Below are 135,074 nucleotides of genomic sequence, written 5' to 3' on the forward strand. Positions count from 1 at the left end.
GTATATAGGTATGTATACCTAAAGTTTAACTATAGAATCTACCTATATTATAATACTTTCTTAAAAGATTTACTAAACTATTTTAAAATATAGATACTAAATAGTATATATCCTTATTTTCAAGCTATATAAATAAATATGTTGAGGGTAATCCTCATAAGAATATGGCCTCGAATTCATTGAGGGTACGGAAACTTTTGGGGCCGACTGTAGGTCACGGACATGCTGCGGTTAGCTCAAAACAAACAACACCCAATCATACTCTCGTGATATCTTGGGTTAATTTACCTTTCGCGACGCGCAAAGGACGGACTCGGATTTTCCGAACTGGCATTATCAAAGTGGAAGCTTTGCCAGTTTGTAACTTGAACAACTTGAGGCTCCAGCAGCGGCACGTTGTCGTCATGTTATGCTGCTATGCACAAGATGACAATCTTCTCAGCAGTAACTTCAACCCACTGCCGCACGAGACCACGATCTAGTCTACTAGGCATTGTCTAGCCCTTTAGAATGAAGAGCCTGAGATCCGCAGGGAAGTTGAGCCTCAAGCTTCAATCCAGTGCGCAGATAGGATAGCTTGGCCACCTCAGTTAATCTCGTCCTTTGTCGCTCATCACTGGATCTTCCAACATATCAAAAATTTGGGGATGGGCTTGACCATCGAGTCTTTGTCATCAAAATGACTGCCAGAAGCTTTTCATAACATGAATGAGGCGATAATCGAGTCAATCCTCGCCAAAATACGAAAATGGTCTACCAAACTATATATTTGTGTAATCATCATCGGAGGCGACAGATCGCTCGGGTAAATACCCGCCGCAACCTCTGCTTCCCACGATTTGGCTTTGAAGATGCAGGAATGGGACAAGCCCCCGGCTTTTCAGACATAGACCGGATCATCTGCATCTGCCAGCCAGTACCATTGATTGACTGCGGAGAAATATCGTCCGTCGACCTACGGGAACATGGACTATTTCCCCGCATATGCAATTGATATTTGCGGGGTTGAGGCCATTGATATCAAGGTGTCAACCCTGGTCTGGGGCAGATTGGTTTCTGAAATGTGCATATTCGCATATTCGTCAGACCAGATCTTTCTCTCTAGTGTCACCGAAGACGATTGCGACAGATGATTGCGTTAACAAGGAATCTGGCTCTCGCGGCCCTCGCCTCTATGGCAGCAGCGCTTCCTGCACAATCGGGTAGCAAGCACGCGTTTGACTGGGATGCCACTAGACATCTGTCGGTTCTTCATGATCCTGTACCTGTGCCTTTAAAGAAGATGGTCACTGATCCACATCCTGCAGACTTGCCTTTGGCGACTCATACACATACGTCCAAGGAACACATGGCCGTCAGAACTTCAGCTTCATCGGCGACCAGCTGAACTTCGCATACGATAGGCAGACGTTACTGACCAACAAGATTGTTCAGAACCAGGTTCGCTCCACCGCAGCGCTCACGAAGACTGCTGGCTGCCATGAACGCTGACCTGCATCACGCTTCCTGCTAGACTGCCACGGCCGAGGGAGGCCCAAACTGGACCGAGTTCCTGACAAACTGCGGAGTCAAGGAAGGATTGACCTCACCACTGAGCTGTAAGAAGCAACTGTGGGACTTTGCCTTTGCTGGAGCAGACATCTCCGTTGAATAGTACGGGCCCTTCTCCAAGCGCTCGCGCCGATGAAACCCACCACTCACCTGACTGTTCCACAAGCACCCCCCTGCACCACAACTACACCGTCTCCCTCGTCAACCAAGTGACACAGTACGAGCAATACGGCCACCCCGTGCTCAAGAACATCATCAACCCACCCCGCACCCTCGTCGCCATCTGGATCGGCATCAACGACATCAACGACTCCGCCAAATACGCCGTCGACTTCCCCACATTCTACAACAGCCTCATGACCACGCTCTTCGCCTCCGTCCAGATCCTCTACAACCTAGGCTACCGCTCCTACCTCCTCATGAACCTGCCCCCTCTGGACCGCACCCCGGCCAACCAAGCGCGGAGCAATCCCTCACCCAACGCAACCCAGATAACCTGGTACAACAACGCGCTGGCCCAGCACGCGCAGAGCTTCGAAAGAGCCCACGCCAACACCGCCGTCCACGTCTTCGACGCCCACACAGCGCTCAGCCACATGATGGACCACCCGGCGCAGTATGGCATCGTCAACACGACGGATTTCTGCGTGGGGTACAGCCAGCCGGACATCGAGACGAATTACCAGGCGTATGGGTGCCCCACGCCGCTGGATACGTACTTTTGGTTCAACTCGGGCCATCTGACGAGCCATGTCCATGCCAAACTCGCGGAGATTCTGGAGGCGCAGTTGAAGGCGTGGTCGAGGTGACCCTGTCGGTTTTTGGTGGCTGTTTCGCACAAGACCCTCGTGCTTTGACGCCCGTGGTATGAGTACAAAGGAGTACATATAACATGAAACCACTAGCCTAAAGAGAGCGGTCTTGACTGTTTTAGAAGTCACTGGATAGAGGTTACTGCATTGAAGCGAATATGAGTAGGTCTTCATAGCCCACATTACTGTGCTCACCCCGGATGAATTAGTGGATTATTGGCACTGGGAATATCCCAACTAGGCAAGACGAGTATGGGTTCAAACCGAACTACATGCAATGGGTGAAGCTTTGCTACAATAGGTCTTAACATAGACACGAAACATTTTACTGTTAAGAAAAACGAGGATAGTACCCCTGTAACTTAATTCACTAAAACATTCAATACTGATGCGAATGCAAACTAATTGCACTGTCTAAAAACATTGAATGAGCGAATGGCCCCAAGATAACGACTTTTGAGATCACAATTAAAATGCCTGAATAGGATCTGCAAGATTAGACGATTCCAGCAGCGGCGAGGCCTGCTGCGGCCGATTTCAGGGCTCGACAAAGAGCATATGTAAGAACAAAACAATAACTCGAAAAAGTAAAAAAAGGTCTATCGTGTCATCGAAAAACGCCTTCCGTACCGAATTACGAAGAAAATCCCGAGGGAACTCATGAAAAAGCAAGGTCTACCGGTGACGATGGGTTACAAGCACAATGACGGACTGGGCGTCAAGGTCAAGATCAGTCAGTTTACCAACGGCGGTTGTTGCCAAGCGGGGCAGCGTTGGAAGCGGTATAGCTACCACCACGACCACGACCACCACCGCCGCGGCCACCCCAGCGGCCGTAACCGCCGTGACCGTGGCCACCGCCGCCGCTGTAGCGAACCATCTCAGCGAGACGGGGGTCAATCTGCTGCTTGGCCTCAGTGAGGATAGTAACCAAGTCACGAGCCTGCTTAGAGTCTGCATTGAAGAAATGTGTTAGTCATGACCATGAGTGACACGGGTAGTCACAAAGACAAACTCACTTTCAGTGGTAAAGAAGGTAATGGCAGTTCCCTTCGCACCAGCACGACCAGTTCGACCAATACGGTGAATGTAGTCCTCCGAGTTGTTGGGATAGTCATAGTTCAGCACATGAGTGATGTCGCGAACATCTTTAAACAGATTTAGGTTAGCAAACAGAGCATTAGTCAAAATAGCAACGAGGCCTAAGGCGCCCTTTTCAGTCATGTGAGACTTGATGCATCACTCTCTCACGGACTCTGTGGTCAAAATCCGTTTGTGGGCGGAGTCCATCAGCTGGCACAAGATCGCGGTCCTAGAGTAACCTTGGAATGCAGCTTCAACAAGTCGAAGGGAGAGAAAGCCCATCTCTCGACCAACGAGGTTCAAGAACAGAGATGAAAAACTCAGAACAGAAAGTACGAATCAATCTGCTACACTGCACTGTAAGTCCAAGGTCCTCATGGTATGAGCACCATTTTCAAGAGACCCGACAAAGCCTGGACGAGTCATGTTATACCAACATGGTTTCTTTAGAAGAGAGTCAAGCACCGTGCCATTGTCACACGACGTCAATGTGGGTGAGGGAGATTAGGGAGAAGAGGGAGGGGAGGGGGGAAAGTTGCGATTCAATCATACCAATACCACGGGAAGCCACATCAGTGGCCACCATGATTGGGCTCTTGCCCGTCTTGAATTCGTTCAAGACCCAATCTCTTTCTTGTTGCTGCTTGTCACCATGGATAGCTGAGCTTGTTGTTAGCAAGAGCACTGGGAAATGAGGAATGATCCAGAAAAGACTTACAAAGTGCGGGCCATCCGTCCTGGCGGAGGAAGCGAGTAATTTCGTCAGCAATGCGCTTAGTGCCGGTGAAAATGAGACACTTGCTGCCACGGGTCTCCATGATCTTCTCGAGGTGCTTGATCATCTTGTCGCGCTTCTCAAAGTCGGAAACGACCTCGACAATTTGAGTGATTCGGTGGTTAGCAGACAGGTCCATGGAACCAATGTTCACCTGAATGTAGTCGTTCAGGAAGTCAGTAGCAAGCTGACGGACTTCCTTGGGCCAGGTGGCGGACCACATGCAGGTCTGTCTGTCAGGGCGAATCTGAGAGATGATCTTGCGAATCTGAGGTTCAAAACCCATGTCCAGCATGCGGTCAGCTTCGTCAAGAACGAGGTAAGTGACACGGCGGAGGTTGGTCCGGCCAGCTTCCAGCATATCGATCAGACGACCAGGGGTTGCGATGCAGACTTCGACACCGCGGCTCAGATCACGAATCTGAGGACCCTTGGGAACACCACCATAGACGCAAGTGTTGCGAATGCGGGAAGACTTTCCGAACTTGCTAATTTCGGTCTGAATCTGAACAGCAAGCTCACGAGTAGGAGCGAGGATGAGGACAATGGGACCATCGCCAGGAGCGAGCAGAGGCTGAGCGTTGATGTGAACAATAGCAGGGAGACAGTAGGTGAGGGTCTTTCCGGAACCAGTTTCGGCGATACCGACGACATCGCGACCAGAGAGCGCCATAGGCCAACCCTGAGACTGGATGGCGGTAGGACGCTCGAAGCCTTGAGCCTTGACCTCACTCAGGACGTACTGGGGGAAACCGGCCTCGTCGAAAGTCTCGACGGGACGAGGCACGTTGCGTCCCTGTACAGTCATCTCGTGCTTCTTGCGAAATTCATCAACCTCGCGCTCAGAGCGAGCGGCAACATCGGGATGCTCCTTGTAGAATGACTTTTCGAACTTGGGGAGGGAGTCCAAATCTAGGGATAGCGAGTCAGCATCAAAGTCAGAACGGGAACCAAAGGTAATCGACTTACCCCATTCTTGCTTCTTCAGGCCAGCACCCAGGTTTGACATGCGATCACCACCAGCAGCTCCTCCACCGCGGCCATAGCCACCGCCATAGCCACCGCCGTAGCCACCACCGTTAGAGCCGGAGTAGCCGTTGCCATTTTGGTAACCGCCACTGTGACCACCTCTAGAGCTATATGCATTTGTTAGATATTGCGCTGAACGACAGATGTGAAGTATCGAAATTTCCAGAGATAACTCAAGCCATGATCGACGGCAAACAAAATGTCATGACATGTTGCAGGCTATTATCGCGTAGAGCGCTAGCATAGCAACGTTGAGTTGACCACAGGCGACAGAGGGAGAATCCCAGCACGCAGTATCCAACTCAGGCCAAGACGATGCATTTCGACAACACATCACTTGCGATATCTCCGGAATTTGATGGATTTTGTAAAGAAAGATGAAACTTACCGATAAGAATCGCCGCGCGACTCGCGCTGATAACCGCCACCGTAAGAAGACATGGTGTGGTTTTGTGTTGTTTTGATGAGAAACCGAAAACGACGACGATGAAGGGAGAAAGGGGAACAGAAAAGTCACAGCAAGTAGACTGGAAAGTACCTGAAGTAGGTAACAAGACTACTGAGAGAGAGATGAAGACGGAACAGTGTCCGACTCAGATAAAAAGAGAGAAGTACGGAGTAGAGGATGAAGAGAGAGAGAGATGGGGGGGCGAGGAGGGAAGAAAAAAAGATCTCAGCGGCAAGAAAAAGTGGAAATGAGCGAGTGAAAAGGAAGAGGAAGCGGCGAATAAGGGACTTTCCTGTTGTGGTTAGCGTGGGCGACTTTTTCTTTACCGCCTTTTTCGCCACAAGATCACGTGATGGACACGCCTTGATGATTCCTTGGGTCATCATCAGAAGGAATCATGGTCGTTTTTGCTAGTATTCTGAAACTCTAAGCTTACAATGTCTGTGTTTTATGACTACTGCACAGGCTTTAGCAAAGCTAAGGTACTTTGCAAACCCTGGTAACAACTAACAAATAGTGATCAGGAGTGGCATTTTTCCCTTTTCTGATTGAAGCAGCTTAACAATTCCCAGATGACCAGATATTGTCGCACAGTCCAATGCAGTCCGAGCTGTTGCATCCTTGATGCTGGTGTCTGCCCCTTGGCTGATCAGATAGTGCACTGCATCTATCTTGCCTAACTCTGCTGCTTTGTGTAGAGCGGTGCCAAGACCCATGAAGTAATATAGTCTCCATGAGAAATAATGACTCTCATATATCTTCGAGTTCAATGGCGCACCCCTTTCAAGGAGCATGGCTAGCACATCGACGATATCCGCCTGTCGGTCAATAGCACCCTTGCGGACATCTCCTCCGCGATCTAGAAGAAGCTTGATGGCGTGAAGCGAAGCACGTTCAACGGCATAAGACAATGGCGTGAGGTCAATCGAACATTGTCGGTTTGGGTCTGCTCCATGATCGAGAAGCCAAATGGTCATCTCCTCGTCTTCAATAGCATATCTGGGACAATGGTGAGTGAGCGACTAAGTTCGCTAGGTTGTACAGCAACTTACCCAAGCGCTGGAGGCTTCAGCTCGCTTGTCGGTTCATTGATGTCCCATTTGTTTTGGAGGAAGATGTTGAGCGTGTTCTTTGATTTATGCTTTATTGCCTCTAAAGCATAATCCTAGTGCATTGGCAACCCGCAAGGTAATAGTTCGAAGACAATTTCCGGGTAGTCTTGTTTCAAAGCTTCCAGCATCACTGAGTCAAGGTCACATACGTTGGATTTGTCACAGCCAGAGACCCATGAGTTTAACGTTATTTTAAATCTCTGAGTCTTTGGTGATGCAGGTAGCCTTCCGTTCTTCGATTATTTTGATCGGCGTTTGACGCGGGATATGAGGCAGGTCGGAAACATGCTGTCCTAGTGAGGGGAGGATAGACATGCCGGATAGACGAGGATTTGAACTGTAAAGAAAAGGGTTGCAGTTGATCGTTGTCTGCGCTTGGATGTTTCTAGAGGTTGCTGGAGTTGGGACTAGGGGTGACTAGGGATTTCGGCAGCGGTAGATGGCTTGTTAATCAGGCTATTTAATTCTAACCGGTAATTGTAGGATTGATTTTGTTGGTGAGTTTATATGGGATCCTTGTTTCTTCTGGAGTACTTCAGTTTGACTCGGTACTTCGGTCGGTGGGAACTTATGGAGGCAGGGAAATGGGCGGCTACCCAGATAGATCGTCTAACCTTGCCATCATATATTCTACAGTTAAAAGGTCAACTCTATACAAAATTTCTATGTACTTAATGAAGTCATGTGCGCTCGTGAGTGGTCACCCAATCCCATATCCCAGAAGCTGATTTCCAATTCCGTTGCCCGGATGAAGATCTTGATCAGTTCCTCCATCCGACTGGGTGAGGCCTGTCGTATGTGTGTCTCCAGTAGTTCTAAAACTCTTTTGTCAGGCACGTAGGCTTCGCGAAGAGGAATTGTATCCTTACCAGATCCCAATCGGACGGCCTCTGTGTAGTCTTCGGCAACATAATTCTCAATCCACTGCCAGTAGCGATTGCCCTCTCGAAGGGTGTGTTTCTCAGTGTGCAGTCGCTTGGCAATGGCTCCGTAACCGATGAGACAGGGTGCGAGAGCCATCTGCAGTGCGAGCCAATCCTCAGAGTGTCCCACGTCGAGAATGTACCGGCTGTATGCCGTACAGGCTAGATTGAGAGTCAGCAGCACTCAGAGAACAAGCAGCTGAAAGCTTGAATACTCACCAATGCTTTCAGGATGACTCTCCATCTCTGCCTTGGATAAGCCAAAGGAGGCACAGTAGTTCAAGTGCAAGGCTGTCTCCCGTTCGATATGTAATACGATCTTGGCAGACTAAAGTTTTGTCGCATCAGTGTCGATCCTTTCAATGAATACAATTTCTTGGTGAGCAAACTAACCGCAGCAATAGACGCCATGGATTTTCCTTTATAAGCAGCCAGCGAGTTGCTGCGGGCGAAATGGACCTGAAGGAAGCAGCAAGTCAGCAATCTTCAGATGATCAGCCTGGCGAAAGTGTCCAGGGATCCTTACCAAGTAGAGGTAGTCTTGAACCAAGTATTGCTTAAATCGCTCCACAGGGAGCTTGCCGCTGCCCAGGCCGTGAACAAAATCATGTTCTGTAAACTTCTTCCAGATCGGACGGACATCAGGTCGGGCGAGAACATACTCCAGGAAACGGCCGCTGAGGTTGCGTTAGTCGCATGGGCCAGGAAATTAGGATAGCAGGACCTACGGCGCAAAAGGCAAGGAATACACGGAGTGAAAGTGGTTGATTGGCCCACTTCCCTTGCCCATATCAACACTTGTCTTGATTCCCGCTTCGACAAATCGGACAGCACTGTGAACTGCTCGTGTCAGATCTTTCCCAAGAGCCAGATTGGCTGCGATGGCCGACGCCAGAGAGCAGCCCGTGCCATGAGTGTTCTTGGACACCAGGAAGTCAGTCTCAAAGAGGGTCGCGTTCTCTCCGTCATACAGAATATCGATCACTGTTGACGCATCTTCCGGGTTCTGCGCCGCCTTGTGGGCGGCTGTAAGCGGTAAATGACCGCCTTTCAAAAGGACGGCCTTGGGACCCAAAGCACGAACTTGCTCTGCGAGTTGAATGAGGTCGGAGAGGTCCTTCGGTTCTTGTACGTCCAGTCCGGCATCTTTTAGTAAGAGTTTCGCTTCAGGGACGTTAGGGGTGAGGATGCTCGTCAGGGGTAGTAGCTTTGTGCGCAGACTTTGAACAGCTACTTCGGGCAACAATTGAGACCCGCTCGTAGAGACCATAACCTGTTTATGCGTTTGATCTCAGATATCTTACTTCGAACAATTCACACTAATAGAATTACCGGATCCAAAACCACGGAGGGGATTTGATGCGAAGTCAAGGCCTCAGCGATGACATCGATTGTCTCTGCAGAGGAGAGCATCCCTGCGTCTCACTTAGCTGCAATTGCCGGACAGACGAGTAGAATTCAGGAAAAAAGGCGACAGTAACAAAGGAAATAAAGCCCGAAGCCTAATACTCATACCTAACTTGACAACATCTGCTCCCACATCTTCCAACCCAGCATTGATCTGCTTCTTCACAAACTGTGCAGGGACGATAAAGATGTCTTGCACCCCCAAGGTGTTCTGGGCCGTTAAACCCGTCGTCGCTGTCAGAGCATAAACACCATGAGCAGCGAGAACCCTCTGATCAGCTTCTAATCCACTGATTCATTTCATAGCGTTAGTCGGATATTTACATTCTTTTCTTAGGAAACGACGACATACGCGCCACCTGAGCTGTCCGAGCCGGCGATGACCAAAACCCGCTTGACGGACATGATAGGGATGGCAAGATCGGGCTGATCGATTCAGAACGGCCGATGGGGATAATTGATTCAACGAGTTTGTCTGAGAATGATTGGATGCGTTGTAGAACGCATGGCACTAGGATGAGAGAAGTGCCAAGTGCCAACAGCAAGTCCACCTCCCATCAGTGGGGAAAATTCCATTGCGGGGCTTTATTCGATAAGAGGCCGATAAGATAGATCACCCTAACTGACCCTTCCACCTAGTTTCAGAGTCGCCCGTTAGGGCAAATACTCAAAGGCATTTGATAAATGGACAATCGAGGTCCTTGATTCAGGTCATAATCATGAGCCTTCGCCTATAACTAGTCATTCAAACCTCCGCCATCTTGAGGTGCAAGAACAGACCACATTTATCGAGAACCAGTTTAAAAGCAGAACGAATACACATCAAGTTCTTCTATCAATACAGAGGGAAGCAATATTCAGCCGCAGGATGTTTATAATTTTTGCCAGAGGCTTCATAAGGATTCTTTGAAGGCCTTACACCTGTACAGCGTTTGATTATAACTCTCCCTATATAACTCTCCCTAAAGAAGATTAGATAAACTTGCAGACAGATGAAGATGATATCTTGCTTCCCTCTTATGCATCTATAAAAGCAGTCTGGAGCTCTTAAAGCACAATCCATACAATCTCGTTATGGATTGTACGTACAAGACAAATAGCTTTAAGACACCATTACTAGACATCATGGGAAGCAGTGCTACTCACTTAACTTTCTGTTGATTTGCCTTCCTATTAAGTAAGAAGTAGGAGTCATATGAATTCACCCTTAAATGTCTCTACTAGGTCTATCATGATCTTGATCTTACAGGTACATGGACCATCATGACAGACAATAGTGATGCTTTATTAAATGCTATTAAAGTCATCTTTCTATAGACCTTTAGTAAGCTTTATATTTTGCATCATGATAAAGATGTCTCTGCATATACATGCTCAACCCTTTAAAGAGAGGCTTAGGAGGCAATGATATCTAAAGATTAGGCGCATCCAGACTGGATCAACTTTAACATGCAGGCGAAGGCAAAATGGGTTAGTATATTCATAAAGTGGCAGAAGGTGCTTTACGCATGTATACATACTAAGATGGATCAAGCCTAGAAAGTTTTCAAGCTGGAAGGCATAATCCAGCACACTAATTTGAGAGAAGATGTAGCCAAATGTACATGGAGACCAACATATTTCCAATACAGCTTGTCACTTTTCTTTTCCAGATCCACCCCCCCTCTCTCCTATCCAAGGCCTTCTCGTCAATCAATCAAACCGACATAGTTAATCATATTCAATGCTTGGTGCCAACACAGTCCGAGCAAGTAGTGTCGTTGGGGTCGTAGGTGTGGGCGAAGCCATCATAGGTTCCAATCTCCGAACAGCCGCTGAAGGTGGGCGGAACGTCAATGCTCCAGGCATTGGCGCAGGTATAAGGCGATCCGTTGCAGCCCACAAATGCAACGTTTTCATTGGCATCACAGCCTTCGAAATAGATGGAGCCAACCCACGTGGTCCAGTAGCATCTACCGTCCGAAGTGTCGTCAGGGACGCAAGAGGCGGTCGAGGAGCCAGAGCAGCCCGAGGCCGAGTAGAAGTGGACGTTGCAACTGGCATTGACTACCAAAGGCAGAGCGACGAGGGAGACAAGGCTCAGAACTTGGTTGAATAACATGTTTGGAGTCGCCGGAGTTGCGAAAGTCTTGTGATTGCTGTCTGGTAGACTGAGGGTGGATTGTGGAAACGGAAATTGGCGTCGTATTCAAAGTCTCTGGAGAGTCAGCTATAGGGGTCTTTAGAAAAGAAGATGGAAGGTCTGAATAGCCAACATCTATGCGAATCTAGGCTATATTTATATGCGAAGGAGGCAATCCCACGAGGCCTGGAAGCATCTCCTTATTGGCCTCCATCCTTCATACAAATGTCTCAGAAGCTATTGCCAAATCAGGAAAACAATGAAAGACGGCGGATATTGAAGTAGGATGGCCTGGCTACAACCTCAGCATGATTAGGGCAAAAATGGCGGACTGACATAGAATAACTGTATTTTTCAGTTAACAGGACAGCTCCTCCAACTTTGTTTAACAGATGCCATGCAAGCCTCAGGTTCAAAACTGTTGATATCATGCGTGGTGGACTTGGTCAATAGACACCATACCTATAGATCAGATAAGGAAGGCCAATACCCATCGCCAGCAGCCTACCCACATCCTTGCAGATATTTTATCCCATCTTAAATACAACCCTTGGTCATGGTTAGGTACAAGCAGCCGGGATTGCATGCAAGATCCTTATTACCTAGAATCTCGCGTCGACTAGGAGTAGGCCCTGCTAGTCTGTATACTAAAAAATCACTAAAGAGTAGTAGTAAGAGAGCCATGTGTATCCTGCCAGTTTGAGTGTCGGAGAACGCCGTCATGTATCTGGTTCTTTATTTTCCTTTCTTACCCCCAAATGAACTAATAGGCACATTGTGTTGGAGGCCTTTTCTGAAACTAGTATAGCTATAGTACTTTCCACCCAGTTTAGTAGACCTAGCTAGTACTGATGCATAAATAAACTAAATGATTGCAAAGGATGGTTAGATTTTATACAAACGAACATGTAGACTAGCCAGCAAGACTCAATTGTTACCGGCCGTAGCCATTGCTCACCTACAGGTAGGTTCGCATGAGAAGAAGTTGCTGGGGAACTGTAGAAGGGGGTGGGCTGCCTTGATATCGTGGGTGTGCGGCTCCTCCAGAAGCTCGGTCACCTTTAGCTTAGCGCCTACTCTGTAGACCATCAAGCATTACCAAGCATTAGCCAAGTGTTCAAGTTATTAATGCTACGTAGCGATATCTCAGGGGTTATTCCGTAGATCACTCGGGCGAGAGAGAATGTATCTAACGCGAACAGGAAGGTCAGAATCACCCAAACGGGTAAGCGGGAATCTATATCAACAAGATGATACCTTCTTCATTGGGGTTGGCAGGGTCGCACCGTAGACTAAGGCTACTGAGAAGTCAGCCGTCTAGTAGTGTGGTGAAGGTTGGTTATGGTAAGTGAGGTGGCCTGTCAAGTTGCGGTCTCCAATTCCAAATACCGTATAAAATGATGATACCTAAGCAGACCATGCATCTTACGTTTGGGATTGCTCAATAGCACTTCTCGGACATCGCCGAAGTTGCAGCCATCACTCGTCGTATCATTATCTTGCCCTGTCCCTAGTAAGGGACTTGGCCGAGATTGGTGTAGGGCCGAACTGCGTCAGGATCGGTAAAACTTCAGGAGTGTGTGGAGGGCGTATGGCTCATGGGATCATGAGCAAAGTCCATCCCGTGCTCAAGGAAGGATATACGGCGACTCTCTCCATCCGGAGTCTACCTTTTATTCATAACTGTACAAAGCTTCCCCAAAGAAGCCTCTGCACACATACTCGCAGCGAACACTCCAAACTCCGCCGCCTGAAAGTGGCAGACCGTAACAGGATCGGGAACCCAACTACTCAGCTAGCGTTAGAGCTCTTTAGGAGATCTAGGGTACTAGCAAGGCTTCTAAGACTCTCATCCCCGCGCTCTGACATACTCCGGATGAAGACGTGGCTTCCACTCGGGAAACGGCGAGTACGCATCGGGCAGGACGAGAGATTGGCCTTGTAGGAAGTATTATTAGACCTACCGTGCATCCATTTCCTGCACAGGGGGTAGTCTGTCCTTCTGCTGCCAGCTAAACGAATGTGCCACGCGCAGTGTGGATCGAGACTACTGGCAACTGCGTGGGTGATTCTACAGTTCGTGTGATGGTATCATCGAAAAGAAAAGGCTGATCAGCCTGCCCTCGACCAGTTGAAGGAACGCTCTCGTGATGGTGGTCTATTACCTGATAGAATTCTGGTACCAAGTGGATCTGACAGCAGGCCTGGCGCACCTTTAGGCTTCGAGATCTCGCACTGTTTCGGTGGATGATCTCCAAGCCGATTAACAATCCTCAGGCATCTTCAGCTGTGATGAGCTGACCGACATGATGGAGTTTAATGAAGAATCGCGAATTTGACCTAGTGAGTTGAGAGTCTTTTGTTACTTGGTCAGATGTCTTGCAGAACGTGTACGAGGGAACTTGGTTCGTTTGGAATCTGATAACTGGACAAGCAGAACCAGTCTCAAGCGAGAGACTCGCGACGTACGATGAACTCGCTGACTCAATTCCTTTTGAATATTACAGAATGCCATTCATGCATTGGCCAAGCGAAGAAATGCTACCAGTCATCATACAAACAGTGAAATCATTACGCTATCCACAATGACGCAGACGAGAGCCCAAACCATCCAAATGTCCCTGTATATACAAATTCCAATGACCCCAGTCAAATATCGCATGACAGCAAAATCATTTACGGAAGCATGAACCGGAAAAGGGCATCCATTTCAACCCACTGTCGGCCGCACTTCTTCAGATAGCCATCCACCACACCCTTGATGGTGCCGAAGCGAGTGCGATTGAATTCGACCAGCGCTGCGATGCTGTCTTTCTTTTCGCCGCTGGCCTCCTTCTGGGCATTGGCTTTAGCCTTGTCCACGTCCCAAAGACCTGCAAAGTAAAGCAATTGGTTGTACATCTGCTTCTCTGAGTACTCGTACGTCATACGTCCAAGGCAGCCCTCGGCGCGGCCACGAGGCCCGAGGCATCGATGCCCATAAACGCTCATTTGACGAGTTCGGTTGCCGCATGCAGAGTCATCACAAACCAGCCAGCCGTCGTAGTACTTTGACGTTTGAGCACGAATCTGACTCTCCAGTTGTGCAATTATCGTCAGCACGGTGAAAGGCCTTTGACATGCTTGGTTAGGGCAGACAATGCCGTTGGCTGTACACATGTGAGTCGACGCCACGAGTCCCTCAAAGATAGACTTCTCTTTGCAAGATCGACAAGTCAGCGTAAGCCGAGCAGCATTCTCGAAACGCACAGAGTCTGGAATCTGTGACTCTAACGGAAAGATATCTGCATTCTGCTGGTTGCTCCCACTGGACGTATTGATCTGATACTTGCGAACATCCAGACCCAGACATTCAGCTAGCCGAACTGCATCAGTCCCCGGAATAGGCGCACAAAGACGCTCAATGGGAGGGAAAATCTGCTTGAGAAGGTAAAATTCAATATCGGGCTTGAGACCGGAATCGGATTTCATGACATCTTGAAGGGTGTACGACCGCTTCGCAGGTGGTAGCGATGAGGTCTCCGAGTCTCCGTTCGTCACAATGTACGAAATGACGTCGTTGGGTCGAATTGTCTTGCCACGGGCGAGCTCACGCAGCGCAACTTGTGCGGGAGGCATCGTCTCCTTGTTGGGGTATTCTTCTGGCCGTTTCGACAGTTTCTATAGAGAGCATTAGCAACACAAAGGAGATCGTCAGGGGGTGCAAGCTTACCGTGTAAATAACGTATTTTTGAAATGGAATCTGGTATCCACGCATTTTGTCGGCCAGGTCTCGAAGGTAGTCGTGGACCCGATTGAGAACCAGCTCTTGATCCTCACCGGAGAGAATTTCATTGAGAAGTCTTTGAGATACTTCCTTTGATAGGGCACAGTATTCACGACGTTTCATGTCCAGACCTTTGACCTCGAGCTTATCCACAAACTTCCCGTCGACCTCAGTCATGTTGACAGCCGCATACTTCTTTTTGGCGTGCAATAACAGGCGACGGAAGATGTTGTCGATATCTATCTCCAGGAGCCGGTATCGTTCGTTGACGGATTTCTTGAATTCCTCGCCAACCTTGAGTGCATCGCTGATAGTTTCCATGTTGGTGTTAATCATAACAGAGTCGGTATCACCATAAATGACGCGGAGCTGCTTTGATTCTGCAAGCTCCTTGGTGCTCCTCAGAATCTCACGACCCTTGAAAGTTGTGAGCATGGCCAGAGGACGAGCATAGAAACGACTCTGCGTATAACCCAAACATCCATACATGGAGTTAGCGGTCAGCTTAAAGGCCAATTGCTTGGTGTCCCACAAAGCAAGCTGTTCTGGTGTTGCGCGTTTGTCTTTCATCAATTTCTTTACTTCGCGACGGCGACCAACAAGCGTGGCAATGAGTTTAGGAAGAATACCCTGCTCTTGATCTGAGGAAGGAACTTCGGGCACTTTTTCTTCATTCTCATTTTCGGCCTGGAAATCACATTAGTAGGTGTTGCGAGTAGGGCTTGTCATCAGTTGAGTGCTTACCGTGGCGGTCCGCTCCACGGTCGTGAAGCAGATATTGTACTCTTGGATGATACTTGGGTACAAACTGTTGAAGTCCATGACCAAGACAAACTTGTCATAGAGACCCTTTTCGGGCTCGAAGACAAGACCTCCTTTGTATTTGTCCTTCTTCTTCTTGTCACCGGCATCATCATCGTCCCCATCCTGATTTTTCTCTTCTGCCTTCTGTAGCTTGGATGAGTATTTGTCAGGGCAGATGTATTTGTTTCGGTGGAACTCATGCAGCAAGATGTATTCGTTACGCTCAGCGCGAGTACCACTGAGGGTTCGGGCCCAGGAATTGCCAGCAATGTTTGTGAGAACTTTGGTGAGCGACAACATTTGCAGCCGTAACACCAGCGCAGCAATAAAGTAGGTGTCTGCATCGCAGTGGTTCACAAAGTTCATGAGACCTTCTTTGGAGGTAGCCCAAGTCTTCAATGCCGCCTCAGTATCCAGTTCCTGCCGTGAATTGCCGTCTCCAAGGTAGAGTTCGCACATTTCTGTTAAGCTCCATGATTGGCATTTCATCATGAGAGACTGGTGATGTTAACGTACAATCCTCGGCTTATTGCCATGAAAATCTTACCTTTCCCATGTCGTTGGCTACATCGCACATTAATCTTCCAGCGATCAAGTGCCTTTCAGCGAAGAATCCTCCGCCTTTGTTGAAGCTCTTGGGCCACTCGCCACGCTTTAGACGTCCAAGGCGATGCCATCCGGGGGTCTTCTTTTCTTTTAAGCGACTGAGCAGAATACTGAGGTCGACTTCTTGTAATTGATGTCCCATAAGGACATCAGGATCCATTTTCTCGAACAATGCTAGAAATTTGCTTAGCAGAAATTGTTCGCTCTTTTCCAGCATGAAAGTGCCTCGTTGGTTGCGTGTCTCAGCCTCGAAATGAAGTGGGTACGAAGAGCCAACTGGTCGCATGACAGTGAACGTCTTGCAAGGGAGTCTCTCGGGAGGAGTAGTGTCTGTGAGTGAGACGTTTTCATAAACACGTGCACTTGCCACCAAAATTTCTTGCTTGTTCTCCTTTACATTAAGTTGAGTCCTGAAAGCAAGACTCATGAGTGTAAGGGGCGGCGGCTCCAAATTCTCGGTGTCAGGCACAGGTGTTATGGAAGCAGGTCTAGCAACCTGGCACTCGAACTTGCACCATGATGCATTGTTGACAGCTGTAAAATCGGCATCCTCGATCTTGAGCCAGCATGGACCCATGATGTTCTTCCAGAGCACAAATTGCTCGAAGAGAGAGGTGTTAGTTCCGAACACATGAGAGAACGTTTCACCCTTGGTTTCCATCGGTAATGTCGGCTTGTCGTACGGATAGAGCAACTTCAAGTACTCTGCTTCCTTGGGAATACCAGGCAATTCAAATGCGTACTTGCGTGTGCACGGTTTGATCTTATGCATCCCGACTTTGAGCCTAGACATCATCTCGTCAACCTCTTCATAGACGTCTTTCATATCCACCTCCTCATCGGTCACTCGACCATGTTTATGTCTGTACTCGCGAGGAAGAAAAAAGAGCTTTCGTAGGATATTGTCGATTTTGACGAAAGCACTGACATGCGAACCGGTCTGTTTGTTCTTCACCTTGCCAAACAAGCATAAGCTCCCGTTGACCTCCGTATAGTCGAGCCAAAACATGCGCAAACTTCCGTCTTCTTCGATTACATCCTGTGCACGAAGCTTACCGAAAGCCCGTGATTCCGTTGCTGGACTGCTAAGGACGTTCAGTTTACTCCGGACGTCATTCCAAGAAGCGTTCAGAACGTCCACAGGTGCTTTCGCGGGAGAAGAGTTGTCAGGAGTTGTATAATTCTCCTTCTTTATCTTCGGAGGCGGACGGCTTCCAGCCATGTTAACGCTCGTCATTTTGGCTTCACTTTGTCCCGTTGCTGGAGCAATCTCCATGAGATCATTATCCTCTTCATCAGATTCTTCCTTCTTTACGTTGACACTCGACTTTCGCTCAACTGCTTTGCTGATGGGGGATGACGGCATAGGATCACTCATGGCCACGTCGCCGTCATCCATTGTAGGGAGTGGTCCATCGTCGTCTTCGAACTCAAGGTCCGGTGCTTGGTTGACGGGCGAGACCGGCTCGCTGTTCTCGTCCTTTCTGCTGATCCTCTCGTTTCGTGGCTTCGAGGCTAACGGAGGGGAAAGAATGCGGACTTTGCGTCGAGTTTCCGACTTGATCACGTTCTGTGTAGGAATATGGTTCGAAACGACATTGGTATCGACTTCTCCGAGGAGATCGGCCATGAAAGCATCATCTTCTGCCGTGGCAACCGGCTATTTCCATTAGAACTGATCCCAGCCATCGTGCAAAGTAAATAACACTCACTTTCGGTTTCGGAGCAGACGCAGCAGGTCCACTGTTGAAGTATTTTGAGATACCATTGTTGATTTTCTCTTTTCTCTGCTTCTCCTCTGCCCGCTTCCTTTTAGCGGCTTTACTTCGCGCGGGTAACTCGTCATCGTCGCTTTCGCTGTTGTAGTCCGCTACTCGTTCGTTCCATACTTCCCGACCATCATCCGCGTATCCTTCACCGTTGTCGTCGACCACGAAATCATCCTGGTCCAGCCGATTACGGATAATTTTCTTGTAGCCTTCGTCATCGACCTCTTCGTAGATGTCTTCCTGTTCTTCAATCTCGTATGTCGATAGACGTTTCTTTCCTGCTGCACGCAGAGCTCGCAGCTCTGCCAACTTCGCGCGTGCGGCAGACATGGCGCGATAATTTCGGTTGAATTATCAATGGATGGTCATCAATGACTTCGCCGGTACTCACTGGGTTCTACAATTGCCCAGTGATTGAACCTTGAATAGTGTGGATTGGGGAAGGGATGGCAGTCCATGCGGGCTATCGCGTAAGGAAATGACGACGCGTTGGGGACGCGGTTTGGACGCGCTTCCGCCAATCCCCATTCAGTTAAAGTGGGCTGGTCTATTAGGTCTCCGACCATTAAATGATCATCCCAATGAAAACATTCGACCTTACGCGGTTGTAAATTCGGGAAGATCATGGCCGAAGGCTAGATCGTTGAATAATCCTGAATTTTTAGACTTTGCAACACAGAGAACGCCCTACAAAAAGCTGACAACTACTCTCTACTCCTGGGCATATTAAAAAAATATGAGCCCCAAGGTAACTCCAGTTTCCGAGCAGGCTCGTCCAAGACGTGTTATCGTCAATCAATCCGATATCCCTTCTGAGTCGGTGTCGCTGAATTCCTCTGCATTACACAAGTCAGCAGGTAGCATCATCTATCAGGCTGAGAGCTGGCGCTCACCCTGTGCAAGGCCGAAGTCAAAGGTCCCATCAAGGTTGTGTTTCAAGATATTGCGAATTAAGCTCTGTGCTTCCTCTGTGAGACTTGGTGTTATTGAGTTCAAGATTGAGAGGCTCATTCCTCTGTTACCGGGCCCTAGTTGAGCGATGAAATCGAGTATACCCTGAGCCGTGAACTCGCTGAGCGCATGGATGGCCAGACTTCGTAGCTTTGGAAGGCATAAAAATGCATTCCATACATCGTCATTGAAGAGATCTCCTCCGATCCACAGTTTCTCCAAATGGGAAAGATGTGGTGTGAATGACATTAGATGATCAGGTGTGAAATAATCGGAAATATCCTTGAGCTCAAGTTCACGCAGATTATTTAGCTGGCAAATGGCTTGGACAAGCAACTCATTATCTTCAGGAATCTCGCACCCTTCACCTCGAAGACTGAGACGTTGCAGAGAATCTTGAGAGGCCAAAGCTCTGTGGAAGTCACGACTGCCAGCCATTGTGTACCCAGTCAGAGACAAATTCAGCAGGTGCATATCCTCGGCGACCAGAACTCGTGCAAGTAGAAACGTGTCATCAACAAATCTTCTAAGCTCCAGATGTCGCAGGGCCTTGCAGCCACCAATCCAATCAGCAACTCCTTTAACTGTGGAATAAAAGTCCTCGTTCCGTGCTGCTGGTATTGAATCAGTCAAGACAAGCACCTCCAGCACTGGTGGCGCTGTTAATGAAGGCAGCTCTGCAATTGCTTCGATCCCAAGGCTTGTCAATTTCAGCTCTTTCAGTGATTTCAACTGTGTGCCTATAGCTCTTATCGAGCGTGGTCCTAAGTGACAAGAGCTCAGCATCTCGAAGTACTCAAGACTGTGAGGCTGGAGTCCGTGAAGAAACTCCTCAGCATCAGTCTCAGAATTTCTGCCTCGTTCATTGATCCTGGCCGGCTCAGTGAGTATACTGCTTTGTCAAATCACTCTGATATCTTACCATCGATATATCGTGATTTGCTTGAAATCGGGGCAGTGGGCTCGGATTTTGTCACCGGCATGGTCAGTTAGGGAGACTCCAGACCAGATAGTCAGGCTTTGTAACAATGGCAGTGTTTCCAGCCACTCGGCCAATAGTGAAGGTTCGACTAGAAGAAGTCGAGACGTCAAACTTGTTTCTGGAACAGAGGCCCCTCTCCTTGATATTTCGGACTTCCCACTTACTGTCGCAGGACATTCCGCGTATCGAGGTAGTTCTTTTGACAATAGCTTTGGTCTTTTAGCTTTTAGAAGGACAACTATGAATGGGGGGTTGCATATTCAACGGAGCTTGGACACGGTACATCCGGGAGAAGACTGACCAGTACCAATCTTGGATAAGATCCAATCATTGTCAGGCAGATTCCGCAGTGAGCGAAGACGCTTATTTCCCTTGAGCTCATAATCGTGAGACACGAGGTCCTGAAGTTCTGGAGTAAAGAACTCGCTATATCTTGTCAAATACAGTTCCCGCAAGTCATGCCAGGACATACTCTTTGATCTTCCCGGTGAACGAACTATGGCTGAGCAGATTCGATAAATCATTGAGGTCCAAGTACCGAATGTAACTGTAGTACGGAAGATAGGTTTGATCAAGAGTAGAAAGCACAATAGACCGCCACATAGACGTCCATTTTCGTCGGGTATGGCTCGAGTCCAGGGTGCCAAGTTCAATTCCGCCGCCTCTCACAGGAGAGAGTTCGTGTGATCTGTATTCATAAGGTCAGCAAATTTGTAGTCGAATAACGCAAAACGTATGAACAGACTTATACAGAGTGGGTATAGCTTGCTCAGTGAAACATTTGGCAGACACAGCACACTGGAACAGACTATTGAAGTCCTTATCTTGTCCCAGGATCTCGACGATGAGGTAGATAATGTCACCAGGCAACGTTGAGGCCATACTCACGGCGGATTTTCACCCGTGCCCGTCGAAAGTCCGGATAATCACGTCGATCAGACGCAACATGTAAACATATTGCTCAAAATTGAAGCCTTGTGGTCGAGTACGCCTTACTTCCAGGTCCTGATTATGTAAGCTCGCGTCGTGACTTGGAGCGATTGAACGAGTGGACGAGCAGGGACGATAACAAAAAACAACATGATTATAGGTTTCCAGCTATAGGATGATGACATTTCAATAACGCTGGAATTTCGCATCCTGGTCCCTTTAGAGACGGTCATGACATCGCTATTTTCCTCCCTCAACCCGGAGGCATTAGGGCGGATGCATGATGCCCTTTTATGTCTGGCCAAATTCAGCGAGACGGTCTCTATAGAGGCTGAATCTGCTTTAGTGAGACCAAACAGTACCTATTATTTGAAGCTCAATGATTGTCACGACTGACGAAAATTGTAGCTTCGACTAAGCGTCATCAACTCCAGCAAGACCGCATATGCTGCATTTGTCCTCGACGGAGCAAGTTTCTTCACAACTTACTCATTCAGGCATGATGGTCAGAGCGAAAACGTCCATTCAGACAGATTCTGCTGCCAGATTTATCTCAAAGTGAGAGTGGCCCAGAACCGAGCATTGAGTCGTGAGGCTGACTAAGAAAGGCTTTGCTGTCCATCTTCAAAGGGAGAACCACTGGACGGGATAAGGATACAGCGGTCGAACGGTGCGAGTTTGAAATCAACGAAGATCCGGACGAGACAGAATGTAGGCTTGCCATTAGAATGATCTGTGGACTGGGTGCGTGTTTGCAGTCTATCTTCGTCAATGAGGGGTTCAAAGTACTTATCAGATGGCTTTCTTGACTCGGCAGGCGTCATCAGGACTTACAAGCTCACTTATGAACCGACTACCATTCAACATGCCATCTTCGACAGGTCTAGCGCAACTAATAAGTGGAGTATTGAGCCCAGGTTTCTGAAGGAAATTACCGATCATTTTAGTCCGTCAGCAGAGCAACTGGATATCTACTCCGATGGTGGCAAGGCCATCTTTACAAGCTTTACAACGAAGATCACTGACGGGCAAGGTCTGTGCCATTGAGTAGCTCTATTGACCAACTGAAACTGACTAGTCTGCTTGCAGAAATCCTCAAACAACCAGTACACACTTCCGTGGCTATCGATAAAAGAGACTTTGAGGATTTTTCGGCTGAAGATGAACTTCATATTGCCATTACTCTGAAGGACTTCAAAGCGATTATAACCCACGCAGAGACAACAGGCGTGTTGATCACCGCTCGGTACACTCGCCCATGTAGACCACTGCAGCTTGCGTATAACTTCGAGGGAGTCAGGACCGAATTCACCTTGATGACGACAGGCGAACATGATAGTGAGGACTTCCCATCATCACGAGCAGCCGTTCCCGAGCTGTCCGCAAGACAAACGCCCGCCCCGGTGCACGTCTCTCAGAACAATGCTGCCTCGAATACCGAACAGATGCCACCTCCTCGCAGTCGAACAATTCGACCGCTCACTGGGACGACCACCCGCGTCAAAGAGACTAATGTTGAGAGTCAGCAGCCACCGCCACCATCCATTCACTTCGACAGTCTGTTTGTCCCAGCGGATGATGACAGACAGTGGGATGTGCCGAATGAGGAGGACGAGACTATGGCTGAGGACACACTTGGCTGGGACGCTACAGCTGACCAGGTAAGGACTCGGAGGCCGCACTTTGGAGGATAATCATTGATCGCGCTTTTCAGGAAACATTCAACGCAAGCCTAGGACCTCGCTTGCGAGATATTGAGCCCGTTCTGCCAAATGACTCAAACCAGCAAGAGCCTCAGGCAGAAACGGGCATTCCTCCAACACAACGCATTTCACAGGTTGGTCAGCCCCTCTTCTCCAAGGACGAGCTAACAATCAGCAGGTTCGTGGTCTCGGCCTTTTCGATTAGGATGTTGATGTCCGCTGTCGTCAATTGAAAAGTTCAGTAGGTGGATCACACCGGATCCAGTCTCCAAGTTGACTCGACCAGTCATTACATTTTGTGGCTCTCGCAAGTTGCAGGGTGGTCAGGATGTTACAATCCAGCTCGTTGCACAGCCTGCACCAATGCCGACAACCTTAGAGCCCTCCAGCATCTCAAGCGGAATTTGCTTGTACGTTCCATTGACGTTGCCTTGCGCGTCGGTCACAGGGCCACAGTTGCCATGTTCACCCCATCCAAATGCCACAACAGTCTGCTCATCAAGAAGCGTGAGAACATGTTCACTTCCCACGGCCAGTTTCTGAGACCGGGGCAGCCCCGGAGGAGGAAGCTGGCCGCGATCATTCCGTCCCCAGGCGATGACAGAAAAGTCGTTCTGATGTACATAAACACCATGCCAACTGGCTGCTATACCTCGGTAGCTTGTCAAAGATTGGGATGCAGGAGCATCAGACAGAATATTCCACTTGTTATCGCATGAGCCAATAATGGCATATTCCCCTGCGGCCCTGTTGCCGGAAATTACTGTGAACTCGCGACCACAAACCGCACCCTTGGCGTGGAAGGAAATCCCTTCCACCTTTATAGGACACCATACGATCTTCATACCCTTGGCCGATTCTCCAAGTTGACCCTTCCTAGCTCCTCCCCAGCCATAAACCTCTCCATTCGACAACACCACAACCGTATGCCCCATGCCGCTGGCAATCGACACAATGTTTATCCCTCGAGGAGGAAAATTCGGGATCCTTGTCGGCTCAACAGCCTTCATGTATCCCTGTCCAAGTCCTAGCTCTCCCTTCGCTCCCGAACCAACCACAAATATACTGTCCGCCTCGCCAGACGGATCCTCAGATCCAGCAACCAGGAACGTCCCCTCCCACGTCGCCGACAAGTGCTTGAACGTGCCATAGTAAAAACCATCATCTCCACTATTGACAATTACCCGCTTAAACATCTGCAGCGACGCAGTTGCGGGGCTGTGTCCGCATCTGCCATCCTCGTTACAGCCGGCGGCATATACCGATCCGTCTTGATACAAGATGAGGGTATGATTTCCTCCGGCAACGATACGGGAGATATTCTTCGCCTGCGTGCCATTTCCCTCTTCAGAAGGTGATGCTTGACCTCCTTCAAAAAGGCATCTTGTGGGCACTGAGATATCTTCACCATGTCCTATGCCCAACTGGCCCGATCCGTTCGAGCCGAATGCAAAGAGCGGCATGTCAAATGGCTTTGCTTTGACGCTCTGGCTCAGTATCGCTTTCACTTAGGTGTAAGATTCGAGACAGTACCATGGAATCATGGCCGATGGAGAAGTGTTGAAGTCCAGACCTCGATGGGTGTACTCCGTAAGTGTAAACAGCAATTGAACTCACCGCCTCCTTGAGCGCCTACTATTAATGCACTAGTCCTTCTTTTCTGGCTGGCATAATTCATCTAATATGGGGTAGATCACGTGTTTTCCGGTTCTGGAAATGATGAAGGATTGAAGGTTCCGCAAGTTTACTGCGTGTATCATGATCATCACTACTCCGTACTCTAGAACAAGACCGGACAGGGAAATCGATAGAAGTTATAGGTATCATTAAGTGAAAGAGCCGTTGGAGATTCATTACCCAAGTGGGTCTCTAGAGGAGAATTCAGATCTATTCACAAATGATAACCAGTCCAATCATCTCGAGACATTGAACCGGAAAGGGAGGTATGAGAGCATTAATCCAACAGTACCAAGCAACAATCACGCCGAGAGGGTATGTATCAATAGTAGCAAAACAAACTCTTTTTCCCAGGAACAGGAGGAATGGAGAAGAGAGACCCTTCCCGCAAAGAAAAAAAAAGAAGAAATGGAATATACAAGCTGAATTATTTTCAGAGAAGTGAAATTCGTGGTGGCGCTCTAGTGTTGTGACTTCTCATTGAAAGAATCAGTGGAGTCACCTTCTTGTGCGGCAGGGGGCAGAGCGAAGTTATCCGACTTGGCGGTCTTTTCCATACCACGGAACATGGGGCTGGTCCGGTGGAAGTAAGAGTGGACATGACCCTCAAGCAGAGACTCGTCAGTGTCGAACCCGAGCTCCTCTCCCTTGTCCTTCTCAGAGACCTTGCGAGCCATGGCAGCCTCCCACTCGGCACGGAATTCCTCGACCTTCTGCTTGTAGTCGAGTTCGGCATCGTAGTACTTGCCCTTTCCGCGAAGGCGCTCCCAGACAGACAAATGCTTGGAATGAACAGCAGGACCATGATACTCGTGTTCACGACCAGAGCGGATGTATTCCCAGCGACGCTCCTGCTCCTTCAGGTCAAGACCAGTAGTATCAGGAAGGAAAAGCCAGGTCAGGACCACACCCGCCAGACCGAACCAAGGTACAACGTAGAACTTGGTCTGGGTGTCGATATAGTTGTACAGAACGGATGCCAAGAGAGCACCCAGCTTACCGGCGGCAGCAGACAGGCCGTGAGCTGTGGCACGAATTGGGGTAGGGAAGACTTCCGCAGCAACCAGGAAGGTGACCGAGTTGGGACCGAACTGGTTGAAGAAGGAACTCAGGAAGTACATGGCCTGGAAAGCCTTGATGTGCGCCGGCTCTTTGTAGTAATGGAAATGGAAAGCGGGAACGATGAAGAGGATGAAATCCATCATGAAACCGACGATTTGCATCCATTTACGCCCGTAGAGCTTGTTGTCGATAAGGAAGGATGCAAGATAGTAACCAACCAGCGACACACCGACATTGCACAAATTCCAAAGCCAGGTGGGCATAATCGATGTAGTCTCGTGGCTGATCACCTTGATGAACTCACTCTGGAAGAGCTTGTTACCGTAGAAGAAGACATCATTGGCGAACCATCCACCAGCGGTAGCCACGATACGGAAACCAAAGTGAGTGAAAGCCAGCTTCAGAGAGGTCACATCGTAGCCAGTAACCGAAGCCTTCTTCTTAGCGGCCGTGAGCTGCTTGCTAGCCGCCTTCATATGGTAGGCACGGTAGTAGACGAGCCACAGGGTGCCAACAGCAGGGATGGCGAAAGAAATACGGTAAGTCCACTGCGCGGCGACGCTTGAGTAGGGAGGATTGCCACTTCCATGATGGAAGCAGAGCAGCAAGATAATGAGGATGACCTGGTTGAAGAACTGACCCCAACCCTGCATCAAGAAAGCGCTGGTGACCTTGCGACCACGATGCAGACGATCCTCTTTGGTAGAAACTTTTCCAGAGCCAATGGCATTCTCCATACCGCTGGTGGCAGTCATTGGGTATTCTCCACCTGTTGTTGTAGGTTAGGCAACTTGCACCTAACAAAAGAAAATCCAGAGAAAATTGAAGACTTACCAACACCAATACCGTAGATGAACAGAGACCAAGCATAGCAAATTACCCAGCCATTCTGGTTAACACCCCAGGCGGCGACGAGCATAACCAGACCGAGAAGCATAATAGTGGCATCTTGAATAAGACCCCAGCGACGTCCAATCCTAAAGAGCCCAATTAACACGGCCCTCCACCGAGAAGATTATGAGCGTAGAGGTATCCTACCAGTCACCGAGAACTCCGACCAGAATCTGACCAACAATGATACCGACAATCTCGAGGTAATCAACGGCGTTGATCCACTGAGCGTTGCAAATCTGGTGGTCTTTCCAACACGACTTGAAGGCAGCTTGGAAGAGCGGCTTGACGTTTCCGATCGAAAAGAGCACGTAACTAATCGGAGCAGACACCGAGCTGTTAGCATTTGACTCCTTCCCCGCAGATCTCTCTGCTTTGACCAGGCGGAACACTTACCCTTCCAGACCAAGACCAGCACCAGGAAGCACCATGTTCCGGAAATAGTAAGCAACAGGGGACAGAGGGTCCTTCTTGGTCATATCCCAAATGCTCGCGAGTTCACGCTTCGCTTCCTTAGCATCGTAAGAACCAACGAACTTGATCTTCTTGAGCAGGGGAAGATCCGCCCAGTAAACGCCATCCGCAGTGTAGCTGTCATCAGGACGAATGAGAGCATCGAAGGCGCCTTTCTCCTGAACATCCATGTCCTCCAAAGGTTCATGGGTTCCCGTCATATCGGGCCCATGAGGAGCACGTGGGCCAAAGTCGGCCATTCTTTCGTCGAGTTGCTGAAGGATAAGAGATCCGAGAGCCTGACGGAGAGAGCTTGGCCTTCAAGACAAGAAATCGTGGCAGACGTTTAGAACGTCCTTGTAGGCCGAAACGAGATTGAGGGGCGTTGCACAATGCAAGCCAAGTCGAACGGGCTTGGTGTTGAATCTTATATGCGGACGGTTGATGGTGAAAAAAAAAAATCTGGGCAAAAGGCAGACGACGGCCAGCACGAGAGCTCGCCCCAGACACATGCGCAATTCGCGCTTCGTGATAAGTCAACGAAGGCCTGGGCAGATCCAGAGTGGTGGCGGGTTCCACGGCAGCCAGCACTCAAAGTCGAGAATAATAATGGCACGCAGTCCACCATCGGACAACTCCATAGCGTCCCAAGCTAGAAAGACGGGACCAACACAGCACCCTCGAAAGTTTGTTAGAACTGGCCGAACTTATCTTGGCTGGAGGGTCTCTCAGGCAAGCGCCGTTACGATTGGCTGCCTCTGTCTTTACCCTCCGAATTCATACCGAAATGGATCGAAAATCCAATTGATTTTTTTTTTTTTTCTTTTTTTCTTTTCTCGAGTTTCTTTTTGCCAACAGTAAGCGGGATTGGAGGTTTCGCGGGCAGCGGAACCAGTTTGCCTGATGGTTCGGAAAGCGGGACGAGATAGGCGGCCCTCCGCTGGCCAATCATTGAGGCACGTGGTGGCAGAATCTGCTCAGGATTCGTGAAAAGCCCAGATTGGCTTTTACCGCCTTCTAGAAGGTCTCTCCCCGTTTTATGTTGGCCAATCAGACCGTTCAATGCCACACTTATCCAAAGCCCCACCACCGGACAGAAACGCCGCTTGCAGAGGGTCACACCAGTAAGGTAACGACCTACATTCAATAAAGGCTACGGATCTTTACTGCCATCAATGTCATGAGGCATGCATTACGGAGTAAATAGATATCTACCCAGGTAGTTACAGTATGGTCAAGTGACAGGGATCTCGATATCGACTTCGACGTCAGTCTCGATTTCAATAAAAAGACTTCATCCTTGTCGCAGTTACGTCGGTTTGACGGTTGGTGATACCAACCCTGATCGACCTAGTGGCCAATTCGGTACGGAGTACCTCGACTGGCTTGGCTTGGCTAGTTGGTGATTCCGGAGTACCTGTCAGAGTAATACGCACGATTTCCACTGCCCTCCAGCTCCGCATGCTGTCTGTTTGTATATTACAATTATTGTTTTGTTTCGATTTGACTTTGTTCTGCGACTCAATTCGGATGAAATGCGTTGATGTCTCTCCATAACTACTGTACCTCGTGGTCAAAAGTCCATCCCTCGCGTCAGTCGCATGTCGGAATCTCCAGCAACTAAAATCGCTTGTCGCGGAGATGACAGCTAGTGGCATCTTGGCATCCGGACATCAAATCGTCCTTTTCCATCAACCAGTGAGCTTCGCTCTTTTGAACACGTTCCTGCCAGAGACCTGTAAAAGGGCAAGGTGTCTCGTGTGAGATGCCATTCCGCTCATTTACTGCATCTACGCTAATATGGACAGCAGCCACTTCACAATAATGATGGTATGTTCTAGCCCTGGGATTGTTTGAGTATGTTACTGTTCCTGCCTTTCTGGATCATTTGATTTCATGGTTGTTGATATTGCTGCTCTGTAGGTCGTATGACTTTGTGATATCACCAAGTATCTACATCACTATCCGTTCGGGTTGGAGATGAACGGGAAGATCTTGCATTGCAAGGTTGTCAGCCCAGATCATCGAGCATCTTAGACCATGACCAGACCTCGAACCGACATTCATCATTTCATTATTTGGTCAATGCGCCACATGATACATAGACACCATCCAACAAAATGTTTCATCAAGTCCCACTCGCGACTGCAATTTCTGCCAATCTCTCGAGCACGCAGGAGAATTGAGCCCATTGAGCTGTTGGTTGAAACTACTGCTTCTATCTGCACGAGTCGTGACGACAATTCGCACGATCAGGTGTGGTTTTCGTTTAGCTCTTGATGTGCCACGCTCCGTGTGTCTCGGTCCACGATAGAAGGTTTGAAGAGTCAATGCCAATAATAAGGTCGATCGTTATTCGCGCTCAGCCATGCTTTCGATCGAGTCGATCCTTACGTATCGGAAATGCTTAGCGACGCTTAGCAGTCTGGTAGCTTGATTCGCCTTTTTGCTCGTGTGACATCGTAAGAGTCAGTCCGCCTCAAACACCCCTTTTCTTGAGCCGGAGTTGCCGCCCACTCGGCAGGAGATATTCAGTTCCTCTGCCTCAGATGGTCGAGCCCACGCGTTGAGCTGACTCCAGTTTCTATGAGGCGAAATGAAAGGCCATGTTCGCTCCTTGGACATTCCGTTCTCATCCGCTGAATGCACTATGGAGAAAGACGCACCTAGTGCTGCATTTGCATTTGCTGGCAATTGGTCGATGCTGCGAGCTCACATTGTTTCTCTTGATTCTCTTGATTCATGACAACGTCCTCTACTAGTGATATTATTATTGTGATATCCAACAGCAGCATCAACCAGCCACTGCGTCACATCTGTGTTCACAATTCTTGACCCACATCCTGGTTTAGCCTCGAGGGCTGAGGTAGTGAGGCTGCTTGTGTTCCGATCTCGCGATCAGTAGTTCGCGGCCCTTTACTTGGGCGTAGAATGGACGGCGCCACCATGCTTGATGCGTATGCACGCTTGGCTTCTAGGGTGCCTTCTAGAAGGTCAACGACGGTGTCAGGCTCAGTCAAGCCACCAGTCAAATCATGCAATCAAATCAAAGTCCCGTTTTTTGAGCCAGAGGGAGGACTAAAGCCATGTGGTCATGCCAGAAAGCTCCCGACATAGAAACGTGGTGCAATATGACGTTCTTATTGGTTCGGAGCTTCCAAACGGATAGTCAATCTACCTCGGTCACACCTTACTTAAGCCTGGTATCTCCTTCTCTGCCCATCCCATATCCAAATATAGATGCTGCCTGGCCTTGCTTGCATGCCTGCTTCTCATTGAAGTCTCTACCATCTCTATCTGCGAAAGGGATGAATGAACCGGGAGCGAATGCCTTTCAATTGCTATCTTGAGTTCATTGACCGTTCCATGTGCATGACAGACCAAAATGATTGATTGCTCTGCTGAAATGCAATGAGCAGAAGAGGCTGCCATACTTCTTTCTCTGCAGCTCATTGTGTTCTGCTACTTGAGGATATCGCTCTGCGCACGTCCAGACAGCCTGAACTGAGCAGACTTCAGCGTCTTACTGGTTTGGACCTCTACAGTTGTCGTTCAGTCGGTGACAGCGGAAATGATTATTGTCGCTCATTGACCGATTTTCGTTCTCCTGCTGATGGCGAAGACCGTCGTGCCTGTCTTCTATCAACCCATGCGTATATGCGTCTATGACTCGTAACCTAACAGAAAAGCAAGACATTGTCCGGCTTTCATCACAATCGACTCCTCGCGCTCCCAAGTCACAGTCTGTCAACGTCATTTCAGCCCAAGATGACCACAGCTTCACCCTTATATTCGAGTCTCCCTGATAACTTGGACATGATTGGATAAACCCGGAGATCCAGATTTGCAGCCAGGTTTCGCTGACTCTCTGTCTTTCCTTGATATCCTCCTGCATTTCTTATTGCTGTTGCCTTCCACTTCAGTCCGTCCTGCAGCAATGAACCCGTCGCCTCGATTTCTATCTGCAAAGAAAGACCTATCACATTGAAATAAAGAGACTTTCACGCTCGACGCTCCGACCAGCAGTACATGGCGTAACAGGGAACTGAGGGATCCTCCTTTTTGAAGTCTAACCCTTAGCACGAAAGCGATCTCACTGGCACAAGGGTGACTGATGCAGTTAGGACGTGGCCTCCTGATATCAAGCTGTTTCCTATCGGTCCTTGACCACTGGCTTCTCTTCAAAAGTGTCTGCTGATGCATTGACCAATTCGAACATCCTTGAATATCACTTCTTCAAGAGCTGCGAGAAACTCTCCGACCTCGCCATCAGATTTTACCGATTTGATAGTCAGCCCTGTGTCCCCCAGGCTATTGGCGTGATATCAAACTGACACTCAAGTGCCAAGCTTACGTGATGGCTCAGTATATCACTCACCAAACTTGAACTTGTGAACTGTGAACACCTGAGGTTGACACAACCTCCCAGAAACTGGCCTTCAAGCCCGCGCTACTAGTTTCAGGATAGAGAAGGCTTTGTAGTCCTTGGTCATACTGGAGGTGAATGTTATCATTGAGCATAGAACACAAGTCTCTGTCTGTCAACGCTAAGGCATTTTGGGCGATCTCTCACACTAGGACCTAGCATGAGGGTTTGGATGCTTAGCATGAAGAAAAGCATGAAAACCTGCCAACTTCCGGTTACAGACTATACATATACGTATTTTGGGGCAACGCTGTTAGCTCTAGATTGCATTGCAACTGGTTGACATGGCTGATAGTGCCAGAAGAATGACACAGAGAGTTTCATGATTGGAACTATCTACTAATATATGAAATCGCATAAATTTTCCGCACAACACCACTGGTATAACCTCATCCTGGCCAATTAATACTGTTTGGTTTTTAGATCATATCTGTTTTTAGTGAAAGAAACCCAACAGAAGGCTCATCTCATCATGATTGTGCCCAATAATTGTGGTTTGGGTGGTTGGACATTCTAAAGGGTCAACAAACTGGTTTCTTACCATCGACTCTTCATTTCTCAAAGTGACTGGACTATAGGTTAGCACTAGAAACGCCATGTTTTCCACGTCTGAGTCATGGTCAAACAGGAATAGTGAAGCCACAAACACTGCACTATGTAGGTGAGCGGGCATGCCTGAGGCTGGTCATACATTCCTCACACTCCTCAACCCCAGCCCACATCATTCCTCGGTACTTACCTCTCACTTTGAGTGCTGGCATTCCACGGCTATACCTTTCTTTCAGTCATCGACGATCCGGGTGCGATTCCGCAAACGCAGATACGACCAGGCCTTAACCACGTGTACAGGAGGCAGCATGCTTTCAACGATGATCTTTGCCATCGCCAGGAATGATCCTCTTGCTCGATCTCTGAGACGAGAGTCTATACAAAATGAATCAGGTCGTCCCTCGTCCACGGGCTGTTAGACAGTATAGCCGTTGATCAGGTCTCTTCAACACTGAGTTAAAAAGGCAAAGCTAGTGATCGAAAATGACTCAACTATTGATCTTCCTACCTACCGTCTGCGCGTTCATCGCATTCATACTGAGCATATTATGTCTTTTTGCCGGGACACAGAGGGATGTCCTCTCGGGGGCGGATATTCTCACAGTGAGTTGGCTGTCTCCCCTCTGGTGTGTGTTTATCTTGTGCTGATGTGTGTGCCAGATCTACACATCTACATTAGCAGCGGCGAAACCGGGAATGCACGATTTCTACTCAATACATGTTATGTCCTATTGCGAGGGCTTCCTTGATCTCAATGAGACGGGTCAACGGCAGAACCTGACGAGTTGCTCGAACCGTACGGTGCTCTTCTCATTCGACCCGTCTGAGGTGTTGTTAGAAGAAACGGGGAACACTACTTCGCTGGCGGACATGGGATGGCCAACCGCTGTCAGCGACGATTTTCGCGCCTTCAGGATTACCAGCCAGAGCATGGGACTTTTCTACTGCATTGGAGTAGGGACTGCCGGTCTGGTCATTCTCGCGAGATTGTGGTTGCTTCTAACCAAGGGGCCACGGCAGACGATTGCCGAGGTGTCTGGTCTTCTGGTACGTAGGAAGCTGTTTGGCTGGCTCCCGAGTCCCGACTGGAGGCTGCATGGCAGGCAAGCTAACTATCATGGTCTTACTCCGTACTACAGATCAGTTTCACCAGCCTCAGCATTGCCTCGATAGTCGCAACCGTGATCGCATTCCAATTCGTCAACCTCGTCAACTACCATGGCAAGCACTCGGGCGTGACCGCCAGGTATGGCAACCAATTTCTAGGCATGACCTGGGCAGCAGTCGGGCTGTTGCTCGTTGGCGGTGTCGCGAGTCTGCTGTTTGTCCTCGTCGACCGTGCCCGACCTAATCCGAGACCCGAACCCGAGGCGGGAGCCGTAGACGAAGCCAAGGAGCCGATCCTGGATCGTGACGAGGATTCGGATTCGGTGAAGACCAAAGTGAACATGGATTGATGAAAGAGGAAAAGCCAGGGGTAATGGATTCCGATCGGTTACAGTGGTGAGAGAACGGAAGAGAAAGGCAGGGAAATGAATGATGGAAAAGGAGAGAAACGAAGTGAGGCCAGGGACGGAGGAATGTGCAAATAGTATTCGTTGGATATAGTTTTGATGACCCACTGAAAGCGCCGTTCTATTCAATTCTAATGCCTAGCACTGCCTGTAGCCGTCATGGTGGACCATAGAGAGACCTGGGGCTTCAGGTTCAGCCCGTCAAAGCACACACAGCGAGCGAAATAACTGGGTCTTGCGGGAGTTGGCGACGTCACAAGTGGACCCGGATGGGATCAACATCGAATGACTTCAACAACGACCACTTCATGATGTTCCTCTCTATCTAGGAGTGAGTGATGGTACTACTGTACAGGGGTAGTGGAGCATAGCTGATCGTCCAGAAGAGTAAATCGATGACGTTCGAGTCACGAAGTTTTGGATTCACTGTGTAGTAGTGATAGAAGAACATCGAATGGGTGACATACTATGAACTCCACTCGACGGGATTGATGGTTGAACTGCGAAACAACATCATTCAGTCATGAGAAGGAAATTGTAGAAGCGGGACACTTGAATCGAATCACCGGAAGGACGGGCTAATTCTCCGGCGAAAACATATGATTCAAAGATGCCCAAGAAGTTTAGGCAGACAGTTAAGTTTCTATGAGATATGGGAGTACAGCGTTTGGATAGGACTGGGAATGCGGGAATCACCGGAGCACAGTGTCCGAGATGGGGTTTCATGTGCTTGATGGAGGTCCGTCCCCTGGAAGATGAGGCCTTTTCGCTCCATTTGGATTTGGATTTGGATATGGATACACCTTGGACATGGTATCTCATTTACTTTGTATGTATGGTACATACTTCTACTCTCTTCCATGAGGTGGATTCCACATCCGAGGCGGAGGAGAACCACCAGGATAATGGTCATGTAATCATTATCCTACTATTTACAACAATCTGCACACCATTTGATGGTGGTTACACTGGTTAGATAGGAAAATCTACGGAGCACAGTGCAACGGAAATCTCACTCTCTCAAGGATGCTAATTAAACTAATATCAGCCACAATCAAGATAATTCAATCTAAATGAAGCCATCCGGTGAAGTAACCAGCCATCAACCCCTCCCCCACCATTTTACAGCTCTCTTTTGGGCCTTAGGATGTATGCATGTAACAGAGCTGAGAACGAGATCCAGTGAATAGCGTCAATAATCGATCAAATCCAAGCCGTTCCTTCCAATCCGGTTTCTTGTTTTGGGGTTCGTTCCATCATCGCTCTTTCCCCTCTTTCTCTTTTCTGTTTTTCATCTGCTTCTGCTTTCGTTCTTGCTCTAAATAAATACTGACCTCTCTTCCCCTCTTCTGCGCTTTTACTTTCCTCCTCATTCTTCATTACATCACTCACATTACTCCAATCATCCGGACACTCCCTCGTGATCCTTTCTCATCTTCTGACTTATCTCTCTCTCTGTCTCTCTTCTACACTTCTACACTTCCTACTCTACTCTTCCACTCTCAGTATCACTCTTCCTCTCTTCTCCCCACTAATCTTCCTTTCTTCAACTTCTCCCAACTCGTCTCCAGTCCAAGAAAAACAAAACATCATGGGAAAGAAGGCTATCCAGTTCGGCGGTGGTAACATCGGCCGTGGCTTTGTCGCTGAGTTTCTCCATGAAGCTGGCTACGAGGTTGTCTTCATTGATGTCATGGACAAGGTCATCGATGCTCTGAAGAACACTGCTTCATATGAGGTCACTGAAGTCAGTGAAGAGGGTGAGAGAACCAAGACAATTACCAACTACCGTGCCATCAACTCCAAGACCCACGAGAGTGACGTCGTTAAAGAGGTTGCTACCGCTGATGTTGTCACTTGTGCTGTTGGCCCTAACATTCTCAAAATGATTGCTCCTGTCATTGCCAAGGGTATCGATGCTCGTACCGCGTCCGAGCCCCTCGCAGTGATTGCCTGTGAGAACGCCATTAATGCTACCGATACCCTGCACGGCTTCATCAACCAGAACACCGATGAGAGCCGTCGCAGCACCATGAGTGAGCGTGCTCGTTTCGCCAACTCCGCCATCGACCGCATCGTCCCCAACCAGCCTCCTAATGCCGGCCTCAACGTCCGCATCGAGAGATTCTACGAATGGGCGGTGGAGAAGACTCCTTTTGGCAAATTCGGTCATCCGGATATCCCTGCCATCCACTGGGTCGACCATTTGGAACCCTACATTGAACGCAAGCTCTTCACCGTCAACACCGGCCACGCCACTACTGCCTACTACGGTCACGTCCGCGGCAAGAAAATGATCGCCGACGCCCTTGCCGACCCCGAGATCCGCCAGACTGTCCACAAGGTTTTGGACGAGACCGCCTCCCTCATTACATCCAAGCACGAGATCACCGAAGAGGAGCAGAAGGAGTACGTCGACACCATCATTACCCGTATATCCAATCCATACCTGGAAGACAACGTTGAGCGTGTGGGACGGGCTCCCCTGCGCAAGTTGTCTCGCAAGGAGCGCTTCATCGGGCCTGCCTCGCAGCTCGCCGAGAGGGGCATGAAGTTTGATGCTCTGCTGGGCTCGATCGAGATGTGCCTCCGCTTCCAGAATGTGCCCGGCGACGAAGAAAGCGCTGAATTGGCCAAGATCCTCAAGGAGATGTCCGCCGATGACGCCACTGCCAAGCTCACTGGGCTGGAAAAGAGCCATCCTCTGTATGAGCCAGTACAGAACGTCGTGGCTAAGGTGCAGAAGGACAGCAAGTAGAGGTTTGACACGCTCGATCACGAACTTGACACGACTATTCCTTATTCGTACTGTCTTTGCAACCTTTTCGCCAACCGGTCTTTGTTCTCATTGACACTCCGTCGTGAACGCAAAGGCCTGAGACAGAGGGCCCCGAGTCGATTACGTATGTGAACGGTCCATGAAGACACGTTATGATATTTCTGAAGCGACGTTGAACTGGTTCATCCGCGGGACGGATGCTCAACCGCATGGGATACGGCGAACAAATGGTCGGCGCGACGGATCACTGGGATTATGGGATTAGCATACATTATCATGACCTCGTTACCCCGACTTGGATGCAGAGCACCGAGTCTAATGAATTTCTCTGATTGAATTTGTTCTTGTAGTTTGTAGATTGAGAGTTCCTCGTATGTACGCAAGTCACATTACAACTTGCTATCCACCCACTTGGGCTTCCTCTTCTCGACAAACGCGCGCAGACCTTCCTTGATATTCTCGCCCTCATATAGCCTCTTTGACCAGGAATCGACGAGCAACCGACTGGCATCTTCTGCGCCGACTCCCTCCCAGCCCAACTTGATGCCTTCCCGACTCACCACCACGGCATCGGGACTGTTAGCAGCAATCAGCTCCGCGATCTCGATGGCCCGTTTCACCACCTGGTCCGCCTCATCCACCACCTCATTGACAAACCCCCACTCCTTCGCTTCCTCCGCCGATATCCTCCGCCCCGTCAACGCCATCTCCATCGCCCGCTGCCGCCCCACCGTACGAACCACCCGCGGCAACGCCCCCGCCATGGCGATCACCCCGCGCTGCACCTCAGGCAGCCCGAAGAACGCCTGCCGACACGCCACGACCATATCCGCGTTGATGACCATCTCACATCCACCGCCGAGGCATAGCCCGTTGACGGCGCAGATGACGGGTTTCTTGCCGCTGCGCCTGGACAATCCGCCGAAGCCGCCCTCCGGCATGGGTTTCCGGGTGCTGTTCGATTGAGCTTGGGTGTTCCATTCTACCGGGCCCATATATCATCAGCACTAAACCATCCTCATTCCCATCCTCGTTTTGAAAAGCTGTGGTGAGGGGAAGGCACCCGTACCTTTTAGATCTGCGCCGGCGCAAAACGCCCTCCCTGTTCCGGTTAGGACCCCCGCGCGCAGCGAGGGCTCGTCGTCTAGCCACTCCCAGATGGAATTGAGTTCTTGGTGCCCTGTTGTGCTGATGCAGTTTAGGTCGCGGGGGCGGTTGAGGGTTACGAGGAGGATGTGCGGGGAGGGGAAGGAGAGGGTTGCGTGTTGCGGGTCTGGCGGGGGTGTTGTGAAGGGCATTTTCTTTTGGCTGGATTCGTTCTTGGAGAGATGAGAGGGGATTGGAGGCTCGAATGTCGGGGGGGGATAAGGGTTGATTTTAGGGGTTGTTTTGGGGAAGCGAGATAATATAGGTATGGAGCTAGCTTATTGAAGGTACCTTAGGTATGGACAGTCGGTTGATGTGGAGAGGCCGAGGCCCGAGAAGTTGAGATATGCGGAGTCGCGGCGTGGTGGGTATACATTATCTGAGTGTCTGGTATCTGGGTATCTGGTAGGCTCTCGAGTTGACAAATACAAAGGATGTTCAAAGATCATTACCGATAATGAAAATGAAGCTATATTTACACATATTTACTCGCATCAAACATGTCATACTGGACTCGTCGGATATCCCTCCCCCCCATCGCCAACGCCAGAACTCCTCTTTACGGCACAGTGATCTGTGGATATCAAATGTAGTGTATCCATCGACTTAATCACGCCTTGTTGATCCATCCGCTGTGCACCATAAAATCGTAAATTCGACTCGTTTTCGTAGTATCAATCTGTCGTACCATGCTTTGTTAGTAAAAACGGAGCTGAACGACAAAGATGTAGATCCTACCTTGCAAATAGCGCGTGCATCCTTCTTCTTGAGACTCCCCCCTTGTTTCATCGCCTCCTTCAACAGCGTCTCCTTGATCACCAGGTATGGCTTGGGTTGGATGTGTAGTACATTGCAGACCTCCACTTCCTCCTTGGTCAAGAGATGCAGATCCGGTGCGCCTTCGTTCTCCAGCTTCCACGGGATCACTCCGTTCAGCGGCTGCACAACAAACTTGGTTTTGGTGGGCTGGGGTGTACTCAGTCCGTCTCCGTTACTGGCGAAAGCCCGGTCGAAATCGTTCATGGGGAGGTTGGTAGGCTCGGAAACCTTGTTAGCACCTGAAGCCTTTTGTAAGCGCAGAGGAAGCTCGGGTGTCGTCAGTTGACTGGCAGCGGACGGCTGCTCGGGCTGCTGCGCCTGCTTCGGGCGTGTGCTGGCGAACCGATCAAAAGATCCCTGCGGCAGGAGTCTTTGCGCGCGCTGCTGTTTCTCTTGCTCGTACTTTTCTCCGCCCTTGAGGTCGCCAATGCCCATCTGGCGCCATTCCTGCAGCTGCGCAACGGCCAACCGAAGATTGTGCTCATACTCTAGGCCCTTGTTGAACTCCTCGAAATCATCATGATTCATCATCCGCGCAAATGGTTTGGCCTTGTTCAACAAATCCTTTTCTTCCTTGGTGCGCTTCTTCTCCAACGCCGTGTTCTTGCGGTATTCCAGGAGGTTGTGTTCGAACAAAATCTTCTTCCGCTCGGTCCGCGCAGTCAGGCGCGAGTTATAGATGTCAACCACGGTCATCTTCAGTTCCATCTCCGCATCCGTTTCCCCATTTGGCGTCTCTCCAGCGCCCGGTTCGAAGGTCATGTGTTGCACCGCCTCTTCGGCCTCGTTCATGAACTCTGTCTCGAACTCCAATCGACCAGGCATGTAGCCTTGCACTTCATGGCAAGCCGGTACACTGGCAGTGGGTTTCTGCTTGGGTGTGGTTGGAGGAGCAGCCTTGGCCGCTTCCTTGCGCTCTTCAATACGTCGCTTCTTGCGGGCCTGGAACTCCTCCTTGGAAATGGAATCTTGTAGGCTCGTATCATCGGGATCCGCTCGTTCGGGTAGGGGAAAATTAGAGCTTTCGATGTACGTCCTGATGTAGTGATCGCGCACTTCGTCTTTCGTGCGATATCCGCCGATGTGATCTGCAATGTCCGCCCATGATCCCAATCCGTAGATCTCCGCACCCTCCAGTAACAGTAGTTCCTCGTCGGCGCCCCAGTCTTCTTCAAATATGGGGACCGAGTTCTGTTCGATGACCTGGTACGGATGGGTTGATGGGTCATGATTTTTCGATTTCTCACCGGCCGCAAAGCAGGGGACACAGAGGTCGTATTCATGGCAGGCGGGATGGGCGCATGATATGCGAACCTACACTCATCACGTCAAATCAGCGACGCTTGTTATGCCTCCAGGAAGCAGACTCTCAAAGAATTTTCATACCGTCGACGTCACATCTGCCGAGCAGATATCACAGTGATACTTGGTGCCTGCTTCGGTGCCGCGCGAGGCGGTCTTCTTCCGTATTACACCCATCGGTTGTGAGTCCCTATCATCCTCCGCAGCACCCAGATCCGTTGCGAACACGCGTCCGAGCCCTCCAGTAATCTGAAGAGGGCAACTATTGTGCACTGGGGCCGAGGCTCATCAACAAAGGGAAGAATTAAAGTTGTCGAGGGGTTGGCAGTGAGGCTGATAACAAAGGGATACCGTATGTATGTCTCCGCAGCCGAAGCGGAGGTACGCGGGGAGTGTAACTGGTCGATCAGGCTGGGCGAACAAGGGAAATAAGGTAGGCTAGTTTGATTGGAAGACAATGATTGGGAATGATAGATGATGATCGATTCACCAGGTCTTGGGAACTGTTGTGTTGATTATGATTAATCAACTGATTATTCTCTCTCTCTCTCTCTCTGTCTTTGTCTTTGAGATTCACTGGTCACTTCACTTATGGAGTAGTCCACAGCGATACCACAAATCATCACCTTAGTAGAATCTGGTGGGCGACGACTGGGGCTGTGGCTGAAACAACCAACTGGGGCTGAGGGAGATTACACAGCCCCAATTAACACCCAAAAGGGAAGTACTCTTGCCTCAGGCACTAAGGCATACAGGCACCTCTGATTCCGGGCCTGAGCCAATCACGGGACTCTCCTTCCTTTCCCCTCTTCAGCCTCGAGACAATCACTAGGGAGATACTACTTACTACTACGAAGTCTCGGTCTTAGTAGTAGGAGTGTCTAAACCCCCTCCCTTCTTCATTCCTATTATTATTTCGCTGCTTTCCAGACATAACTTAGACCTCTCTCGCTCTCTCAGAACGACACCAAACCCTCAACCTGGGTCGTGTTCCTTTTTCCGACCGTCGACTCCCTTTGCGGCCCCGGTTGTTTTCTTGAGATTCTCCTCATACTTGCTCATTCTTTATCCCTCCCCCGTGTTGTGCCTCAATTGCCTGTTATCGATCATCTTAGGAGATCCCCTGTGTTTCTTGCATGTCCGCTGTGGCTGTGGCAACTCAGTATCCTCTCGCATTGGAGCGATTCAATTATTTACTACAATCACAACTGGGTTTTGTGTTTCTAAAAACAATCATCGGCTTATCCTTTCTCTCTTTCTCCTTTCCTTAATTTCTTTTCCGTTCAGAGAACATCCATCTATCTCTTTTATCATCACCCCTCTCCTTAAACCTCTTCCCACCCCAGACTCGCCGTCACAATGTCGTGGAAGCTCACTAAAAGTATGTTGAGTTGGTCTTCCCATCCCCTGCTAATAGTCATATTTTGGATTTGTGTACAGTACTGATCTTTCTTCTCCTACCGCAGAGTTGAAGGAAACGCATCTTGCGCCTCTGACAAACACCTTTACCCGCTCATCCTCCACATCCACCATCAAAGGCGAATCCGGCGAAGAGACTCCAGTAGTTTCGCAGACTCCGAGTATTTCATCCACAAACTCAAACGGAATCAGTATGTGCTCTCCTGGTCCCTTCTCTCTCCATAGCCTGCTGGTTCGCTGGTTGCCCCCAAACGTTCCTCTGATCGTATCACACAAACATGTAATCTCTAACATGTTGTAAGATGCCTCGGAATCGCTCGTTTCACCACCTGTCGACCCTGTCAAGCCTGGTATCTTGATAGTCACTCTTCACGAAGGGCGGGGCTTTGCACTTTCCCCACATTTCCAGCAGGTTTTCACTTCGCATTTCCAGAACAACAATTATTCGAGTTCAGTCCGTCCCAGCTCCTCTTCCTCCCACTCTACCCATGGACAAGCAGCTTCGTTCGTGCAAAGCGGCCGCCCGCAGTCCACTAGCGGTGGCATCAATGCTGCTCCAACCATCCACGGTCGCTACTCGACGAAGTACCTCCCCTACGCTCTTCTGGATTTTGAAAAGAACCAAGTTTTTGTCGACGCTGTTTCGGGTACACCTGAGAATCCTCTTTGGGCCGGAGATAACACCGCTTTCAAGTTCGATGTGTCTCGCAAGACCGAACTGAACGTCCAGCTGTATCTTCGCAACCCGTCAGCTCGGCCTGGCGCCGGTCGGAGCGAGGACATCTTCCTCGGTGCGGTCAGGATTCTCCCTCGGTTCGAAGAAGCCCAACCGTATGTGGACGATCCCAAGCTCAGCAAGAAGGACAATCAGAAGGCAGCCGCGGCTCATGCGAACAACGAGCGTCACTTGGGTCAGTTAGGCGCAGAGTGGCTCGACCTTCAATTTGGTACGGGATCAATCAAGATTGGTGTCTCCTTTGTCGAGAACAAGCAACGCAGCTTGAAGCTGGAGGACTTTGACCTGTTGAAGGTTGTGGGTAAAGGTAGTTTTGGCAAGGTGATGCAAGTCATGTTAGTATTCAGCTCGAACAACGCCCTCTTTAATAATCGTGCTGACCTCTTCGCAGGAAGAAAGACACTGGTCGAATCTACGCTCTCAAGACCATTCGGAAGGCCCATATCATCTCGCGATCGGAAGTCACACACACTCTGGCAGAGCGGTCCGTGCTTGCGCAGATCAACAATCCTTTCATCGTTCCCCTGAAGTTCTCGTTCCAGTCTCCCGAAAAGCTTTACCTGGTTCTCGCTTTCGTCAATGGCGGAGAGTTGTTCCACCACCTCCAGCGGGAGCAGCGGTTCGATATCAACCGAGCTCGTTTCTACACGGCCGAGTTACTCTGTGCGCTTGAATGCCTGCACGGCTTCAAGGTCATCTATCGTGATTTGAAGCCCGAAAACATCCTGCTTGATTACACAGGCCACATAGCTCTTTGTGACTTTGGTCTGTGCAAGTTGGACATGAAGGACGAGGATCGGACGAACAGTAAGTCGCCTATTTTGAAGATTATTCTTCCCATTCAATGGCTGATAGATCTTATAGCTTTCTGTGGAACTCCTGAATATCTTGCGCCTGAGCTCTTGCTTGGCAACGGTTACACGAAGACTGTCGATTGGTGGACTCTGGGTGTCCTTCTCTATGAGATGCTGACTGGTCTTCCTCCATTTTACGATGAGAACACAAACGACATGTACCGGAAGATTCTACAAGAACCCCTGACTTTCCCCAGCAGCGATATCGTTCCTCCGGCCGCTCGTGATCTTCTGACGAGGCTGCTGGATCGTGATCCTCAGCGTCGTCTTGGCGCAAACGGCGCAGCAGAGATCAAGTCGCACCACTTCTTCGCCAATATTGATTGGAGAAAGCTTCTTCAGAGGAAGTATGAGCCAAGTTTCCGGCCGAATGTGGTATGTATCAATCTCTCGTTTACCAAGCCTTGTTACTAACCATACCATTGCAGATGGGCGCATCTGATACCACCAACTTTGACACGGAATTCACTTCGGAGGCACCTCAGGACTCGTACGTCGATGGGCCTGTTTTATCACAGACAATGCAGCAGCAGTTTGCGGGCTGGTCTTACAACAGGCCTGTCGCTGGTCTTGGAGATGCTGGTGGCAGTGTCAAGGATCCATCCTTCGGCAGCATTCCTGAGTAAGCAGCTCTTCAGCGTTGTTAACAGGCCAGCCTGGACCAAGAGGTAGAAGGGCTTTCGGATTTCGGGTTAAAGGGGAATTGTTTGATACAATTCTACTGTCTTCGTTTCTCTTTCCCTTCATCTTCTTTCTGAGTTCCCAGCACCTCGGTTTTCTTATCATTTGTCCTCTCTTGCCCTTTCCTTTTAGCACAAGGAGTCCATGGCATTTTCAAGTTCTCTTGGAATTATTCCCTCTGAGTGATCTCAATCTCAATTGAGCGGCTTGTGTTGTGTTTTTCCCTTTTCCTCTTGCATTTGAGATCAGTCAAGGCAGGTACCTCCATCCAGTTTTTTACTGTCTCTCATTCGTTGTTGACTTCCATCATGTTTCGCATTCTACATAACATCTGGGCGTCTTTTTTTTATGCCCGGAAGATGTTGAGGAGAGCGTACAGTCAACTTCGAACCCCTGTTTGAACGTGTGTTCTGAAGTCTATGACCTCTGCGAGCCGGTCTGTTTCTATCTTTCAACGTCCTGATCTGCTGGTCTGATCCTATCTTGCCTGTCGGGAGAAGATGCACACGTCTCGGACATGATTCACCAATTGGTTGATCTTGGAGACCTGCGTATTCGACAATCCTGACTTGGGGTATCACTTTTCATCTTCGGTTTTCTTTCTACAATCTGGTGAATTGGTTTCTTTTCCTTCTGGGCCACTTCAGCACACCTGGAAGGCCTTCTGTCGTCAATTACAAAGCATGAACATGACTGGGTCATAGACATCAATGGCATTTTTCCATGAATCTGGTATGTAAAGTATGGCGATCAAGCCTTTTTGATTAGATCATAACACATTAAGAGGCGTCCTCCACGGCTCCAGGAGCGGAGGGCTGTAGGTGGAGTTCAAAGTTCTACGAAATTCTTACACAGGCCCGAGTTAAGGCCAGTGAGTATCCTTTAGTATAGTCAGTATCAATGGCCCTTGATTTGCGATACAGAGACAAATCCTTTGGCCTCGTTTACCCAAGATTATCGTCATCAATGAACTTAATCAATATGGGTCAAAAACATAGACCAAACCGGTGGCCACAACAGAAATATATATGGATGGAATGGAATGGTAAGGGAAAATGAATCAATAGAAACTCTGCAGTAAATCTAGGTAGTTATGTAAAAGAGAATCGTGCCCGAGGCAATCGCTCGAGCTTTGCTTTGAATAATTGAAGCGACGTTACCCCCTTTTCTGCACATTATTACATCCTTCCCCGCGATGCCTCTCTAGGCCTCCGTTTCCACCTCCGCAGCTCCGTTCTCCGCACTCCCGGTGACTGCCTCATCGTCTGCATTAATGTCGATCAGGGACTCAGATGATGGTGGTTCAGGGACGACACCTTCCTTCTCCAAGCGCAAGTACTCATCCCACTCCGGGAACAGATCGTCGTCTGTCGCTACGACATCGGGAGCACCAGGGGGGGCACCGATGAGGCGAGCGATCTTCGATTTTCCGGATTGTTCCAGCGAAGCCTTCCATTGGACCACGAGCTCAGGAGCCCGGGACGGTTTGTAGGTCTGTGCGAACAGAACGGCTTCCGCAAGGCGGTTGGTCCGCACCAGGAGGTCGATACAACCATCGACATCCCCGAGCGACCATAGGGTAGAGAAAGCAACGTTGTGGAGACCAGCTTCCGAAGCTTGCTCGGCAAGCTGACGGAGACCGGCGCGGTTGCCGCTGGCGGTGTGCAGAAGGAGGAGCGACCCAAAATCCTTCGCGTTCGTGAAACACTCTTCGGCCAAGGCAAGGTTCCATGCTGTCATAGCGGCATCGCCAACGATCTTCCACTTGTGCTCGACGTTGGCTTCACGGGCAATCTCAAGGGCTGTGTCGAGGCTGTTCAGCGACAGAGCAAGCTCGAAGCGGTGCTCTGGATCGGTGGCCACCTCTAGGGCCATTTCCTTGTAGCCCTGACCCTCAAGGAAGCGTGCAACCTTGTTCATCTGATCCTGAGGGACGTCCTTGAGCAGCTCCGCGGCCATGTCCATATCGCCACGCAGCACCACTGTCTGGTACTCAACCATGCTCAGCGACAAGCCGAAGGAAACAACGTTGACATCCTTGTCGGCAAGGTATATACGACCGTCGCGCGGCAGATAGCCCAAGACATACATTCCCTGATCAAAGTGAGAGATTGTGTAGGTTTGGTCACCAACAAGGTAATTAAGGCGATTTGTCGAGCTGGTGTAAATAAAGCAGTCTCCAACCCATTGACCTGTCCTGACAGATTCGTTAACGTCGGTGACAACCTCAAAAGCAGACTCAACACCGTCTTCATCGGCTTCGCCAGCATTCAGCCCATTGATGTAGTTCTCCTTTGAAAATCGCAGAACGTAAAAGGTATCTTCACACGCAAGAGTAACCAGCTCTCCGGACTCAGACCAGTAGACCTGTGAACTTTGGTAAGACAATGCGATATGAGAACCGAGGGTCCATTCTCTAGACTTACAGCTTTCGGCTCGACTTCAATGCGTCGGACAAGGTTCCCTGTCTCCCAGTCGAACATGCCAATTCCTCCCTGACCCTTCACACCCAGAAGCACGCCGTCCGTGAGTCCTTCGGCCTGGAATCCCACATCGAGGCCACCGCTGACTTCTTTGAAGTTCTTAAAGATCTTGACACTGGTCGGTGACTCACGAATGGCATAGTCGTTGCTGTTGTCCTTTGAACCCCAGGCGAAATCCAGAGCCTGACCGAAAGCCTTATTTCTCCAGGCAAGAGCAGTGTAAATGATGTACTCTCCGTCACCGCAAACCGAAACAAATCGCCCATTGGGAGAGTGTGATAGTGTCTGAGGATAAACTTCGCATGAGCCCAATTCCTTCGTGGGCAGTGAAAGTGGTGCTCCATCCTTAATGCTGGGGTCACCACCCTTGATGACCGTCGATACCACTTCGTTATGTCTTGCCCAAATAATCTTGCCAGACCCATCCATCGAGACAGCAGGCTCTTCTCGTCCCATCTTCACGACCACCGCACCGTCATCGAAACCCATAGCAATACCTTGTCGGCCACGTTGATACGCAACACACCATGCTCTCTCCAGACCGTAGCTCAATGATTGCTCTAATCTGTATGTGTTTGCGTGCCATAGCTTGATTGTGCCGTCCTCAGATCCAGAGATGATAACCGGCAATTCAGGGTGGTAACAGGCGAATGAGACATTGCTTGTGTGGCCCTCCAAGGTCGCAATGAGTGCCTTGGTCGTATAGTCCCAGACCTTGACGGTTCTGTCATCAGAAGTTGTAAGAAGGTATGGTTTGTCAGCTTGTGGGTAGTAGTCAACGTGGTTCACACCCTTGGTCTCGTGAGCTTCCAAAGTGAAGTTAGCATGGGGGGAGCCCAGGCTCCAAATCTTGACAGTGCGGTCTAAGCATGCAGATGCGAATGTGTTCGTGTCCTTCGGATTGATGGCCAGGCCCATCACATAGTGGCTGTGACCTTCATAAACCTGAACGCACTTCCAACCTTTCTCCCAATCCCAGAGTTTAATCGTCATGTCATCGGAGGCTGTGAGAACAAATGGTTGCGTGGGGTGAACAGCGATCGATCGAATATAGTCGGGGTGAGCTTCGAACGATGCGATCTTCTCAGACGTATTGTAGTTGTAGACGCGGAGTTGGAAATCATCGGAGCCACAGACAATCCAGTTCTTGCGGGCGATGAATCGTCCCGCTCGTACAGGGACATCGGTGAGTTCAAAAGTTTTGATGATGGACTTAGAAGAAGATATCGGTCAGTCGAACTTCGAGAAAAGTGTCTTCTCAGTAGAGCTCACCTGGGTCTCGTACGACCAGATGTATACGTGACCTGCACGTCTTCATCAGCGCATTTGCAATTGCAACAACTCAGGTCGCTATCATACCGCTATATAATGTCGTCAGGATCTGATAGCAGGTCAGCATGTTTTAAGAGCCTAGAATCACCGAGAAAAGTACTCACCCATGGCTCCGTGGGGTGGAAGTCGATGCCCTTCACCCGCTCCGAGCGGGCGAAAAGCTGCCTCTGTCAAATCGCAACAATAATCAGCAACTATGTCATATATTCAAGCAATTGCATTCCGGAGTATTAAGCCGACAGCGCATATGCATCTGAGTGCTTGTCTGCGTACCTTAACATCCAATCTCATGTTGTATGTGGGGGGGAGAGACTATGTGCGGCGTCGGGGGGCGGCCTGTGGAAAAGGAAGCGGAAACAGGGCCACGAGCCGCTCAAACAGCCCAGCCTGGGATTGCAGAGGTCCTGGGTGAGAGGAAATGAATTGAAAATGTGGTCGACAAATTAAGATCAAAAGACCCCAGACAGAATGGCCCGCGGAGTCGACACAAACACTCAGGGACTGGCAGCGATGTGTCCACAAGGAGACGGATTCCCGCCAGCTATCTGGAATGGGCTAGCGACTCTCACCGCTCACCGCCTACGCTTTGTGTTCATTTACTTACTCCAGGGAGATCTACTTCGACGCCCACAGATCATGATACTTAGATAGCTGTTCAGAATCAATAATGATCTCGCAGTAAGATTTGACCTCATTCGATGGGCGCAAATGCGTACGCTGATGAATGTCGCATGTGCTGAGGGAACTCGACGGGCTAGGCACTCTCATTCGCGTGACCATGTACTCATTGTGTGATACATCCTCGCAAAGGATTCGATTTTCAGAAAGTTGAAGCAACAACTATGACCTCGTTCTTCAATTTGAGTTCGGGAAACGTGTGTCAGGTTCTACCACGCGGGGACTCGTCATCCAAGAGGATAACAACATCACTCCATCTGCAGGCTCGTTCCACAGGCAGGCTGGCGTGCTAGGACCCATGCGCCGCAACTATGAAGAATAATATTTCTTCAACCTCCTAAAAAAGGTTGTGATTGTCTCAAATGGGTGCCCACTCTAATGCAGGGCCAACGTTGGCTAATAAATACAAGTAATTTTGATTCGAACGAGTAATATGTGGGACATCAAAATTCCATTAAGGCGAAGAAGGGGGAATACGATCGAAGTAGTCCCACTGACCCGGGCGAGGCTTCTCTTCCAGTTCCTCCCACCTGTAAATCATTGAGTATCAGCTTCCCGGGGTCGCCAATGGGGGAGGTGCAAAAACTTACACTTTAGACTTGTACATTTCGTCGACAAGCTTCAGTTCATTCTCGGCGACCTGGATGACTTCCTCGATCAGACCAGCACCGATCTGCTTCTCAATCTCGGCGACCCTGCGACCTATGGTCAGTTTCCCCGCTAGTGACCGCAGAATAAGAGCCTAGGTCAACGAACTGTTCTGCCTCAAGGGCTGGCTCATTCTCCCACTTCATGTGCTCGGTAGCAAAGTCCGAATCTTTCGCCTCTGTGGCAGTCGATTCCTCAATAGCTTTGTGCCACCGTGCTTCTTCGTCCGCTGTGCGAGCAGGTCCCTCGGTAGTTGGCTCCAGGCTTTCGCCATTCCACTCCTCACCACGGGGATTGTCGCTTCCGTCATCGCGCATAAATCCCGCATAAGTTCCATCGGCGAGGCGGAGAGAAGCGAAGCGCTCGGGTTCGGCACTGACAGCCTTCTTCACACGCTCTAGCCAGGTATCATAACCTGGGGGTTTAACGGACTCGACGATCTGCAGGCGGTGGCGTGTCAATGCTTCGGTAGATTGACGGTAGACGGAGGACTCTGGGAAGCTCTTCAAGTTCTGCAAGGTGGTCTTGTAGAGGTAGATCAGTGTGGGACGAGGGCTGGGGTGGGTGACAAGGCCGGTCAAGCCGGTAGGAGCAAAGGGCTCCAAGTACCGGGCCGACTTGACGTTGGCCAACAACCGAAACGTAGATCTCATATTGATCTGAGGATATGTAGGAGATAGAGGAGAATTGGCCCGAAGGACTCAGTGTTCACCCCCAATGGCCAGGGGATTCGACAATAGCGGGACTATCTGCTATCTTCAGGGTGTCTCTGCGGAGTGATCGCACGAAGGTTGAGGTTCCATCGGTTATCGGAGAAACAGAGACTCCGGAAGGCCTCATAATGCAGTAACCAGTCTAAATCCCCCGGCCTCCAGCGAATTAATTCATGGGGCCAGACTTCAGGTCAACTTGGACTTTATCAGCCAACGTGCTAAGGGGGGCATCAACACTCACCCGCCTTCTCATCCATTTTGAGGGCCAAAGTCTTCTCGCAGCTCGCAGGTTCGTTCAGTGTTCTCTATTATAAGCAGTTGCTTCTGTTGCATTGCTTATCACGCCCTGACACTGCCCTGACGATTGAGCCCTTCGATAAACGTGGAGTTTGGTCCAATGTACCGACTGTGAAAACCTACTTCGACCCTTCTTCTTCTACGAGTTCCGACTTTCGTTTTCAGCGTTAAGCTATTGTTTTACAGGTCTTCGACCTTGACCACCTGCCAGTATGAGGTCCTCTTTGCTGGCGTGGTCGCTCCTTTCGCTTCTCTCTATCCCAACTTTTGCCATTCCTTCCGGCGATATCGCAAATGATCTCAGCCTTGCGAACAACCGCCTCGTCAAAAGAGCGGAACCAGTTGAAAAGGCTGACTCGGGGCCGGCGTCGACAACATTCAATGGCATCGAAGTGCCGCCCCTGAAAGAGTTGACACCAGAGAGCTTTGAGCAGCTTACCAAAAACGGTTACTGGTTTGTGACTATTCTACGCTTAGCAGTTACCCATGTCATAGTTTTATTAACGGTCTACAGGTTTGTGAAGCACTATTCTCCGGCATGTCCCCATTGCAAGGCGATCGCTCCCACATGGCAGACTCTCTACGAATACTACTATGTGAGTGCTCTATCTACGTTCGACACGATAGTACTTAGTCACGTTCTAACATGCGCTAGACATCGAAACCGATATCCTCGTCTTCTGAGCCCTCCGATACTCAATCCCTTAACTCGTTTCAAAATTTCTACAACTTTCACTTCGTTTCGATGAACTGTCTTGCGTTTCAGGATTTTTGCAAGAAACTGGATGTCAAATGGTTTCCGACATTTTCCCTTTACCATGATGGCAAACTGGTTGAACAGTTTGAGGGTGCTAAGACTATGGAAGGTCTAAGTGAGTTCGTTGAAGGCAAGTTAGAATCAATCCGACCTGGGTCTCGTCCTCCGAAAGGCGTTAAGCTTCCCAAGCCGGGCGACAAGCAGGTAGACACGGAAGCTGCCCCGGACATTCCAGCCGCCAAGGACAAGGACCGTGTGGCAGGAGCCAAGGCTGGTGAGAAGCATAACGAACATGTTGCTCAGCTCGCCAACGAGGAGTCTCCTGTGGAATCTGCCACCCCTAAGGTGAACTCGAAACCGTCCGCGCCTGCGAACCCTCAAGGGATCTCCGTTCCTCTTACAGCAGAGAGTTTCCAAAAGCTCGTCACGACTACCAGGGATCCCTGGTTCATCAAGTTCTATGCTCCGTGGTGCCATCACTGCCAGGCGCTGGCCCCCGTTTGGCAGGGAATGGCCCGGGAGATGCAGCATGTCCTCAACGTTGGAGAGGTGAATTGCGATGCAGAACCCAGACTTTGCAAGGACGCTCGGGTGAACGCCTACCCGACAATGTATTTCTTCCGCGGCGGCGAGCGAGTTGAATACACCGGTCTACGTGGTCTTGGCGATCTGGTCAACTACGCGAAGAAGGCTGTGGACGTTGGATCTGGTGTTCAGGATGTCGACGCAGCTCAATTCAAAGAGCTGGAAGAAAAGGAAGAAGTGATCTTCCTGTACTTCTACGACCACGCAACAACCTCGGAAGATTTTGAGGCCTTGGAACGTTTGACTCTCAGCCTGGTGGGTCATGCCAGACTGGTTAAGACTAGCAGTGCGGCTCTTGCCGAGCGGTTCAAGATCACAACCTGGCCTCGTCTCTTAGTATCGCGAGATGGACGGCCCAGTTACTACAATGCTCTGGCTCCCAAGGATATGCGGGACGTCCGACAAGTTCTGAACTGGATGCGCTCCGTTTGGCTGCCCATTGTCCCTGAACTCACAGTCTCTAACGCCCGTGAGATCATGGACGGAAGATATGTCGTTCTCGGGATCCTGAGCCGGCGTCGCTCGGATGATTTCATCCTTGCCAAGAGAGAACTGAAGAGCGCCGCTTTGGAATGGATGGACAAACAAACCCAGTTGTTCCGATTGGAGAGACAAGAACTTCGGGATGCTAAGCAGCTACGTATTGAGGAGGCAGAAGACCGCAATGACCAACGTGCCTTGCGGGCTGCCAAGAACATGCGCATTTCCATCCGAGAAGATGACAAGAAGCAAGTCGGATTTGCCTGGGTTGATGGTGAGTTCTGGGAACGGTGGCTGAGGACCACTTTTGGTATCGATATCGAGAACGGAGAGCGGGTCATCATCAATGACCAGGATGTAAGTATCATTCGAGAAGTGCTGCGTGTACCATTGCTGACCGCATCAATACAGAATCGACGCTATTGGGACGCCACTTCTAGTGGAGCTCCCATTATGGCCTCGCGCACCTCCATTCTCGAAACGATCCCGCTGGTCATTGCCGACTCGTCGAAGCTGAAGCCCAAGTCCACCGTCGGTACATTCGAATACATATTCTTTGTCACTCGGTCCTTTATTTCCGGACATCCCATCATTTTCGTCGCATTGTTGACCATGACCATTGTCGCCGTCACTTACTTGGCTCGAGGAAGGTTAGCAAAGCGCGGTCTCGGCCGTGGTGGCATCCTCGGTGCTGTTGGGGGCAACAGTGCCGGATTTTTCCGTCTCGATGGGAAGGAAGGTCTACTGAATGGGGGCGCAACTGGAAAGGTCGATTAGATCGACAGCATCAAGCGCGTTGTACAGTTAGGTTTCATTCTCCCGATGTTGTTTTTTATTGCGTATTTCCTATTGGACTTCTTCGTTGACTATGCCATAATCACTAAACGGGTCTCTGCTTTTGACACGGACGATATCTTTTTCATCTTCATTTTCTCTATTCGGCACAATCCATTTCTCATTATCGTTGACTCTGATTGATTTTGTTTGAAGCGGTGTTGGGCATGTGGTATACTCTACAATTGGAAGCCGCTCTGGGATTTTGTCATTACATGGACAAAATACACATAGACAACTATGCAAATGAATACCCGTCATGTCTGTCCTTGGTAGCAGGGAGCAGATGGTGCGAAGTGTCAATCTCATATATTCATGAATCTCATCACAAAATAATTTGAGAAACTTGAGAACAATCGAGACTCTTACGTACATGATGCTCCTGCCATGTCTGCTTCTTTCTTTTGTTCAAATTCACAATGTCTATCTAGATCTCGACTCTGGGTATTTAAGGAATAAAGGGTATGAAATCCGAAGCCTCTTATTAGACACCGTCATTGTCACGTGAGCTTGGTTTTGCGCCTGCTGATTGGCCGCAGTATTGCCGCACCATCGGAGCCTCTCGGTTTTCGTCGACCTGACGGCTCCAAGTTCCCGTTGCTGTCGTCGTTCATTCCATCGCTGGAGTAGTCCTTGTTTCGAGTGTCCTTATACACAACTAATCACAAAATGGTACGTTTTGTATGGAAACGATATCTGTCGATTGAGTTTTTGGCATCCTTGCGACGGGCACATGAATGACGCTTAACCGTGTAACTACGGTCTTCAACATGCTATACCATACCGATGCCTTGGAAGAAGAGGCTGAACGTTCAATTGCTGACGAATCTCTCCTTTTCTAGTTCTCGCAAACCCTCCGTCGTGCTGCGTCCCGGGCTGCTGATGCCTACCGCTCTCCTTTCGCTCCCAAGTGAGAACCCCGTTCGAGACTTGATACCCTACAGACATGGATGTTGCATGGAGGAATTTGGTATTCGGGCGAGGTCAATGAACTGCTCAGACCGTGGGTCAATGGTTTGTGCATTGATGAGTGATCTGGCCTCCATTGATATGTCCGAAGCAGTACTTGAGGGGACGCTTTGTCATTTAAAAGCACAGTCTGGCCGTTTTGGAGCAGACGAACAATGGAAAGCTGGGCTTTACTGACTCTCGTGCTTGATGAAAATTAGGTACTACGTTCCTGCCCACGTCCAGGGTCTGACCTTCAACACTGCCACCAAGTAGTGAGTCTCACCTTTGGTGTTTCTATCAAGACAAATATTCGAGCGGACAGCCTTCCGGAAATCCTGCGCGCTCGTTTTATTGCCATTCCGTTCTAATATGCTTTGATCTGTAGCGCTAGCATTGCTAGCACCTTCGGTGTTGCCGCTGGTACCTTCGCCCTCTTCTTCTTCGGTGAAGTGCCCCGTGTGCGCAACGACATCCTGCGCAAGGTTCCCTTCCTTGACGCGTACTTCGACCGCAGCATCCCTGCCGAGGACAACGTACGTACCTTTGAATCACTCTACAGGCTGTTGGGACGGTTTGCTGACCATTTACTAGCCGTTCTAAACGTTTTGCAACTCCTGCGCCGTCTCCTGTACCCCAAAATTCTACCTGGACTGGTTGGTCATCTGCGTGCGATACCGGCTCAGTGGTTAAAGCAAGGAATCGGTACTGTATTGTGTAGAATAGCGATGGCTTTTTCATAGCACATAGACACGCCTGGTCACCATCAACATTTCTCGTTCTCTTTCCTTCTTTGGCACGGAAATAAGGCTTAAAATGGCAAGCAACAGCAACATTTTGATGACTATGATCTCTCCAATCTATCCGGAGACCCTAATATTGCACTAGTACCAGCGACCTGAGTCTTCGCTTGGAGGTCTATTCTGCACGGGGTAAGTTCAGCATCAACGCCACACTTGTCATCATCTGTCAAGTACCATTCCATCAACCCTGTCGATTCTTTTCCCACAAAGGCAGGTATAGCCTGACGAACAGCTCTAGTCAAGCTACTTCTGCTCTGGAGAAAACGTGATGACCCAATAAATCAGCGTTATCCGGCCGCTTTGACGGCCTATTCCCGTCATCCAACGAAAACGAACAGGGGCGCTTATCTGGCACGCGTATCTCTGCTCTTCCTCTTATCAGCCACCGTGACTCTCCGGCAAATCGAACGCAGTTTATTCAACTCGAGATATTGATAAGGGATGTTTCCTGGCTTGTGAGTCTCCGTTTGACCTTCTGGTCGAAGCTTCCCCCAAGCTTTATTTGAATCCCCGCCGCCTGAAGTTTCCTCCTCGAGTATGGACTTGCCGCCAAGCTTTGTCTTGATGCATATGACTGTGTAGGATATCCACGAGGTCATCCATGCTTTTCAAGAAATAAACCAGCAGTAGGGCGGGGATTTTATTCTAATTCGACAAGGCAATCCTATATGACCCGCCCCTTGCGAGCGATGATCCTGTCGCAGCTCGGATAGTTGCGAGCTTAGCGTGACCAATGCGCCAAGCATATCAGGACTCTTCCCCTCATTCTTCCTAATCTTTGACGTTATCTATCAGGCGGTTTGGTCTCATTATCGACAGCAATGGCCCAAGAGTTTGGTTTTGGTGCCAGCGGGCGGGCTTTATGGTCGGTTTGGTCGAGTATATCTACTGCAATGCATCCCTGCTTTTTCATTGAGCGACAAGTGTCGGCTCATGCAAGGTGCTATCATCAGAGCTACCTTTTTGAGGGTTACACAAAGTTGGATTTGTCTGCTTTAATAAGGTCATGAGACACCTTGAACTCGTCCTTTCTGCTACCACTATTATTTTCCTCCGTGGACACAAGCAATACCTACTGTTACAGTTAGACTTGGACTAGACGCAGTAATGTCGTCTACCAAGACCGCTTCGAAACAAGCGGTTTATCCAGATGTCAACCACGATCCCGTCACGTCTGTCCTGCCAAACGGGGATATCCCGTACACGGATCATGAGATGGACGCGGACGAGCGGGTGATTGTGGCCCTGGGTTACAAGCAAGAATTCAAACGAGAGTTCTCTCTGTGGACTACGTTCTGCGTCAGCTTTGCCGTGCTAGGGCTACTTCCCTCGTTCGCGAGTACTCTGTACTATGGTAATAATACCTCGCTCTCCTGTCACGGTCCATCTGCCCGGCACTGACAGTGGCTTAAAGGAATGGGTTATGCGGGAACAGCAGGCATGGTCTGGGGGTGGATCATCGCCATGGTCTTTATTCAATGTGTGGCAATGGCAATGGCCGAACTATGTTCTGCAATGCCGACGAGGTAGGTTCATTGGATTTTTGCTTGTATCGCTCTCGTCAATGGACAACTTACTGGATTAGTGGTGGCTTGTACTACGCAGCGGCAGTTCTCGCACCTCCAGGGTACGGACCCTTTGCAGCCTGGCTCACAGGTTGGTCCAACTGGATTGGCCAAATCACAGCAGCGCCGTCGGTAAATTTTGCATTAGCGGCGATGATTCTGGCTGCTGCTTCGATTTCCAACCCGGACTATGTCCCAACCAGCTGGCAGACGTTCCTCCTCACGACGCTGATCATGATTATACACACCTTCATCAGTAGCATGCCGACGAAATGGGTCGCGAGAATCAATTCATACGGTTCGACCTTCAACATGATCGCTCTCGTTGTCGTCCTCATTGCCATTCCTGCGGGTACGAAGAATGAACCAAAATTCACGCCGTCGAAAGAGGTATGGGGAACCATTACCAACGGGACGGACTTTCCGGACGGAGTCGCTGTGCTCATGACCTTTGTCGGTGTCATCTGGACCATGTCGGGCTACGATTCTCCTTTCCATCTGAGCGAGGAATGCTCGAATGCAAACGTCGCCTCGCCGCGTGCCATTGTGATGACCTCTGGGATCGGCGGCCTCATGGGCTGGTTCCTGCAGCTGGTAGTCGCCTACACTGTCCTCGACATCGAGGCCGTGATTGACTCAGATCTCGGACAACCTTGGGCATCGTACTTGCTGCAAGTCATGCCGCGCAAGACAGCCATGGCCATCCTCGGACTGACCATTGTCTGCGGATTCTCCATGGGCCAGGGTTGCATGGTTGCCGCGTCGCGGGTGACCTACGCCTACGCTCGCGACGATTGCTTCCCATTGTCACGGATCTGGAAAAAGGTCAACGAGACGACCAAGACCCCTGTCAACGCCGTCATCCTCAACACTATCCTGGGTATTCTGATGTGCCTTCTTATTCTGGCGGGCGATGTGGCCATCGGAGCCTTGTTTTCCATTGGCGCCATTGCACAGTTCGTCGCCTTTGCCATACCCATTGCGATTCGGGTGTTCTTCGTGGGGAACCGCTTCCGCAAGGGACCATGGCACCTGGGACCCTTTGGACCGGCAATTGGAGGGCTCGGCGTCGTGTTTGTTCTGCTGATGGTGCCCATTTTGTGTTTTCCCAGCGTGAGGGGGGCGGATCTGACGCCTGACCAGATGAATTGGACATGTCTGGTCTGGGGTGCGCCGATGCTGGCGGTGACTATTTGGTGGGTCGTCGATGCACGCAGGTGGTTCAAGGGTCCCAAGATCAACGTGGAGCATGCGATCCATGGCGTGGAGGCGATTGTGGATGTGGGGGTGGAGGTGGAGGATCAACGAGAAAGTCAAGATGATGCAGTGAGCAAGTCTTCGCATTAGTCCTCCGTTGGTTTTACCATTTGGCGGTATCTAGCTATAGCTATCATGTAATTTTCTTCTGCCACTCTTGATAACCTTCATATTAATCGATTTTCTTCTATGAAATGCGGCAGCATACCAAACCGAGTACATCCTTTCATCGGAGCTTACATGCATCACCCAAGTGGACTGCTGGTCTTGTCCAAAAAGCAGCGAGATTCATATATATATACATTAATAGGGCAGCAGCTCGAACCGTTCGAATTCCGCCATTTGATATAAAAAGCCATGGCCAGAAGATGAAGTCTCTCAAGGACATTGTTCCTAGGCCCACTACAATGTCAGAACAAGACTGCCTCAGAGATATGTTCCATTCCTGCATTTGATAACCATGGTCTTTTCTAGTCTCAATATCAGATCCTCAGAGATGCGGATTCTGCCACTCCGTCTTAACCAGAGTCCCACACAGCTTATCCCCCCTCTAGCATTGGATGAGGCTTAGCATTAACGTGCATGACTTGATTCTACCGACTATCCGCTGGCTTGATGCAAGCTCCACACTCCATCCTGGAAGCACGGAATATCTATCGGAAAATCTATAACACGTACGCTGGCTGCGTCGGGAGATGCTCAATTTCCCACATACCAAGCAGGTAACATGGGTTAAGATAAAGGAATCTGGACTACAGCGGATGGATCGCATGCCAAAGTTCAGTCCAGCCGTGAGTCTGGAATAGAGGTATATCGCATTCGACTGTGGAACTCATGCAGCTCATTTGATTGTCCTTGTTACTCGCGTCCGCACCGTGTTTCTGTCTATATAAAGTAATCAGCGTGGTCCATCTGGTGCAATGTCCACTCCTGAGACTGATAAATATAGTAACCTCCCTTTCTACTCTGTATATCGAATCTAGTATTTTCATGCATGGGGGAAATCCAGGGGTAAGTTAAGCGGTTCCTACTACTCCGTACTACTTCGTCACTTCGTCAACTGTTGATTTCAACCAGGACCTTATAGTTACAAAGCTTTTATTCCGTGCTTATCCTTCGAGTACTCATTCGACAGATGGTCCATAGCACATGCAACGCTTAGAGATATCCTCTCGCTGGAAGCGCGACAACCACATGCTTGGGCTACAAGCTATCATGGGTTCCATCACAACACACTATCACTATCCAACCATGGAGCTCAATGAGGTTATTCGGGCTACGAAAGTATAATCGTGCCGCAGCCCGCGTGCGTTTTGCCAACGGCGTGTAGTTTACTCGATTTGTCGATCAACGCTCCTTTTCCGGTCTCAGGATTGACAGGGGTTGCGTAGATAAGACTCGCTTTGTTTTTACGACCTAGAGGGGTAAGATTTCCATCAACACCATATTCCGGTTTAATCTTTGCGACGCTGTAGGATGCCCTTATGGTGAAAAGGGGCTATAGTAGTTGTTAGGAGGAGCTTCGTATATTTGGGGTATTCTCTTGAATATGTCCGTGTCTACGGCGTACTCCCTAATCTCGACTCCTTAATGTCCAGAGGCAGAGAGAGGGCCTACACGGTACCTTCTTCGTTTCTGTTACTTTATGACGCGGCTGGTGATGAAGTGAGGCGGCTGAGGCCGATGATATGAGACAGTTAGAAATCCCTCATATAGGATAGACCCCTATGCATCAAGATGATCTACAGAGTACCCCTCGGTACAGATTGGAAATTGTAGCTGCAACGCAGGGACAGACAGATATTCTGTAAACAATGACGTTTGGCGGGGCTCACTCCCCCTCTCAGACAGTTTCATCCAAGCATAAGCAATATCCAGATAAGCTGATTACTCAGCTATGCAATCAAGATCAACTAGTCGAGTAACCTCAACCGCTCAACAAATCAGACAAATTTTGCTCGCACAACTACCCGAAGAAGTCAAGACTCCGCTTGGCATGAGGTGTGTGGCGTATTCGCCTCCAAGGGTTCTAAAATTTCTAATTGGCTGCCATGCTCACCTGAAACTGGGCGATCCAGACACAGTCTTCGGCTTTACTCCGGTATGAATCGGAAAAACAGGATCTCCAGGGCGAAACTACCGAGGGGAAACCCCTGGGCCGAAAGAATCCCGGATGGGTCGGAAAGGCTTCAGATTTGCCTGCAGAGGACTCGAGCCAGGTTGACGGACTCAATAATTCCAGAAGTACTCGGTGGTTGATGGTTGAAGGTCCCTGCTGCACTGCTTTGTTTTGCTATGAAGGATTGAAGTGAGCTTTGGATTTGGTAGTCATGTAGGTAGAAATTTGAGTTGGCTGTTGACTGCGGGCTCTATCTCGCTTTCGTCATTCAAGCTTTGATGCAGCTTAGGGATACTAGGGACTAGGAGCATCAGATTCAGTCGGCTCTTATTTCGCTGCGCAATGTCCATATAGATAGAGATTCGCATTACGCAACTAACTAAGGTAAACTTCTCTGGCGTTTAACATGGCTTATTACAGCCATGTAACTCCCAATACCTTGATGAGCAGTATTACTACCTTAGGCAGTGAGTTGTCCAAGGCCTCTTGAAAACCGTCTCTGCTGAAAGGTCAAGCAATCAAAACAAAACTATGAAATATGAGCCTGATGAAATGGTCAAAACAATCATCCTCAGCGGTGATATGGTACGGAAGGACTCAAAGTACAGATTAGGCCACACCGCCAAGTGCCAGTTGCATATTGGACGGTTGGACCACCCATTGAGTTGTCCTTCCGTGGAAGTTTCTATGAGCGGACCAGGGCTTCTCAAAGTGGAGCTGAATCCCTTCAGGTTGCCGGGATTGGACCGCCACATTGGGCGAGCTGCATTCTCCATCCTGGGTAGTGGGATGCATCATGCATCGCGCTGTCATCCTCAGACCTCAGACATCTTACACAGGCAGTTGGGCCCTGGAGTGATGAAACGCTGTTGTTTGGAACCATGGGTGCACTGTAAGTGGCAACTGGAGCGAGTCGACCTTGACTTGCAGTGCGGTCGGTGTCTGGACGCTGTTGACAAATTGGCTTCTGGAATTGACTTTCATGAAATTTAAGTTTCATTTTGGCTTGTTGTTGAGTATTAATGGTATGATTCCATGTATCAAACGGAACATTGTTTGTCACATCATCTGAGCTATATTTGTGATGACAACTATTGATCATGTCGCGGAATTCCTCCACCTGCATACAGAGTACACCGTTCCTTCGTACATGCATTGTTGACTACTACTCTAGGGATTATTGAATTGGTAGCTGCCTAGCAGCCCAGCAGGGGAGGTAGGCGGAATTTTCCCTAGGTATGAGACAAGATCATTGCCGCGCTCTTTCCGCGCAACGCGGGAATGTATTAGGATGTATTACAGTACGTTGACTAGAAACCTATAATTTGGAAATCATTATGTATTTGAATATTGAACACGGATTGCAAAAGAGAGATATGCTCCTTCATACCACTTATCATTCGTTGTCTGATGGACATATCATTCTTCGACACATATGTACTGATATTGAATTAATTACCCTCCCAGGCAAATCAGATAGGCAAGCTTGAAGAAGGATCTATGCAACGATCCCGCCTCTGGTTATGCCGTTGTGGTCCACTATCGAAGCGGGAGAAGCTCTCAGCGAAAATCTCCTGGTGGAGAATAACCGCCGGCCTTGTTGAGTCTAAAAGATGATGGGCCCATCTCATGATCTTGCAGTTGTAGAAGTAAACACCAACTATACTTCTTGATAATAACAAGCTGCTGTTCTGGTCAATTGCAAGCCGGTTGACCGGTTCGATGAGGGGTTCAATTTCTCCAGTTCCTCTGCCCTACAGTGTACCTGTAATTGCTGTGTAACGAGAATCAAAAATCTCTCAGTCAGGCTCTCCGTCTATTGCCGATATGATTCATCATACTTTCCTCATTGGGATGGTGGCAAAAGGCCACGACACCAGAACCACGGACGGGCTAATTAGGATTGGACGGTTTGGGTCGAGCTTTTTCGGTCGGTATTTTGCCTCGGGCAAGGAAGTACGTACGTATTACAGTGTAGATACTCCCGTCGGTACTGCCATTCTCCGTTGCATTCTACCTGGTTGCTAGATACTACTGCATAATTGCATAGAAATACGGGGAATTGCGCGGCATCATTAAGACTGAAAAGAATTTGAGGACAAGAGTGATGTTCATAGAGTCTAGATGGGTTTTAACGGCCGATGACAGTGATCAACCATCATTATTTGAGAATATTGTTGTATGAAGATGGTCATAGCGACGTACGCGCTCCTGGTCTTTTTATTGTTTGTTGTTCATAGACTAGAGCAACATACTCGCTTCTATTTTCAGATCGAGGGGTGCGAAACCATTCGAGTCCCGTTGAATGGAATTGATATATATTCTCCAGTGAAAATCAGATCCATGGCATGGTACTTTTGATCGCATCGAATTATCTTCGCAGCTAATCTATGTGTGAATCGGTAGATGCTGCGAAGGAATCCAATTGCATGATCATATTTGCTGGAGTGCTGGTGAGCCGTTGCGCTCCGCAGTGACACTGCAGAAAAGATAGAGGTCTAGACAAGACAGTAGTAGATGGTACTTTGTAGGCAACAACTGGTCACGAGCCTTGATGTGGACAATCATACTGGCAATCCGCGGGATATTGCTCAGGTGCTTTTAAAGTATTGGCTGTCTCAATAGGTCTGAGTGACCGCAATGCAGAGCGTCCTATAATAATATATCTCCAGCGAAGCACTCGGTCAAGTTGATGTCCATACTCCCAGGAATTATTGATGATTGATAACACTAAAACAACTGTGCACAGCACCCATGCTGTCAAGTATATCTAAATATGCCAAAAGATGGAGTAGGTGGGCTATGACCCATATTCATGAAGATCTTGTTCATTGAATCTAGGATCCAAACATGTGCCACTCCACTCGTCCTCACAAGTCACAACAGTGATGACCATGATAAGGTTCTACCACTGCGAGCTACCATCCTCGCATGTGGGATCGATGTGGATGTGCCATGAGGATCCCGTTGAGCCCCTGAAGAACATCTGGATGGGCGGGACTGTCAATTGCGGAGAACTGGTGCAAGAGCTGGAGTCCCTCCACTTGAGCTTAAGCTTGACAACAACAACAACTGGCTATGGAACAACAACAATAGGACAATGATTCAACTGAAGCGCAGCAAGCCTGCAACAAGAAGCACACATAGACTTTGATCAACCAATGTTTGTCGCTGATTCTCCGTATTCGGCACAAACTATGGATGAGAAAGGAGCTGAACGCAATCGGAGCAGCGCTTGGTAAGTACGGTTACGTATGTCCCTGTCGTGGACTAGTACCTACCTGTCAATTAATATTATTATTGATTTCGATACCTAGGTTCAGCATGGAATCATGATCCTTGTCCTGAAAGCAGCATAGACCATAGGTTAAGTTTCTTCCAGCCTCCCACAACTAGGTAGCATGCATGGCGTAGGGCGAATGGCTTGCTTCCTCTTTCTTCCGCCCCTCCATCAACTTTAGTACCTATCTACCTAGATAGACTAGTTACAACCTGGGTAATGGATGATCCTCATTCTATTCCCCTCCTTGAGATATATAATTCTTGTTGTGTAGGTACTCAGCTGCAGAGCAAAGTAGATTATGCCTATATCAGTAAAATGAAATATACTGATGTTCTGGAATCTGGACGATCATTGATGTCTGTTGACGACTGGTCTTGTCTGATTGCGTGATAAATCAAGGCCGAAACCTGACCCGGAACAGAAAAAGCACACAACCGCTTGCGTTCTCACTCAAGATTGGCAGGCTTCCCAAGAACCCCTGGCAAGTCACCTGTGAACAAGTCACTGCCAAGTATCTTTTACGTATCTGTATGCGGCAAGTGTACTGTTGTGGTACTTCCCGATGGCTGTCTTCGGAACACGCCCGACCTCTTCCTGTACACAACCGGTTTAACCACTTTCATCATCGAACTATCGCACGGATTTGGATAAGTAGGTAGCATTCAAAGTGAAAATTATTGGAAGCCGAAGCATATGAAGATTTAAAATTCATCATCACGACCGTAGGTAGGTATCATAGTGATAACAATTTCCCTCACCGACCAACAATTATCTCATGATTTTCCCCTGCTTGCCGCCGCTGCCAACTAAATTCACTTCTGCATCTTCCTGCTTTCCGGATGGTCGATGTCCGGAATTCAATCTGATTAGGTGCTGAGCCGATTTTGCCGTTTTCCCTGTGCTGGTAAGGAAATTCATTGGATGTTTTTCATGGCTTGACCGTTTCCATACTCCAGCAGGGAAAAGAATGATAAACTACTACCTACATAGGTACCAAGTGCTGGAAAGTAATGTCACAAAATCACAAGTCTGCAGTATGTGAGCATTCGACTCTCAATAATCTCAAAAAGCAGAGATTTGTATGTATGATTTGGTAGAATTGCACGTATTCTCCCTACCTATATACCACCCTCGAAGCTCGGCTCCTGGGATGCTGCTGGATGACCGGGAACTGGACGAAGCGCGAATCAGGTCAACGGCACACAACAACCGTTCCAAACGTTGCGTGCTAGGTTGCTTAGGTACTCTTACTCTTACAAAATACAGTACCTACCTACGATGTTTATGAATTTAGAGATCTGAGATTCCTTTTTTGAGTCGAAGTACTTAGCAGTTGGACCTCTGTAGTCTGTAATAATAATGATAGAAATAATAATTGATCATAAAAATGATGATAAATCATCCGGTTGTCAGATCAATGTCTTGTTGTTTTTTGCGCTTCTGTAACTGTTTTCCGCGTTTTGCCTCCCAGAGTTAGTTACGATCGGCCGCCGGCCGTCCTCGTCGGTATGCACTATGTAAACTAGTCTGATCTCTCGTCCTTTTTCTACCTCTTAACTATCTATTCATCTAGTTAATATCTTTCCTATTCCTTTTCCTCTCTCCTCCCCGAAAGGTGCCAGCCAATTTCCTCCTAGTAAGTCTCCCTTCTAAATTCTCTCAGCTCTTCTGCATTTTGATTTTCTGGCGCGTCTTTTTCCTCTTCCATTTTTTTTATACTTTACGCCGCCATCGTTCGTCGCCCCCCTCCATTCCCCGTGACCATTGACCAGACGGCTACACAGTACCTTGGTGCTGCTGTCTTCTGAATTTTTATCATTTTTATTTTATTTTATTATTATTGGTTTTCTTTTTTTTTTTTCCTTTTCCCCCCTCTCATACTTTTTATTTTTGGTTTTCAAAAAAAATTTTTTCTTCTCTTGCTTTCCTTTGCCCTTGGTCATTTTCTATCAACTCTTGTACTTTTTCTTTTTCCCTCCCCCTTCCTCTCCTCTCCTCCACTCTCCTAAACTCCGCACCTATACGCGTTGTTCTTTGCAGCCCTTCTTCTGTCGTTGTTGAATCAGACATTGTCCCTATCCGAAGATCCTGGTCCCCATCTCGCGCATCTGTTGACGCGAAGCAGATTTTGGCTAGTATTCTTCCCACTCTAGCACTGCTGGTTGTGCTAGACCCACTTGCACGCCGCTTCCCTGGTGGATACAGAACCATTGACTCTTCTGACAACGTGCGGATAAAAAGAAGTTCCCACACAACTTGATTTTCTTGTGGGTGACCGTGGGGAATTCAGATTAAGCATTCAACTTCAATCCTGACACTCTTCTTCTGCAGTGGAGTCGAACTCGATCCCGTACGCATCCATTGTTGTTCCTGCAGTTTCCTCCTCATCACTGCTTTTCGTTGTTGTGAAGGACCGCCTTTCCGTCGCAACCGACCTTGTCCTACCTTGCTCTCTCCGCGTCACAGGTGGGAGAGGCTCAGTGACCTTACTGGAAGGACGAGAAAAGAAAAAGTCTTGAGCAAAGGAAAGGTAGTCAACCAGTTGATCCTGGGCGACATTGAACGGATTTCAGTAATCCGCTGAGCTTCGCTTCCCGTTCGAAAACGTCAGGGAAGAGGGATTGTCTTGGTCTACGATCGATGATCGGGATACCGTGAACCTTTTTCGTCCAGTTCAGCCCTATCCTTTCTCCCCTCTCGCGTCTTCACCGACCCCTCCTCCGCTTCACGATGGATCCCAGATCTCATCCTTCACGGCCCCCATCCACCAGCCTTCCCCAAGGCTCCACGCCTCTTTCCTCGACGCCCATATCGAGCATGCCAATGCCCCAGTACACCATGCAGCCTCAGTACCCTGTGTCTCAGCCGCACACCCTTCCTCCGCTGCAGCCCCATCACAGTCAATCTCCTGGCCCCCATTCCTACATGGGTCAGCCGCACTACCGGCCGGATCTCTCGAGGTATCCCGCGTCTACTCATGATGTGTACGCGTCGTCGGCTGCACCCATCATGCCCCATACCACCGTGGGTAGCTTGCCACCTTCAACCTTCCTCTCCCACCCCAACCACCAAGCGCACGCACAACAGTCGCAACACTATCCTCCTCCGCACAGCGTGCTACCCCCGGCCTCGAGCGCGCAGACTTACCCGCAACCAATTGCACCCGCTCCGCCACGGGATCGCCGCTCCGATTTCAATGGTATGCCTTCCGGCGCTTTCAGCTATCCCGACGGCAAGGCTTCGCCTTGGATGAACCCCGATCCGGTCGCAGCTGCGAACGGTACAGGACCTTATGCTGCAAAGGAGCCCCCACGCACTCAAGTAGTTGGATCTCAAGGCCGACGCGGTATTCTTCCGAGCGTTCCTGGTCGCGCGACTCCTGTCACCAATGGTGTCAATGGTACCGCCAAAAATACGACGATCCCAGCCAAGGACGCTGACGGAAAGTTCCCTTGCCCTCACTGCAACAAGACATACCTTCACGCTAAACACTTGAAGCGCCACCTGCTTAGACGTGAGTATTTTGCATTTAGATTATCCTTATCAGGTATCGACTAATCAAATTTCTCACCCTTCTAGACACTGGTGACCGCCCATACATGTGTGTTCTCTGCAAGGACACTTTCTCTCGCAGTGATATTCTGAAGCGCCATTTCCAGAAGTGCTCGATCAGACGCGGTAACCCCACCGGAGCTACCCACTTGTCGCATCCCCAGGCACATCTGAAGAGGTCTCAGGCTCAAGCTGCAGCAAATACCGCGAAAAGTTTACAGGAGGAAGTCAGTAGTACCGTCCCGCCTTCCAATGGCATTGCGGGTGCGGCTTTCAGCGAGGGGGCCGTGAATGGGAATGGTCTGGCTGCAGCCCGACCAGGTTTCACGGACCAGCAGCCTCTAGGCTTTACGATGCAGTCTGTCAATGGGTTGAGCCGTGGTCAGCCAGACGATGCCTTCGCTCATGGACAAGCTCATCAGAGAGCATCCTGGATGGCTACTCCCAAGCAGAACCCGTACCTTGTGCAGCCTGGCACTGAAGCACCTAACCAGCAGCTGAATGTTGACCGCCCTTCCCTTGAACAGGTGAAACCCCCTGTCGTTGACCCCAAGCGTCCCATGATGCCTGGTCCCGACCCGAATCACGCTGGTGGACTTGATTGGACCTCCATGTTCCAGCCCGGAGCCTCTGACGGCTATATCAATCAGGTGTTCCCCCAGTCCATGGCATCCGGCCAGGAGTCGATTCAAGCTCAGGTTGAAACTGAACGAAAGTTCTACCCTACCACTACGACGGCTGGTCCTCAAGAAGGCGGAATGAACGGTTTATACTTGGCGTCGACTACTCTCGGTGGTGATGGTGAGTAAAATGAGAACACACGTGGCGTTGTCCGAATAATCATTAAGAATAACTTTCTAATTTTGATTCATCCAGGTACCGTGCAGGCTGCTAGACAATAGTCAATGGCTGAACGAAATGGACGCGACCCGACTAGTAGGGAAGCCTGTGGGTATTGTTCCAGCAAGATGAACACCTGCTCGAGCTTTTATATGGAGCGGAAAAGGCAAGGTTTCACTTTGTTGTTGACTGCCGCGGGCTTCGCTTTGGGACTGATCTACCGTCCGGAAGCTCATACGAGATTTATTTTCGTGGCTTCTACAACAAACGTCATTTGATTTTCTACTCCAAAAACGAAAGGTTTCTTCCGGTCAGCATTTTTCTACGGCGAGCGCAGTATTGCGGCGGTTCTGAATCGGGTTTGATTTTCTTCGACTCCATTACGAGTGGCAGATGGATTGGTGTGTGGTTTATCCGGCGTCCACAAATAGACTTGGGCATGTGTTATTGTGTTTGTGTTCTTGTTCACTTCCCTCATCTCGTCGACGCGACCAAATGATCCTCACGGGAAGGTTGCCGTCGCCTTCTGGTCTCGATTCGCATGACCTCCTTGTACTTTCGAATACCGAACGCGCGCGGAGAAGGACAGTTGTTGAATTTCCGATTGCATCACTTTACGGCCGTTCAGATCCGCATTTCATTTCCCTGTCGACCATGTAAGTAAAATTCTGTACGCTCTGCTCGGACATATGAGCTTGATTTGGGCCAAGAGACATTTGTGGTGTTTTTCGTCTTCATTTTTTTTGTTTGTTATTACATTGTGTGTGTGTTTTTTATGATTTCATTCTCATTATGTTATTTTCCTTCCCCCTCCTTTGTTCTGTTTGCCCTCTTCTCATTTGTGCAAAAAAAAGAGGGCGTGATATGTCTCTCAAGGATCAGATTTTTCATACGATCGGCGGCTGGGTTGTGTTCAAGGACGACGGCGCGCCGTACATCTCTTTTCTTTGAGCACTGAAATCTCTGGTCGGCCATATGAGGTGATTCTATACGCGCTATGTGCTAGAGTGTGCATTTGTCTGTGTTCGAGCCATGTTCGTCTTTCCGTCTTCCGATCGGGTTGGAATCGGCCACTTGGTGGTGTACCGATTCAACCGGGTCGGATACTAGCAGGCAAACAACGCCTGTGCATGTTGCTTTTGACGAAGGCAGCATGGGACAGACGAGCAATGGGAACACAAAAAAAAAAAGAAATCAAGACGAAAAGGAAGAGAAAACCAGGAAGACCTCGGAGGGGGGGAAAAAGGAATTGAAAAAGAAATAGATTATAGACAGTCGATGTTCGATTAACCTGCAAAAGACGGGCAAATGGGAAAAATTCTACTATTGCAAAATTTCTATCTGACCTAGATTTACTACTAGATTTACTATGTAAACAACATGTCCAGCTCATGGCGAGCACAAATGGATATCATTCTGAGGAGGTAGATGCACATGTACAACACTGTTGGACTCTTCCCTTTTGCCCGGCGCGGAGATGTGCTTCAGGTTCCGATATTTCCCTACCTCAAGCTGCAACTGCAGGTCGTCTAGATTTCCCCTCATCCGTCGGAGTTCAGAACTTCATCTGATCGAAGATCGCATGCAGGGTACACACTGTCTACAAATGAGATGATCGATGTTTCAACGGGTTCCCCTCGTTTTATTGAGTACCTCTGGATAAGAAGAGAAGCCAACCCCACGGTTCCCCTCCGCTACTGTATTAGGTCCACCGAGTACTCCCAACCCCAGGGTCATGACTGCTCTGTCATTCAGTATAATTTGATCTGTTCTTCAAACTCCTGCCTCTCTTGTCATCAGTGCCAGTATTCCCAATCAATCTTACTTCTGAAACTGTCATTCTTTCTCAGCATGGGGCCTCATACTAACGAACCCGCAGTAGTAAGCGAGTGAAGACGTCACCGCCGAGTCTCTTTCCTTCTCCAGGCGATATCACCAACGGCTGATTGGCTCGTCCAGCGGCAAGCACCCAGAACGGGTCACTTCGGAGAGACTCTGGAATCCTTCATCTCGCACTTCTATCTCTCTCCCTTCTACTCTGTACAGCAAAGTATCACCAAACGTTCGAATGATTCGTTCTTCTAGTCGCCCCGCACAGTTGGAATACAAAGTAGTCGATCCGGAGGCATTTCTTGACAGATCTATTCCCTCTCTGTCTCCCTCCCGTTGCCGCTGCTAAAACTGGGAAGCCGAGGAATTACCGCCACTCCTAGTCTACTACGCCCATCGCCTCATTCGAGTAGTATACGTGATTCAAGGTGCTTTCTGGCACTTTACGAAGCCGACGAGACAGGTTGGATTCAGGATACGGTTCTCATTAGGGTCTTCCCCATTCGAGTGCTACTTGACAAACTGTTGGACTTTGTTATAAGCCCTTACGGAAGCCGAACAGAGTCTCGTCCATCATGTCAACCAACAGACCATTTCTGGCCAACTTCCTGGCAGCGTTTCGAGCCCAATCGACGTACAAGGCCTCAACGGCCGGCACTCAGTCTGCCGCCGGTCCATCGTCCTCACTCTCGGCCACACAGATCTCTCAAGGGGCCCGAGCAATAGCCACCAAAGCCGGTGGCGGCTCAAATGCGGCCTCTCCAGCAGACCAAGCATCCTCTTCTACCACTGCCGCCGTACAAGCGGCATCAAACCACCACTATCATCACCACTCCTCCCCCGCGGCTGCCACATCTTCACATGCTAGACCTCACTCCCACCCACGACCATCGCTGAACCAGACTCCCTCGAGTACAGAGTCCCCTGCTTCTTCCGTCTCGACCCCTCTAGCTCCGTCTTCCCCGCCTACGCCTGCCTCGTCAAATCCCATCCCCATCGCGGACGGTCAGGACCGCCAACGGCGAGGGAGTGACAGTTCCAGTGGATCGGGAGGCTTCCGGGATGCCCTTGGCCCGGAGAAGTGGTATATCGGCGGTCGAACGGCGGGAGGGGAGGAGCGCTTCTACCGGTTAGGAATGGTGACCAAAGGTGGTGGACGATTGGGAGGCAGTGGACGAGTCGGGAGCATTGATCAGTTAAGCCTTTGATCTGCTTTTGCTCTGATTCAATGGAAAAATTATCCACCTTGATGATCCTTATGACTGCGAAAATTCTATTATGGATTGGCGTTTTGAGTTATTGGCATTGGTTGGGCGTTGAAGGCGTTTACACAGCGAGGCTCTTGGGTGGAGGCTGGGAATGGGATTTGTGAAGAAAAGAACCATTGCGTGTCATTACTTGGTTGCTTTCTTGTCTGTCTTTGCGATTTCTTCCTTTCTTGTCTATCACTGCTCCGCTCAGGATGTCTTACACTGCCTCGAGAGTATATCTATCGATCCGTCTGTACATGAGGATATAGCCTGGTTGTATGTATATGGAACCGTGAATATTGACTACAACAAGTGATCAGAATGTACTTCTCACATAGCTGATAAGTTTATTTGATACAGACCTCACGTTATCTTTGCATTCGCAGTTCTGGACGCGGATTTATTGCATATGGCTTGAAGCTCGTACGAGGGCAGGTCGATGTCACCGTGTAATCCTACGCCTAATACGGTCATACATAACGAACAATACAAGTATAGGACATGTTCACACTCAAACACTCCCATCACCCTCCTCCCTCCTCTCCCCCGCCAACAACCTCTCCCTCTCCCTCTCCGTCCCCTCAACCACCTCCTTCGGCGCCCCATCACTCAGCCAAAGCATTGGTGCAGCCGTCAACCCCGCCAACAACCCGAGGGTCCACGCCATCGTCTTCCACCCAAACCGATACTCAACGAACCCACCCCAAAGCGGACCCAGGAACAGCCCCATAAACGAGGACATGGTCTGGATGCCGAACGCCTGCGCCACGGCCCCTCGTTTCCCGAAGATCCCGGGCCGCGCGCGCTCCATTTCCTCGAGGACCTGCTGCGTTTCGACGTACAGCGCGGGCACGCAGGCGTTGATTAGGAGGCCGATGAGGGTGAGGAGGGAGAGGAGGAGGATGATGTGTGGGGTTGTGTTGGATTCGACGAAGCGGAGGCTGATGAGGGGTGGGGAGAGGAGGAGGAAGCCGGTGAAGGTTACGAGGCGGGCGCCGTAGCGGTCTGAGATGGAGCCTGGGATCGCTGATTAGAGTGTGCTGGAGGGTGTTTGGCTGGCTGGCGGACTGGCTGGCTTACCAAAGTATGGTTCGAAGAGGGCTGTTATGGCTGAGGGGAGGAAGGCCATTCCCGCGCCGAAGGGGGTCCAGCCGAATTTGTTTTCGACAAAGACGGGGATTGTCTGTCGGGTTTGAGCGTGAGTATGTTTCTCTTGGAATGGGCCAGATTGAGGACTGTGGGGGAGCGTACCGAGTCGAATGCGGAGTATAAGATGCCCTGGACGAGAAGGGCGAAGGAGGAGATCATCACCCGTGGCTGTCTGGCTATGCGCAACAGAGTAATGTTCCTCCATCCCTTGGGAGAGTCCGAGATCTCGGATGAGTGCTGAGGGTATTCCTCACCCGGGTTCTCCGCGGGGGAGTCCGACAACCACGCGCGAGCGACCTTCTTCTCGATTACGGCGATTCTCATCACCAAGTCGACGCCGATGATGGCAAACGCCATCGCAAACACCGCATTGTACCCGGCAGCATTGTAGACTAGTCCGCCAAGCAGCGGACCGAGGAGGAAGCCCAGCGCGATCGACGAACCCAGATACCCGATCGTCTGGCCCAGATTATCGAACGAGACCGAGTCGGTCATGAGCGCCAGGCCCGCGACAGCCACCATGGCTGTCGCACCGCCCTGAAGCAACCGCGCAACGATGAACAGCCACACGGTATGTGCGACCGCCAGCATCCCCATGGAGGCGCCGAGCAGGATGAGCCCGAACAGGTAGGGGAACTGGCGGGTGGGCGCGATGTCGACGAGGTACCCGAAGATGGGGCAGCAGATGAACGCGACGGCTGCCTCGCACATCAAGAGTATACTGACCCAGTATTCACCTAAACACGGAATATGTTAGCAGCAGCGTCGTTTGAAGACAAGCAGCATTTTGCGCGACATACGTTCATCGTATGGAACTCCTGCTCTGTCGACAAGCGCAGTTGGCATCACTGGAACAATCTACCACGTCTGATTTCAGCAATTGGGAGGACATTATGTGGCATAGCTGCTCACCATTGCATATAAGAAATAGTCCTGGAAGAGAAAGTCAATGTCCGGAAGGGTAACAACGCTAGTTTAGATGAGAGTGAGCCACTCACTGTAAATGACGATGTCCATACTGTGGCGACAATGAACGCTGTAGACGAACGTATTTGTAGAAGCCAGGGAGGGCGTTTATGCCCTTTGCTGCTTGAGAAAAACATGGTCTGCTTGGATTCTGTTCAGACAGTTGCAGTTAAACAAGTGTGCTCAGTTGCCTTGCCTTTGTCAATCTTCAGCTGGCGCAGTCGAACTAGCATAGCAGACTTTGATGCATCAGCAGCAACCCTAGCTCATCTTTTGACCCAACCAGTCCAATGACTTGATATTCTGAAGCTGATGACAAGCTGCTCTTGCCAATGATCTAAGAGCTTATTAACACGATGATAGACAAAGAGAAGAAGAGTGGAGCAATAGAGCTCGAATCATCTATCTAGTGAGCAGCCAATGAGAATGATGAGTTGCGCTGGATAATTACTTCAACAACAATCATTGACCTACACCAATGCTGTGTTTTTCTTGCGCACAAGCTAACACGCAGCTTCTCAGATGAGAGGATCTCTGATATTATGCGAACCAACAATCATTATCGACAATCAACATGCTGGTACGTCGGGGGGTGGTTTCCCCTGCATTCCTCACTGTCATTCTAAGTGGTGACTCCACAGTCCAGACAGACTCGCGAAAAAGCGAAGCAGAGCTCTCATACTCCAGATTCAAAGACTGAGCGTGTATTAGCAATTGTACCATCATTGCAGAACTGAGGTTGTCCATGGCGAGAACTGATCCTCGGCCAAGTTCCTTTGTCCAGTGGCTCGCATGTCAACTCCATCCGGCCAGGTACCTAGTCGCAGGTACAACTCAATCGTTCAAAGAGCATCCTCATTACCCTCATCATCAATGGTTTCCATCTACTAATCGCATCATGCAATGAACTGCAGGGCAGTCGCCGGCCTTTAAGATTACCAGACACCATGACCTCCGAGCTTCAGACACCGCGATAAGATAAACGGCGACATGCTTTAGGAACGGAGTACAGCAGGAGGGATGGCCGCGGCCGTCCAATTGCGCGGCTTTCGGAGGTGGCCGATATGGATCGCCAGCAACCATCATGCGATGCGATGTTTTTTCGCGGTTGTCCCTTGGTTACCGGATTTAAAAGCTCTTGTGTCGCCTGCTTGCATTCAAATATCAAGCTTTCCCTTCCTCCTTCCCCGGATTGTCAAATCGTGAGCTTTGACTTAATCATTACGCCCGGTTTCCTTATCGTTTCTTGAGCTTCCCCGCAGGGCAATCACCCCAATTCTCCAACTACACTTCTTTCCGAACAACTGCAGCTATTCTGCTCATTAACTGATCAAAATGTCGGCCCCTATTACTGCTGCTCGCTACGGAAAGGACAATGTCCGTGTCTACAAGGTCCACCGGGACGAGAAGACCGGTGTGCAGACGGTGGTGGAGATGACCGTCTGTGTGCTGTTGGAGGGAGAGATTGACACTGCGTGAGTCGAACGTGATAGAAAAGAGTCAGACGAAAGGACTAATTGGGCTCTACGACAGCTACACCAAGGCCGACAACAGCGTCATTGTTGCTACCGACTCGATCAAGAACACCATCTACATCCTCGCCAAGCAGCACCCCGTCACTCCCCCCGAGCTCTTCGGCTCCATCCTGGGCACCCACTTCATCCAGAAATACAAGCACATTCACGCCGCGCACGCCCACATCATCACCCACCGCTGGACGCGCATGAATATTGACGGCAAGCCCCACCCTCACTCCTTCATCCGCGACAGCGAGGAAACCCGCAACGTCCAGGTGGACGTGACCGAGGGCGTCGGCATCGACATCAAGTCCTCCATCTCCGGCCTCACCGTGCTCAAGAGCACTGGCTCGCAGTTCCACGGGTTCCTGCGCGACGAGTATACCACCCTCAAGGAGACCTGGGATCGTATCCTGAGCACCGATGTCGATGCCTCCTGGCAGTGGAAGCGCTTCAGCGGCCTCGGCGAGGTCCGCGCGAACATCCCCAAGTTCGATGCTGCCTGGTCCGCGGCCCGGGATATCACCCTCAAGACATTTGCCCATGACGACAGTGCCAGTGTGCAGGCTACCATGTACAAGATGTCCGAGCAGATCCTGGCGGCCGAGCCCTTCATCGAGACCGTCGAGTACTCTCTGCCTAACAAGCACTACTTCGAAGTTGGTGAGTACTAACGATGCTTCCTCTGACTTGGTTTCCATAGCTAATTTCTTATTTCTGCAGACCTCAGCTGGCACAAGGGCCTCAAGAACCTCGGCAAGGATGCGGAGGTGTACGCACCTCAGACAAATCCCAACGGATTGATCAAGTGCACCGTGGGCCGTTCATCCAAATCGAAGCTGTGAGGGCGTCGCAGTCAGAGGATTGCATTTCATGATTTGACACGGAGTTAGCCAAGGCATAACTGTACATAGTCTCTGGGAATAGGGTATTTCATCTAGCAATCATTCATCTTTCCGTTGCGCATAGTATAGTACAGAAGCACCGACATGTAGGCGACTGAATCCCGCTGCAAAAGGGGGAAACTGTTGGGAATGATTGAATAGAGAAATCCCGAGAATGAAAAACAATAAGTCACAAAACTCCCACCCATGCGCTAGTAAATCGGTCCTAAAAGAGCACAGAAAATATAGAGTTACAGAAGCAGATGGCGCCGCATCCGAGCGGGAGAAGTCAAAGCAGCTGCGAAATATTCTCTTTCTTGTTCGATTTCGTCCCCTTGGCCAAGCATCGTTCACGCAGACTGCTTGGCCTCAACCTCAGCCTCCTTGAAGGCCTGCTGCACCTCCGGCAAATTGCCAATAACCGACTTGTTGCCGAACTTTACGATATTCTCCTTGTAAGGATGAGCCAGACCCTCGAAGGCTGTTCAAGTCAGCAAGAGACTCCTTCTCCCAAAACAATCAAAAAGCCAAGACCGGGAAACTCACTCTTCAATCGAGCCAACCTCTTATCCCGAAGCCGGTTCTTGGGCAACATCCCCCGAACGGCCCTCCGGAGAACCTCACCACCGCCCCATTTCTCGAACATCTGGTCCATGGTCATGCTTCGTAGGCTACCGGGCCGCGTGGTGTGCGTGTAGTACTTCTTCTGGAAGCGCTTCTTTCCCGTGGTCCGCAGGTCATTGCAGCCTACCGCGACGACATAGTCTCCGCAGTCTGTCGAAGGGTCGTAGATGGGCTTGTGCTTGCCCATGAGGAACAGGGCGATGGAGGAAGCCAGGCGGCCGAGGGAGCGCGGATCAGAGCCGACGTCGACATAGTGCCATGTGCGAGAGTAGGCTAGACGTGTCTATATGTACATATGTTAGATCGTGATGGTAGGAATGGAGTTGCAGGACTGAGCGAGCTACCGCACCTTTCCTATGGTCTGCGACATCTTGAACTGCTCTCCTCAACGAGGATGGAGAGGGGGAAAACCGAAATTAGAACAATTGATTGATGAGATCAAGACGGAATATAACAAGTCCCCGGAATTGGCACAAGACGTGTCGCTGATCCCAAGTTCCAAACTTCCGGCAAACCTCCGCTCCCAGAGTCCAAACTCCTCCAAGCTTCGACGGCATCGCCGACTCCCACAGGCTCTGGTATCACGTGACCGCAGCCCCCCGACAAGCCCTAGAACGGCACTAGCGCGGCGCACTAAGCGAGTTTGTCCGCACGGATTCTGCCCATCTCGAATCGAAAGCCGCGAGAAATATAGCCCTGCGACGACGACAACTTTCCAACCCCTTCGAACCCACCCCTCCGGCACACTCCTTCTCGACACCGACAAGGGCCACTCTACACATCATGGCTTCCGTCCCGAGTGTGCAATGCTTCGGCAAGAAGAAGACGGGTAAGTTTTTCGTGTGCTTTGCAAAGGGACGCGGAGGTGAGAAAACGTGATGACTGACTGGGGATTATCTGTGTAGCCACCGCTGTCGCCCACTGCAAGGTATGAGGAGAATTTTTTTTTCCATTTCCCTATGATGTCGCCCAATTGGCAAACTGCGTGATTTTATCGAGATGGATGTCGAAGGTTGAAGAGAACGTCCGGAACGTGAAAGAGAAGGGTTGATTCGGAGGACAAACGGGATTCGCTTTTTTTTCATTCGCATGGAAACAACAGAACAAATGCTGAGAATTGTGTTATCAACAGCAAGGCAAGGGTCTCATCAAGGTCAACGGCCAGCCTCTCTCTCTGGTTCAGCCTGAGATCCTCCGCTTCAAGGTACGACTATAAAACCATCCGAAAGCGTCGCGACAATGCGAAGGAAGAAGACAAAAGGGAACTGAATCTGACGACAATGCAAATAGGTCTACGAGCCTGTCCTGATCGTCGGCGCTGACAAGTTCGCCGGTGTCGACATCCGTGTCCGTGTCTCCGGTGGTGGTCACACCTCCCAGATCTACGCCATCCGCCAGGCCATCGCCAAGTCCATCGTCGCCTACTACCAGAAGTACGTCGATGAGCACTCCAAGAACCAGCTGAAGCAGGCTTTTGTCCAGTACGACCGCACACTGCTCGTCGCCGACAACCGTCGTACGGAGCCCAAGAAGTTCGGTGGTCGCGGTGCCCGTGCCAGGTACCAGAAATCCTACCGTTAAACGACCCCACCAAACAAAAAGCCACGAAAAAGCGCAGAATGGTGTTATGTTTCTCTCACGGTGTACTGGGGAGGAGATCATGGAGCAATCCCACTGGGCAATCGAACAAGGTTCGAATTTGGTTGTGGCAGTGGAATGGGTTACTGGCCCTGTCTCGGATGGAATTAGTATAGGCCAGGAATCTGAAATATTACCCATTTTTCTTGTTTGTCATCCATCTGTCCTCAAACAGAGATGAGCGTTGCGGAGGTTATCCTGCGTCATCTGTTTGGGTCATCTCTTTATCTGTATGGGTCTGGACCTCAAAAAAAGGAATGCAATTCTCGGATATACTGTGACCAGGATTGACTCAGAAGGGTGCAGTTGTCTTGATGACTTTTTTACCGTTACAAGACGTGGAAATTCAAACACCATTCTGCCTATGATCGATGATGACCTGGTTCTACAATTTTGCTAGAAAGTATTGCACTTGAATCGCGTCTCTCGCAGTATTCGCCGAATCGTGAGCCTCCATCACATACATAGGTATAGACGCATCGGATGCTGAAGGACGCAACAAACCTCATGTCCCGTAGACGCTTAGCGTTTGGCAACGGATGGCATCTGCCTACTAGAGGTGGTCTTCCTCCTCAAACATTGCTGCTCGTCCCTTCATCACTGAAAGTTCCGCATCCGTATTCACTGGATTCGCACGAGACCAATTGGAAGAAGCTTCACCTGCCGTACCAGCTTCTCTCAGTCAAGACACTTTTCAAACTTTTTGTCATATTCGAGATCATTCCAAGCAAGACAGCGTCATTGAGGGAAAACGCGAGGGAGAGATGAACCCACCTTGGCTATTTGAGCATGCATTTGTCTCCGAAACAACTATGCCAGAGCAGTCACCAGGGTTAGGCTGACACTCTATTCTCCACCAGGTTAATGCCACCGTTCAAACACGGGCTGCCCAATGCGTCAGGTAGACTCTCGTGGTTCTCAACATCATCGTCTCCGGCGCCATCAAGGGAAAGAAGGTGAAAACGATTTGAAGCTGACAATGACTTCTTCGAAGGTGGTTGCACTTCTCTTTTGGGGCCAGTGGGGACCTTGGACAATAGCCCTGCGCATTCATCAGGGTAGAATCCAATGCGCATACCCTTGTAAGTGCCTCGAGACATCATGCAGGACCGAGCAAATAGTGTATTGTGAACGGAGTTCGTGGAGATGTATGCATTGCGTTGCTTGAATTTAACAGTGATCACAATCAGGTTATGGATATGCTCAAGGTCCCTCCGGATAAGTGATTCGGTGATATTTGCATTCACATTGTTGATCACTAGATTCCGAGTTGCGCCATTCTTGATCTTCGATCCGACGTATGGGGGAAGGTAGAATTGCCGGTCATTCCATGAGACCTCGACCTATGAAGATGAGGAGGGGTTAGTTACAGGTACATGTGCAGCTGCTTCGATGGGCTTTCTTACGCGCTTCCCGGCAACATGACAGCCATAAGTCTTTGCGTACTGAAGGAATTCGGCAGCGGCAGCTGGTTCAACAAACGACACGTAAGCGGCGTGATCCCGAGCCCGAAGGTAAAGATGTAGCAGAGCACCGCCTCGCACTGCATCAACGACGTCTTGATGAGTGACCCGGTCCGGTAGGCCACGAATGAAGACAGTGCGTTGAACTGCTGGGGTAGAAACAGAATCTGCGCTTCTCGACTCGTCATAGTCATCCTTTTCGTCACTGTTTGGAGAAACGATGCCATCATCTTCAGTATCTTCCTCGTAGATCTCGCCGGCCTCATGAGCAGCATTTCCATGATCATTGGAGCTCTTGAATTGAGTAACAGGACGATTCCCGAGTTCATCGAAATCCTTCTCTTCATGGATCTCACCAACAACTTCTGAGGACTGAGGCGGAAGGTCTGCTCCGTGGACCAAGATCTGAAGCAGAGAGTGGTCAGCAAGTGCATGGTTGGGATGACTCCGTACACAACCCTACATCAAGAGTTTCTTGAGACAGACCCCCGCCCAAGAGAGAGTCTTTCAGCTTCTCTGCATGGTGCTCAGGTGAGTATATGGGCTTGCAATATGGCCTCGTGATTCGTCAATCAGCGTAAAATGTGTTGACCTACTGAGATGATTCGATGCTTGCAGCTAGATTCATGAGCAAAAGGCGCTGAAATAGCGATTGGACGATGGCTCTGTATCTTACAAGCTGCTGGTATTCTGATTTGAGAATAGTCACATAATCTGCGCCGAGCAGGCTGATATTTTGAGGTAAAGTTTGCTGGGTCAAGCGTCACGCGAGTATGAGCAGGGATAAGCATACTCGTGTAGAAAGACAGGAACTCACAGTTTCAGTTCTGTCAGAAGTGTCAGTACTGTTGTTTTCCATTTCTGATTCTCGAGACATGCTATAGCAAAGATGGGTGTGAAAGTGAAGTATGAATACTTACTTCTGAGCAAAGGACCTAGAATAAAGGTCTCCATATGAGGTGATTGAAGACATTGTATCTAGTACCGGTTGTTAGTTGATGACAAAGTAAATAGAAGGAGGAAGAGGCGAACCAGCGAGCCAAAAAGGTCATCTAATAAGTAGATGCTTTCAGCCAAATCAGAGATAAAGTAAGGCAGAAAAGAGTTTAGGCAGAGACAAGGTGCAGAAGAGGCAAAGACGAGATTCTCCTTATGTCTCTGGGGAAAGGCATATCGCAATCATTCAATAACCCCACGTTGGCTTTGCAGGAGCGATCGACCAGATGACCAAGGCAGTTGCTCATTTGTTTTCAAAGTATAATTCGATTTCTTCATGCTCTCTCCACAACTCTTATCTCAGGCAGCTTGAACAGCTTGAGTCTGTTGCCATACTTACTTATTCTTGGGATTGTTTCGCTGAAACAGCAGTCAAAGGGGAGTGAGTCCCTTGATGGCCATTGCTAGCCTACAAAACTACATATCATCACGGCTACCTACGTACTATACAGAGCGCATTAATTTACTCAGAGGTAGGCCAGCTCTATCTATCAATCTGCTATATTTTTCTCTCGCTTCTCAAATGTTGAAAATGCGCTGTGTGACCAAACATTCACTTTTCCCAGACTCGCCCTGTCTAGTGCCGCTGGACAAGTTAGACCAACTGGTATCCCCCCAAAAAAAGACAAGGTCAAGTGAATGATGGTTCACAGGCCTTCACATTAATGAAAAGCAAGTTCCACCATCCGTATGATCTGTCAACTGTTCCCATTGGCGGTAATGCACAACCGGTGAGCGGATGCAAGGTGCTTGCTTGCTACACTTGCATATCCAACTATCACCAGCCACAAAGCTCATCGCCTCACTGTGGATGCTTCATTGCTCATCTGTGGTATTCTGTACAACCAGTGTCAAGAAAATTGACACAATAGCTGATTTGATTTTCCTGCGACCTAGATTCAAATACAGAGGCAGTGAACAGATTTGCGCAGCGATCCAGAGATTGAGCGACGTACGCAGTTGGGTATAAAGATAAACAGACTTTTCAAAGTGTGGATCGTTCGAATGTGGAGAATGAGCATGAGCATATTCGGTGGTCCTGGGATTCAGCCCGCATGATGAGCGTTCTGCTATTCCTGCACGAACTGCTGATGGAAAAGTATTTGAAAGAATAGGAAACCGAGGAAACGAATACTTCAAACGGCCGCACGTCTGATTTCGCACTAGCTGACCGCTACGCGCAGAGTGCATGATGCGTTGAAGATCGCCAGACAAGTCCATTTCCGGCAAAAAGGCAGATTGGATGTGAGACCAAACCTGGAGTTGCTTTTTGCTTACCATCGCATTGCCGATGAGTGAAGATATTAGCGATTGAAGAATGCGGCATGTGCTGTAATCTCAAAGTTTTCTCCGGCATGAACATTCAGGTGAGAAAATTTCTATCAGAGGCTCTACCCGGTATCTGTTGTCTGTGCCTGAGCCTCTCCCTCATCATCGTCTTGTGGCCTTTGTAGAGCTCTTGGCGGCTCAGGTTGTTGCTCTATGTTTTGCCTAGTATCTACTGCTTCTCGTCGTCTGATTCTCAATATTTGACCGAAATTGGCGGCAACCTGAAAGAGAAAGATGGCAAGGAAAATGCCAATAATGAGGGTTTGTGAAAGATAAGATCCACCGTCTTGAGTCGCAATCCGCCGTTGATTGCTTTCATATGTAGCATGGCCGGAGGAACCGAATGACACAGAAACAGACAAGGAGAAAGGCGTGAAAGAGGTGAGAACACTTGCAGAACGCACCGACGTGGACGATGTTATCGGACCTAGAGCCAAGGGAATGAGACCAAAGACGAGAAGTGGGACGGCTAGTCATAAGACAGAGGTGAACGATTGCGGAGTCGACCTGACAAAAAGGTGTCAAAGTGAGTATAAAGTGTCTTCTGGAGGATTGATTATTGAAAACTGGTAAGGACACTTGAGGAACATACCAGTCCCGGGTTTCTGCCCTTCTAGCCCACTGTGCGGTGATCTTCAGCCGCTCCCTAACACTCGTTGCTGACAGAAGCGCGTACTTTTCCTCTTCAGATACTGGGAAAACACAGGCAAGCCACCAGGGGAACTGCGCTGGATCCGAAGGTATATCTCCGTAGGCCATCAAGATGCGTGGCTGCAGCCATCTGGCTCCTTCGCCCCGCCGCTTTCGTACAAAGTCCAGTCCCAACTGAAACAGTTCTTGCGTTGGCATTAAATCTAGTGGCTGTTGGGATGGCCGGGCTTCTGCTGAACCACTTGAGACGGCCGATGTCTCCAAGGACTCTAAATTCTCCTCTTCCGCGATAGGAATATCGTCAACACGCTGTATTTGGCCAACATGGTAGCCATCCACTATGTCAGATTTAATGACTTTGAAGCGCGATACCCCGTTGGCAAAAACCAGGCTTCTGCCATCTGGAAGGAGTTCAAAGCGCTCAACTCTAAGAACTGTTCCATATTGCATGAATTGGGACCCGCCTAGTTGTCCTTGCGGTCGTCCTAAGCGGTTATACATGACCATTCCAAACTTGTGATCTCTACTCTCCATGACTCTTCGCATCATGAGGCGATAGCGAGGTTCAAAGATATGCAAGAAAGTCGGCATGGTTGGAAATGATAGAGAGTTGACGAACAAGGGTAGAACGGTTCCAGCATCTGAATCGGACTGCTCCTCAGCCAGACTCTGCTTTTGTGAAGCAATCTGGTCCGGGAAAAGGAGCTGTGTAATGTCAGATATCCTCTTATTGACTGGCTCAGAATTTATGGTCGAAGACATGTTCAACTTGCGTCGGCAAATAGGACAGAGATCACTATGATCTAAGACCGTTGCAACACAGCCGCGACAGAATGTGTGGCCACAGGGTGTGGTCAATGGGTCTGTGATTAGCGAGTAACAGACTTGACAGTCCAGCTCACTCCGGATGGAATCTTTCAATCGCTCAAAGAGTCCACTTGACTGATCAACCTCTCCAGAGCAGTCTTCGAGAGCACTCTCGTAAGTAATCTCTGTCGTATCGTAATCGAAGCGTCCCTGCTTCACCAAGTTGTACACTCCCCTCAATACATCGGAACCGATGTTCGCACAGTTCAACATTAGCTCTTGATCCTTAAAGCCCTTCCAGGTCATCCGAAGCACCCCCTCCCCCTCATTGCTCGTATCCGACGCCGCCGCAGTATGCGCGAGAACTTCATCAAAGACATCCACGAGCCGGCTCAGCAATACATCAGCCCCGCAGTCCCCCACACAATGCTCCCCATGGCAGTTTTGCTTCCCTCCCCAGTAGCACCTGAAGCCTTGCTTCCGTCCCTCGTCCGCCGGATATGTGATTCCCCTCCGCTCACGAAGCGGGGGAAGACAAGCTCGGCAGAAGGTATTTCCGCACGGCAGCCTGAGCGGCGAGCGGAGAGGTCGCAAACAGTGCGAGCATTGTATCAAACGTATTAGAGAATGCGCTAGGATGGGCTGAGAGGGCGTGATGCTGTTGGGTGCGGCGCTGACGGAGGCGGTATCTCCATCATCATCGTGTGGAGAGTGTGGAGAAGAGGTCACTCGGTCATTTTCCATGGGTGCTGGGTCAGTTGATGGTCAGAATGAGTGAGTGTGACGAATGTATATGGTGAAAGTAGTTTTGAATATTCCACTATCTTCAGTATAAATTGCTGGAGTAGATAGCAAGAAGCGATCGATGCCTGGCTTAAGAGAGATCAATGTTGGGGTGCTTACACGGCGGAGGCATAAGACCTCGGCCATCCCGACTCCCGAGATTTGAGAGTCACTCCACTCACTCTCGGTTTCAACCAATCTACGCAAGGGCAATCTGAGATCGAAAGCTATTCTACATCATACTGGACTGATAAACTTTCAGAAGCACGATCGCTAAAGTATCAGTAGTAGCTCATTCATGTCTGCTCTTCATGCTGGATATGCTGCATGGAGGATTGGATATGTGTTTGTATGTACAGAATTGTTTGAGAGACACTCATGAGCCAATGAAACTTGAAGCCAAGAGTACCCGTGATCCCTTGACTGTTGATCAAGTCATCGCCTATTGAACTCCTATTCCCTCAGTCATTTGGGACACCGGTCTCGAGCAGATGTGATAAAGCGGGCAGAGAGTCACTAGAGTTTAAAAGAACATAACATGGTGACATCTTTCGTCGCTCAAGACTGAACATGCCTGAACGCCATACCAAAACAGAAGGGGGTAGTCAGTAAGAAAACGTAGCATCTCACATAAAATGCCTAACCTTGAAATCAGGAATGCAATAGTGTGGTTCATAACCATCGTCGTCATTCACATTCAATGGGAGGGGGGGGAAGAGATATGTATCGATGATGATTTTGCGTAGGATGAGGGGAAAAGTACAAAGGCCCAAGACGGATGGTCCAGCCATAAGATAAGACAAATCCATCAGTCAGATTCTTGCGATGAGGTAGTCTCGGAGTCAGTGTCAGAGTCTTCTTCCAACACGATACGTCGCATTACACTCTTGTCAAAAAGATCAAGGGCGAAGCGTCGTGCCGGTAGTCGAAAGTGATGACCCTCGAGGATGCTGAGAGCCTTGCGAAATAGGTGAGGTTGGCGAAATCGATCCGGTTCTTTCGCTTTAATGCTACAGATTGACATATGTCAGCCTCAATTCTATTCGAGATAACCGTGATCTTGAACACATGGTCGGCTTACTTATGAAGATCCGTGGCTGCTCTTTTGGATAGAACTGTATTGCCCATGTCGACTATTAGCTTCAAGATCTTCTGATTGGCAGGATCTGGATCGGTCGTGGCCGCCTTGAATTTTTCATGGGACAAGCGTTTAGCTTCCACCGGCCGAGAATGAGAAGGGAAATCGACCTGCAATCACTGTTCAGTATACTTTGAAAGTCTTGAATGTTAATGCTTCACCTACCAAGAATAGCTTTTTGAAGTCTGTGGGCAAACTCAGCCCGATGGAGTCCCCTTTCTGGTCGACCGCCGAGTCCCACCCAGCTTCCCGGAGTACTTTCAAACCATGACGACTGCGAGAGATCAAGCCAAGAACAAAGAAAGCAGTGCCCCGCATTGTCAAGACTTCAGCGCTTTCGGCAATCTTCACAATTTGCTGAACGATGTCCGTTTCGAGAAACGGTGCTCCCAATTCCATAGAGCCAACGTTGCCGACAGCCCAGAGGCAGCCCTTGACTTTGAGAAGCGCCTCGGTATCTTCTTCGTCCAATCGAAAATCTCGAATCGCCCAAGCGAATTCACTGAAGTGGCCCGATTGTTCCAGAAGTCGACACCCCTCTTTCGTCCTCGCAAGTTCTCTGTAGAAATGCGGCGGTACGACTCCAATGTCCTGCAAATCCACGAAATCCTCAGGCGCAAAGCTACCCCTGCGGGGTTGGTCAACGTAGGCCCTGGAAAGCGCAGCTTCCACGAGACCAACGTAGGCGTCGTTCCGGCCTAAGAACCAATCGTCCATTTCTTGCGTGATGTAGTCAAGGCCGTCCAAGTAATGATAGCCAACCGATGTCGACAAAAATCGTAGAAGTAAAGGTGCGCCAATCTCACCGAGGTGATCGAGTGAAGGCCGACATTTGACAACATACTCGAGGTAGTCTCGCTGGTTGCACGCTTCCTCAAGTATCTTGACGGCAACCTGGCATACGGAAACATCAGGATCGTATAGCTGGGTTACCAACAGCTTAACAACCCAGTCCGCTCTCCCGATTCCCCCTTGCGCGGAAAGATGCACATTTCCGACTGCGTACTTCCGCAGCAGCTTCGTCGCGAATATGCGGATCTCTTTAGAACCAGTAGTGAGGGCTTTAGACAGCAGAACTCTCAAATGGCTTTCTTGACTATAGTCGAGGTTACCCAAAAGAGTTTGTATCAGATCATCCCGATCCTGGAGTTCAATGATATGGTAGAACATGTTGAGCATGTGCCATCGCTCCATCATGGCAAGGCCGTTGGGGTCGCCGCTCAGCGTTCCCAACATGGCAAAGTATCCTCCGCTCAACGTGGTAGCCATCTGCTCTCGCGAAAAGAGAGGCGAAGAGGAGGTCAGTCCGCTCATGCGATCCACTTGTGCGAGACATTCAGCAACCTGCCTTAAGAATTTGTTCTCCGCCAGATACTTTGTTCCCTCTGGGACTTGGACTAGAGTGCGCATCAACGCGCATCCGGTCCGAATATACCGCTGATTCGGCTTGGTGTTGGGGACCATAGAAAATCTGTACTTGAAAGGTCGATAGAACCCTATGAGCCGTTTCATAAACTTTGAGCCCTTTATGGCCTCGTCTAGTCTCTTCGGGTTTGTTAGGGGTCCTTCGACAATACGATGAATCAGGTCCCATTTCCACTTAATGTAGTTGACAGTATTCAAGACGTTTGTCTCCAATATCGCATTGCGGAATTGCGTCTCATCCATGGCGGGGCTCAGTCGATCTTTGCCTTGGTCGCCAGACAGAAGTGATGCAGAGATGTCCACATCCACGTTATAACGCCCTGCTCCATTCGAGAAGCCTACCGAGCGAGCTAAAGTTCGGTTTATGCTCTCTATTTGATATATGGTTGAGCTGCAAACGTCGTGGTTCTCAACATCAAACTTGACTGCTGCTGGGAGTAAATGTGGAAGAACTTGGAGTTTTGCGCTGATATGTTGAGGTAAGGAATGATGTGCCAACTTTAGCACCTCTGTCAGAAGTAGTGTAGCTTTTCGCCTGAGTGACTGATCTGTCTCTTCCTCGATGAGATCTGAAAGGGACTGTTCCTGGTTAGAGTATGTACGGAAGGAGAAAGATTCATGAGAAACACACCTCTGAAAGTCCGGCATCAATCAGCGTCGCGAGAATCAAGGTTGAAAAATGCGCGGTCAAATCAAACCTATCATCATTGCTGTCGTAAAATGCGCGAACTGGTTTCGCGTCAGACTCGGATCTGAGGTTAGCAACTCTGCCATACGTGGTGAGTCGGCGGCCTGCGAGAAAAGATGATGACCACGAAGGTGGTTTGATCCTGAGGGCATCAAAAAGTAGTTCCATGATTAGATCTCTTGCCTGTGGATCGGGGTAGTGCAACGATTCTAGGAGGGATTGAAGGGGTTTGGCTTCATGTCTTGCAAGGATTACCAATCCCGGCCATGTTTTAAGCATTGCGGAAATGGCTTTGGCAGACGATTTCAATCGCCCATTATGAACTGAGTCCGAAAGCGAGTCAGTAAATGGTGCGAGTACGGCTTCGAGTTCGCATCCTCCTTGCAGGTGTTTTCTGCTGTGCGGCGTATCGAGAACATGTAGGAAGCTTGCAATCAGACTTTCCGATGCGCCGAAAGTTCCCTCTGCCAGAGCATCATGCAAAGTTGCAAACCCTCCAGCATAGGCGATCAGCTCTGGGTCCTTGACCAAGATTTCAGCGAGGGTCATGATAGATATGTTTCGAAGACGATCCTCTTGATGTTCAGCAATGGAGACGATCGTTCGCACAACAGCCCGCGAGATTTCGTGAACGCCGTCTTTCACATCCAGAAAAGCTCGGACAAACTTCAATGCCTGTTCGCGCTCAATGCTAGCTTTGCTCTCCTTGACTAGAGATAGTATCACTAGCTCATCTGTGTGCAGGGACCGGATGATTTGAAGTGATTTTCTATCAGCTATGGCGTATCGAGTCAAGCGGTATCCAGCCGCTACGACTTCTTTGCTGTCACTTAAGAGCATGACTTGAACGCGCAAGCCGAAAACGGACCATGCGAGATCGTATTTCAGGGTTGGGTGACGCCTAAAGAGTTCGACCAGACTGTTGGCGCGCTCGACATAGTAATCTGGCGCCATCCCTTCAATCTCCAGAGCCTGTAATGTTTCCGCGAGGACGTATGTAGGCGACTCCATCTCCGCCTCAGCTTCTTCCAATCGATCATCGTCAAGGGTGAGGTCGTTGTTGCGGGAGGGCGACCGCCTGGGGCTACCCCGAAAAAGAGACATCGAATAGCGATTCCGCGGAGGAGTTGACGGCGCCTGCGCACGTAGTAATTCCTCCTCGAGCTCATGGTGTAGCTCCGCAAGCTTGCGATTGGACGAGCTCAGTTCTGATTCCACCCTCAACCGTTGATCCTTGGTATGTTTCGGATCCTTGGCCAGAAGTGCCTCAAGCATGTTTTCGGTTCCCGTCTTGATCTTCATCTCTTTGGCGATCTTATCGCGAATCGCAGCCTGGCGCTCCTCGGTGCTCGACAATTCATCCAAATCAACGTTGCTGCTTCCTCGTCGCCTGTAGGTACCATCGGGTCGAGGTGTGACACTCCGCGATGTAGTCATGCTCTTAAGCTCCGAGCTGAAACTACCAGGACCCCCGAGGGAAGGTGCTAAAGAGCCTCCAGAACCTCCCCGAGGGCGGATGGTTGCACTATTTCCAGACTCCGAGCGAACATTCCTCCCAGGTCTTGAAGCGGTCTCGGCCCAGCTGCCATTTGCGGAGGCATCATCATGGCTGGTATACGACCGTCCGTCACCCAGATCACGGTGCTGGTTCGACGTTGCGGAGAAATTTGAATTATATCCGGACGCCATAGATCTCCATTTAGTCGCAAGTGGGGAGTGCGTGTCACCTGTCGCGAGAGAAACAAAGGATGAAGGACCGCATTGAGCTCGAAGGAGGTGAATCAAGAGGGTCTTGTAAACAAAGGCCGGTGGCTTCAGATCGGAATGAGGTGCTGTTTGGAGAATGAGGAGTCCGAAGGGAGGGGAGAGTGCGCCGCGGTCACGGACGGCAGCTTTTCCGTGGGTGAAACAAGACCGTACCGCAAGCTATCCAGATCGGCAGAGGTTCGATGCAGGTATCAGAACAACGGCATCATAATTTCGCTCCAAGGTTTAGAAGTATACTCCAAGAAGGGACTATACTCCCCCTGTTGATGGTTTCAAGCTGGGATCTCAAGTCTTGGCTACCACTGGCTGACTAACTTGGTGACAACCTTATCGCCTAAGGCCGCTATCCTTTTTATTGGCGCTCTGTCTTGTACAAGGGATACCTTAAGTGATAAATGTCGACCTTCTTGGCCCCCTATGAGACTTAATTATTAATTTATGCACCTTGTTTGGCTTGAATTCTAGTGTCTAAATAGACCCTGCATATCTGGGCTGAGAAGGTCTTTTTGGATCAATGCTCTGCAGAACCTTGATGCAAATCTGCTTGGGAATATATACAAGACAAGCTGGCCGGGCGCTCGCTGCCAGCTTCAGCTGCCAGCTTCAGCTGCGCCAATTCAGAATAACAGTCGGTCCGAAACAGATACAACACCCAAGGAGAGTTGTCAATGGGGTTGCGAGAAGCCAGCACAGTAGGAAGCAATCTTGCTATGCTATTCAACTTCCTATTGAATGTTGTGTTACTATTTTCTATTGAAGTTATATGATAATAGGCAGTAGATAGATATATAAGATGCCTCCCACCCGAAGATTTGACCGGCTGCTATCCAAAACTTTTTCTTTTACCTGCCACTAACTCCCTCTCCTGCGAACCATTGTTGTTACGCCTGCCAAGGTGCCTCCCATGCCCCAGTTCGATCGTCAGTTGCAAAGCCCTGGCTCAAAGATGGGCTCCATGACCTGCAAACGCAAGCGAGATGCTGCCTCGACCCGCAAGAGTGCCTCTGCCACTCCCAAACCAAACACCACAGCCGGTTCTGTGGCTGCTGCTGCCAATGCTGCTGAGATAACCTCCACGACTGGCCCCGATACAACTGTTGTCCCGCCTCCCGATGTCGCCCCTGGCGACTGGGCCGATATGGCCATGGACATCACATGCTACGAAGGCAAGCCAAGCAGGGCCATGGAGGCCCTTGGACAGAAGACTGCCGTGAGAGAACCAGTCTGGCGGGCCACCTACGACCCAGAGGAGAGCTTCAACCTGGGCCGTTTCGTTAACTGGGAGGCATTGCAGGTGCAATGCATTGGTGCCGTGACTGCCTCCCCCTGCGAGCACTGCCGGCGTGGCTATGGCCCTTGGGCACAGTGTGTTATGCTCCAAGGCTACCTTCGTGGTAGCTGTGCGAATTGCCATTACAACTCTGATGGCGCTCGCTGTAGCTTCCGCCGTAAGTATCTAACAGTAACACAATATAGTATGCAGCTATATACTGACATGGTACAGCCCCTAAGACTGCCAAAGCTGCTGAGAAGAACACTGCAGCAGCAGCAAGTGTTACGACTGCCTCCGAAGCCCCCAGCCATGCGCCTGCTCCCACCCCCAGTGCTGCTGTCCGTGCTGCTGCCACTGCTGCCCAGAAGCGGGCCAAAAAATTACATCACTTGTGCAGAACAACCGCCATTGCCTGCGACGCGGCCGCTGTGGCCCTAGCTTCAGCTGCTAGGGTCATGTCACACCTTGCACAGGAGTGTGTGGATGAGGCTGGTATACACGAGAAAGTGTACTAGGGGCACACCACAATTAACACTCTCCCTTGTTCCATTGTATCTGATTGGGATACATTTACTTGGCTTCTGAGGAAGTACTCTGAACATGGTCACAATCAAGGCGTCATGGGGATGGATGTAAACCAAGAGGCTCATAAGCACATAGAGCACCATGTGCATCATGCATGACATGAAAATCTCCAAGTGGGCTAGCATAAACAATCAAAATGCTACCATCGCCATTTAAGTGCTGTCATGGCATTCTTCTTAGCTCAAATTTTGCTTGAAACACGATGCTTATCGGACTAAGGCCCGAATATGCCTTGTGCATAAGGCCGTTGGATAGCCATGAAACCAACCAAGCTGGTGGTTGCCAAGGCTTCGACCATTCTTGAAATTTAGTAGTGAGATTGCTTCATGAATAATTCCTCAAAGGAAGACTCCTACAGCCAAGAAGTGACTACTATACAGACGCCTACATGTTCTGATCAACGGAGCATTCACAGAGTGTAATTGAACAAGTTTATGATGTATCATCTATGCCCTCTTTCTGTCGTTCGTGCTTCATCACATCATCCTGGTTTCCCTCAACTTCCCGAATGCGCTTATAGTGTCTGCGTCGCTGTCTTCTCCAAGATCGTCTTCATCATCTCGTTTCCAAGCTTGACTGCGTCAGGGAAACGAGGCGCGAAGTACTGCTGGATTCGCTCGAAGCGATCACGGTAGGATTCGAAATCACCAAATGAAACGCAATCAGACCACGCCTATTAATTGTACGCAATACGTCAGTATCCCAGGCTTTATGAACGATAGTATGAGAAGCCTCCTGCCCCGCGGCATCACTGCGGATAGACCATCGTGCGAGATTGAGTACTTACCCTAGCTGCGAATGTGAACTCTAGATCGTCCGAGCGAAAGGTTTTGTCGTCAATTGCGGTATCTAATGCCTCATCGAGGAGCTTAGGGTTGCGGAATAGATACTCAGTGACTCCCAACCACAAACGGAAGAGCTTCAGAGAGCAATTAGCAACTCAACATGGAACGATGCAAGCAATACATGGTATTAGCGTCACTCACAGGTGTTGAGCAGATCATATGATCGTACGGTACGATGCCCAATTTCGACCAACAATCGACAATTGCAAGGAGACTCAGGTGGTTGTTCGGCGGGTGATTCTCGCGAGGCTGGTTCGAGAGGGAGAAGCGATCGAGGACTTCATCCTTGAGGAGCAAATCCTGGCCCTCAGTACCGTCCTTGAAGACAGCCGCCCCGGCCGCCTTGACTCGACGTTTCAGCTCCTCTCGCTGTCCCCCGATCATCAGTTTATACAGCTCCGTTACGGATTGGGCATAGGTGCGGATCTGTTCCTTTGCAGCCGGGTTGAGGATGGCGAGGCCAGCATAGACGTGCCATTTGTTAGAGTAGATGCGTAATGTGATGTTGATCTTGACGTTCTCAATCCCGCCAACCCAGCGCGACATCTCCCAGGGGAACTGATTGTTTGCCTGCCAAGCCGTTCCCATGCTTAAGAAGGCTGCATGTGTAACAGCTTGGGTATCTGCAGTGATCCGGTCATGCATCTCGCCCGTGAGGTAGACATATTTGGAACCGAACGATGAGAGTACCTCTTCGACGAATCGCAAACTCTCGTCTGAGGCACGGTGCTGAATCAAGACCTAGAGCAAACCCTGTTATTATGCAGGAAAGACTCGCAGTAACACAACGCGTGTCGTACCAGAGGTTGTCCTTTCGGGTTGACCTGGGGTCCATGGAGCGAATGACACGATAAGATTTCTACATCTGGAGGAAGATGCTTCTCGAACGCAGCTAATTCAGGCGCCTTGCAGGATGTTTGGCCGCCGACGATCGCACCGACCTTGGTTGCTTTCCACAAGTCAGAAAAATCGATACTAAGAGTGGTGGAGGTGGTATCCTTTGCTCGAACAAGGACATACATGGCCCATACTGTGCAACTACCCTGTCGATGACTCCAGCCTCTACACTGTATATAATATAATCGCTAATTCTTGAAACCAGGTGTCCATTCGGCAGTATAGTGACACCTTGCTATATATACGATGAGTATGGACAGCATGAGCTGTGAGCAAACGACGTACTTGAGAGGCAAACTCTTCCTTTAGACGATCATAATTCTGAGGCAGATCACAAGCATTTACCCTTTATAAACAGATAGTGGTTAGTGAATTCCAGCCGCTTCAACAGACTTAGTACGAGTACGAGAACCTGAGAAACTTGAGAGTTAGCGATCAGTTGGAGGACAGCAACATCAGAGCTTCGAGAACAAGAAATCCTTCATGAAGGTTTCAGACAAAAGAAATAAAGGTAGCTGAGATTTTACATCATCGACAACCTGACGGTCAACCACAGACCAGAATGGCGAAGCGGTGCAACCGCCAGGTCATGCTCGAGCCAAATGCACTCAAGTCATCATGTAAAAGGAAAAAGAAAAAAGAGGAAAAGAGAGAATGTCTTACCTATTACGAGCGAATGACGGTTGTCAGTAGGGAAAAGTGATGATTTACCTCCACCCTGCCATACTGAGCCGCTGGGCATACATCTTGCCCATGTCTCCCAAACCAATGATGCCAATCATGGCATTTTCCTTGGTGAGGACCATATTGATTCCTAGTTAGCGGCACCAAGCTAATAAATGAGCAAAAGGTGCACCTAAGCCAGTGGACGGGAGAGAATACGAAAATCTCTAGAACCACCAGGCTATGCTGTTTTATTGAAAGAGAAATGAGACCCGAGAAAGATCTGCACTGCTGATGTCTGATTGTTCAAGAAGTGAGAATCTGACAGAGCGGCGGAAAATTTAACTCCTAGCTTAAAAGCTCCTGGCTCACCGCCTACCGGCCCGACTGCTGCCGTCTCACCGAGCACATTGTACGGTTTGTACGGAGTACCTGTTGTTTCTGCCTCAGGCTGCAACTCGCTTGACCGCCGCGAATCAACTTCGGGCCAATCAGCGCGGTGCAACCTTTGTAGGGCACACACAATCTCCACTTTTTCTATCTCGAACTCCATCAGCGTATCTTCATTTTCTCTTCTTCTCTTTCTCCATATTCCATCCCACGACCAGCACACCCAAAATGCCTCCCAAGAAGACAACCACTGCCGCCAAGGAGAACGTCTCCCTCGGTCCTCTGGCCGGAGATGGTATGTTTGAGACAATGCGAAATTTTGCGCATACTGGACTCTAACAGTCGTGTACAGGCAAGCTCGTTTTCGGCGTTGCCCGTATCTTCGCCTCTTTCAACGATACCTTCGTCCACGTTACCGATCTGAGGTTCGTTTTTGTTCTTCGCAACTTTTGGCCTCGTGCGATTGATACCCTCGAAGAGCGATGCGCAATGGGGTTTCCTTAGAGACAAGGAACTAACATAGATTTCCAATAACAGTGGTCGCGAAACCATCTGCCGTGTCACCGGTGGTATGAAGGTCAAGGCTGACCGTGACGAGTCTTCTCCCTACGCTGCCATGTTGGCTGCTCAGGACGTTGCTGCCCGCTGCAAGGAGCTCGGCATCAACGCTCTCCACATCAAGATCCGTGCCACTGGTGGTATGTAGCAAAACTTTCGAGAGGGTGTTGTCAGGGACATGAAGCTAATTATACCACAGGTAACGGTACTAAGACCCCCGGTCCCGGTGCTCAGTCCGCTCTCCGTGCCCTTGCTCGTTCTGGCATGAGAATTGGCAGAATCGAGGACGTGACCCCCACTCCTTCCGACTCTACTCGTCGCAAGGGTGGTCGTCGTGGTCGTCGTCTGTAGACGTGTGCGGGTGTGTCTTTGTCCAGGTTGTGCAAGTTCATTGCATGGCTGGATTGGAGGCTACCGCCAGGGCCTTGTGCCCGCGGATGTGGATGGAATAAACGCGAAGAACGGCCCTTATCGCCTGGTCTTCAATTTTTCTCATGTCCAAAAGTTTTTGTCTTCGGTTCGGGGGGTTCTAATAGTCTGTTAGCCAGTATAGCAGCTATCTCTGCCAATATAACCAGAATTGGAGCATACTCGGGGTTCGTGGTGTAGCGGGATAATTGTAGAAGGTTGATGTGGGTTGCCGTATGAATCCTAGCAGTACTCAGTCTCGTGCATATTTCATTCAAAGTAAAGAAGGCATTCAAAATCAAGTGGCAAATCAGCCTATAATCGATCTGAAAGCTAGATGGAGAAGCAGGACTTGTCGAGGTGATTATTGCTAGCTAGTGCGGGCGGAAGTTCAAATTCGGTAAGAGCTTTGGAGCTATGGCCAATATAGTTCATTCTTTAATCTGTTCACCAACTCATCAAGCGCAATCATTCTACCTCTAGAGTATTCCAGTCCCTGGATCCTACTCACTCTGCCATCTCGCGCCTCTTTGACGTTGTCGAGGACAAGTCCACTGAAGGTCGGTTGATGCCATGAACTGACGTCAAGGCTGAGATCTGTATCCCGGATCACTTTCACGACGGCAGATTTTTGAACGGCTTGAACAGAGCAGTCGCTTCCTGCCTCTCCAAGCAGTCACTGAAAGTGGGCTTACAAGAATCGCGCTGCGTCCACGTCCACAGCCATGCCTCTTCCTCTCTCGCCCTCCCCCACCATCCTCGTCCCCCACCTTCCGCCAAAGACCCTTGTCGGCATTGATCTCGTCACCTTCACATCGACAGTCAACTTTCACGGGATACGAGACCTACCGAATGGTTGGCACTTTTTATACACTGGAACAACAGAAAGCCTTTCTCTGAGATGCGGGGGGTGGTTCTACGTCGGCGATATCAGCGCCTTTGAGGAGAGTCACAATGGGGCCATTGTACCGGCATCAACCAGAAGTTTGGGCTCGGATATTTTCGTCTGGAAATGGAACTCGGAGACAGAAACGCTGGAGCCTCTACGAGCAAACAGCGATGCAGACAGGCAGGAGGCGATGCGGCATAAAGCGAATTTAGGCGCTGTCTGGCAGCGTGGTGGGCTGTTCCGGTACCGCAGTCGTGTCTCGTCATCGCGGACACCACAGTCGCAGTCGCAGTCGCAAACGGAGCAAAAGGGTCCTGTTCAAGAAGACATTGATGAAGTTGATGAGGAAGAAGGCAGAAAAGATTGGGCAGACTTGACGAACAGTATTTCTCCAAGGCTTCTGTCGCGGATTATAGGCCACCCTGAAATGGACGTCGATGGTCGGCCTCGATGGATGGTGACATCTGGTAGCACTGCGGAAAGGGATAGTGATCAGATCCCAGGGCTTCCGGGTCCCAACTCAGAGGATCTAGCTCAGGTTACCGGGGAGCAGGAGAGCGAATTCTCGTTTCTTCCTGTTGACCTGAAGCGCACATGGAGAGAAGGAGCTATTGGACGGGAGAGGACTGAAGCGGCGCAAGATCGTTCATGGGCATTAGGAGACCTGATTCAACGACACTCCAATAGCGGGGACCACGGAGAAAAGACGGGAGAGGCACAGATTCTGGGTGAACTTCAATTCACTTTCTTGATGGTTCTAACATTGATGAACTACTCATGTCTGCAGCAATGGAAAAGACTGCTGGAACTAGTCTTGACCTGCCAGAATGCAATCAAGGATCGCGAGCCTTTCATGGCGAGCGTACTGCGATTGCTTCTGCTACAGCTCAAACGGTGTGATGATGTCGAAGGTGGACTATTCGATATTGACGGACACGAGGGCGGGGAATTTCTGCGCAAACTTTTGATGAAGTTCAGGCGAACTCTATATGAAGTCATTGACAATCCGGGTCCTACGGTGAAGGCGGAGTTCGACAAGCTGGCTACATGGGTCAAAGACGAATACGACTGGGAATTGGATCGCGAAGCATTTGTTCGCCGGGGCATGGTCCAGCTGGAGGATGGCGAGCAAGTTGAGCTGGAAATGAATGATGATGACGAAGACGACGAGACAGGGGAGTATGCTCCCCTCGTCGTCGATCTCGGTGAAGGGAACACGATGGAGGATCTGGACATGGACAATGTGGCTTCGGCATAGGCGAGTATCCTCTGCTTAATGACAACTCTCTGGCATATAATTTCAATCGACTGTTTACACGCCATCACGATTCCTTTTGACCCTGTGCGCCATTCACTTACGCATCTCAAATAAGCGACCACAGGATGAGTGGAAAGACATATATATCAGTTATGTGGCAAAGGAACAGGTTTCCAACATATTCCGATATGGATCTTTCACTCTCTGGGCATGCTACCATGCCCACACCTCATTCAGTGCGAATCAAAACAAGGCATTCAACAGTCATCAGGATCAATCCTCCATGCCGACAAGGAAATTTGAATGGTATTTGCAATTCCAAGAGCTAAGCTCAGCACAAAACTATAGAAAATTGGCATGTTCAGCATGAAAACTCCGTTCTGGCCACCATCCCGCATGCAACCAACACATTGTCACTTTTGAGTCTATGTCTATTGGCAAAAGAAAGGATGCATTCATTCATCTTAATTTTCGACCTCTCCCTCAATCACATAAGACCAATCATGGTTCTCCTTGCCATACATGATGGCATCCAACCAAGATCTGATCTGGGCAGCGTATCCCGCACGCTCAACGCCCGCATCAACCATGTCCATGTCGAGATCGCCGTTCCTGACGAGCTTCACCGGAGTGATAAAGTACTATTTTGCATTAGCGAAAGGATGCGTGAAAGTCGTCGGGTGAAGATTGACTTACAGCAGTGCCGGAGACGAAGGCTTCAACGATGCGTCCCTCCTTCCAGGCTTGCTCAACATTTCCGATGGTAAGCGCCTTTTCCACAACATCAACAGGTGCAAGGCTTCCGACAGGCTTGGCCAATCTCGACCGCGCCAGCTCCAGCACGCTGCGACGGGTAACACCGGCAAGGATGAGCTGGTTCTCAAGGGGCGCGGTGACGAGCTCAAGTTTGCCGGTGTCCTTGTTCTCCCAGACAATGAAGAAATTGCTGGCGCCGGCCTCGGTCACTTGACGGTCCTCCCCGAAGAGCCAGAGGACTTGGTCAAAGCCCAAGGCTTGAGCTTGACCGTGGGCTGCCAGGGAAGGGCCATAGTTAGCTCCGAGCTTCGCGTAACCGAAGCCACCAGGCCAGGCACGGATTGTGTCAGGGTGGGAGGCGAGAAGCTTCAAGCCGGGCTTGGTGCCAGGCTCGACGGGCTTCTTGGATGGGTCAGGCCATGGCACGGCAATGATGAAGAGGAGGGCTTCTTTGGGTGTTTGCACACCCAGATGGGGGCCGCTGCCGATCAAAGTGGGACGAAGGTAAAGGAATCGACCGGGTTGGTCCTTGGGGAGCCAGCCTATTGGAGGAAAAAACAATTGTGTTAGTCCATGTCAAGGATTCTTTCGAAGAAAGGATGCATACGGGGTCCATCGATCTGCATCAACTTGGCGATAAGCACCTTGAGCTCCTCAAACCGGAAGCTGGGCAAAGAAGATCTCTGGGCACTCATGACAAGTCTCTCGCCGTTGCAGTCCGGCCGGAACAGACGCAGTTTGCCATCGTATCCTCGGTAAACCTTCATGCCCTCGAAGCATTCAGTAGCATAGTGCAGGCAGCCAGCGGTCGGCGGGATGCTGAGATTCTCGTATGGTCTGATTTCCGGGGTCTCCCATCCATTGTTCACGGTCCATCTGACGGTGACCATGTGGTCTGTACAGTGCGAGTGACTGAGTTCCTCCGGGGAACCCGGTTCAGGAACCAGACGCAGGTTGGTGGACAGAGTTACGTTGACGGTCGAGGCATCAAGCTCTCGTACTGTCTGCGCCATGGAACCCATGATTGGCCTGGTGGGATGATTGCTGATACGATTTGAGAATTGTATTATCGCAGAACCCAGTTCTGACCGAGGGGCAAAGGTTGAGCGAGGGGTTCGAGGTCAATTGACTTTAAGTTGGGAGTTGTGAGTCACTATCAGATCCGGCGATTGTGCCGAACTATAACAACAGCAGGAACCGACTTGAATCCGCCTGCGATAACGGAGACTGGGGAGATATAAGCAAACGGTGACAGTCTACAGAAGAGAACAACCTGATCTAGAATGAGTCCAGATGATTGTTATTATATTAAATGACCTACTCCATGTTTTCTCCGATTGACAAGAGCCGGGAGGGGCGAAAGCAAAAGTTTTTCTTGCCGAGCGGAGCCAATCTCTGGGACTTCGCCATCGATATCCGCAGCGAGAGAGACGGATCAATTGAGCGGAATCTATTGCGATGATCTAGCCGTAATGTCCTCTGGATGAATCTCTCAATGTGGTTATAGGATGCTTCTAAGAAGATTGTCTTTATCAACATCCCTGTCTAGCCGCTTTCATCATGACAGCAACAAAAATTGCTTCATCGCTTCCCCCTGTCGATGACTCGCAGGAGGAATAAGAACCGCGCTAGTCAACTTCCGGGATCGCGCGACTCCAGGAATGGGCAATATCTAAGCCTTTTGTAGTAGGCGGAGAGACCTTTAGCACTTACCGCCTTCTTCTTTTTTGACGCCGAGCACGGGACGCCGATTCTAGCCGAGCGGCTATCAAGGGAGACGTTTGAAGCCTTATCATTCAGGATTTCAGGCATGTGGTTTGAACACCACCAGTCAGATACCCTTCAGGCATTCACCAAGTGCCAAGATCTGAGATACGATCAAATATTGGAATCGAAAAGGTAGAGGTAGGTGTTTTCTTGCCTTCTACGTCCAAGATGCACGGTGACAATTACCAATGCACCAGACAATGAAAGTGAGCACCTGCGGAAGAACAAAGAAAGCTTATCGCAGACGCTGTTGAACAAGCTTCATGAGTCAGGCTTCTCTCCCAGAAATGTGGAATAGAACTCTGATCGATTTGTTGGTAGTACTAACTCCTGCTTTGGGACAACCTCATGGTCGAACCATGTATCATTCCATCCGGACCTTCCTCTTGTCAGTCGAAACCAAGGATATACCAACTCCCATATCCAGCACAGCGGTACCTTCACCGTCGTACTGGAGCAAGGTGCTCGCCAGAACCAGGTCATGGGGACAGACCTTGATCTGGCAGTGATATTGTGATGAATACCCACGATGTATATTGGGTGTCAATGACGGAGCTGGCAGTGGCTAGCTACTACTACCTGGATACACTAGATGCTGAGGATTAGTCCCATCATCATGTAGTCAGGTAAGTAAAAGTACTGATGAAGAGCGAGCCAAGATAATAGGTAGATATCCAAGCCGTCAAAGGGGTTTGATGTGCATAACCACCTCCTATTCTATGGGTCCATCTGCTCTAACCCATGAAGCAAACATCATATCAGCATGATGTAAGATTCTATATTATCAATGTCCACTGTTTATTATTACTGCTAGGACTGATGTCACATGAAAATCCCCAACTATCAGAGGCCTAAGGATTAGGTGCTAGGTACAACAAAGGAAAAGTTAGGTCAAGAACTGCAAACGTCATCGTCTCCCGTTTCGGTCATCGTCCAGGTAGTCCGACCGTGACTCGTGGACGTATTAGTATTACGAATATGACAATTTGTCTAAAGATTGTAGGACACAGTAAAGAGGAGCGAGAAATACAAGGCCAAAGGGTCGCGTCTTAATGCTTCTTATGAAATCAAATAATATTGATCTTAATTTGATAGATGCGGTTACGTATAGCCACAGCTATGACGTTCCTGTGCAACGTCCACTCAGATTGACGGTGAGCGATATGGACGATCTCTGTATGGATGGTTGCCATATAAATTCTCCATTCTGAGTCCTACTCACTAGTGGTTGAGGTGCTCAGCTGAGTCCTATTATTTTGGCGATCGACTCTACCCTAAGCAACGGGTGAGTGGAATTATGGATCGAATCATCCCTAGATGATCCTCGGTTGTATATCCGTACTCAGATTGCCACGCTCCACAACCTCCACATCGTGAACAAAGCAGATCAATAAAAGGTAAAAAGGCCATCAGACATGGAAGAAGGGCAGCGCTTGGTTGTCATACTGACATCAAATGCGGTGACCTCAACCTAGAGTCAAGGTTAGTGTATATGTGACCATGATACTAATTGGAGAACCCCTTGCACTAGGTGGACTGGCTGGGCTGATGCAAGTCTAGGCAGGATAGACTTGACACTGGACAGACAGGCAAAAGAGTCAAGCAATGAGAATGAACTAACTTGTTCATGTAAGTAGGCTTTGAGCAAGAAAATGGAGCTCGACCCCAACACTATCCATGGCATCTTGCATCCGGTGGTCGGTTCCGCCTATTATTGTCCTGTCAATCTCTCGGCATGGGACGATCCCTTGACTAGCCCGTCACCTTTTCCACGGTTCTCCGCTGTCAGACGGCTAACAGGACCAGCGTCAATCATCTTTATGCACCTGTGAGTCCTGGACATTCCGTCTGCTAGCGCGCGTTGGTTCGCCAAGGCCGATATTCTTGCTCGTGCGTCTATGATCGACATAGTGAGATGCCAAACAAAAAATCCCGCGTCGATATAGTATTGCTGAGTAAACCCCATTGTAGTTGAAAAATTCGGAACATCTGAGGAAGGATTGTGTGTTATCATTTCGGTCCCACAACCAACCAAGGGGATGAGCACATTCTGTGTACCTCAACACATTGAGATGGCGCTTGGTTGTACTCCGTACAGATAGTTGGAATCATGCCGGGCTAGAGGGCCGTCAAAACTGCCAGACGCGTGCCTATAGAGAGGTATGCTTAGCAAGAATGGTGGAAGAAGGACGCGATGATTTGGCGAATTGCAGAGTGGACGGTGAACCTGAAGTTTAAAGATATAGCAGGGAAAAGTTTGATGATAAGCAATTACCTGATGTAGAATGATTGCTTTCTCGTGGTGGTAGATAGAGGTTACCTAGGTATGGTGTAGCCAGATCCCTTTAAAAGGGCTTCTTTCTGGCTGGAGGACCAGAGGCAGTAAGCTCCAAGTATCTGTTCATGGATAGCCCGATCCCTGCACACAAGAGACTGGTTCAATAATCTCAAATAGCCCGTAGCTTCTCCTGTGCCTTACTTTTACCTCAACATGAAAAAGGAGGCTCAATCACTGTGGCACTTCTAGCCTTTGCTCCACATGTAAATTAGTAGTGAGCTCAAACCACGTAAGAACAAGGTCTGATATGCTGCTTATTTACCAAATAAGATGTGCTGATCGAGTGCGTCTTAATTATCTTCCAGCCAATCCAGGACTGTTACCAGCAAGCTGTGTTGAGTATTGGTACCAATACTATGACTATGCTCATCTTTCTGAATTTCCCTCATCCTTCAAATATTGCCACAAGAGTTGCATCGGTCGTAGATGGTAGTTTAGTTCTCTTGTCTTCGGCAAGCTTCCCAGCTTCTGCAACAAAGCTCCTTTACTGCCATACCGACGTCCATACCCCCGAGTATCAGTACGTACGTTCGTCCTGTCGCTATTGCGTTTCGAAAGGATTAATCAATGAAAGCGAGACACGACAACATTTGAGGCCTGGGGCGAACCGTGATCGTCGCGAATGGAGTTCGCCTTCTGTTCCAAGTGAAAGCTGCATGAGTCTGGATGGGTTATACCTGCATAGTCCATTGCCGCCAAGACCTTGTTGTTTGTCAGTATCAATAACATCACATTCCTCTTTTCCGAAGGAGCATCGTCACACGATTGCCAGTTCCTCTATACTGGATCAAAAGAAGAGAAATGGAGTAAGTTGGGCCCCGAGGCCGTCCGCGTCTGCGTCTGCGTCTGCGGTGAGATAGTTTCCTGATGCCGAGAGTGAGGATGTGGCCGGAGATGGCTTCCGACGATCAGGACAATCATCTTCCAACCCTCGCCCCGGGACCACGAGGTCCCATTACGCTGAACACCACAACCGTATCACGGCCAAAGAAGATTTCCACGGCGTGCTTACCATGTAAGCAGGCAAAAAGAAAGGTAGGAGTAGAGGTTTTCTCGGTCAGCTCTTATCGCAGAAAAAAATGGCAAGGGTTGATGAGGCAAGATTGTTTTCGCATCGTTCCAAACTTCCTTTTTGTATTCATTTCAAATACACCAGCTCTTGGCTAATGATCGTTGACTTTTTTGGAATTGCAGTGCAGTGGCCGACCACCGCCTTGTAAATCCTGCAAGAACACAGATGCCGAATGCGTCTTCGACGAGTCCCTAGACCTGAGGCGCAAGGTCGCCGCTAAACGAACCCTCGAAGAATTGTCCTATTACCGGAACTTGCTATACGCTCTGCTTGAGTCACTTCGCCATTCAGATGAGACCGAATTAAGCAGTATCTTGGGCCACATACGCGGTACCCCATCGCTCAACAGCATTGCGGCCGTCGTGGCGGGGCCGACCATAGATCCAAGCGATGTCAGCTGCGAGGACCTCAAAGGTGGTTCTGAGGAGTCCAGCTCGCAAGGTGGCTCTCAGGAACCCGTACACCTCGACACACACTCTCGAATAACCTTGGAGAAGCTTTGTGATATTCCTTTCGTCCAGGTCCCTGCTAAGCCTTGGACAGCCGTCACCGATGACGGTCAGCTCGTTTCGCATCTGGTCTCTTTGTACTTCACATGGGACAATCCACTAGTGCAGATCGTGGATCAGAAGATCTTTGTGGAGCATATGAAAACAGGGAAGACGAACTCGGAGTTCTGTACACCGTTACTGGTGAACAGTGTTCTGGCCATGGCAAGTGTACGATGTCTCCACCACCTCTGTTCAAGGCAGCGTTCAAGGCAGCCTTCAGTTTCTGACTTTGGCAGCTGTATTCGGATTTCCCTGACGTCTTTGCTGTTCCCTTAGAAGTGGCTTCGCGCGGCCGGCATTTCTTTACGGAAGCAGAGAGACTTTGGAGAGCCGAAGAAGGCCAGGCTTCGCTGGCGAATATCCAGGCGGTAGTCCTGATGAGTTATGTGTAAGTCGCTTGCATTGAGCGTTGTTAGAGCCGGAACGGCTGTGACTTTAATACTCCGTGGGTCGAGACGCTAATGTTCCTGATCAGTCTGAAATCTCAAGGGAAGGGTCAGCTCGGCTGGCTTATGCTTAAGCAAGCAGTGCAACTTGCGCAAGATTTTGGGCTCTTCCAGGCATCAAGAACACTACCTCAAAGAAGGTGGTCCGTCCAATCTCAGCGTGTTGCAGCAATCACTGCATGGGGAGTTTATATCATGAACTCGTATGGCCGAGAGCATCCCGTACCGGCATGCATGGCTGATCATTTTTCACAGGCAGGTATCTATGGAACTACAAAAGGTCGCGGCCTTAAGACAACCCAACTCCAACCTGTTCAGCGAAGAAGAAGCTATCGACAAAACCATGTGGAGCCCATACCCCCTTACGAACAGGCTTGATTATGTCAAAAAACCAGGCCGTCTTCGTTATACCATGCTGAAGTTAGCCGACCTGACGCTGATCACGGTGGACATCCAAGAGCTGTTGTTTGAAAAGGTGTTCGAGATAACCGTCGAGCGACTCTGGGCAGCGGCGAGGGGGTTCTTTTCGCGCTTAGAAATGTGGCTCGTAGATCTGAAGGGCGCAATTGAAGATGAAGATCAGTTTATGCCACACATCTTGTTTCTGCGGTAAGAATGAGGTCTGTACCAGTACGAATCAACGAAATTCTCACCCATAATTGCAGGATCAGGTGTCACCAAACAATCATGTCGATGTTCAGCTTCCTTTTGGAGCACATGATGCCTGAACAACCACAAAACTCACCAGATGTCGAACAAGCCACTAAAATTCGACTTCGGGCTGCGAAAGAAATTGGTTATTGTCTGCGTCAGCAGCGTGAGACTTACGGTCTCGAACAAATTCCAAGATACCTGCTCGAGGCCGTTAATGGCAGTTGTCTCGTTTTGGTCACCGACTTGTGCGATGAGGAATCACAAGGATTGTTTTCTGTGACCTGTCAATACCTGGTTGCGTTGAAGAAGAGGCTGACGAAGGTGGGGGAGATGATCGAGAGGATTGAGTCTCTCGTGGGCGCTGACACCTTCGCAAGGGCCGCCAGGTACTCGCATCAGGCTGTAGGTAAACCATCTCCGTTATTCTTTGACGACTTCGAGGTAAGTCAATGTATGAAACAGTAGGGATACTGATGAAGCAAAGGGATAGGTCTAGGTCAAAGTCTTGAATAATGGGCCAACGGGGCGGGACAGGAAGGATGAGGACGGAGACGAATTCGATCTGATGGTCAAGGAGAACCGCAATCAGTAACGAGAGTCATGAGACGGTTAGTGTTTACAAAAGATTCTTGTTATGAGACAGGATGTGTATGCCGAAGAGCAGCCATCATAATGAATTTCAACAAAAACGAAGCATGACTGGCAGTTCATTAGAACGACCAATTGCTGTCAAGAAATTCAATGAACTCTATGACTGGGAGTTTCTTTGAAATGCTCGCTTCTTGGTTACTTGGAGGGATTATTTTCGAGTTTGGTCAAAAACAGGATTCATGGATCGATGATGGAATATGCACGATCTGTTTACTGCGTAGCGGGAGAACCGTGATTGTATCCTGTATAAACTTGCAAAACACTGTGAAAATAGCCAAACTTTTTTGAAAGTACGGTAGATCTAGCATGTAACCGTGGTAGTAGTAGTATCTTTTGAGGAATATTTCTGAATAGCTGAGTTATGTATCTACAAACATGAATCCAATGGCTGACATATACGTTCACACTACTTCCACGTACTGGATAGTGTGTATTCAGGCTTAGATATGGTGCATGTATGATTTAGATATCCGCTGTTATTCATGATGGACCGTTACCAATTGCTGACATGGATATGTTTGGTTTCTGAATACTTGTATTTGATCCAACACCATGGATACCTACACCGGGTATCTATCCACCATATTCTCAAGCCACGATTCTCCGGTATTGTAGGGCCGTCAAGGATTGTTCGGCGGGAGAAAATGTTTTCCCAGGCATTCTCCCAGAATGGCAGCCACTTTACAGCGGGCAGGGCATGGAATTCCAGGGTCACAGGCACTTCATCTGGGGCTCAAACTTGATGCCGAGCGGCTCAAGCGACGGATGGCAATTGCACTCAAGCTGGAAACCCTGAAGCTTAGATTCAAGCATTATTATGCAATGTTTATGGTCACAGGAAATAGAAAGCCCCCACAGTCCTACACAGTAGGTACTCCGTACATACCTAGGTGCCCTCTTACCGCAGTCCTCACATCCACGTCACCCTTTCAAGGTGTCTGTCTGTATCAGCCTGCCCTATGTGTGGTCCTTCACTCGACCAGCTTTGGAGGTGTATCTGGTACTGCGCTTAGCTTCAATGACCTGGTACCAAAATTCTAATGTTATCATAACACACGGGAAGATTAGTTGTTTTCGAGTGGCTGGCTTGCTCTGGGCTCTGCATGCCTATGATTTCCGGGTCTTAGATATGTCACTTCATTTGCATGAACGTTCCTAATTTGGAAAGATAACTGGACCAGACTCGACGTGGTAAAGGGAGACAAATCACGTGACTACTTCAGCATAGATGCATAGATGACTCAGCCCCTTTACTATGCAGAGATAAGATAAACACAAACCTCTTCAAGCGAAAACCCTCAAAATTCGACGCCGCCGAAACAATCGAAATCCCACACGCCGACGTCAACCAGCAACGCCGAACCACGTATCTCCCTCCGCAGCTCTCGCTTGCCGACCGGTTCCGATACGATCTCACTGGTTATTTTCTCGTTATCGGATCACCTCCAGAGTCAATATGTCGTACGAAGAGCGCGTCAATGCGCACCCTAACCTGGGCGACGAGTCCGATGTCGAGGAGGAGGCTCTCGTCAATGACTACCGCGAGCAAGTGAATTTTGACGATGGCATGAGCGAGCTGGAGCGGACAACATCTCTTGGAGCTGGTTCCCAAACGCAAGATCTCCAAGCTCAGCTTGCCGCTGCTGCGACCCCGCTTGAATACCAGGCCACTCTCGAGACCAAGTTCGCGAGCTATGACAACTACTGCAGCCTGTTCCACTACATCCTGAACTCCGAAGGTCCTGTCGAGCTGGAGGTTCCCTCTGTATGTCTTCATTTCTATCCCAGCTTGCCCTGAGGAAGCAAATTTCCACGGGGCTCGGTGTCTTTTTTCTGTGGTTTTGCCAATGTCATGCCATGGCCGCTGTTGAGACAATTGCTAACTGAGTACTCTTATTTCTTTGGTTTAGTACTACTGGGCCTGGGATGTGATCGATGAATTTATCTACCAGTTTGAATCGTTCTGCCGCTACCGTAATCGTGTTGCCCGTAGCGGCTCCAATGAAGAGGAAGCACAACTCCTGCGCGAGAACCCAAACACATGGGGCTGCTACTCTGTCCTCAACGTTCTTTACTCTCTTATTCAGAAATCGCAGATTAACGAACAATTGGCTGCTATCAAGCGTGGAGACGATCCGATGGCATTCGCTGGTGAATACGGCTCCCGCCCTCTGTATAAGATGCTGGGATACTTCTCGATCATTGGTCTACTGCGTGTCCACTGCTTGCTGGGAGACTTCAGCCTTGCTCTCAAGACCCTCGATGACATTGAGATGAACAAGAAGGCCATGTTCGCTCGCGTCATGGCAGCCCACTTCACCACTTACTATTATGTGGGTTTCTCGTACATGATGATGCGTCGTTACGGCGATGCCATTCGCATGTTCAGTCACATTCTGGTCTATGTCTCGCGGACCAAGAACTTCCAAAAGGGTGGCAACAGCTATGATGCCATTGCTAAGAAGAACGACCAGATGTATGCTCTGATCGCTATCTGCGTGGCTCTTCACCCCACTCGTCTGGACGACACCATTCACTCGGCTCTGCGTGAGAAGTACGGTGAGCAGCTCATTCGTCTCCAGCACGGTGGTCCCGATGCCCTTCCTCTGTTTGAGGAGCTCTTCCGCTCCGCCTGCCCCAAGTTCATCAGCCCAACTCCCCCTGACTTCGACAACCCGGCTCTTAACATCGACCCCGTCGATCACCACACCGCTATTTTCATGGACGAGGTCAAGAACACCCTATACAACCCTACCATCCGGTCGTACCTCAAGCTCTACACGACCATGGACCTGAAGAAACTTGCCGGTTTCCTCGAGGTCGAGCCCGAGGTGCTCCGCTCTTGGCTGCTGGTGAACAAGCAGCGCAGCCGTCAGGTGCGCTGGGTTGAGGGTGGCCTGTTGGAGGGTGAGCCCGTCAACGTGAACGATCTCGACTATGCGCTGGAGAACGACCTGATCCACGTCAGCGAAACCAAGGCCGGCCGCCGTCTGGTGGACTGGTACCTGAGAAACCTGGCCAGAGTTTACTAGATGGCCACCTCCTTTCACTCCGAACCTCTGCCTGTGGCTTTGAAACGAGATATGCTTCATATCAGTGCATAGGATATGTGAGGCATTCAACTGGACACCGAGCTGTCCAGCGGCAACGCCTCGACCGCTCCAGGAGTTATGAAAAGCCAATCAGGGGCTAGAGGTTGCAGCTAAGAGTGGTCAACGGGAATAGGGCATTGAATAACCCTAGTCTCGAAGTGATGCCATTCATCCTTCCGTGAAGGGAAACAGAGGGTGTAAAAAGAGACAGTAGGGCAAGGATTAGCCCCTCTTATGATGAATTTGTTCTGTGTCCACTTTTTTCTTCATCTTCATTGTCAGTTCTTGTTTGTTTTTAACAAGCTGTATCTCAGGTTTACGGCCTTGATTTGCTCGGGACACGGGTTCGGTCGCGATCAAAATGAGTTTAGATGGTTGATTCAGGGGCGTAAATGTTATGTTTATGTTTCTCTGATTCCTTATTATACGGTCTATGCATCATGCTTGCAAATAAAACAATGTCTCACTTCAGTAATGGTTGCTCGAGATTGGCACGTCGAGGCTTCAGAACTTGCACATAATAAATATAAATTTCGCTGGGGTTCAACTGTCGCAGAAGATTCGATGGGAATGGAAGCACTGGTCGTCACCCAAATGAGAAGTGGGGTATAGTATATATTACTCTATCCGATAAATGTTGTGATATACATTGAAGAGAATGCGTAATGAGTCCTGATATATCAGCATCCAAAAGCTTGTCAGGGAGGTTTTTAATCCTTGACATCGAAGCTCGTTCCGCAACCGCAGTTGCTCGTGGCCCGCGGATTATCAACAATCTTGAATTGACTGCCAATAAGCTCCATGGTATAGTCGACTGTGCTCCCGGATAAGAGTTCCAAAGAGGGTTCATCCATGACCACCTTTGCTTCGCCGGGCCCCGAGGTCGAGTCCTGTTCGGGTTCCGCTTCAAACACCGTATCTTCCTCGGGGTCAATCTTCGAGGCTGCCTCGAGAGACATGAGATACTGGAAGCCGTGACAGCCTCCGCTGGTAACTGTGATCCGAAGATGGTGGTATGGGTTCTCCTCCTTTGTTGCCGATGGGGAAGAGGATGGATCGGTGATTTCTCGAAGACGCTGGCCAGCAAGTCAGTACTCCTGAAAGGTGATATACTCCTTGGACAAGAAGTAGAAAAAAAGGTAATAAGATGATCAGGAAAAACTGAGAATAAGCCAAAAAAAAAAAAAAAAAAAAAAACATACAACAGCCGGGATTCGCTGGTGGTCACCCACCCAACTACTAACCGGCCGGCGTGTGGCTTAAGCACGGCTGAGCGGACGGGAAGCCCTGTTTTCCACACCCTATGGTCGTATGTGCTGGATTTAGGACCAAGGAGTCTTATAACTCGGTGATGCAGCTGTTCTCCTCCTGACAAAGCGCTCTGATGCATGTAAAATCCCAAGCAAGCCACGGCAGACGGTACCCTTCATGCTCTGACGCACGATTTCCGCAAAGAAGGAGAGAGGCAATTCTAAGAAAGTGTTCCAACATACCTCCGCTGCCCGAGGCGAAATATTGATCATCAAAGTATTCCCTTCATCGTCCACCCTCGGATTCTGTACAACTTTTGCGCTCGGCCGAGCAGTTGATGTGGAGAAGGCACAACGATGTCGGTAACTCAGAGAACGTCTTGTGGAGGGGATTCGGAACGAAGGATTTGTCGTAGATGAAATGAAAGAGCTCGAAATAGACCGAGGAATAGTAGCACTGCAGGAGGAGAAAGGCGCGGACAAGCGACAGGCCGAATTCGATGCTCTGCCGGATGTGAAGCGTACGACCGCCACTCCAGACATGTTTTGGCGTCGCGATAGCCGAAGAGCGGCTGAGGATATCGCTGGCCGAGACATAATTGCAGTAGATTTGAGGGGTTCGTCAAGATCTTTGTCGGACAAGTCTCATATTATTTTCGAGTCCTGCAAATAAGGCAATGCTTGTCATCGGCAGGCTTGATTATATATCCTGCAAACACCTTAAGTTTCCGGTTAGTCAGATGGTTCCGCATGACGCCATTGGTCGGTCCTGTCGGTAAGCAGCGGCAGAATAATGATTTCAGCCGACGATAATCGTCATGGAGGGGTGACAACCATGAGGCTCAACTAACAATTCTGCTATAACGCGCCGTTTGAGCTCAGTTTCGAGACTGACTACATCTTGCAGTAAACCATAATATCTTGGTGAGGTATACTTGACATCTTCACTCACGCAAAGTTCACGCAGAATGGGTTCTCGACTACATGTTCGGGAAATCCAGAGCGGACCCCCACTTCCTTACCCAGATGATATCAGGGCATTTTCCAAAGCGTATGCAGAGTCACTGGATGCAAAAGACCCTTTGCATCATTTCAGAGACGAGTTCATCATTCCGTCAAAAAAGGATTTAAAAAGAAAGACTCTGATTCCCAACAATGGTATGTATGTATGGCTTTGTATAGACTCCGCATTCGCTCCGCTAATACAAGCTGTGTCTGCTTCCATGTTGCAGAAACTGAAGAGACCTCTGATGAAAAATGTATTTACCTCTGCGGCAACTCACTTGGACTTCAACCTCGTAGCACCCGGAAATACATCGAATATTACCTTCGGACATGGGCAACCAAAGGTGTAACCGGTCATTTTGTCCCGCATGATGACCAGCTGCTTCCTCCATTTGTTGATGTCGACAAGGCTGGATCCAAACTCATGGCCCCAATTGTGGGTGCATTAGGAAGCGAAGTAGCAGTGATGGGCACGTTGACGACCAACCTGCATCTTCTGATGGCCAGCTTTTATCGACCCACTCAGGAAAGATATAAGATCATCATCGAAGGCAAGGCATTTCCGAGTGATCATGTATGTTTTGTGAAGTCGATCTTATCCTCGACATCATGCGGCCAAAGCTAATAGAAATTTGAATTAGTATGCCGTTGAATCCCAGATCATGCATCACAATCTCGACCCAAAGGATGCCATGGTCCTTATAGATCCAGAAGACCTCGATCGCCCCACTCTGGATACCGAATATATCCTCCGGGTCATCGATGAGAATGCATCGAGCACTGCTCTGATTCTTTTATCCGCAATCCAATATTATACTGGGCAATACTTCGATATTAAAAGAATCACCGCTCATGCCCAGTCTAAAGGTATTCTTGTTGGCTGGGACTGTGCCCACGCAGCAGGCAATGTTGACCTGCAATTGCATGATTGGAACGTCGATTTTGCTGCTTGGTGTAATTACAAGTACCTCAACAGCGGACCTGGAGGGATGGCAGCTTTGTTTGTGCATGAGAGGCATGGCCGAGTGGACTTGGAACAGGCCCAATCTGGGAAGGAGCCTTACCGTCCGCGGTTCTCTGGTTGGTGGGGAGGGGATAAGGAAACTCGTTTCTTGATGAACAACCGTATGTTGATCTCGCCGATTCCGTTGTGTTTCATATTGAATTTCTGACATTCTATGACCAGATTTCGTGCCCCAGCAAGGAGCGGCCGGGTTTCAGCTATCCAACCCATCAGTCCTGGATATGAATGCAGTAGTGGCATCATTGGAATTGTTTAATCAGACCTCGATGGCTGAAATTCGCAAAAAGTCCTTGAATCTCACGGGATACCTGGAACACCTCCTGCTCAGCTACTCTCAGAACGCGAGATCCGAAAAGAAACCATTCAGCATCATCACTCCCTCAAATCCAGCAGAGCGTGGAGCTCAATTGAGTATACGTCTCCAACCAGGCCTTCTCGACAGTGTCCTTGAATTGTTGGAGGAGAGTGCAGTAATTATAGACGAGAGGAAACCAGACGTCATTCGGGTTGCACCGGCACCTCTGTATAACACGTATGTAGAGGTGTGGCGATTCGTTCAGATCTTCCATCTTGCCTGTGATAAAGCGCTTCGTGCTCGAGGGTAACATAGCAACACTGTGATGGCAACAATGTTTGTTACGAGCCAACTGATATACATACCTTGACCGATATATACAGCATTGAACATCAGGAACATTATGAAGCATAGAATTTCGGTTGCTTTCTTATTGTTTCTATTTTGAAGATATTCATGAATATACAGTTCAACCGAAAGCAAAATAAGCCCGTTCCAGAGGTTGTCGTTCCGACTCCCAAGCAAGCCAATCTGATCTCGTAGTCCTGTTTTGGAATTTCGTATTAGTAAATCTGCGAGAGATAAAGCAAAACTAGATGAGTACAAGGGTAATAGAACATACGGCAAAAGTCCCATGGCATTAACCTTCCAAATTCCCAGTCCCAGCAAAACCAGTTGCATCAGGACATAAACAGCCTTCACTCCGATCAACTTCCCGCGGATCCCTTCGGTGTCAAACTTTGCGAAGACAGTATCGGTGTTCATCAACCCCTGTATGGGGCCTTTGAACAACATGAAGACCATCATGATACTGAAGATCTGAAGACTGTTTCCAGACATGTACATCATGATCGCATTCATGGGGATCTGCTTCGAAGGAGCGAGAGCAATCTCCCATGCCTTTTTCAGCTTTAGTGTATCGGTTTCGTCAGGCTTAGCGGTGCTGGAGGTAGTTGATTGCTGCTGAGCACGCTAGATAACACCACAGTTAGTTTGCTTCGAACCATGATCGCGCTCACTCAGATGATTCTATCTACACATCGAGAGTAACTCACGCCCTTGCCTAGCACTTTGCTGCTGGAGAATCCTGGAGGATCAGGGATACTGGATGCCGCCTTGGTAGGACGCGGCATAGGGGTGTTCAGCGCAACCACCCAATGCGGCGGTGGTGGAGGATTGAAAGGTTTGGACGCCATGCTGGATGACTTGGCGCAAGGACAAGGTAAGCGCCGTCCTCTTGAAGCCAAAAAGTGTACGTGTCAGGGAGACAGTCGAGTTGAAGCAAGTTTGCAAGCGATGCAGGTTGATGACCGGGACGGAGTTCATCTAATCAGTGGTCAAAACTCCCCACAAGCACGCGGAGCTGGCGGCAGCCGATCCACTGCTGATTCCCTGAACCATTCGACGGATCCAGAACATTTAAACCACAATGATACCTATTTGACACCGGTAATCTCATTCTCTTATTTTGATTCTTTGTGTCCATTATTACTTGATATTCCCGACGGCGCAATATCCCACGCCAAATCCAGACTTGATTTCAGCGAACTCTTGAGCGCCCGCCATACAGACAGTTTGTGAAAACGCCCAAGGACCACGACGATTTTTAAGGTATGGAGGCCTTGAAGGAGCAGAGTAGCTGAAGGGAAATTGCACCGCTGCCTGGAAATTATCCTCCCTTTTTCTGAATCGCCCTTTACAAAATCCATGTGAATCCGCGATCGAAGCCGGGTCCAATCCTCACACGGAACGTCTGCAGACTTGAAAAGAGCTAAGGAGAGACTCTCTATTTGCCCGTCCGCAAAGCCACACGCCATGAGTTCCAGCGGGGGTGATGCGAAGCTGTTCGCTAAGGTATGTTTATCTGCTTGCTTTGGTGGTCATCGGACCTATTCAGATAATGGATGGGCGATCAAGCACTCCATTATTGCATTGCCTTATCTGCCCCCTCTCCCCCCCCTCACGTCGAGTCTGTCTTGAGGCGTCGTCTAATCGACGAACTGGCTGGTATTCTTGCCCCTTGTATCCTTCCAGAAGCCCGCTTGCCGTTGTATAGTTTGCTTCCATCACATTGCTTATCTACTTACATGATTCCAAACTCGATATATCACATTTCCCTCTATGTTCATCGCCGTGCTTCCTTATGCGACCAACTATGGCTTACCATTTTCTCCATCTTCACAGGGCAAAGTCGCCGAGTTGCGACAGGAGCTCAATAGCGGCGGCAAGAAGGACAAGAATTTCTCGGCGAAGAAAATTGCGCTCAAGAAAATCGTTGCCAATATGACCATGAGCAACAATGACATGGTCGCCTTATTTCCCGATGTGATCGGTTGTATGAGCTTGCCCAGCCTGGAGATAAAGAAGATGTACGTCCCTAGGGAGGAGCGCGGATACAAGGTGCAGGCGCTAACAGACGACTGACTGTTCAATAGGTGCTTTCTTTTTCTGGTCAATTACTCGAGGATGAAGCCCGATGTCGCGTTGAAGGCGCTGCCCATATTGGTAGATGTATGGACGACTGTGTATTGATAAATGCTCTTATTGATAAGCTAACATCAGGACTCAGGATATGGAAGACTCGAACCCGCTTGTGCGTGCTTTGGCTTTGCGAACCATCTCATATGTGCATGTTCGCGAATTCGTCGAAGCAACTGTTCAGCCTCTCAAACGTTTGATGGGGGACATGGACCCTTACGTTCGCAAAACTGCAGCGTTTTGCGTCTCAAAGCTCTACGAGCACGATAAGAAAATGGTTGAGGGTTCTGATCTCATTGATCGGCTCAACCGAATGCTCAAGGATGAGAACCCAACCGTCGTGTCGAGTGTGCTTGCTTCTTTGACAGATATCTGGGGACGGAGTGAATCGATATCCCTGACGATTGACTATGCAAGTGCCTCAAAACTTGTTTCTATCCTACCAGACTGTTCCGAGTACGACGATCTGCCCTTGATTCTTCCGTATGCCGTGTCCGCACTACTAACAATTAACTAGATGGGGGCAAACCTATATCCTTGATGCTTTGATGTCATATGTGCCTCAGGACTCAGCAGAAGCACTCCTGCTCGCCGAGCGTGTAGCTCCTCGCCTTTCCCACTCCAACTCCTCTGTCGTCCTCACGTCAATCCGTGTCATCCTCTATCTCATGAATTACATAGCCGAGGAAAGGCACATCACTTCTCTGTCGAAGAAGCTGTCACCGCCTCTCGTTACTCTGCTATCAAAACCTCCCGAAGTGCAGTACTTGGCTCTCCGTAATGCCATTCTCATTTTACAGAAAAGACCCGAGGTTCTACGGAACGACATCCGAGTATTTTTCTGCAACTACAATGACCCGATTTATGTCAAAGTCACCAAACTCGAGTTAATATTTATGCTGACCACGAAGGAGAATATCGGCATTGTGCTAGCGGAGTTGCGAGAGTGAGTTCAATGCTCCCCGGCCATATGTCCATTGACTAATTCGGAACCAAGATATGCGACCGAGATCGATGTTCATTTCGTGCGAAAAGCCGTTCGTGCCATTGGGAAACTGGCCATCAAAATTGAATCTGCAGCACGGCAGTGCATCGACACTCTCCTGGAGTTGGTTAATGCCAAAATCCCTTATATTGTGCAAGAGGCGACTGTTGTCATTCGGAATATCTTTCGCAAGTATCCCAACCAGTACGAAAGCATTATCAGCAACGTCATTCAGAATATCGACGAGCTGGATGAACCAGAAGCAAAGGCAGCCATCATCTGGATCATTGGGCAATATGCAGACCGCATTGAGAACTCAGACGGACTGCTACAGGATTACCTGGCCACTTTCCACGATGAGACGGTTGAAGTGCAACTCGCCCTTTTGACGGCTACCGTCAAGCTGTTCATCCAACGCCCTACCAAGGGTCAACAGCTCGTACCTCAAGTACTAAAATGGTGCACGGAAGAAACCGACGACCCGGACCTCAGGGATAGAGGTTACATGTACTGGCGTCTACTGTCGACCGACCCGGCTACCGCGAAGCAGGTCGTGATGGGCCAGAAACCCCCCATCAGCGCAGAAAGCGAGAAGCTGGATTCGCGGACCCTGGAAGAACTCTGCTTGAACGTCGGTACGCTGGCAACTGTGTACCTCAAACCAGTCCAGCAAGTTTTCCGCTCTGCGCGGACCCGACGCTTGCAGTACAGCCCTGCCCTGCAGAAACCCCGAGACGAGAACGGAAATAGTGTTTGGCAGTTTCTGACACCCACGGGTACGGATCCAGGCACTCTCGCCAATCCATCACCGACGAACGGTTCTGGTGCCGGAGCAAGCAGCATGAATGCCACCGTGAGTGCGGCAGACATGTACTTCAACAACGTCGGAAGCCAGCAGATGGCGGCACTCGACCTGGGTGGTCGAGAAGATGGCGGTGCTGGCGGTGGTGGAGCCTCGCAAACTCAATACGTGGTCAACCAGAACCAGCAGCAGGTGTACCAGCCTCAGCTGGCTGGAGGGGCGGCGACAGGCGAGTTGCTATTGTTGTAATGTAGAATAGATCTTTTCGATACTTCTGTAAGAAATGTTTTTACACTTAAGTCCAGCGTTGTCGGCTGCGGGCATTCGTGATACCTTTATAATCCAAGCGTTGCATTCTCATACCTGAACTCCGCTGTGTCGCTTTCATACCGATAAGATATTGATTTTGAACTTTGTCGTGGAGGAGGAACTGATGCGCAAGGCTCAAAAGTAATTACTACGTTCTCAATCTGGTGGGCAATGAAAGTGAAGCTTGGTTTGATGCAAAGTCCATGGTATAAACCTATTCAACAGTAGCCGCTTGAAACTAATCTCATGCCCGATGCCGAACTTGAACGCCAGAGAGAAACTCCCAATGCAAAATAACCAGTAAAGAACGGAGAACATAAGTGATGACAATGCTCAAGACATGACATGGCGTCCGTTAATCCTCCATCTTTGTCAAGCCACCACGACTGCGTCGAATCCGATCATCCAGATTATCTTCCTGGAGCTGACGATGGAGTTGACCAACAAAGCGGCCTCGTTCAGACCGCTGCTTTTCTTCTGCCTCGCGTTCTTTCTCTTCCATAGCAGTGACCTCGGCAATGCGCTGACGGCGCTTTTGTTCCATCTCGTCTGCTTGGGACATCATCTCAGCCAGCCTTCTTTTGCGATCCTCTTCCAGATCCTTTTCTTTGCTATCAGCAGCTTCATCTCTAGTATTTAAGGCCCGTTCCCTATGATTCGATTCTCTGGGTCCCTTGTTATTTTTCCTGTCGTTGCCTCGGTAGGATGACTCTGTCCGATCAGGGTTTCGAGAGTCTCTGTGATATTCATTGCTCCTGTCCTCTGTCCGGCGTCTATCGGAGTACCGATTATCGCGTCGAGGGGATGGCGAACGATCTTGATGAGATCCTCGCCGAGTGGAGTGGTCATATCGGTCATCACGGTTTTTGTATCTGCTGGAATGACGCTCTTCGTCTTCCCTATCTGCTCTGCGGTCTCTCTCGCTCCGACGATCATCCCTCGAATCACGATCTCTGCGCTCAACTCTGCGATCCTCCCGCCTATCTCTCTCATCTCTGTAGTCTCGATCATCCCCTCGTTTCCTGTCGGACCGCTCCGGCGACAGGGGCGACCGAGACCTATGCCTATGTGATCGATGGTGGTGAGAACGGTGTGCGTCCTCACCTCCATGTCTCGAGCGTCTATGGCTGCGATCCCGATCCCGACTCCGATCTTGGTCACCACGGTCACGACGGCGTTCCCTATCCCTATCACGATCCCTGTCACGGTCCCGATCGCGCTCGCTATGCCGACTCCGTCTCACCGATTCCTTCACCATATTCTCATAAGCAGCCTGCTCGCGTTTTTTGATCTCGAGCAACGGATCCGCCATGACCTTCGCCATAGTGTCACGGGGGTTATTCACAGGTGGCGGGGCAGCATTAGCCGCCACGACATCTGTCCCCTTCTCCAGCTTCTTGCTCTCATCATTTTTGAGTAGAATTCCATCAATACGGCGCTTGCCTAATAGGTATCCCTCCATCTCTTCGGCATAGTGACCTGTTGCACTCGACGGCGCCTGGTACATCCAATCGACCCGATTCTGCTGGCGAGATTTCCCCGAAGCTTCGTGCAAGCGCTGTAGTTCTTGAATTTGGCGCTCTTCTTCTCGTTCACGTCGGAGTTGATCGATGCGTTTGCGTTCCTCGAGAGCTCGTTTCTCTTCCGCCCACACGCGCTCCTGATTGCGGAGTAGGGACGGATGCCATGATCTGAGATGTTTTGTGAGTAAGAGTGATGCAAAAGAAAAGCATAGTTCGGGCAATAGAAATGAAGGCACTTACTTCTTCAAATTCAGGTCGCCACCCATTTTGACAATGATGATGCAGTCAAACTGCGATGGTTGTGGGGGAAGATTTGGTGAAGCTGTTGAAGATCAGGAAATCGGAGTTGGGCTGAATGCCTGAATAGGAAACGACGGAAATCAGGTTGCCACCGTTGTTGCTGCCATTAATCTCAGGCATCAACATCAGCAAACCTGAAGGGCAACAGGACATTACTATGTCATGTAAGATATGATATGTCATTTGAGTGGAAATTAAGCAGTAATAAATGACCACTAGAAGCACTTCATAAACAGTTTAAATGGAGACAAAGCATTAGTAGATACATGGAAGCAGAAAATAAATGGCTCGAAAGTGATCAAATAGTTGGCGAAGAAAACCTGAGAACCGTAGGCAGCTAATGAAGCAGCTCCCTGCCATCCATGTACCTGAAAAAAGAAAACTAAACATGTACCCGAATCGACTTGAAAGCTTAGGTGTCTGCTCAACCGCCTGCGCTTTCGTGGATCTCCTGTTGAATAGTAAAGGATGAAGGAGATAAGGCAAGGACAGAAGAGGTCATATTTCCTCCCATACACGTAACACATACAATGTTCATCTTCGGTGGCTGTCTGTATATCTTCAGCAGAGAGTGTTTTTCAACTCACAAAGGGTCATGGCCGCGCATTCTCAACTCTGCCAGCCCACCCAGGTTCGAGGCATAACTCGCCACACCTTGCATTCTCCACTTCGCAGATCATTGAGCTTGAAGCTCTCTACCTTCACCCTTTTGCTTTCTCTGCCTTGTTCCCACGCGCGGATCTTCTTCTTGGTACCATCCCAGTCAACGACAATACCGACATGATCCGGTTTACCGACTTCAGCATTGTATTTCTGGTGCATCGTGCCTCGGTGGCCTTGGAACCGCGCGTTGCGAAAAGTGACGATGTCTCCAGCTCGGATCTCGTCATTCTGTTGCACCGATGCATTGGCCAAATTTGCATAAACCAGGGCACCAAAGGCGCGTGTACCGACAGGGAGGAGTGCATCTTTCAATGGACTAAGCAAATGCTGGACCAAGCCAAACGGGGTACCATCTGAGACAGTTGTATTCTGAATAGCATTCACAGCATTGGAGATACGTGTACCGAATTGCGTATGCGCATTCTCAAGCTGGTCCTGGCGCGGCTGTAGTGGCGGAGGTTCGTGACGTTGCTCCAAGGACACATCCGAAGGATTTCGGGCATCAAATGTCACTGTGATCACAGTCTGCGAATAATCCATGAACAGGACATAGACGTCTTTGGAAATCGTGGTCTTTCCGCCCCGCTTGGTGGAAGTGGACTCCTCCACTTCAAAAAGAACATCCTTCCGATTTTGGAAAACAGGCGGAGGGGTGTTAGGCTGTGCCCACCAGAGAGAGCCTTCTGCCAGATCCACATCCATAGCAATAAAGCCTTGATCAATGGACGGACGAGACGCATCCATAGATCTCCGCAGATTAGGCTGGCCCCTAGGAATGTCTAAAGATGCGCGATTACTTCGTGGGGCCGACGGTGGTGGCGCGCTAGGCGGCAGAGTGGGAGGGGGCACATAAGACGCTCTCTTTTCCAGAGGCGGAGCTGCTGGTCTCTCCGAAGGGCTTTGCACGGGAGACGCGTCGTACATGTCTTCAGAATCATCTTCAGCAGCCTGTGAAGGAGCCGCCGGGGGCGAATCTGGGCGGCCAAGAGGCACAGGTGGTACTCTCGGTGCGGGCAAGCCATGCTGAGGGGCAGAATAGCGGTATGGATCATATTCTTCTTCCCCTCCGAAAGACAGCTCTCGGTGAGGAGGCGGCGGCGGAGGTCCTCTAGGAGACTCAAGAGAAGCGCCTCCGCTGCTCTTCGGTGGCTGGATGGGTGGAGGCGGTGGAACGGCTCTGGGTGCAGAAGGAGGTGGCGGAGGAGGAAGGCGGGCCTCTTGAGGGCTTCGTGGAGACTGAAGAGAATGATCATCGGTTATAGTACCTTCGTCAAAGCTAGAATCGCGGCCATGAGATTTTAAGGCATCTTTGAATTTGGCCCCAGATGCGATATCCGTATCGTAGTCCCCATCATACTCCGTGACTTCTCCTTCGAGTTCTTCACCAGCTTGGCGAGGTTGCGAGACTGCGCTTGCTCTGCTATCGACAGTTGATCTACGGCGGATGTTGCCAGGAGGTGGCGGAGGAGGAGCCCTGCCCTGGGACTGTGGTGACATCGGTGGATTTGTCGGGATTGGCGGAGGCGCGCGACTCAATCTCTTCTCCGAGGGAAGAGTAGGAGACTTTGGAGAAGTCGGGTCGTAGGTTGAGGAGCGCCGCGAATCGAGATGGTCAGGAAGGGGAGGAGCCGGAACCGACGGAGCAGCTGCAGGCTGTTCCTGTTCCGCTTCGGTGGCATTCAAAGAGAGATCCTTAGCACGTACAGAAAGTTCGTCGTCCGACTCCTCACCGAGATCAGCAGAAGCGGGAGTTTTCGGAGGAGGAGGGACAGGTCGAGATTCTCCTAGGTGTCAGCGCTGCCTAACTCAAGATATAGGAAGCCATAATCATTAGACTCACCACCTGGAACAGCCGGTGGAGACAGTGGCCGGTCCTGAGGAATTGGAGGCGGGGCGGGTCGCGTTTCTCTCGGCGGAGGCGGGGGTACTGGACGCTCTGTAAGATGTAAGTGATGGTCCAAAATTGCCTGCGATCCTCGTCAGCAGGAGAACAAGAACGCGTACCCTGAGGTGCGGCCGGCCTGTCATCAGGAGTGCGACGAGAAGGCTCCTCCTCCACGACGTCCTCTACATCAGGAATTTCCTGAGGAGGATGCTGTTCGATGAGGGAAGCAGACTGAGGCACTTCCTCTTCCTTCTCTACGCTCGGAGAAGCCGCTGTTGGTCTAGCAGTGTTCATTCCCGGCAATGCCATCACGGGGACTGGTGGTGCCGCTGCTGGAGCAGCCCGATCTGACTCTTCCGTCTTTTTCTCTGTCTCCGTAGCCGCCTTTGTTTTGCGAGGTCCTGCGGCCGGAACAGACATCCCACCAGGAGGACCAAAGAACCCCATCATACCCATACCGCCGCTCATCTTGGCCATTCTTTCCCTGAGCTCCATCCTACGTTTGATTTCGGGGTCAATCTCTTCCTCTTCCTCTTGTTCGTCACTCTCCTCTCCGTCGTCCGGTTCACCCTTGTCGCTAGCCTCCCTCTTTCTCTCAGGCTCCGGTGCTTGACGAGTCTCGGCCCGAGAGCGATCTTCGAGGTCCTCTTTGCTTGTTGAAGTCTCTTCCGCATCCTCAGTATCAGCAGCGGCGGAATAATCAGCGTCGTTGGCATCACTAGCCAGCTCTGGTCCAGGCGGGGGCGTTGCTAACTGTCTCTCAGGGAGGGGGGCAGGCTTCACCGTCTCGACACTGTGATCCCGCGCCGAGGGAGCTGCACCAGAGCTTTCATGCTCCTGTTCTTCCATGGCGGTGCTGTCCTCGTGAGATTCAGTACGCTGCTTAGGAGGCCTCTTAGCCTTCTCCTTCTTCTGAGCTGCTTCAGCATGGCGAGCCGCTTGCTCCAATTGCTGCTTTTGCAGAAGGGCAATTCGCTCCTTTAAGCTGGTTGGCTTTGGCTGATCTTCCGCCCCTTCTTCAGTTGCTTCGGTGGGTGCAGGTCTACTTGCAGAAACCGGAGGCTCGCGCATAGCCCGCTCCTGTACTTCTGTATCCTCTTCCCGCCGATAGACCTTCGGAGGCGGCTCTCTGGGTGGAGGCACATAGGAATTCTTGCTTGGAGGCGGCGCAACAAATGGCTTCTTGATAAACGATGTCGAATTCTGGCCGCCGAAGCCTCCTGGCTTGTAAGGCGCGATAGGCGGCGCAGCGGGTTTGTTAAAAGCCGCGATGCGGTCCTTAAATGACGACCCAATAGGTTTCTCTGCGACCGGGGGAGGTGCTGGTTTAGATGCCGACTTGGTGGCTGGCTCTTTCGGCTCACTTGAGGCCGAGGGAGCGGCCGGCGGGACTGCCGGAATTGGAGCTTGAACTGGTTGTGGCGGAGAAGAGACCTCAAACGCCGGCGCTTGCGCGGTAACCGGAGGCGATCTCGGCGGTTCGAGCACGGGTTCCTGCTCGAGCGAAGGGGCGCCCTCCAATGCTGGCTCCGGAGAGGGAAGGCGTTCAACATGAGGTTCCGCAGCAGCGGGTTCGGACGGAGCGACAACATTGGCTTCTTTCTTTGGTCTGCTAGGGCGTGTCGGCCGCGGGGGTGCAGGAGGTTCATACCTCTCGACGAAATTCTTCGGGAAGATGCCTTCTACCTTGGCCCCCGAGTCGTTTGTGTACTCGCCGAAATACCACTCCGCATCTTCCTCGGCAGTAACGGTTATGACCTGGCCGATTGAGAAATTAAGGTCATCATCATGGTCCGAAGTGTACTCGAAGACCGCTTTGACTGTGAACGGCGGGCTGGACATCTGGCAAGCCGAATTCTGTTGCGAAGAAATTGTGATGGTAGTCCAAATAGCTGGCTAATTGACACGAATGGCAAGATAGAAGCGCTGCGGTTGGTCCACAAAGGAGGGACGGAGAAAGGAGCTCTATACGTTATCAAGAGAAGCCTTCCTGAATGATCTCAATGCAGTTTGTCATATGGAAATGCACTTTGTGAATGAAGGAATGTATGCTGGATGTAAAAGAGAGTAATCTGTCAGCCTGATCGATCCACAGTATGTACGTCAGAGTATATGCCCCTAGGCATGGGATCACTGGAGTAAATGACTTACTACACAAAGGGGCACTGATCTTAGATGAGACAAAGTGTCCTGTGTGATTAAATGCCAAGGATGTAGAAAAATAACGGGGACGAGTAGTTTAGAGAAGTCGAAGAGGAGGCATCGAGGGGAATCACGGAGGTGGCAGTAGTCTTGTAGCAGCGCAGCGAGTGGTGGTCGTCACCGTCAGGCGGGACAAGGTGCTCCACCACGGGCGATCAGCGGCTACCTAATAAATAATGCCGCCAAGTTCCAACAGACCTGCCTCGCTTCTAATTCACTTCCTAGAGAAAAGTGGTTATCTTTGAGCGACATACACTGGATCAAAAGGGTACTACTTTTAAGTACTCAAATTTCAATCCTATCTTCCTTTGGTGTTTGTTATTGAATTGAATCCCACTGGTGGCTCAGTAAACCTCACCGAATCCGGGGTTTGCCTCGTGCCAACCCGACGAACACCACTACAGTATCAGCTTCCTTTCTTGCTTTCTTATTCTGCTACTAAGCACAAAGATAGTGTCGCTGCTGAAGTCAACCCATATTCAAAGCTCATCATGTCCGCAAATAAACCTATTCTCAAAACTTCTCTTCCAACTGCACATGCAGCCTCCTCACCAGCAGCACCACAAAAGCCCAGCAATGCCCGTCGTGCGCCACCCAAGTCAAAGGCGCCCCAGCCGCAAGAGGGCCAACCTACGAACAAGTCAAACGTCGATCCACGACATCTCGCAATCGCCATGCATCATGCGCACCAGATTCAGGCACAGAAAGACACAGAAGCTCTAATCCTAGACCGTATCCTCGAGCTTGTCACTTTTCCTTCTTCGCCGTCAGCAGACCCTTCGGCTCCGTCTGCCGAAGACGCTCGGGCTTTCAAAGCAGCCCTTGTTCCCTTCCAGCCTGCCGACTACGACAATTTGATCCTTGAACGGAACATCGAGGGCCTTTGTGGATATGGTTTATGTCCCCACGAGCACCGTAAAGAGGACGTTGGAGGCAAGTACAGAATTACATGGGGCGCCAAGGGTAGCGGCCCTGGGGGTCGTGGGCGCGAGATGAATATTATCCCGAAAGAGAAGCTCGAAATGTGGTGTTCGGATGAATGCGCCGAACGAGCGATGTATATACGGGTGCAATTGGCAGAGGAACCTGCATGGGAGCGCCGGGATGGTGCCCGCGGCAAGGAGCTCTTATTACTCGAAGAAGGCCGGGCCAGGGCACGAAAACAAAAAGGCAAGATGAGCAGTCCAGCCACCCTGAAAGAAGTCACTGGTCAAATGGAAGACCTCCACATGGAAGAAACTGAAGGGCCGAATGATCTAGCCAGCGCCGTCTCTGGCATATCCCTTCTTGATGACGCTCGCTCTCGTGAGCTCGCCATGGAACGTGGAGATGCAAATCCAGCTCTTCGAGCCGGCAGAGTGGATATAGCAGTTCGAGAGAACGAGGATCTCTCCCACGAGGTCACACCTCCGCAAATGCGGCCAGGCGATGACAAAGGAGGCTCCATTGAAGGTTACGTGCCAAAGGAAATGTGATGTTGATATGCATCAATCTCGTCAGGTTTGACATGGGCTTGGTCGCGACAGAGTGCGATGAGATATTTTGCTTTGTGGTTCTACGGCGTTTTTGTTTATGACGATACCCAAGTTACTGTTGTAAATAGACTGGAATAACCCGAATCTGATCCAATGAGGTGCAGTTGGTGGTGCAATTCGCAAAGGAAAAAAGGACTGCTGCTCTCTGACGGCATCCTGCACATCATGCAGGCAGGATCTTCTACGTATTGTCCGCTCCGAGGCGAGGCGGATAGTAAGCAAAAGGAGAAATTTTGGCAATCAAGCGTCATCTCCATCAGGAGAATCGGCGACACCTTTCTCAGCGAGAATCATGTTTCATTCCTGTGTCTCTAGGCTACATGATAGCTGCGGAAAGCCAGCCAGAGCAAGCATGATTGAGAACGCCATAGGTCGACCGAAGACAATCATTAACTTTTTTCATCGAGGCTTGAGGGCGCGCGAATCTACCGGAAGCGGCGGGGGCGCTCCTGGACCTGCTGCTGGGAGACGTTGATAACGTTGACCTTGAGGTTGTCGAACTGTAGTGAAGAAGAAAGGTTAACGGACTGAGTTTAAACCACGAGCAACCGCGCTGAAAAGCTAAACTTACGCCCATGGACTTGAGGAGGTCCTTGGTGTCGGCATCGACATCGAGCTGGCCGGACTCGGTCTGGGAAACATCCAGAGCGGAGACCTCAGGAACGTACTGATCCTTGCGCTCACGCTCCTCCTCCTGCAGCTTGAAAGAGATACCGCGGACAGGGCCACGCTGGATACGCTTCATAAGGTGGGTGGTGTAACCAGCGATCTGGTTGTTCGTCAGCACGTCAAATTCCGACTGCTGTGCGGCCCAATATTAGATTGCCTACCTTGTTGCGAAGACGCTTGGAGGCAATGATAGCGATCTCATCGCAAAGACGCTTGTTGGTCTCGAAGTCGAGCGTCAACTTGGGGTAGTAGCGCTCGATGATGACCTTGGCGGACCTCTTGACTGTCTATTATCGAGAAAAAAACATTTCGTCAGAATTGACACTCTTTTGGCCATCACTCAAAGAAAATCTCATGATTCTTTCTCTGTGACTTACCTTGGTTCTAACGCGACCCATTTTGGCGGTTGTGTGCTGGCTGGATGGATGTTCGAAAGACGAGACCTGATCCGTTCTTTTTTCTTGCTATATTGGAGATGCTGGTGTGCGGAAACCCTAGTATGGTCACATGATAGATCTTACCCTCACTGAAACGCCAAGAAATCAGTCGGCAGTCAACCATTGCATCAAAGGGCACCTTTCCCAATGAGGTAAGTACATAGTTGTGCCCAGGCTTATCTACAGAGTACTCAGATGAGTGCTGGTTGCCAAACTTCTACCATTGAACACAATTCTCTCTTGCGGGGAGTTCGGAATGACATTTGAAATGTTGATTTGCCTCCAAAATTCAATTTACACAATGCGTCCAACTTTATATCACAAGATCAACAGGAAATAAGAGTAATCTAATCGTACAGCCAGCTCTCCGTATCGCCAGGTATAGACATTGGGACAAACACTTAAATAGAGCTGAGAGTCCTCAAAAGGTTTCGTGCAACGTCCTCTTTATCTTGCTGGGGCTGCTCTATTGCAGACATATCCCCTCCCCTCCGAGTCTGGGTCAACAATCTGTCCAACTTGGGCACCACACGCTGCTCCCCACGGGCGACCTGGGAAATACTTGTCAAGCTAGGCTTCTTGTATTCCTCAATACCATAAGGTGCCTTAGCAGTGGCGCTAGCCCGGTATGACGCCAGGCCGATTCTACCGTCCGAGTCAACCGAAGCACGGATGGGAGTAACCCAGTACTTCGCACCACCGGGGATGGATGCGTCGAAGTACCCAAGACCTGCTGGCGAGCCTTGTTCAATAAAAGTCATGGCGTTGAGATCTTCCACCGCGATACCACCAACACCAGCAATAGCCTTAGATGTTTTGCCCTTGAAGCGACCCTTCGGCCGCAGGATACGGGCCTGCACAGGGCGTTGGTATGCCTGGGGACCGAATTTCGGGTGGTTGTAAATCAGAGCATGAGACCGCGTATATGACAGACCAGCAGAAGGGTGTGTCTTCGGGGGACCGGATACAGCATACTCCGCAGAGGAGAGTTTAGTACCTGGAGATTGGTAGTACTTGTGTCCGATACGGTCGCTAGGGACGGCGGGGGGCGATGGAAGATCCAACAGTTCGAAGACCACGGGGCCGAGAGAGAAGGGGTCGGCTCGGAGCGATTTGATGTACCTTTGGAACTCTTCCTCGGTGACGTTGAGCGGACCAAGTGCTTCTAGATCCTCGCCGTTATCCTGGGCTTGCTTTCTGCGTTCAGCAGTTCGCTTGGCAATGAAGTGTTCACGGAGCTTCTGGAGTAGCTCAGGCTTCCTCGCGCGCACTTTACTCAGATAAGCATTGAACTCCGCCTCCGTCTGCCCCGCGAGCCAAGGCCCAGAATGTCTGAACTGTTTGGCACCAGGCTCCTGAAGGCCTTTGCTCGTATCGGTATTGTCAACCACGGATTCGAAAGGACTCTGGTGTCTAGGGACCATGCTAGTCGCGTAGTTGACCTTGGAAGGAAGGGACATGGGCATATGAAGCTCCTGGAATTTCTCCAAAGTCACCGTGTGGTCGGCGGCGGATTCGAAGTCTGTGACATGTTCGAATGTGTCGAGTGCGTTGAGGCGGACAACAGGCCGGGACGACTTTTCTGATGTTGACTTTGCAGGGAGTGGTCGCTTTAACCCCCAGTCTCCTCTCGCTAGCGACGAAGCCGGGGTGACAATGGATGGTCGGATCGGATGAGGCAGGGTTGCGGTGTCGGATTCGAAAACGGTCTTCGAGGTTGCATCTTGCTGGGGTAATGGTAAGGCTGATGGAAGCGCAAAGAGACGGGACTTCCGAAGAAGATTCGCCGTCGGCGATAACCTGGCCGTCGCCATGGGCGTTATGGAAGACAATTGCAGTGTCTCGATGTTGTCTCCTCGATGCGGATTGAGCTGGAGAAAAGTTGATTGCATTTGCATGCCAAGCCGCGTACGGTGAGTGGCAGCGCCCAGAAGCGCATCTTAGTGGGCTGCATTTCCCCAATAACTATGTTGTTGCATCTCTGTGAATTTAGATGAATCATCAACTACTATTCCCTACATTATTGAGGCACAAAATTTGTATACATTGACTCTATTTCTAGACCATATTCAAGATTTTCTTGCTGTTCAAGCCCCAACAGCTAACAACGACTGGACTGTTTCTGTAACTGATTGCTTCAATGACCGGTACTGGATACCCAAGACCTCGATTGATTTTTTGTTGTTAAAACCGTATATATCAGCCGGCATATCATCTGGCGAGTCCTTGGAAGGTAGTTTATCAGCCAGCTCAGGATATGCCTCGCGAATGATATCAGCGACGGCCTTATTTGAGAAATGGCCGGCCGTGACGAAGAATCTTTGGCCGCCTGCTTCCGGAACTTCGATAGCTCTGACGTGTGCCAGCGCAACATCATGGACATCTACCCAGAGGAATGTGCCTGTAGGAGGAAGACCGTCTTTGCAATGGCCTCGGACCATATCGGCAATTCGTTTGTTGGAAGTGTTTATGGCGTCGAGCGAGTTCAAGTAGTGCACGATTGGACCGAGCACCAAAGGTGGGTTGATGGTTGCAATGTCAAAGTTGGGTTTCTCTTTTTCGACAAAGTCCCAAGCAGCCTTTTCCGCGAAAGTCTTGGGGTAGGCGCATATGTCAGCCAAGCACAATACGAGATACGAGGACGTATACATACTTTACTACCTCTGTAGGTTGCAGAAGGATCCAGCGCTTCTTCCCAGGTAACAGGGTTCCAGTTCTCCTCGCTGTACTCCTTGGCATGCTGCTTCGCATTGAGAATCGCTGCAAAAGATGAGGTAATAACGACTCTCTTGACCGTTGGTGCGTAGGCCATGATCGCCTTGAGCACACCCGTCGTTCCCTTGATTGCAGGGTCTAAGAAATCCTTCACGGGGTCGGTAACATTGAAGTGGAAAGGAGAGGCAGTATGAAGGACATAGTCGAATGGTGGATAAGATTTGACGGCCTTAACAGGGATTAGCTTTGGAGTTGCTAGATGGATCGAGCCAGTGTGACACTGAGGGCCTCAAGAAAAAAGAATTCTTACCTCATCGAAGGCTCCATCTGCTGCGACATCCTTGACAACAACAAAAGAAAGCTTCTCCTTCGGTGTATTGGGATGAGCTTCGAGTATCTTCTGGCCCTTCTCCTCGGATCGAACAGTTACCACGGTATCATATCTGTATTGCATCCTCGTCAGCTCACCCAGAACAGTCTATGGCTTCAAGTATTCTGCACTTACCCGCGTGCCAGCAGCACATCAATACAATGAGCAGCGATGAAGCCACTGCCCCCTAGACCGAGCATTAGGCTACAGAGCTAATAGCCAGGATGGTACTTGAAGCTTACCAGTCAGAAGAACTTTAACCATTGTGCCGGCGATTGATAAGGGTCTGGTTGCATCAAATTGTCAAAGTGACGGGTGCAAGTCAAGGCACGTCCCTGAGGAGGTACACTGTCTTTAAGTAGGCTTGCATCGCCCCTCTTTCATGATCTTCCCCACTATTATTGCGACCTACTGTTGTGGTTGTCATTGGACTCGCAAATCAGAGGTGTTGCGATGATTACAAATATCACAGAAAGTTTCCGTCAATCAAGGCGGAGATAGACGGAAAGAAGACCTTGGTTTCCTCGCTAAATCCGTCGGATTGATCTCCTGGTAGCTAACACGCGGGATGAAGTCCATTCAATATCTCGGGCCTGAGGGGTAAGATATCGGGTTTAGTGGGGTTTCCCCGACCAAAGCAGATGACGTCGGAGTCGAACACTGATATAAGGTACCTACAGACATTTGAAAAGAGTCAGTTGTCGGGTACATGGCGCCTTTGTAACACACAAGATTGAAAATGGTTTGCGAAATAGATGGAGGCTTTTGTTAATTGCAACTAGTCGATTATGGCTAATCCATGCTTGCAGTATATCACTTTCAAAGCCTTGACTCTCTGCCCTAGAACTAGAACTAATAATACATGGTTGATTTCTCGGATAATCCTGCGAGAATTGCTCCTTTATCAGTTCTCAATGATGTTCCAAGAATACTTCAGGGTGTACCTGGTTTCACGGATGACCTGCTGCGCTCAGGATTGCCATCCTAACAGCACCCTTGTCTTCCTTTAACAAAGGAGAGGGCTGCGCAACTATTTCACCCTCTCACTATGCCAATTGACCTAACTAATCAGTGTGAATCTGAGGCATCTCAGTTGTAACCGGATTGCAAACAGAAAATCTTTAAAAGCTTGGAATCACCGCAAGCTTGCTACCAGGAGAGGGGCAGCAATACAGGACCTTCCCATAGCTTGAATTCATCTGCATTAGAATATACTGTGCTCTGGAACCAGATAGCACCTATTAAATGGACTGGGGCTGAACTTAAGAGACGTCAAGAACGTCCTGTCTCTCGACTAGAGCATCTGCCCAGGAGAAGTCAACACTGTCTGGAAATTATTCCTTATCACACACGCGACTGGGACTCACGGCAATGGATCCCTTGCTAATCGAACTTGGAGGGTAGTGATATGTATGCTCTTTGAATGAGTTCAATCACTTATCAGTGAACATGGAATCTTCACGGTGTTTTTGTTCCAATGTGGAATGCTTGCAATCAGGAGTAATGTTGCAGGAGCAACTGTGTAAATAATGGGCGTGTATTGTAGCGAAAAGCATCAATATGGGCCCTGCTCTAGAACGTTGCTCGCGGACATGTGTAAGAGACCAGGGTCATCTGACGAGGTCAGTGGACTTGGGATCCCGAGCAGTGCCCGAGTCAATGGAACAGAAAGCTTCGGTTGCACAGTCTGGAATTCATGTTGTTGACAATTGAAGCGCAAGTGAGAGCCCCTAGCATCCCGAACTTTTCGAAAACTCTAATCAGTCTGTATTGTGAAGCATTTATTGACCGATTCAAGTGGTTTGTAAGTAGAACCGCAGCAAGGTATCTCTCGGCTAGATATCAAACCGATCATTAGCAGTCATCGTGAAGAGATGCCTCGAGACCATCTCAGCTACATAATCCCAAATGACGCATTGCAGTAATCATCCATACTTGAAAAGGATTGTTGTAACCAGTTTCTAGAAAGGAGGTTGACTATAGCCAAGTGAGTAAGTGAGTAATCAGTTTCCGGGCTGAATACTGATGCCCCAGGCGAGAACAGGTGTGGTCCGTGCACACACCCGCCAGGCTCTCGAGACCTGCACCTCATCCATCACTACTGAAGCCCACTACTGTCCCGTCGACCTCCTATCTTTCATGCTGACTTCGTGTTAAATTGCATGCCCTAGAGGTTGACTTCAAATGTCCACCCTGGGGTGTGGTTTACCAACATGGCGCAAGCAGGTCCTATTACGGACATCACTCAGCGACTCTTCGTTGAGTTGAAATCCAAGAATGAGGAGACGCGGGTAAGAGCTGCATTTGAGCTCTACGATAACGTCCTGGCTATCTCGAGAGGTAATACTTTGCATTTCGGTCGCATCCAGGACTTGGCTAATTCCCAATGATCTCGAACCCCGCAGATTGGCCTCCGGAGAAGTTCCTCGAATTCTATAACGCTGTCAGTCAACGCATCGCGCAGCTCGTGGTCACCGGCAGTGACGCACATGAACGGATCGGCGGACTTTTGGCTCTTGATCGCTTGATTGATTTCGATGGCGTCGATGCGGCTCAGAAAACCACTCGATTCGCGAGTTATCTGCGTAGCGCCTTGCGCAGCAATGACAATGCAGTGTTGGTCTATGCAGCTCGATCTTTGGGACGATTGGCGAAGCCGGGCGGCGCTCTTACTGCGGAATTGGTCGAAAGCGAGATTCAGTCAGCGTTAGAATGGCTTCAGTCTGAACGACAGGAAAGCAGGCGCTTCGCTGCTGTGCTTGTCATAAGAGAGCTTGCCAAAGGCTCGCCAACGCTCCTTTATGGGTTTGTTCCACAGATCTTCGAACTCATCTGGGTCGCTCTGCGGGACCCCAAAGTTCTTATACGAGAAACAGCCGCGGAAGCGGTCTCTGAGTGCTTTGAGATCATAGCCGCCAGAGACGTTCAAGTCCGACAATTGTGGTTTGCGAGAATATATGAGGAAGCACTTTTGGGTCTCAAATCAAGCAATGTGGACTGGGTACATGGATCGCTCCTAGTACTCAAAGAGCTTCTTCTCAAGGGAGCGATGTTCATGAACGAGCATTATCGGAACGCATGTGAGATTGTTCTCCGTCTCAAGGATCACCGTGACCATAAGATTCGCGCCCAAGTTGTCCAGACAATCCCTATACTCGCCTCCTACGCCCCTGTCGACTTTACAGAGATCTACCTCCATAGATTCATGATTTACCTGCAGGCGCAACTGAAGAGAGACAAGGAACGAGACGCAGCATTCATAGCGATTGGAAAAATCGCTAATGCAGTTGGTGCTGCCATTGCACAGTATCTTGATGGAATCATCATCTACATACGCGAAGGACTAGCACTAAAAGCGTAAGTCTCTGTGCTCTCGTCTCATTGAAAGTGAGCTAACATCTGCAAGTCGAAATCGAGCTGCTGTAAACGAAGCACCAATGTTCGAGTGCATCAGCATGCTATCCTTGGCTGTTGAGCAGGCGCTCAGTAAATATATGGAATCTTTGCTTGACCCTATATTTGCGTGTGGGTTGAGCGAATCACTGACACAAGCACTTGTTGACATGGCTCACTACATCCCGCCCATCAAACCTACCATTCAGGAAAAGCTCTTGGATATGCTCAGTTTGATCCTTCACGGGACACCCTTTCGTCCCCTCGGTTGCCCAGAGAGCAGGCTACCTCCCATGCCGTCATTCGCAAAGGACTTCGCTCCCCAGGAGTTGCACTCTGACGCGGAAATTGCTCTGGCACTTCATACTCTGGGAAGTTTTGATTTCTCCGGTCACATTCTCAATGAATTTGTGCGCGATGTGGCCATCAATTACGTCGAGAATGACAATACTGAGATTCGGAAGGCTGCAGCGCTCACCTGCTGCCAACTTTTTGTCCATGATCCAATCATTAATCAGACAAGCAGTCATTCCATACAGGTCGTCAGCGAAGTTATTGATAAATTGCTGACCGTCGGAATCGGTGACCCAGACCCAGAGATCCGACGTACAGTATTGTGGTCGCTGGATCGCAAATTTGATCGTCATCTTGCAAGACCAGAAAACATCCGCTGTCTGTTCTTAGCCGTAAACGACGAAGTCTTTGCCGTTCGGGAAGCTGCAATTTGTATCATTGGCCGTCTTTCAAGCGTCAACCCAGCCTATGTGTTCCCGCCACTACGAAAATTGCTAGTGAATCTTCTGACAGGTCTTGGATTTGCGAGCACGGCCCGACAGAAGGAGGAGAGTGCTCAACTCATCAGCCTATTCGTCTCGAATGCGACCAAGCTCATTAGGTCGTATGTCGATCCTATGGTGACAACGTTACTCCCGAAGGCAACGGACGCCAACCCAGGCGTCGCCTCGACCACTTTGAAAGCTGTGGGAGAGCTTGCGAGTGTTGGCGGCGCAGAAATGAGAAATTACCTCCCGCAGCTAATGCCAATCATCCTGGACTCATTGCAGGATCTCTCTTCACATGCTAAGCGAGAGTCGGCTTTGCGAACGCTGGGCCAATTAGCCAGCAACTCTGGCTATGTCATTGATCCATTTCTGGAATATCCTCATCTGCTTGCCGTTCTCATTAATATCATCAAGACAGAGCAAACTGGGTCTTTGCGCAAAGAGACCATCAAGTTGCTGGGAATTCTTGGTGCTCTTGATCCGTACAAGTACCAACAAATTAGCGAAATCGAACCCGATGTCCACCACATCAACGAAATTCAGACGGTCTCTGATGTTGCCCTCATCATGCAGGGTCTCACGCCTTCCAACGAGGAGTATTATCCAACTGTCGTCATCCATACCTTGATGCAGAATATCTTGCGTGAAAACTCCCTTGCTCAGTACCACTCTGCGGTCATCGATGCGATTGTTACAATCTTTAAGACTCTGGGTTTAAAGTGTGTGCCGTTTCTGGGCCAGATCATTCCCGGCTTCATATCGGTCATCAGAGGTTCGCCGCCTAGCCGCCTAGAATCCTACTTCAATCAAATGGCTATCTTGGTGAATATTGTTCGACAGCATATTCGAGCCTTCCTCCCAGAGATTATTGAGGTCATCCAGGAATTTTGGGATTCATCCTACCAAGTGCAAGCGACTATCTTGTCACTCATTGAAGCGATAGCTAAGTCTCTGGAGGGTGAGTTCAAAAAGTACCTGGCAGCCATGATTCCTTCAATGTTGGACACTCTTGAGAAGGACAACACCCCTCGCCGCCAGCCTTCAGAAAGGATTCTCCACGCGTTCCTCATCTTTGGCGCCAGTGGGGAAGAATACATGCATTTGATCATCCCATCCATGGTACGCCTCTTTGAGAGAGCCCAGAATCCTCAAAGTATCAGGAAATCCGCCATCGATAGCCTCACAAAGTTGTCACGGCAAGTAAATGTTTCCGACTTTGCATCTTTGATGATCCACTCCTTGGCGCGAGTTGTTGCAGGAAACGACCGGACGTTGAGACAAGCAGCCATGGACTGTATCTGTGCTCTTATCTTCCAGCTCGGCCAGGATTTCTGCCACTACATAAATCTCCTGAACAAGGTCTTGACACATCACCAGATTAATCATGTCAATTACCAAATTCTAGTTTCCAAACTTCAAAAGGGTGATCCACTTCCGCAGGACTTGAATCCTGATGAAACTACGGGTACACTGGCGGATGAATCAAGCTATTCTGACATTGGCCAGAAGAAAATGGTTGTCAATCAGCAACATCTGAAGAATGCTTGGGACGCCTCACAAAAGTCAACCCGTGAAGACTGGCAGGAATGGATACGACGTTTCAGCGTGGAGCTTTTGAAAGAATCACCCTCACCAGCACTACGAGCATGCGCCAGTTTGGCTGGTATATACCAGCCATTAGCAAGGGATCTCTTCAACGCAGCATTTGTATCCTGCTGGACGGAGCTGTACGATCAATATCAAGAAGAGCTCGTACGCTCGATTGAGAAGGCTCTCACTTCACCAAATATCCCTCCTGAGATACTCCAAATACTTCTCAATCTTGCTGAGTTTATGGAGCATGATGATAAGGCTCTTCCCATTGACATTCGTACACTTGGCAAGTATGCCGCAAAGTGTCATGCATTTGCCAAGGCGCTCCATTACAAAGAGCTGGAATTTGAACAAGATCAGAACTCCGGCGCTGTGGAGGCTCTGATCACCATTAACAACCAGCTTCAGCAGTCTGACGCCGCCATTGGTATCCTCCGCAAAGCTCAAGCCTACCGGGATGTAGAGCTGAAGGAGACATGGTTCGAGAAACTTCAGCGATGGGAAGAGGCACTTGCAGCGTACAAACGCCGCGAGAAAATTGATCCAGACTCGTTTGGTGTCACTATGGGCAAGATGCGGTGTCTGCATGCGCTTGGCGAGTGGAAGGTATTATCAGACCTCGCCCAGGAGAAGTGGAACCAGGCTTCGCTGGAACATCGCAGAGCCATTGCTCCCCTAGCAGCAGCCGCAGCCTGGGGACGAGGTCAATGGGAGCTGATGGATTCCTACTTGGGTGTGATGAAAGAGCAGTCTCCGGATAGATCTTTCTTCGGTGCAATTCTTGCGATCCACCGGAATCAATTTGATGAGGCGACGATGTACATTGAGAAAGCACGGAACGGCCTCGACACAGAACTATCAGCGTTACTTGGAGAGTCATATAACCGTGCCTACAATGTTGTCGTTCGTGTTCAGATGCTTGCTGAATTGGAGGAGATCATCACGTACAAACAGAACATTGGCGACCCTGAGAAGCAGGAGTCAATGCGTCAGACATGGAATAAGAGATTGCTCGGCTGCCAACAGAATGTTGAAGTATGGCAGCGCATGCTCAAAGTCAGGGCGCTCGTCACTTCACCCCGCGAGAACCTTGATATGTGGATTAAGTTTGCTAACCTCTGCCGTAAATCCAATCGCATGGGACTTGCCGAACGATCTCTTGCGTCTTTGGAGACCGTTGTCACTGACAACAGCGGTACAAGAACGATCGCTCCTCCCGAAGTGACTTACGCTCGCTTGAAATTCAATTGGGCTACTGGTCGTCAGCGCGAAGCTCTCCAAATGCTAAAAGAGTTCACTGCAAATCTGACTGATGACTTGAATCGCTTCAACGCGCTCATGGTATCACAGTCAGATCATAACGGAATCAATGGTGTCAACGGTGTCAACGGTATTGCAGAGGCAAATCACGCGGATATGATGGGTCTCCGTCAACGTATTGGCGATGTAGCCAAGTTCCGCAAGCTCCTTTCCAAGAGTTATCTTAGGCAGGGAGAGTGGCAGACGACTCTACAAAGAGGCGACTGGAAGCCCGAACACGTTCGCGAGGTTCTTGGCGCATATTCCGCGGCCACGAAATACAACCGCGACTCGTACAAAGCCTGGCATTCCTGGGCGTTGGCCAACTTTGAAGTCGTGACAACGATTGCCAGTCAGGCAAGCAGGGACGGAAGTATCAAGCCCGTAGTCCCTGGCCATATTGTGACAGAGCATGTCATACCTGCCATTGGAGGCTTCCTCAGATCAATTGCTTTGTCGTCGACCTCATCTCTTCAGGATATCCTGAGACTTCTGACCCTCTGGTTCACTTACGGCGGTGACCAAGAAGTGAATAATGTTGTCACAGAAGGCTTCACCACAGTAAACATTGACACCTGGCTTGCGGTAACTCCACAACTCATCGCTCGTATCAATCAACCAAACCTCAAGGTTCGAACCGCTGTTCATCGCCTACTGGCCGAAGTAGGTAAGGCCCACCCGCAGGCGCTGGTGTACCCATTGACCGTTGCGATGAAATCACATATTACCCGCCGTTCGCAATCCGCCAGCACCATTATGGATAGTATGCGGCAGCACAGTGCTACTTTAGTTGAGCAAGCCGATCTTGTCAGTCATGAGTTGATTCGAGTCGCGGTTCTGTGGCACGAACTCTGGCATGAAGGCTTGGAGGAAGCCTCTCGGCTCTACTTCGGTGACCATGATGTGGAGGGCATGTTTGCAACCCTGGCGCCACTGCATGACATGCTTGACAAGGGTGCGGAAACCCTACGTGAGGTTTCTTTCGCCCAGGCATTTGGACGGGATCTTGCAGAGGCGAAGCACTACTGTATGCTGTATCGTGAGACGGAAGAAATTGGCGATCTGAACCAAGCTTGGGATCTCTACTATACTGTATTCCGCAAGATTAGCCGGCAGCTTCCACAGTTGTCGACTCTTGACCTCAAATATGTCTCTCCCAGGCTCAAGGACTGCCATGACCTTGCCCTTGCTGTTCCTGGAACCTACCAGAGTGGCAGACCAATCATCCGAATCATCAGCTTCGATCCTATATTGCACGTGCTTCAAACTAAGAAGCGACCTCGACGAATGACTCTGAAGGGAAGTAA

The 135,074-nt window shown here is 49.7% G+C and overlaps 39 protein-coding genes across 39 annotated transcripts in view; 19 read left to right on the forward strand and 20 right to left on the reverse strand.

Moving 5' to 3' along the window:
* Nucleotides 1–1,174: 1,174 nt before the first annotated feature.
* Nucleotides 1,175–2,360, forward strand: CDV56_100362 (SGNH/GDSL hydrolase family protein; the record flags this gene model as incomplete). The annotated part of the gene is made up of 4 exons (XM_026753981.1): nucleotides 1,175–1,242; nucleotides 1,308–1,440; nucleotides 1,514–1,653; nucleotides 1,718–2,360. The coding sequence occupies 4 exons, from the start codon at nucleotides 1,175–1,177 to the stop codon at nucleotides 2,358–2,360; spliced, it is 984 nt and encodes a 327-aa protein (XP_026617353.1).
* Nucleotides 2,361–3,102: 742 nt separating this feature from the next.
* DBP2 (DEAD-box ATP-dependent RNA helicase DBP2) lies at nucleotides 3,103–5,691 on the reverse strand (the record flags this gene model as incomplete). The annotated part of the gene is made up of 6 exons (XM_026754277.1): nucleotides 3,103–3,317; nucleotides 3,383–3,511; nucleotides 3,999–4,106; nucleotides 4,165–5,133; nucleotides 5,191–5,357; nucleotides 5,639–5,691. The coding sequence occupies 6 exons, from the start codon at nucleotides 5,689–5,691 to the stop codon at nucleotides 3,103–3,105; spliced, it is 1,641 nt and encodes a 546-aa protein (XP_026617354.1).
* A 513-nt stretch (nucleotides 5,692–6,204) lies between these two features.
* CDV56_101144 (putative thiamine biosynthesis protein (Thi-4)) lies at nucleotides 6,205–11,241 on the reverse strand (the record flags this gene model as incomplete). Its single annotated transcript, XM_026754763.1, has 11 exons — nucleotides 6,205–6,697; nucleotides 6,751–6,850; nucleotides 7,482–7,895; nucleotides 7,953–8,061; nucleotides 8,127–8,192; nucleotides 8,260–8,410; nucleotides 8,462–9,006; nucleotides 9,066–9,148; nucleotides 9,249–9,430; nucleotides 9,493–9,566; nucleotides 10,879–11,241. 11 exons carry the CDS (start codon nucleotides 11,239–11,241, stop codon nucleotides 6,205–6,207), a joined length of 2,580 nt encoding a protein of 859 aa, XP_026617355.1.
* A 2,697-nt stretch (nucleotides 11,242–13,938) lies between these two features.
* CDV56_102251 (DNA-directed DNA polymerase alpha catalytic subunit POL1) lies at nucleotides 13,939–18,537 on the reverse strand (the record flags this gene model as incomplete). Its single annotated transcript, XM_026755870.1, has 5 exons — nucleotides 13,939–14,922; nucleotides 14,975–15,715; nucleotides 15,773–16,330; nucleotides 16,380–18,098; nucleotides 18,151–18,537. The coding sequence occupies 5 exons, from the start codon at nucleotides 18,535–18,537 to the stop codon at nucleotides 13,939–13,941; spliced, it is 4,389 nt and encodes a 1,462-aa protein (XP_026617356.1).
* A 465-nt stretch (nucleotides 18,538–19,002) lies between these two features.
* On the reverse strand, nucleotides 19,003–21,022 carry CDV56_102893 (uncharacterized protein; the record flags this gene model as incomplete). Its single annotated transcript, XM_026756512.1, has 5 exons — nucleotides 19,003–19,043; nucleotides 19,101–19,922; nucleotides 20,442–20,566; nucleotides 20,613–20,828; nucleotides 20,886–21,022. 5 exons carry the CDS (start codon nucleotides 21,020–21,022, stop codon nucleotides 19,003–19,005), a joined length of 1,341 nt encoding a protein of 446 aa, XP_026617357.1.
* Nucleotides 21,023–21,301: 279 nt separating this feature from the next.
* Nucleotides 21,302–23,006, forward strand: CDV56_103166 (putative DNA repair protein rad9; the record flags this gene model as incomplete). The annotated part of the gene is made up of 6 exons (XM_026756785.1): nucleotides 21,302–21,415; nucleotides 21,479–21,628; nucleotides 21,679–21,781; nucleotides 21,888–22,103; nucleotides 22,160–22,731; nucleotides 22,785–23,006. 6 exons carry the CDS (start codon nucleotides 21,302–21,304, stop codon nucleotides 23,004–23,006), a joined length of 1,377 nt encoding a protein of 458 aa, XP_026617358.1.
* A 90-nt stretch (nucleotides 23,007–23,096) lies between these two features.
* On the reverse strand, nucleotides 23,097–24,236 carry CDV56_103366 (RCC1 domain-containing protein; the record flags this gene model as incomplete). The annotated part of the gene is made up of 1 exon (XM_026756985.1): nucleotides 23,097–24,236. One exon carries the CDS (start codon nucleotides 24,234–24,236, stop codon nucleotides 23,097–23,099), a length of 1,140 nt encoding a protein of 379 aa, XP_026617359.1.
* Nucleotides 24,237–24,911: 675 nt separating this feature from the next.
* Nucleotides 24,912–27,116, reverse strand: CDV56_103558 (putative MFS phosphate transporter; the record flags this gene model as incomplete). Its single annotated transcript, XM_026757177.1, has 4 exons — nucleotides 24,912–26,281; nucleotides 26,347–26,489; nucleotides 26,551–26,718; nucleotides 26,800–27,116. 4 exons carry the CDS (start codon nucleotides 27,114–27,116, stop codon nucleotides 24,912–24,914), a joined length of 1,998 nt encoding a protein of 665 aa, XP_026617360.1.
* Nucleotides 27,117–34,936: 7,820 nt separating this feature from the next.
* Nucleotides 34,937–36,103, forward strand: CDV56_104554 (mannitol-1-phosphate 5-dehydrogenase; the record flags this gene model as incomplete). The annotated part of the gene is made up of 1 exon (XM_026758173.1): nucleotides 34,937–36,103. One exon carries the CDS (start codon nucleotides 34,937–34,939, stop codon nucleotides 36,101–36,103), a length of 1,167 nt encoding a protein of 388 aa, XP_026617361.1.
* A 1,777-nt stretch (nucleotides 36,104–37,880) lies between these two features.
* On the reverse strand, nucleotides 37,881–39,568 carry adaB (chromatin-binding transcription regulator ADA2; the record flags this gene model as incomplete). Its single annotated transcript, XM_026758423.1, has 3 exons — nucleotides 37,881–37,949; nucleotides 38,009–39,403; nucleotides 39,476–39,568. 3 exons carry the CDS (start codon nucleotides 39,566–39,568, stop codon nucleotides 37,881–37,883), a joined length of 1,557 nt encoding a protein of 518 aa, XP_026617362.1.
* Nucleotides 39,569–40,750: 1,182 nt separating this feature from the next.
* Nucleotides 40,751–43,026, forward strand: CDV56_105043 (serine/threonine-protein kinase; the record flags this gene model as incomplete). The annotated part of the gene is made up of 6 exons (XM_026758662.1): nucleotides 40,751–40,772; nucleotides 40,858–41,001; nucleotides 41,113–41,881; nucleotides 41,938–42,353; nucleotides 42,411–42,775; nucleotides 42,829–43,026. The coding sequence occupies 6 exons, from the start codon at nucleotides 40,751–40,753 to the stop codon at nucleotides 43,024–43,026; spliced, it is 1,914 nt and encodes a 637-aa protein (XP_026617363.1).
* A 1,258-nt stretch (nucleotides 43,027–44,284) lies between these two features.
* CDV56_105317 (coatomer subunit beta') lies at nucleotides 44,285–47,187 on the reverse strand (the record flags this gene model as incomplete). The annotated part of the gene is made up of 6 exons (XM_026758936.1): nucleotides 44,285–45,448; nucleotides 45,508–46,776; nucleotides 46,837–46,868; nucleotides 46,924–46,945; nucleotides 47,001–47,063; nucleotides 47,170–47,187. The coding sequence occupies 6 exons, from the start codon at nucleotides 47,185–47,187 to the stop codon at nucleotides 44,285–44,287; spliced, it is 2,568 nt and encodes an 855-aa protein (XP_026617364.1).
* An 841-nt stretch (nucleotides 47,188–48,028) lies between these two features.
* Nucleotides 48,029–48,875, reverse strand: CDV56_105604 (complex I NDUFA5 subunit family protein; the record flags this gene model as incomplete). Its single annotated transcript, XM_026759223.1, has 3 exons — nucleotides 48,029–48,104; nucleotides 48,165–48,269; nucleotides 48,331–48,875. 3 exons carry the CDS (start codon nucleotides 48,873–48,875, stop codon nucleotides 48,029–48,031), a joined length of 726 nt encoding a protein of 241 aa, XP_026617365.1.
* Nucleotides 48,876–49,444: 569 nt separating this feature from the next.
* Nucleotides 49,445–51,831, forward strand: CDV56_105712 (putative disulfide isomerase; the record flags this gene model as incomplete). Its single annotated transcript, XM_026759331.1, has 4 exons — nucleotides 49,445–49,686; nucleotides 49,747–49,828; nucleotides 49,888–51,411; nucleotides 51,466–51,831. The coding sequence occupies 4 exons, from the start codon at nucleotides 49,445–49,447 to the stop codon at nucleotides 51,829–51,831; spliced, it is 2,214 nt and encodes a 737-aa protein (XP_026617366.1).
* A 726-nt stretch (nucleotides 51,832–52,557) lies between these two features.
* On the forward strand, nucleotides 52,558–53,439 carry CDV56_105938 (cytochrome b-c1 complex subunit 10; the record flags this gene model as incomplete). The annotated part of the gene is made up of 5 exons (XM_026759557.1): nucleotides 52,558–52,560; nucleotides 52,731–52,798; nucleotides 53,058–53,111; nucleotides 53,225–53,372; nucleotides 53,431–53,439. The coding sequence occupies 5 exons, from the start codon at nucleotides 52,558–52,560 to the stop codon at nucleotides 53,437–53,439; spliced, it is 282 nt and encodes a 93-aa protein (XP_026617367.1).
* A 1,307-nt stretch (nucleotides 53,440–54,746) lies between these two features.
* On the forward strand, nucleotides 54,747–56,551 carry CDV56_106085 (amino acid permease; the record flags this gene model as incomplete). The annotated part of the gene is made up of 3 exons (XM_026759704.1): nucleotides 54,747–54,993; nucleotides 55,054–55,165; nucleotides 55,225–56,551. 3 exons carry the CDS (start codon nucleotides 54,747–54,749, stop codon nucleotides 56,549–56,551), a joined length of 1,686 nt encoding a protein of 561 aa, XP_026617368.1.
* Nucleotides 56,552–64,593: 8,042 nt separating this feature from the next.
* On the forward strand, nucleotides 64,594–66,317 carry CDV56_106702 (uncharacterized protein; the record flags this gene model as incomplete). The annotated part of the gene is made up of 3 exons (XM_026760321.1): nucleotides 64,594–65,377; nucleotides 65,443–66,216; nucleotides 66,292–66,317. 3 exons carry the CDS (start codon nucleotides 64,594–64,596, stop codon nucleotides 66,315–66,317), a joined length of 1,584 nt encoding a protein of 527 aa, XP_026617369.1.
* Nucleotides 66,318–68,660: 2,343 nt separating this feature from the next.
* CDV56_106920 (uncharacterized protein) lies at nucleotides 68,661–69,293 on the forward strand (the record flags this gene model as incomplete). Its single annotated transcript, XM_026760539.1, has 1 exon — nucleotides 68,661–69,293. The coding sequence occupies one exon, from the start codon at nucleotides 68,661–68,663 to the stop codon at nucleotides 69,291–69,293; it is 633 nt and encodes a 210-aa protein (XP_026617370.1).
* A 553-nt stretch (nucleotides 69,294–69,846) lies between these two features.
* Nucleotides 69,847–71,587, reverse strand: CDV56_106984 (MFS transporter; the record flags this gene model as incomplete). Its single annotated transcript, XM_026760603.1, has 6 exons — nucleotides 69,847–70,352; nucleotides 70,416–70,518; nucleotides 70,587–71,221; nucleotides 71,285–71,342; nucleotides 71,397–71,417; nucleotides 71,483–71,587. 6 exons carry the CDS (start codon nucleotides 71,585–71,587, stop codon nucleotides 69,847–69,849), a joined length of 1,428 nt encoding a protein of 475 aa, XP_026617371.1.
* A 1,198-nt stretch (nucleotides 71,588–72,785) lies between these two features.
* Nucleotides 72,786–73,812, forward strand: CDV56_107116 (urate oxidase; the record flags this gene model as incomplete). The annotated part of the gene is made up of 3 exons (XM_026760735.1): nucleotides 72,786–72,925; nucleotides 72,984–73,630; nucleotides 73,691–73,812. 3 exons carry the CDS (start codon nucleotides 72,786–72,788, stop codon nucleotides 73,810–73,812), a joined length of 909 nt encoding a protein of 302 aa, XP_026617372.1.
* A 389-nt stretch (nucleotides 73,813–74,201) lies between these two features.
* On the reverse strand, nucleotides 74,202–74,845 carry CDV56_107192 (mitochondrial 54S ribosomal protein uL13m; the record flags this gene model as incomplete). The annotated part of the gene is made up of 3 exons (XM_026760811.1): nucleotides 74,202–74,332; nucleotides 74,398–74,758; nucleotides 74,825–74,845. The coding sequence occupies 3 exons, from the start codon at nucleotides 74,843–74,845 to the stop codon at nucleotides 74,202–74,204; spliced, it is 513 nt and encodes a 170-aa protein (XP_026617373.1).
* A 413-nt stretch (nucleotides 74,846–75,258) lies between these two features.
* RPS16 (40S ribosomal protein uS9) lies at nucleotides 75,259–76,056 on the forward strand (the record flags this gene model as incomplete). The annotated part of the gene is made up of 4 exons (XM_026760862.1): nucleotides 75,259–75,304; nucleotides 75,381–75,403; nucleotides 75,608–75,679; nucleotides 75,766–76,056. 4 exons carry the CDS (start codon nucleotides 75,259–75,261, stop codon nucleotides 76,054–76,056), a joined length of 432 nt encoding a protein of 143 aa, XP_026617374.1.
* Nucleotides 76,057–82,950: 6,894 nt separating this feature from the next.
* On the reverse strand, nucleotides 82,951–87,082 carry CDV56_107585 (putative cytosolic regulator Pianissimo; the record flags this gene model as incomplete). The annotated part of the gene is made up of 4 exons (XM_026761204.1): nucleotides 82,951–83,152; nucleotides 83,224–83,390; nucleotides 83,446–85,284; nucleotides 85,337–87,082. 4 exons carry the CDS (start codon nucleotides 87,080–87,082, stop codon nucleotides 82,951–82,953), a joined length of 3,954 nt encoding a protein of 1,317 aa, XP_026617375.1.
* Nucleotides 87,083–88,106: 1,024 nt separating this feature from the next.
* CDV56_107786 (DUF3716 domain-containing protein) lies at nucleotides 88,107–88,948 on the forward strand (the record flags this gene model as incomplete). The annotated part of the gene is made up of 2 exons (XM_026761405.1): nucleotides 88,107–88,608; nucleotides 88,665–88,948. The coding sequence occupies 2 exons, from the start codon at nucleotides 88,107–88,109 to the stop codon at nucleotides 88,946–88,948; spliced, it is 786 nt and encodes a 261-aa protein (XP_026617376.1).
* Nucleotides 88,949–89,532: 584 nt separating this feature from the next.
* TYR1 (prephenate dehydrogenase (NADP(+))) lies at nucleotides 89,533–90,885 on the reverse strand (the record flags this gene model as incomplete). Its single annotated transcript, XM_026761467.1, has 4 exons — nucleotides 89,533–89,691; nucleotides 89,806–89,937; nucleotides 90,005–90,604; nucleotides 90,664–90,885. The coding sequence occupies 4 exons, from the start codon at nucleotides 90,883–90,885 to the stop codon at nucleotides 89,533–89,535; spliced, it is 1,113 nt and encodes a 370-aa protein (XP_026617377.1).
* A 1,156-nt stretch (nucleotides 90,886–92,041) lies between these two features.
* RPS14 (40S ribosomal protein uS11) lies at nucleotides 92,042–92,722 on the forward strand (the record flags this gene model as incomplete). Its single annotated transcript, XM_026761540.1, has 4 exons — nucleotides 92,042–92,108; nucleotides 92,166–92,238; nucleotides 92,351–92,511; nucleotides 92,571–92,722. 4 exons carry the CDS (start codon nucleotides 92,042–92,044, stop codon nucleotides 92,720–92,722), a joined length of 453 nt encoding a protein of 150 aa, XP_026617378.1.
* A 782-nt stretch (nucleotides 92,723–93,504) lies between these two features.
* CDV56_107971 (AAR2 splicing factor family protein) lies at nucleotides 93,505–94,926 on the forward strand (the record flags this gene model as incomplete). Its single annotated transcript, XM_026761590.1, has 1 exon — nucleotides 93,505–94,926. One exon carries the CDS (start codon nucleotides 93,505–93,507, stop codon nucleotides 94,924–94,926), a length of 1,422 nt encoding a protein of 473 aa, XP_026617379.1.
* A 464-nt stretch (nucleotides 94,927–95,390) lies between these two features.
* Nucleotides 95,391–96,704, reverse strand: CDV56_108037 (branched-chain amino acid aminotransferase, cytosolic; the record flags this gene model as incomplete). The annotated part of the gene is made up of 3 exons (XM_026761656.1): nucleotides 95,391–95,567; nucleotides 95,623–96,224; nucleotides 96,290–96,704. 3 exons carry the CDS (start codon nucleotides 96,702–96,704, stop codon nucleotides 95,391–95,393), a joined length of 1,194 nt encoding a protein of 397 aa, XP_026617380.1.
* A 7,913-nt stretch (nucleotides 96,705–104,617) lies between these two features.
* CDV56_108310 (putative eukaryotic translation initiation factor 3 subunit EifCl) lies at nucleotides 104,618–106,193 on the forward strand (the record flags this gene model as incomplete). Its single annotated transcript, XM_026761929.1, has 2 exons — nucleotides 104,618–104,926; nucleotides 105,072–106,193. 2 exons carry the CDS (start codon nucleotides 104,618–104,620, stop codon nucleotides 106,191–106,193), a joined length of 1,431 nt encoding a protein of 476 aa, XP_026617381.1.
* Nucleotides 106,194–108,471: 2,278 nt separating this feature from the next.
* Nucleotides 108,472–110,137, forward strand: bna5-1 (kynureninase; the record flags this gene model as incomplete). The annotated part of the gene is made up of 4 exons (XM_026762021.1): nucleotides 108,472–108,661; nucleotides 108,736–109,082; nucleotides 109,150–109,633; nucleotides 109,695–110,137. The coding sequence occupies 4 exons, from the start codon at nucleotides 108,472–108,474 to the stop codon at nucleotides 110,135–110,137; spliced, it is 1,464 nt and encodes a 487-aa protein (XP_026617382.1).
* Nucleotides 110,138–110,296: 159 nt separating this feature from the next.
* CDV56_108455 (ER membrane protein complex subunit 4) lies at nucleotides 110,297–111,023 on the reverse strand (the record flags this gene model as incomplete). Its single annotated transcript, XM_026762074.1, has 3 exons — nucleotides 110,297–110,372; nucleotides 110,450–110,799; nucleotides 110,883–111,023. 3 exons carry the CDS (start codon nucleotides 111,021–111,023, stop codon nucleotides 110,297–110,299), a joined length of 567 nt encoding a protein of 188 aa, XP_026617383.1.
* Nucleotides 111,024–111,948: 925 nt separating this feature from the next.
* CDV56_108490 (putative AP-2 adaptor complex subunit beta) lies at nucleotides 111,949–114,341 on the forward strand (the record flags this gene model as incomplete). Its single annotated transcript, XM_026762109.1, has 5 exons — nucleotides 111,949–112,196; nucleotides 112,263–112,338; nucleotides 112,397–112,761; nucleotides 112,823–113,251; nucleotides 113,303–114,341. The coding sequence occupies 5 exons, from the start codon at nucleotides 111,949–111,951 to the stop codon at nucleotides 114,339–114,341; spliced, it is 2,157 nt and encodes a 718-aa protein (XP_026617384.1).
* Nucleotides 114,342–114,756: 415 nt separating this feature from the next.
* Nucleotides 114,757–116,190, reverse strand: cwc25 (U2-type spliceosomal complex subunit CWC25; the record flags this gene model as incomplete). Its single annotated transcript, XM_026762187.1, has 2 exons — nucleotides 114,757–116,092; nucleotides 116,165–116,190. The coding sequence occupies 2 exons, from the start codon at nucleotides 116,188–116,190 to the stop codon at nucleotides 114,757–114,759; spliced, it is 1,362 nt and encodes a 453-aa protein (XP_026617385.1).
* A 643-nt stretch (nucleotides 116,191–116,833) lies between these two features.
* CDV56_108609 (SH3 domain protein) lies at nucleotides 116,834–119,621 on the reverse strand (the record flags this gene model as incomplete). The annotated part of the gene is made up of 3 exons (XM_026762228.1): nucleotides 116,834–118,671; nucleotides 118,728–118,823; nucleotides 118,892–119,621. 3 exons carry the CDS (start codon nucleotides 119,619–119,621, stop codon nucleotides 116,834–116,836), a joined length of 2,664 nt encoding a protein of 887 aa, XP_026617386.1.
* Nucleotides 119,622–121,465: 1,844 nt separating this feature from the next.
* Nucleotides 121,466–122,449, forward strand: CDV56_108716 (Rtr1/RPAP2 family protein phosphatase; the record flags this gene model as incomplete). Its single annotated transcript, XM_026762335.1, has 1 exon — nucleotides 121,466–122,449. The coding sequence occupies one exon, from the start codon at nucleotides 121,466–121,468 to the stop codon at nucleotides 122,447–122,449; it is 984 nt and encodes a 327-aa protein (XP_026617387.1).
* A 485-nt stretch (nucleotides 122,450–122,934) lies between these two features.
* RPS17 (40S ribosomal protein eS17) lies at nucleotides 122,935–123,576 on the reverse strand (the record flags this gene model as incomplete). Its single annotated transcript, XM_026762370.1, has 4 exons — nucleotides 122,935–123,009; nucleotides 123,081–123,278; nucleotides 123,340–123,465; nucleotides 123,556–123,576. 4 exons carry the CDS (start codon nucleotides 123,574–123,576, stop codon nucleotides 122,935–122,937), a joined length of 420 nt encoding a protein of 139 aa, XP_026617388.1.
* Nucleotides 123,577–124,016: 440 nt separating this feature from the next.
* CDV56_108771 (mitochondrial 37S ribosomal protein bS1m) lies at nucleotides 124,017–125,513 on the reverse strand (the record flags this gene model as incomplete). Its single annotated transcript, XM_026762390.1, has 1 exon — nucleotides 124,017–125,513. One exon carries the CDS (start codon nucleotides 125,511–125,513, stop codon nucleotides 124,017–124,019), a length of 1,497 nt encoding a protein of 498 aa, XP_026617389.1.
* A 189-nt stretch (nucleotides 125,514–125,702) lies between these two features.
* On the reverse strand, nucleotides 125,703–126,964 carry CDV56_108799 (SDR family oxidoreductase; the record flags this gene model as incomplete). Its single annotated transcript, XM_026762418.1, has 5 exons — nucleotides 125,703–126,209; nucleotides 126,269–126,559; nucleotides 126,641–126,773; nucleotides 126,836–126,887; nucleotides 126,943–126,964. 5 exons carry the CDS (start codon nucleotides 126,962–126,964, stop codon nucleotides 125,703–125,705), a joined length of 1,005 nt encoding a protein of 334 aa, XP_026617390.1.
* A 1,949-nt stretch (nucleotides 126,965–128,913) lies between these two features.
* The window catches only part of tor (putative TOR pathway phosphatidylinositol 3-kinase TorA), a gene marked incomplete at both ends in the record, with an annotated part of 7,353 nt that continues 1,192 nt past the window's right edge, over nucleotides 128,914–135,074 (forward strand). Inside the window, 3 exons of the mRNA XM_026762473.1 lie at nucleotides 128,914–129,040; nucleotides 129,106–130,057; nucleotides 130,107–135,074. The exon at nucleotides 130,107–135,074 is cut by the window's right edge and continues 727 nt beyond it. Of these exons, the coding sequence (XP_026617391.1) occupies nucleotides 128,914–129,040; nucleotides 129,106–130,057; nucleotides 130,107–135,074 (6,047 nt within the window). The remainder of the gene's footprint in view (nucleotides 129,041–129,105; nucleotides 130,058–130,106) is intronic.

Source organism: Aspergillus thermomutatus (assembly GCF_002237265.1).
Source record: "Aspergillus thermomutatus strain HMR AF 39 chromosome Unknown NODE_24, whole genome shotgun sequence".
NCBI lineage: Eukaryota > Fungi > Ascomycota > Eurotiomycetes > Eurotiales > Aspergillaceae > Aspergillus > Aspergillus thermomutatus.